The 144,179-nt window shown below is 44.2% G+C and overlaps 3 protein-coding genes and 2 long non-coding RNA genes across 6 annotated transcripts in view; 3 read left to right on the top strand and 2 right to left on the bottom strand.

Moving 5' to 3' along the window:
• The window catches only part of HPSE2 (heparanase 2 (inactive)), a 117,254-nt gene extending 37,351 nt beyond the window's left edge, over nucleotides 1-79,903 (bottom strand). The window contains exons 1-3 of the mRNA XM_083615219.1: nucleotides 79,099-79,903; nucleotides 78,035-78,192; nucleotides 61,965-62,126 (exon numbers count right to left, since the gene is read on the bottom strand). Coding sequence (XP_083471345.1) covers nucleotides 61,965-62,126; nucleotides 78,035-78,192; nucleotides 79,099-79,703 — 925 coding nt within the window. The 5' untranslated portion in view covers nucleotides 79,704-79,903. The remainder of the gene's footprint in view (nucleotides 1-61,964; nucleotides 62,127-78,034; nucleotides 78,193-79,098) is intronic.
• An 8,678-nt stretch (nucleotides 79,904-88,581) lies between these two features.
• Nucleotides 88,582-96,753, top strand: LOC310763347. The gene is made up of 3 exons (XR_014548593.1): nucleotides 88,582-88,596; nucleotides 94,331-94,400; nucleotides 95,246-96,753. It is a non-coding gene; the product is annotated as an uncharacterized lncRNA (long non-coding RNA).
• Nucleotides 96,754-101,598: 4,845 nt separating this feature from the next.
• LOC310763341 lies at nucleotides 101,599-105,024 on the top strand. Its single transcript, XR_014548585.1, has 2 exons — nucleotides 101,599-102,334; nucleotides 103,687-105,024. It is a non-coding gene; the product is annotated as an uncharacterized lncRNA (long non-coding RNA).
• A 5,294-nt stretch (nucleotides 105,025-110,318) lies between these two features.
• Nucleotides 110,319-131,214, top strand: CNNM1 (cyclin and CBS domain divalent metal cation transport mediator 1). Of its 2 annotated transcripts, XM_083615211.1 has the most exons (13): nucleotides 110,319-112,204; nucleotides 115,479-115,622; nucleotides 116,463-116,603; nucleotides 117,014-117,183; nucleotides 118,342-118,441; nucleotides 119,908-119,955; nucleotides 121,229-121,291; nucleotides 124,078-124,244; nucleotides 125,262-125,430; nucleotides 125,744-125,860; nucleotides 125,953-126,069; nucleotides 126,354-126,462; nucleotides 128,449-131,214. In XM_083615211.1, exons 1-12 carry the CDS (start codon nucleotides 110,536-110,538, stop codon nucleotides 126,431-126,433), a joined length of 2,985 nt encoding a protein of 994 aa, XP_083471337.1. In that variant the 5' UTR covers nucleotides 110,319-110,535; the 3' UTR covers nucleotides 126,434-126,462; nucleotides 128,449-131,214. The 2 variants fall into 2 exon arrangements, with proteins under 2 accessions (XP_083471337.1, XP_083471338.1); XM_083615212.1 differs by lacking the exon at nucleotides 121,229-121,291 and having other exon boundaries at nucleotides 110,320-112,204.
• GOT1 (glutamic-oxaloacetic transaminase 1) lies at nucleotides 131,044-140,141 on the bottom strand. The gene is made up of 9 exons (XM_083615256.1): nucleotides 139,856-140,141; nucleotides 136,834-137,015; nucleotides 136,374-136,497; nucleotides 135,429-135,541; nucleotides 134,357-134,461; nucleotides 133,514-133,664; nucleotides 133,057-133,222; nucleotides 132,416-132,558; nucleotides 131,044-132,030 (listed from the first exon to the last, which is right to left on the bottom strand). The coding sequence occupies exons 1-9, from the start codon at nucleotides 139,977-139,979 to the stop codon at nucleotides 131,891-131,893; spliced, it is 1,248 nt and encodes a 415-aa protein (XP_083471382.1). The 5' UTR covers nucleotides 139,980-140,141; the 3' UTR covers nucleotides 131,044-131,890.
• Between the last annotated feature and the right edge of the window lie 4,038 nt (nucleotides 140,142-144,179).

The raw sequence follows: 144,179 nt of genomic DNA, 5'->3' as shown, positions 1-144,179 counted from the left end.
GCATAGCAAGCTGCTCTTAAAAGCTGGTTCAACAGTTGGCAACCCTGTTAATATCAAACCCTGGTTTCTGTTTGGTTAGGTTTCAGGCACAGCTTGCAGCCCAGTAGTATTAAAAACAGCACCGCATAAAAGAGAAAAAATATTACACCTGCCAGAGGGCTTTTCCTGTCCATGCCACGCAGTGATAGGAAACACGATGCCAGGACCTGGGCCCAGCAACCCTAATGGCCGTTGTTGGTTGCTTAGAGCTTGCATCTTGCTCCAGGATATGGATTTTACTCATGACTACTATTTTTGATATACCATAATGAATGCAGAAAAGCGGGCAAAGTACCAGCAGAAATAGAGGAAACACTATGTTCTCAATTACCAGGGCTTAAATTAAACTGCTAAATTGTTTTTTTCCATCTCACTCAGGATGGGGCTATTTTGCAAAAGTTCAAGACACTGTTTTTTTTCCAGTCTTTCAACTGAAGAAACATGTTGTCCATGGAAATTTAAGAGAAAAGCCACTTGTTGCCACTTGTTAAAGACATGAGTGATGCGTCATGAGATTTCACACACTTATAGAATGGGAAGACCTGGATGAAGATACCTGCCCATTTCTAGGGTTTTCCATGCATCCTCATAAAGCCACCGACCTTTTTACAGCTCATGCATAGAACAGCCTGATTCAAAACTGCCCAGGGCTCCTGTACCTTTAAGAGTTGTGAAGAAGATGGAATTCCAGAGGAAATTTTCAAATGCTAGGTGCATCTGCTCAAATTCCCCTTTCTACACAACTATTAAATGTGCAGAAGCCCTTTTCCCTTTTGTATCTGGCCACGCTAGTCCTGCTTCAGCATGTTGTTAAGAGCAGCCTGCCATACAAAAGAAAATGCAAAATGAAGCATTTGTGGAATGAAAATATAGTGATAATTCCTGCTTGTCAGGTTGTTTTGAAGTGCACAGGGAAAGGGACAGTTAAAAAGAAGATTGCCAACCCTAAAAAAGTACTATTTATTCTTCCAAGCCAGAAACAATTCATTTGGTTTGAGTGCAGGAGATAATTCACATTGTAAAAGAACAACAAGACTTAATACACTGTAATTTAATTTATGTAGCCAGCCAGCCAGCTGCCCACACATTGTGTTCACATGCCAGGATGCCATCAGATCTATAAAAGTGAATGAAAACAAAAATAAAACCCAAGAACAATCTAATGAAAGCCATAACAGAAATGGCAGGCACTGAAAACAGAGACAAAAAACATATTTCTCTCCAGTACAAAGAGATAATGGTGTTCACTTAAGAGATTTTTTCTGAAAGCCTCTTGTACCTTTAATGTTTAATAACAGCTAAAGCTTAAGCATGCTGGGGAAAGCTGCCCCTCCTGTATTTCTGCCTGTCATGCAGCTGTTGAAGTCACTGGAACTGTACAGTCACCTGCTCCTGGTAAGAAAACAGCTCCAGAAGAGCTTTGCTTGTCAAGCCACGAGGGGCTTGGAAACCTCAAGTGCAAATCCAGAAGAGCTAGACATAATGAGCAGTATTCAACGAAATAATTGTACTTGTATAAGTGCTAGCACAATGGGACTCCCCACACCCTTTCCTCCCCTCACATATACCAGAGGGTTGTGGGGAAACCCAGAACAGATTTGGGGGAGGCATGCGGGAGAGATGGGAGGAGCGTTCCGCTGTTTAAGTAGAAATCCTTCCACTTATGGAACAATTTGCTTAGCACTATGTTGAATACAACCCAATGTTACCGAACCAACCAACAATCTGACGCTAGACAGAGGTCTAAGAAACCTGTCACTGACCTGTGGATCACTCAAGCCACAGACCTCCATCCCCTCCTATGTTGTGACTTAGAGACTTACCTTGAATTGTATGCCCACTTGGGGTTGTTGTGTTTGCTCTCCCGACCCTCTTTTCTCCTCCCTGTTACATGCACATTTGTTCTGTTCTTTTAAGCAGCCCAATGGTTTTCTCCACACCTTCTGTTAGCAAATGTGGTGGGCTGGTGGGAAGGAGGCAATGTGCTTTATGTTGAGGAGCAGGCATTTTGTTTCCTCCTCAACCATCCCACCACTATTTGAAGGGGTTGCTGCTAGGAAACATGGTGTTACACTATAAATGGACTGCAAAATAAATAAATATGTAGCTTTTCTCAATAGAGAACACAAACAGAATCTGTGTCATTCTTAGACATTTTCTTCAAAATGTGCATCACCACCTGCTACTCAAGATGTTGCATCTATTCATTCATTCTTGACCCTTGGAGAATGTTGCTTACAGTACATGATGTGATCATGTTTTTCTCTGAAAGCGCAAGAGCTAGAAACATTGCTTTAAATCAGGGTTGCAACAAGTATCTTGGTTGAAAGGCCAAAGATCTGTGACTGTGCATGCAGAAGGTCCATGTTCAGCTCTGGTATTTCCTGCAGCAAAGCTGGAAAAAGTCCTCTGTCTGAGACCCTGGATAACTGCTGCCAAGTGGAAGCATGGGGTTGTGACAAAGTCCTAGCTGCCTGTCTGTGTGCATGAGACTAGAACCTCTTGGTGCATTTTCTTCAAAGATGGGCAATAATCTATTGGCATAATTTTAACACTCTCTGACTCTTAGTGTGGTGAGCTACCTACTGCTATCCATGCCAATGCAGCTAAATACTGTTGGGCTTCACCCCAAAAGCTATATGCCCTGAAGATGCGGTCAGCATGCTCCACACAGATGGCAGTGACAGACTCCTGCCTGCCTTGTGACTATGCCAGGGTTAACTTGGATCTGGGAACTTCTGGAAAGAGAACAATTTCCAGGGGTGTTATTAAATTAAATGTTAAAAAAGCAGTTCTGAAGCACATTGTTGACGCTATTGACTGAGACACTAAATATGATAATCTCTCTTTTTCCATTTATTTTCCTCGGCTTTAAGAATTATGCCGTTGCCACAGAATTAGCATTAACAATGGCAATTCTCTGAATCACCAGGAAGGAGCCAAGGGGGTGACATCAGCTCTGAAGTGGGCTACAGGAACAGGAGGTGGCTTGGAAGTCCAATAAAGATGACTTTGGAGGAAGCAGGTTTGTTGCACAAGAGCTCCAAACCAGCTGAAAATAGTGGCTGGAAGTGCTCCAAGGCAATATACTAACTGCTCACATCCTACCACCTGCAATTCCAGTTGCTTGATCTCAACTCTCAATGTTATTAACTACTCCTATATATAAGGGTATAATAGGAAAGGCCTACTGAAAAAAAATGGACTATCTGCCATAACACCATGGCACTCACTTTGTGCCAGCACCCCAATGCTGATCTTGCCATGAACCAGAACTCTATTTGAACTTTGACAACTTAGTTTCTGATTCTGCTTTCGGCATCCAATATTTTAACTGAATGCCAGCCACGACAGGCCATGAAACAACTGACAGAGGGATGCAGTCCACAGCTCTTGTAATTACCCCTTTCTTTCCCTCCTGCTACTGAGGCCAGTTCAGGAAATAATACATTGCAAAGCTTGCCTCCCTCTGGCTCCGCACTTGTAACTGCCCCAGGAATGCAGTTGCAGAGAGAACACTTCTCTGCTGCCAGGGCTTTTGATGACAGAATGACTGGTTTATGTGGCTGTAAGATCTGCTGTCTGAAAAGCAGCAGAATCTATTATGTGTTTCTAAGCAGTGACAGCTGGTACTGCCGTGCTGGAGTTTATGCCGGCTCTCATACAGCTTAGATCAGCCGCTCTTCTCTGAGCACCCTGATCTATCAACAAACATGGTTTCTGGAATGGTTTAAAAGCATTCCCAAGTAGGCAAGAAGTGGCTGCTTTCTGAAAAGGCTCCAGATTTATAATCAGCCGAGGCATGCAGAGATAGAGAAGCAGAGGAGACACCTGAAAGGAGAAGTCCTCATAGACAAAAGCGAACCCCCAAGGTACACTGGAACACTGACACCAGTGAGACAGATAGCCAGAATAGAGTTTGCAAACAGTGAGAGATCAGGGTCTATACAGCCTTCTTCCCATCCTGTGCACCATTCATCCATAGTTGTTAATTATGCCACAGAGAAAGCAGGACTCTGCTGTGGACAATTTTAGTGACGCACACAGCCAAATTGGTATGAGGTACTCAACAAGCACAATGTTTGCTGGTGTCCTGCGGTCATGAGAAGTTCTGGGTGGGAAAAGCATACCTGCTTCCAGGCAGGCATTATGTGAATTATTTTTACAAGGAACTGCAGGCTTCACTGATATCAGTTCATCAATGGGAGAAGTGGATATGTTCCTGTGGATACACAGGATAGCAATTTTTATCAAAATGTTTCACTCTTGCAATTTTCTTGCCTGTGACCCCCATTGCCCACATCTCGTCAGGGTCTGTCGTCAAACTGTTAGTTTCATGCTCATCAGAAGGCTATTGCTACAGTAAATATGATCGGGGGCAGAGAAGCAAAATGCAGTGCTGAGAACACAAATGAATAGCTGTGCTTTGCCACACTTCAACCATTCAGCCTAAATCCCTGTGCCAAACTAAAAGGCTAAAGCTAGATCACTCCACTCCAAGCCTCCAAGAAAAGCTATTAGATATTCCAGGAACAAAAATGGGGACTTATCTCTGAACAGTTATTGAGTTGTTGGATGGTAACTAACATCACAAAAGAAGTCACTGAGACACAATACGAAGAATTCTGCTTGGCTGTAGCAAGAATATTAATAAATCCTGACAAGGTTCCCAATATTGCATGTGTCATGTGAGCAGTGCTCTGCCAAATAAAGGCAAGAAAGGGCAAGCGGAGAAGCAGAATGAATGTCACTAATGTAAGTAGTCTGCTATATTTAGTTTACATGTAATTTGGCATTCCTAGAGGCACTCAGTATTATGGTCCTGCTGTGCTGGGCTCCAGAATATAAGGAAGACTCCTCACACATAGCATTCTCAAATCAGATTTGGCAGGTAGTTGCAGCTCACTTGTGGAGAAAAGGAAACAGCATGGCAGCACTGTCAAGTATGCTAGGTCCTGAGCAGCTTACAAAATGTGACTATTTTGTGGGTATGATTCAATCACATAATAACAAATCTAGGTTGTGTGATGAAAATGGATTTGGTGCTCTTGGGCAATAGACCAACTTCCCCTCCTAAAAGAAAACATTGTTTTTTGTGGTAAAGAAGGTGATGGGGAAATGTCCTGGGAAATGTGGAATAATGGTAAAGTCTGGAAACAGTGGGTGATAAATACCTTCTTCAATGAGCTAAATGTCAAACTATATAAAGAAGATTCCTGTGTCTAAATTTTAAGGGTTGCACGCTACTCATACAAAGTAGACCGACTGAAAAAAACTCCCCATTAATTTCTACTCTGATTAGCACTAATGTTGCATACAATCCAAAGAATCACTATTACTGAGAAAACTGCATGTTGACAATGGGATGTGCAGTAGCAGCGAAAGTTATTTCCATTAACTCTTCCCTTATGATCCGAAGGCACAAGAATCACCAGTCCAAATATACCATTTAGATAAGGTGAGCAAAGCTGTTTCCCTGTCTCAGAAACATTTGATCTCTCTGGTTTACATGATGATTCTACCCATTGAGAGGAATTTGCACCCCTATATGCAAACCCTGAAATCTGAATTGAGTGGAAATGCTGCAGATCCCCCATCCTAGCTCATTCACTGCAGAAGACAGCTGCTTCAATGGCGTGGTTGAAGAAGGACCTGTAACTCACAGCCTGTGGCGAAAATACAAAATGCCTTCGGAATGATACCAATCATACAAATGCTGAGCACATTTTCAGCGTGTTTGCTTAATCATAATAAAATGCTTACCAGCCACAATAAATTAGCACATCCAATCAGCCATTTCCCCTTCAGTCCTGCAGCCCACTGGGAAAACAATTACTGAATGAGCAGATCACTACTGAAAGGCCCGACAGAGCTCTCTCAGGAAGAGCCCACACAGGCACAAAAGGGGCAGAGCCCACAAAATTATCCCTGCAACAAAGGCTGCTCCTTGGTCCGCGCATAGCAGTGCACTTTTTCAAGTGAGGGCAAGAGGCTGCTAGTCTTTCAGCTGCATTTCCAGACACCACAAGAATCTAATGGATGTATTATTTCCACAGGACTCAGCCTCCACTTGGTCCACGCACATGAACACATAGACTGTTGAGAAAACCTTTCCCTCCACACAGACCAGTCACATCAACACACCCACCATCATTTTAGCCACTCATCACTATCAGAATGATTATTCTAAGCTGCAGGCAGAGTTGCCAAATGATCAATCAATAAATAAAAAGGCACTGGTCTAGCTGGGTGTTTTGTTTGGGATCAGTTACCAGGTGAGTGCACAGGTTTTTTGCTGGCCTCTCTTTCATACCTACCCACAATGGCTGGGTTCCATCTTTGGGATCCAACTGTAGACCCAATCTGGGCTCTATATAAACCAATATGACAAATCAGTTCCATTCAAAAGTGCTGGCAGAGGCCGCCATTGCCACCTGTATGGGTGACTGGTGCTACTGCATGGTGGTAGCAGCATGCAGTAGTACTGGATGGGAGCCCAGGTTGGTGATGGGTAGCAGCCCTAACTCCATCCAGCCTGACACTGAAAGTGTTCTCTCCTTCCTGCTAGAGGAGGCTTGGCAGATGGTAATGGTATCACCGGCAAAGAGGATCACTGCAGGTTAAGTCTGCGGTCATTTACTATTGCATGCTGCAACAATGTATGAAAGTGATTTGCAAACTGAGTTTGTTTTTAGTTTTTAACCACCTCTGTTTCCAGGACATTTTATTACATTTGAATCTATGTGTTCTGGATAATATGGCTATCTGCATCCTTCCAGCTTTGAGAAGCCCTGTAGAGCTGCACAAAGAAGCTTTGCTTGAGATCCTGATGGCTGTGGTCTAGTAGTATTTGCACCTTAAATTCTTGATATTGAGAAAACAACATGAGAATACATTCTAGCTTGTACCTGGATAGTTTGGGGTGCTTTTCTTTTCTCTTTAGCCTTGCTCTGCAGCTGAATGCCATTACAAACAAACCTTATTGTGGCTTGCCTGATCCTGTTGTCCTCCTTTCTGTCACCCCCAACTCTTGTGGTTCTGCCAACATCACACACGTGGATCTGCCCAAGAACCAAGAGGGACTGGTGGATTTTTTACATTTCTTTTGCACACTGAGAGTTGGGCATCTGGTATTTTTCAAAACTCTAAAACATTTTAACTGAAAACTGTCCTAAGGAAAACACACACACACACACACACACACACACACACACACACGAAACCGGAAATGTTTCGATCTGAAATCCCTAATTAAAACCATGCTCCAAATGCTGACTTAGCCTTTAAAGAAGGAAGTTAAAGAAGAAATGTTGCTTTGCACATACATCCAAGGCAGCATTTGAATAAACCCAGTCATGGCAGGAAAATGCTCACCTAGAGCTGAAGTCATGGCCTCTGGCTACATGAAAGCAGCCCCTGAAGACTTGTGTTATGTACCTGATCACCAGCACCAAAGGTCTTATAATTTGGGAAATGACACATATCCATACTATCTACCCCCCTAATGATTCAACCCAGTGATTATATAATTCTTCTCAAATCTGATTGAACTTAAATGGTCATAAAAGCAAATCCCAGAGGCTGGATCAAATGCGTCCTCCCATTTTTGTACTGTTTTGGACTGTTATTACCAAATATCAACAAAACATTTTTGGACTATATTCTATAATATTACAGCTCAATGCAACTCTGTTGACATTATCCAACAGCCCTATGATTTAGTATAACTGCAGTGGAGTAGGATATCGGCTGTATCTGAAGTCTAGAACAAGGCACTGGAGGTGGCGGTGAATTTGTATTCAGTTCACATTTAAATGAGAATTTACCTAATCCACATTATCCTATACAGTGCATGGACTGAAACACAGAGATCCTTTGAAATTTGCACTTCTCCAAATTTTGCAATTCAGTTCTCTAGCCACAATATTACAGTGATAAGTTGGCTCAGCTGACCGGCAGAATCCGCGACCAGGGAGAAGAGTCGGCAGAAGAAGAATGGAAGAAATTCAAGGACTATTTACAGAAACACTGCAATACTAATGAATGTTGAGTGATGTTGGATTGAAATTAAGTGGTTTCTAGCTGTAATGGTACAAAAGAATATGAAAAAATTGTTCTTTTTTCTTTTTATATAAGTAAAAGTTTAAGCCACAATAATTTAAGAAGTTGGATAGAAAATAAGGTGTTTTTTAACTGTAATGCTATGAGATAAGGATTTGCTGGATAAATAATTTGAACTGGAATACAAGAAGGGGAGGTATGAGGAGGTCAGGGAAATATGTTATTGAAAAATAAGTTGTGAACTTTATGTGTTTTTATTATTTTTTCTTTTTACTTTTTTTCTCTTTGTATAAAATGGAAAATTCTAATAAATATCTTATAAAAAAAAAAGATAAGTTGGCTCAGCATCCCAATCTAATCAGTGTGCTTTGTGTGCGTACAGTGTGCCGAGAAAACCCTTATTTCTCAAGTACTACATTGTTGGCATCAGCTCACTTGTGTTAACCCTTCTAAAGAAAGACAACTGACCCACTACATGTTTCCACTTGTCCAACAGAAATGGATAACCTCAGATCTGCAACCCTCCACAGATGGTACCCAATATACTAAAAGCTATAGCAATGGCCGATGCAATAGTGGGCATCCTTGCCTAACCCAGTTCCTACAACATACCTTTATCCTCTGATATCTCTCCATTTGTCTTTTCCCCTTCCTGGCCTATTTTTAAACAGGACGACTTTCTAAAGTTTAGCCTCTATGTTAGACAGTGGATGATAAGTGATGGGCCATGGTGCCTTTGCTCCAGAGAGGTGGCAAACACATTCAAAGCAATTCTTAATACACAGGAAGAGGAATGAGATGGCTTCCCCAACTCCAACAGAAACGCAGCACAGATTCTATCAACACGCCATTCTTATTACTGTTGTCTTTTGTACAAATATTACTGCCCAAATATTTTCCCTGTTTCGAGCTTATGAGTACCATTAAAGTGGAAAACAAGAAGGGAGGATTAGGTTAATGGTGTCATTGGCCTGCCCTTTGAGACAGGGATTGTACAAATATCTTGTCAGAGTTTAAACCTGATTAGATGAAAGAACGAGCTGCTACTAAAGCCCCCAAAGGAATTTGATTCCTGCCAGAGCAACTTGCAAGGAGAGACAGCCCTTGGCGGAGAGGGGAGCAAAAGGTCAACATCCCGGAGTAAAGCATTTTCAGGTTTAACTGAACACATCTTGAGCTTTATCTACTACAGTATTCCTTAAAGCCACATTTTAAAATCAAGTAATACAAATATGAACATCGCCTTAGTCAAACAAATATTCCAAAACTGAACAGCAGTTTCTAACTAAATAACTCCCCAAACCATCCATCTAATCCACACATGGCATGTAATAGAGGCAGGGGGGCAGGGACTTCTAGGCTCCTTAAATGCAGAGCACATGGGCAGCGTTTGAAGAAGCAGGCATGAAAAAAGGTGAGAGCTTGTGGTGTGTACAGTAGCATTAAGGTGTCTGGTTCGACTCCCCTGTATATCAAAAGAAGCCTGTATAGTTATTGTCCTTGAATCTTCCCATTTTAATGGCGGAGCTATCAGTTTCCAAGGTTTTTTTCTGATAGCTCTGTACTTAGCCAGAAGAGTCCCATTTGCTTAATTAATTGCCCACAAGATACAGAACTTGCTTTGATGTGTAATAAAACCTGCTACCAAGAATTTCCCAATAGAATTGCAATCCTGTTGTACATGTGATCCTGTAGGAAATCGGCTCTTATCATTAATGTTGAGATATCTAATTTATCTCACTGCCAAGGAAAAATAATAAATGAATAGAAAGAGAACCTACCCAAATGACGCAGACACAAAACCTCCACATATAAACTAAGTAAATGAATATAAATTTTACTACCCCACATCAAATTTAATTGATCTGTAGAAAAGACTCTACAACCTGAAAAAAGAGTACTTTTGTAAACCAAGAAAATCTTTAATAAAAATTCTTTTTTAAAAAAATATCTAATTTGCACTGAAAATCTCAGGGTGGAAGGAGGAGCACTGGTAGAAATTATGTTGCTCAGTCTTCCAAACTAGTGCATATGTATGTGTGTGTACTCCTCCCCCCCCCTCAAATATTCATGTAATGCATTTCCCCTAAATCAGGCTTCCTCAAACTCAACCCTCCAAATGTTTTGAGACTACAATTCCCATCATCCCTGACCACTGGTCCTGCTAGCTAGGGATCATGGGAGTTGTAGGCCAAAAACATCTGGATGGCCGAGGTTGAGGAAGCCTGCCCTAAATTATATGCATTTTGTAAGGCGTTGGTTGGTTGGCTGGCTGGTTGGTTGAAGAACTGAATCACCAAATTTGGGGGTCCTCTGGGAAGTAGAGTGGGATTTAAATTTAATAAAATAATAAATAAATGAATAAAGCATCAGCCGAACAACACTGGTCAGCGAGCATATATGCATGGCACTCAGCAATTCTAAAGAAAATAAATTACATAGATTTGATGCTAAATATTGGACCCATCCAATCAGCAAGTGTTTTCTGAGAAAGCAGCTGCAGCTGCTTTTGCTTCTCCACCATGCTGGAGCACATGACTGCAGAATAGGCTATAGGCCCTTTAAATGTTGCCAACAGCTCTCCTGCGGGAGAGGGAGAGCCACTGGAAGTCAAGTGCTGACAGCCTTTTAAAGACTTTATATACGTGTTTCCCAACCGGGGGCCATATGGTTCGGGGGGCGGCGGCAAAATATTCCAAGGGGGCCAAAGTGAAAATAACATAAATAAAATATTCCAAGGGGGCCACAGAGGGAAGTGAGAAGTGAAGAAAAAAATATCATTTTTAAATTAAAAAAAAATCCTGATTGACTGACTATCTGCTTGGCTAATCACAAGCGGGTAAGGGGGTGGCTCACCAGGGCCTAATTCTCCTTTTTGCCACATGTGTTTTCTTCTAACAGTCCTGCTTTGTTTCCGGAAGGAGAGGGCTATCACTGAAGCTCCCGTTTTGACCAGTAGAGCCCATGATCCAGAACCCCCTTTTGGCTGCATTATGTATATGCTTGCAGCTCTATAACCTGACACTTTGGAGAAGAAGGGATTAGTAGTTGACATGCTTAAAATTTATATTGCATCAGATCATTCCCCATGTGCTAAGTAATGGGAGGGTTGGGGGCCAGTTCCTGTAACTTGCAGCATTTCACTGCATAGCAAGAGCCATAAACAACTAAGTGATACCCATTCCAAAGGCCATCAAACAAGAAGTCCTAGTTCTCTTCTCCTGCTGCCACCAAAAGCTTTAAACCAGCCTCCAACACAAAACAGAACTAGGTTTCCTGGAATGCTTCAAAGAGGATGTATCCTCAAGGCATCTAACATTCAGACCACACTCATCTCCAGAGCAAGATCTCAAAAGTGCAACATCTGGGAACCTTAGGATTGCAAGGTTGGTAATCATTCTCATTGATATGAGTATGCCTATAAATACCAGTTGCTGAGAATCATAAGAGGAAGAGTGCTATGCTTTGCTTATGGGCTTCCTATGAGCATCTATCTCGTTGGCCTCTGTGAGACTAGATGGGTCCTAGGGTTTATTCAGCACTGTTCTTCTAATGTTTTAATGAGCAAGAGGGACGAGTAAGACAGAAGAGGAAAGGTTCATTCATGCGAACCAGTGCCTTCACCAGCAGAAAGGATTCTTAGTGAGAGAGATGGATAAGAGTGAACTGCAGCAATAAGATGAGCAGGAAAAGCAAGGAGGGAGGTTATTTTTTTCACATAGGATTCACAACATTCTTCTGAAAATTCAATTTAACTGTCCTGTTCTCGTTTGCTAACCAGAACCAATTTAATTGTAAATCTACACGCAGAGCCTACGGGATTGGGGGTGGATGGAATATTTTGCAATGGTTCTTAGCTCCCAGTTGGGAGACAAGAGTGCAACTTAACTGCTTTCAATTCTGCTGTAGTAAACTTCCCAGTTTCCTGAGTAAGAGCTCCCCTCCCAACCTGGGACAGACGTTGCTCCTTTATAATACGCCCTGGGCAAAATAAAATTAAATAAGGGACTATTTTTCCTAGAGACAATAGGAAAATCCCACCTGACTTGCCTGTAGAAGACATGCAGCAGGTATCCAGTGGAGCTATTTGTTTTGGTCAAGACTGATTCCCACCATGCACACACCTACCCAAATGTGCCAGGACATTCTCAAGAGGTATGAGAAAAACCTGACTCACTTTAACTCATTTAATTCAGAGTGGGAAGCCAACTAAGGCATGTTTCCATCACTGCCCACTCTCAGGAACACATTGCCAGTATCGGCATGTACAAGGGTTCCTTGGTTTCATGCCTTGTTGTGACAGTTTAGTAAACAACCTGATAAAATCAAGCACTTTCCAAAGGAAAATCCATTGCACTCAAGATCACTGGCTCGTCTGGTTCTGCTTACCATCTGCACAGGCTTATTTGGAACAACATAACAAATTTCGTTTCCTGGTCTCCTTCAATGTAAATAGGTCCATTAAGCTATAAGGGTGTTTACATTCTGGAAGATAGTTGCAGCTTTTCTTCTGATTACCCACAGCCCATAGCTAGTATTCCAGCTGCTCCTCTGCAGTCAGTGCTCTGTTACCTCCTGCTGGAAGAGGTGCTGCTTATAGGGCTGCAAGCATATACATAATGCAGCCAAAAGGCAAAATATACAGATTTTAATAAATTGGTACATACGCTCTATGACGACTAAATTATCCAGCTTGTGACTGACACAATGGGCCAGAAGGAGACTGTTTGTGCCAGCAGGTCAGGACTCAGTGTTATACAAATATTATACAAAGCAACCAGAGCTGTCCAAGCTAGTTTTATCATCAGAAAGAACACTACTCTTGAAAGTGCCAAACCCTCAAGCAGTAATATTTGGCAGATGGTGAAATTAGCAGCAATATCATAGTCTGGAAAGCCTTTGACCAGTATTTGGACATGAAATACCCAAATCAACAGTGCCATGAACTGTTGTCTTACTCTGGTTCTGGAGGCATCTTAAAAGGGTGGAGTGCGTGTGTGTAAAATAATACTCTATGACCCTCATAGCACAGCATGCAATATCCTCACACAGGGTGAGACCCAGTAGAAATGCTGTTCTGCGGGTGCCAGAGGAATCAGCTCATTCCCCTCCCCCTGCTTATATAAAAAGCCAAGACCAAGAGAAGGCCTCCAGAAAGCCTATCTGTAATGGCTCAAGATGTTCTGGGTGTTTGGCATGAGGCTGGCAAAATAGCTCACAGGGGTTTTTTGTTATTTGCCAAGGCTGTGAAAAGATTTTATACTCCTTGATGAACCCATGTTGTTGAACAACTGAAGTTGTTTTCCTTTTCTTGCATGGGGCTATTATTCACTCTTAGCCTGGCTTGTTCAGAAAAATAAGAATACCAAGTGTCCCCATTTGGAAACAATAACACAGGATAAGTCTGGGCAGTTGACTGTGGAAGCCAGGTCACACATTCCCTTTTAATGGGATCTTCAGAACATATTTTCACAGGATTATCTTTGTGCTGGTTAGAGAGCAAATGTTCTCAAAAAAGACACTCTGTACCACAAAATGGAGGGAACTCATTAGTGGGGAGCTGACATCATAAAGTCCATCTTACTCACCACAGGCTCTTATGTTCGCTTTATATAATTATGCTGGCATGAAAACCTTGCCTTGGTCCCTCCACTCGCCTCAACTTATCAAAGCAACAAGGATTTCATCCATTAAGATTTTGTGCTTCATGGACACCATTTCACTGCCAATCTTAGCAGAAAGAGCTCTCTGCTGTTCTTTGTATGCCTCTTCTCCCTTCTGCTTTTGTTTAATTTAGGAAAGCATTTTTAAAAGCTTTTGCACAAAGAACACTGATGCGTATTGGATTTCAGTCCCATGAATACTCAAGATGGAGGCCTCAGCATTGTTACAGACAGCAGTTGTGTGAGAGAGAATTTTATGTGAGTACGATCAGTTCTCCTAGACCACAAGGATGAAGCACATGCCAATGGGCCTACTTTGTTGCTAATCTTCTGCCAAATCCAGCACACACAATTCAAGAAAAAAGTGCTCTTATAATGTCTGGAGATTTGAAATGCTTGGATAATATGGACATTAAATATTACTACAGTAATTAACACAAGCATGTGACTATTAATATCAATTAACCAATTGCCTGTATAATCAGGGAATGTTCAGCAAACATTGGCATAGCAATTTGTGCCTCATAATTAATAGAAATGCTTAAATACTTCTTCATCTCATGATGCCATTACTGAAAGGATGATTCCCAGCCTGTGGCTAACAATTTCAAACAGGGTCCAGACACATATATGGGCCAGGACAGATGTTTCAAAATACCAAGGCAAAGGATACAAGCAAAGTTAGGAAGAATACAATGTGAGAGAATAAAGTTAGAGAGATACAGTGGGCTGCAGGTGTCCACACTGTGTTAGAGAACATGGTGGCTAATTTAGGCTAATGGTTTGCAAAAAGGGTACTTCATGAAGCAAAGCAACAGAGTAGCAGCTAACAGGCCAGTAAGGAACCAGGGCAAGGAACCAAGGTAAGTATGCTCTAAGAAGGCTAGTGTGATAACATGAGCATTTACAGGCAAAACTTGAAGTAAATAGGGTGCTTATCCTCCTGCAAAGAAGACATTCCAGGAAATTTTAATCATTTTCCCACAGCCAGGCTTCAAAACAGGATGAAAGCCAACTAGGGTAAAATTGTTTAGGGGGATATGTAGTGGAGAATCAGTAGGCAGAGGACGGGGTGAATTAAGAACACCTATCTGTCCATTGATCCAACTACAGTATTACCATTATCTTAGTTGACATGGGGTTAAAAGCATGTGCTTGCTGAGATAATGTACACATTTTGCCCTTGGGCTTCCTGGGTACAAAAGCAAGTGATCCAGCACACCTGGTGCAAATGGAGAAAAGCTCTCTAGGCAACTTTTATTTTTGATCATTCTGACCTTGTGGATGGGATCATATGAAACAGGAAGTTGGGGAATTTGCTTTTATCCTTTTCTAACACCGTTTCAACTTCTGGCTCTCCACACAGGCCTTGGTCATTCTCAAAGCATAATCACTAAGAACATAATTTCTAAAACAATAATCACTAAGAAAATGAGGGGGGGAGCCTTCAGCTCCTTCACTGGAGAAAATTTCAAATGTCCATGGCATCATTTATATGCACATCCAAAGGCAAAGCTAAATAGTGCTATTATCTAATGGAGAGCCAGTGTGGAGCAGGTTGAATTGGCAATGGTAACATCTCAGGAAGAGAAAAACAACAACATGTTTTTGCTGAACCCAGACAAGTCTAAAAAAATTGTTTTTAGCAGGAAAGCCTAGAAAGGAGCACAACATATTTCATTTTGAATAGGTACTGGGTGGGCAGCCCAGTTGCTAAATCAACAGCCCTCTTCTCCACAAGCTGTTGTCCTTGTAGGCTAGAAGGCTACATGTATTATTTCATGTTGTTATACAGCTGTTGTGGCAACTGACAGTCTGCACTCTAAAGAGGAACAATCTGGGATCCAGAAATATTCTGCAAATAAGCACCACCCTGTTGCTGTTGCCCCCCTCATGAAAACAGCACAAACCTCAAATCTGGGGGCAATGGCTTGGAATGGAAATGTAAGTCAATTATATCAATCTGCATTGGTTCATCAAGACTTTTGCAGAGGTGTAGTAAAAACAGTGAACAGTCTACAGACTAAATAATCAGGGAGTCTCAGTTTATTTCTGGACTGGAGTGGATGGAGTTGGCCTAATAAAGGTGGCAAAGAGTCTGAGGCTGATACAGGCACCCGAGCTAACATTTGAATTCATGATGGGGTGCTAAAAACAGAACAACAGAAAGGAAAACAGTAAGGAAAGAAGTAAATATTGAAACCTCATTGGCCAGTTGCCACCTTCCCCAGCTGCCTGACCACTTCTGATTCCTTTTTTTTATTTGCATTTTCTTTGAAAGGGAGAAGCCAGGCTCCCTGCAGTGCCATCCCCTGCAAGAGGTTATTTTCCTGGAATATGCTACTTTTCCATGGACTGGATTTTTTCCCCATTCTCAGAAAGAAAAGCATCTGCTTCAGTTGTGCTATTGGCTTTAAGTCCTGCTCCAGCTTTGGAAAGTCTGAACATAATATAATCCCAAACACACTTACATACACACCAATATTTTGTAAGTGAAGAAAGAAAATTTATATATGTTTGGCCTTTTTAGCATCACCCATCTAGTGACAAAGGCGGCCCTCCCTTTCCTCTACCCATCCACCACAGAGATCAGGATCAGGTGATGATTATCAGAAATAACTGGCTCTGCTCTCCCAATTCACATCTATTAATATAGTTTGTGCTTACCATAGCCCAGCAAACTTCACAGTTTGTTACAATAGTGAAAAGTTTCCAGTACATAAATTGATGGAATTCTTTAATGTGAGGCTCTCTTCTTCAAGCTACAGATCACGGCACTTTTTATTTATACTTAATGGGTCATATCTAAAGGGACATTCCACCTTATTGTTCAATGAGCAACACTGATCCTACTTCATGATAAAATATATAGGAAATGATTGCTTCTTTATGGGATTAAAATGCACCAAGAGCTCTGAGGATCTGAGTTAACAACTTTGATATTTGAAATGCTTCTTATTTTCACTTGTCCCAGTGCCTCTTCTTGTTATCATTTCCAAAACAGGGACAGCCAATGTTTTAGTGTTACTGCACATAATAATAAAGGTTTCTTCAGCTATGTTTGAAGCAAGAGGAGAAACAAGCAAGTAATAAGTCATATGCATGGGGAAGATGGACAAATGCTATTGGGTGGCAGAGAGAAAGTGGAACCACTCAACACCTACTTTGCCTCTGTTTTTCTTCCAAAAGGAAACAATGCCCAACTGGTGACAACAGAAAAAATGATACAAGGAGGGAGCTGAAGCCCAAGATAGGAAAATAGGTGGCAAGGAAACACCTAGCTACTTTAAATGAATTCAAATCTCCAGGGCCTGGTGAGCTGCACCCAAGGGTACTAAAGAATCTTGCAGATTTAATCTCAGAGCCTCTGTCTATAATCTCTGAGAATTATGGGAGAATGGGTGAAGTCCCTGTGGACTGGAGGTGGGCAAATGTTGTCTCCATCCTCAAAAAGGAGTAAAAAGAAGACTCAGGTAACTACTGACTGGTGACCTGGACACTGATACCAGGAAAGGTCTTAGAAAAGATAATTCCACAGTTGGTCTGCAAGCACTTAGAAAAGGGTGATGTGATTTCTCAAAAACAAGTCATGCCAAACAATCTCATTTCTAGTTTCTTTCTTTTTTTATAGAGTTACAAAGCTTGGTGGATCAGGGGAATGCTATGGACATTGTATATATCTTGATTTCAGGCAAGCCTCTCTGAGGAGACCATTCCATAGATGGGGTCCTGCCACCAAGAAGGCCCTCATCCCAGTCACCTGATCACCATCCACCACAACCTCATTCAGTGGGGCAACCTGAGCAGAGCTTCTGGCAATGATCAAAGTAAACTGAAGGGATACATTCCCAGTGTCCAATCCCCATTAGCAATCTTGCAGTTATATTCTGAATGAACTTCACTATTTTGGATAATCTTCAAAGGCAGCCCCATGCACACCTCATTACAGTAGTCTAATTTTGAGGTTACCAGACCATGGATAAGCATGACAAAGCTGTTTTGTCTAGAAGGGGTTACAGCTATTGTGAGGTTTGTACGCTGTTCATGTATTCCATCTGGGGTTTTTTTAGAGTGTAGGTGTAAATCCTTTAAGTTCCTCACCGCTGTTGCCAATTTGGACCAAGTCAGGTTTCCTTTTGCCAGCAAACTGCCTTTGAATTTTATCGTTGTTCACTCCACAAACAAACCCCTCTCTCAACATATCCTCCAGGACATTGCCAAGTGAGCAGCGTGCAGCTAACTTTTTGAGTTCAGCCACATATTCGCCACATATTCAGATATATACTTCCCTTCCCTTCTTATCCTATAATGGAATTTAAAACATTCTACAGTAATGTTAGACTGTGGGGTATAATGTTCTCTTACAATCTTCTGCAGATCTGCCAGATTTTGTCTTCTGGCTTCTGAGATTGCAACAAACTTCTCAAGAGGGAGCATGTTTTACAGAAGAAGACTGGCTTCTCTTTGTCCTGATCATTAAAACAGTGGCCTAATCTTTCAACGTATTGCTGCCAAATTCTCATTCTCTGGATCAAATTCTTCAACTTTCCAATAAGATTGCTGGAATTTCTTACTACTACTTTTATATAGGAACACCTTTTCTGTATAAAAATAAAACTTCCACTCACTTTATTTACAGTCTAACAAAACAGGTTGTTTATTGCTGGAATAGCATAGGACAGAATTGGAAAGGAACCACATAGAAAAGTTTAAGGATGGAGTCTTGTTCAACCCCATAATAACATATTTAACTCCCTAATCATCAGATGACTAGAGTTATGGTTGCATATTATTTCATATGTTGCCAGTTTAAAAAATTAGGAATATTTCTACTGATCATGGATCTCTCATGCACACTCTACTGTAGATGGTAGAACTATATTGTCCCCTTACACCTCATATCTAAATGACTAACATTCTGCCTAATGTCAAAAACTGTAGAGTTTTCTCCGATTATCCAAAACAATATGTGTTTTACATATCCAAATGACACTGGAAGCAAGTTTAATAGTATGTAATATCTGATTATTACTCTAGTAACCTTGAATAAGCAGAAACCAGGTAACATGAAGATTGTGTTCTCTCCCACAAGTCTACCCATGTATTAAGATTAGTTTTAATGGTCTTCTGATAACTACTGAGTGGGGAGATAGGGTCTACCCCAGCTTTGGAATTCCCTCCTTATGGAAATTCACCTGACATCTATTCTGCTACCTTTTGGACACACCTGGTGAAACCCTCTAAATTTTCCTAAGCCGTGTTAACTTTTTTGGTTATAGTTTTCAGGTTTTTACTGCAAAATGCTCTGGGGATTCTTGGATTGAAGGATACGATAAGAATTGCTTAAAATAAATAACATGTTCTAAGACTGGTTTCCAATATGGAAAAAAATATTTTGATAGTTCCATAAAATATGAGCAAGATTAGCTCACAGCCATCTCCATCTCCATAAAATGTGGTACCCTTAGTGTATATAATCTGCATAATCTGAACAGAGTAAAGTGTTATCAGTACTAGATTTTAAATTTAAAACCTTCCCCCCATGTTCATACACAATACTAATCAAGGTATATGTTGCGATAATCAGATCCAAGAGTCATCTGTAGTAATTATACATTGCATACCTTTTGAGTTACTACTAGAAATGAATGTTTCTTAATAATATACAGAAACATAAGTAATCTATGGGTTTTATCAAACTTCATGATAGATTAGAACCATTGAAATCAATGGACAGAGGTTAGTCATGAATAACTTGTCCATGAATTTCCATGAGTATATTCTGATTACGACTAAAATATAATAAGAGCCTATTGGATCAGGCTAAAAGCCAGCGGCAAAACAAGATGCCTGCAGGAAAGCAGACCCTGAGTACAAAAGCACTCTCCCCTCCTGTGGTTTCCATTAACTAGTTAAATACTAACCTAAAAAGCTGTTCAATTTAGTGTACAGTTTAATACTATTGACCTGTACTAGCAGGTCTAATGGGATATAATATTTTGCCCATGTCTGAATATTTCCTAAAACAAAAGCATATTGCCATTAAGGACAAATCATAAACTTAACACTATATAACCTAAATCCATGAATCAGATCTGAATACACACACCCACACCCACACCCATATTGTATATTTTAATGGCATGCACATTCATTTTTATTTTAAAGAGTGCTAACTATTATCCTGGAACATTTTCTTGCCCAAACAAAACAGCACAATCCTATACATGTCTACTCAGAATTAAGTTCCATTGAGTTCAGTGGAGCTTACTGTCGGGTAAATCACCTGCAGTCCCTGTATACACAAACCTAGGAGTAAGGCCTGCACTGAATTCAGTTGAAATTCAGTTCTGAGTACAGTGGTACCTCGGGTTACATACGCTTCAGGTTACAGACTCCGCTAACCCAGAAATAGTACCTCAGGTTAAGAACTTTGCTTCAGGATGAAAACAGAAATTGTGCTCTGGCGGCGCAGCAGCAGCAGGAGGCCCCATTAGCTAAAGTGGTGCTTCGGGTTAAGAACAGTTTCAGGTTAAGAACGGACCTCCGGAACGAATTAAGTACTTAACCTGAGGTACCACTGTAGATGTTCATAGAGTTGTGCTATAATTTAATTCCACTTTTTTGCCATGATGTCAAAATCTGAGTGTTCAACAGCAAAATTACTATCCTAGGTATTTTGCTCATTTTGACAATGCAAAATTCAGTTCAATTCATAGGTCACCTGAACAAATCTACTTTAATCTTCCATATTCTCAGTATTGTGCTTTTTCTGACTATGTCTATCTAGTTCTTGGTTAATCCTAATATCTAACTATTGCCTCTCTCCCGGAGATAAAGCAGATTTTTGAAATGTCATCCTTACTACTTCTGCTCATACTATGGTCCCTCAGATTATTACAGCTCCCGTCATCCTTCATGTAAGTATTCAGGCATAAGGAGCATCAAGAAAGAAAGAATTTCTATTTCTCAAATAAAGTAATATCATCAGCAGATTTAGCTTTTTAAAGTCACCCCTGCCCACTTTTGTCTGTTCAGTATTAATGTTGTCTCCGATAGCAATGGTTAAAAGGCTCCTGTTGATAAAATGGAAAAATGGAGAAAGTTGACATCCTCGTTTTGAACCTCTGTGCAACCAAAAAACATCTGACAAAAACCTGTATCATTTTTAATGCCTCCCAGATGGTTAACCAACTCATGTCTGGTGCTGTATATATATATATATAAAATTTGCTCTGATCCTTCTGACACATTATGACTATCTCCTCATTCTGTAAGAATAAATTATATAGGCACCACATTCTATCTGTTGACTCACTACATTCTGTTTTTTACTCCAATATTAAGGGAGCAGATCCACATATATCTACAGGTTTATTGCTACTTTGCTCACTTTGGGGGTCAAGCCTGATTGTAGTTCTTATCCACCATTACATTTAGCACTTACATTCACAAATGGCACAAACAGCCGTAGAAGAGAGTGTCTTGTGAAAATGGTCTTGTGAAGTGCGAATTGAAATGTTCTGTAGTGTCATGTGAAAATGGTCTTGTGAAATGCGAATTGAAATGTTTAAGTGCAAGGTGGCAAAAGTGCTATAAAAGTATGATTCTGAAGCATTAGAAATAGTCTCAGATGGAACTGTGACATCAGATAGGATGGCCATGGTGGAAAAGAGGGTTAAAAAACTGATACAGTGGAACCTCGGTTGTTGAATGTAATCAGTTCCGGCAAACCGTTTGACTTCCGAAACTTTCGACAACTGAGGTGCAATTGCTGGTCGACAAAATCCATTGAAAAAATGGAGAAACAAAGTCAAAAACGGAAGCATTCACTCTGGGTTGTCGGGGTTCAAAAGTTGAAACATTCGACTTCTGAAGCATTCAACAACCGAGGTTCCACTATATAGAGAGAGTCACTTCCCGGGCCCTCACACACCAATTTAACAATTCCTGACTGCTGCATATTATTGTTATTGTTATTACTTTGATTTGACAATCATTTTTATTGCATTTCTGTTATATATTTGAACTTATTACATATTTAAACATATACAAAACTAAATAAAAAGTATACATTTTAACGTTTACAAAAAGTATGTGTGTGTGTAAAAACCAAAAAAGAAAATGTGAATGGACTTTCCTCTCTTTTCGGGGTTTTTTTTGTTACCCTTCCTATCTGGGTCTTCCAAACCCATCTTGTTACCTCTCTTAACCTCTTGTTTTAGTTTAAGCAGATGAACTTTACACAAAACCTGCCAAACTTTTCATCTGTGTATACTGGGTTCTTATATAATCTATAAATATTTTCCAATCCTCTTTGTATATTTTATCTTCCTGATTTCTTATTCTGCTGGCTACTGCAATTTCTATATGTTGCTTTTACTGGATTTTATAACTTTGCTGTTTTTATTGTGGTGGTTTTGTTACTTATTGTATACCACCTTGGTATCATTTAAATGAGAGATTGTATACAAATATTTTATTTTAAATAAATAAAATAAAAGCATTTTATCTTCATGGTTCAGGGATAGATTACCATCCCCTCAGTCAGAATGACTAGTGACCCTACAGATTTTTCTTTTCCCCCCATGTCAGATAAAACAGTGCACGCTTGACTACAGTTACTTCTTTTTCTACAGATGCTTCTTGCAGTGCATGATACAGTTTTTGACCAGGTTTGTAAGAAGATTCCAGGTCCACTAACATGAATAGGACCTTTGTCATTGACTTCCATGGGATGTGAATTGTACCAGTTTGCCTAAGTTGGTGGCCATCGCTGCATTTTATGGTAATGATTGCCATTGTTTAACTATGCACTCTATGAAGATGTTTTTCCTATTGTATGTCCTTATTCTTCCACCACTCAGCTTCATTGGATGATGCTGGGTTCTAGCATTATGAGAGAACAGAGAAAAAAACTTCTCTCTATCCACTTTCTCCACGCCAACTCTTTCATGCCCCTGCTTACTTTTCCTGAACTAAAAAGCCCTAAATGTGTTTTTTCTTATAGGAGAGTTACACATGCCCCCTGATAATTTTGGTTGCCCTTTTCTGAAACTTTTCAGGTCCTACAGCATCCTTTTTGAGATGCAGTGACCAAAACTATATGGAACTATAAAGACATTTCAATATTGAAAATTTTATTTTCTATTGCCTTCCCAAAGATCCCCAACATAGAACTTGCCTTTTTCACAGCTGCCACACACCGGGCTGACATTTTCTTTGAGCTGTCCACCATGACCACAATAACTCTTTCTTGGTCAGTTACCACTAGGTCAGACTCCTTCAGCACATATGAGCCCCTCCAGCCTGGTGTTTTATTGTGGGTGTGTTCTGCACAATGTTCTTGACACAATACATCAGTTGTATATTTATTCTGCTTTATGAGTTGTTCTGCAATGCTTGCCCACTGCCGCTACTGTCTGTAGGGGCTATAATGCAACAAAAACAGAACCCCTCAGAACATTTGTGTTATGAAAAGTTACAGGGTTTCATAAGGAAGTTACATAAGCATTGAGAAATCAAGCAGTATGACCGCTCCAAAACTTAAACTTAAGTTAAAAAGCACTGGTCTCAGTGCCAATCCTTGGGAGAACCCACTGTTTATATCTGCCCATTGTGAGTACTGTTCATTTCTTCCTACTCTCTTTTCCCTGTTCTTTAGCCATTTACCATAAAAGTAATCCATAAAAGGATGTCTCCCTTTTATCCTATGGATAACTCGGGAGTTTTTAGCAAGGAGATTTATGAAAAGCTTTTTGAAACTTCTTGTATACAACATCTACTTGAATATCCTCTCAAATATTTTCAAAAGGTTAGACTTACCTTTGGATCCAGGGCAATGTTATGTTTCTGCTAAGAATAACATTCCATTTTTAAATTTTATTTTTATTTTATTGGTTGATTGGCAAGTTGTAGGCAATTGTGGCAATTCTCTGCAATGTTCAGTGTAGAACTGAACTATGACGGCCTTTCTCTTCAAACTGCAACTGTGTTCCAGGCCTTCAATGCCTTTGGTGCAACAGAGCATTGGATATATTCCATGCCTTTGTCATTTCATTAAATGTTTGCTTTCCTGGAAACTCCAGAACAACTCAGGATTGAGTGATGGGTGTGTTTACAAGTCAACAGGTGGGAAAGAGAGAAATGAAACTGCCACAAGGGTTGAAAACTCACAGGAAATTGATTGCTTGTTGTTGCAAGAAAGGCATGGGTCCCCATTGCTAGTTCAAAAGTGCACTCCAGTTGTTTGACAGGCAAATCAAAGGGAAGGCCATACAGTATGGCAAAAGTGTTTGATCACAAAACCAGCAGCACAGGCTGAAAGCCTGAGGGGAGCCCAAAGACCGCAGGCAGAATAGAAAGTGCTAACAGTAGCCAGAGGAGCAACTCCTACAGCGGCTGTACTCTCCTGTACAGACAATCCACTGTCCTACTAGACATGCTGCTCTCCCAACTTGACGAGCCCATCACATAGGATTTGTGAAAATGGTATTAGTTCATTCTGCACCCCTTCACCATCTGGCAAAACCCAAGAAAACAATTAATGGCTATCAGTGCTTGCAAATCCAGCACATGGTCTGGAAAGAATTGCAAAGAGAGATAAATAATGTGCTATATCTCATTATTTCAATGGCTCTTCCTTTTCCAGGCTCAAGTACAGGAGAAGACTAGCAGGCCAAGTGGAGTGGGAGCAGCAGGGAAGAGGGAGAAAGGAAAAGGATTAAGAATACAAAAGGAGACCAGGCAAGAAGTGCACCTCAGGGACCAGTCAAAGCAGGGGAAAATGCTGGAGGACTTCCGGTTGGCGCCAGCGCTAATGGCCGCCTCTCGCTGAGCTCCGCTCAGGGAGGCTCTTCACGGGTTCGGGTCCGACCGCTACGGCGAAGCGGGGACCCCTAAAATCTCAGGCGCAGAAGCCTGAGAGCAAGGAGGCTCGGTGGGCACCTAAAGCGCCCCTTTTTATCGCAAGGGAGCCTTTTTAAAGGCTCCGGAGTGGCAGCGGGGGAGCGCTGGGCTGAGAGCCGCTACCCAGCCCGTGAAGTGAAGCCGCGTCGCCATTGACGGAGAGCGCCGACTTCTTCCTGACATTTGGATTACAAATTGGACTACCGTGAGTAAGATTGAGCAACAAATTTACAAGGAAATAATCGTAAATTGGCTGAAAGCGGAGAAGGTTTAAAATAAGGAAGTCTGCCTTCTCCGGACTGCATGTAAATAAAGCATCGAAATAGGAAGCTGCAATTGTCAGAAAGGCTTTAAAAGTGAAGGACCCAGGCATCGGACCCAGCTCCCCCCTTAGCAAGCAGGGGCAGGGGGGGAAGATTTATGAACTGTTTTGCCTGCACGAGAGAGGCTTGGAAGGGAAAGTTCTGCCGCTTTAAACCCTTGGGGAGGACTGCCTGGGAGTGAGCTACCGGGACTGAGAGCTGTCATTTGAGACTTGCTACAAAGTAGGTGTTCTGCTGGATTACAACTAAAGACTTGATTTGACAGAAGTTTGGAATTTTGGAAAGATACTTTGGAAAGATACAACTTGGCTACTTAGAAGAATATAGGACATTTGGTTGCTACCTTTGTTTGCTTGGGAAGGGAACTTTGTTACTTTGCACTGGAAATTTTGAACTGCTCCATCTAGAGGCTAAAGGGAAATAACTACTACTATTTACTGTAAGAAACAGACTTGTGGAATTTTCCACCTGAAAGTGATTCCCGTGGGAAAGACCTTGGGATATGAGTGGCCCAATAGAGGAGAGAACAACAAGGGCCAAAAGCAAAGCTGAACAAAAAAGAAGAGGTTCAATTGTACCACCTGCAGCTCCTTCCATGGATACAGTAACAATAACCAAAGCATTAGTCAAAATAAATGAAACCCTAGAAGTGCTAACAAAGCAGAGCACTGAAAACTCCAAACAGCTGAATCAATTGTCAACAAAATTGGATTTGAATACAGAGACTATAAATAAATTAGTTCAAGAGAACGAGATAACTAGAAAGATTGCAGAGGAGGCAAAAGTTTCGGCAGAGGAAGCAAAACTTTCTGCAGGAAATACACAGGAACAGATAGTACCAGTCTGTAAAAAGCTGGAAGAACATGAGGCTGCTCTGTCTCTACTGGAACTACAGAGAAAAAATAAAAATTTAAGACTGAGATCGATTCCAGAAAATGAAAAGGATAACTTGATAGAATATTTGACAAAAGAATTTCTGGAATTTTGGCAGGACAGCTTGAAAGAGGAGGAATTTAAGATAACAACTGCTTTCAGACTGGGAAGGAGACAGAACAGAAAGAGCCCAAGAGATTGCCTTATAACTCTGAGAACTCAGGAGGAGAGAGATAAGATATTGAATTTGCATTTCCATACAGCCCTTGAAATTGGAGACTCACGTGTGCAGATTTTTAAAGATATTCCTAAAAATATTTTGGAAGCGAGGACCCACTATAAGGACTTGGTCACCCTATTGAGAAAGAACAACATACTATTTAGATGGGAGTTCCCACAAGGTCTGTCTTTTAACTACAAAGGAAAGAAAATTAAGATAAAGACAGTGCAAGACAAAGAACAGTTCCTGACAAGAAACGAGGAGGACCTTCTTAAGGAAACGGCGGAACCTACGGACCTAGAAAACCTACCAGACATTTCGAATTTATCTTTTGGAGCTAGAAAATCAACAGAAGATCTCCTTGGAGCCGTTGGAGGGGCAACTGAATAAATAACAAGATGTCTTTGAAATTCTTAAGTTGGAATTGTAATGGCTTAAACCTTCCTAGGAAGAGACGAGAAGTCTTCCACATTCTGAAAAAAGAACAATTGGACTTGATTTGTTTACAGGAAACCCATGTGACTAGGTTACATCGAAAATTACTTATCAACAAAAGATTAGGACAAGAATTTATCTCATCGGATAAAGTGAAGAAAAGAGGAGTGGTGATTTATGCAAAGGAGAAGTTGGCCCCGAAATTAATATTCAAAGATGAACAAGGAAGGTATATAGCAATTGAAATTCGAGTACAAGGAGAAAAATTATTGATAATAGGAGTCTATGCACCAAACGAAGGGAAGTCGGAATTTTTTAAGAAACTGCATGAGACATTAACAGACTTTCTGGATTACAATGTAATTTTAATGGGAGATATGAATGGAGTGGTCTCTACAAATATGGACAAAGCACAAAAACAGGTGATCTCCAAGGACGGGAGATTACCTAAGACATTTTTTGAAATGACTGACAATATAAATCTGATTGACATTTGGAGAACAAGGAACCCTCTAGAGAGAGAGGGAACCTTCTTCTCTGAAGCAAAAATGACATGGACAAGAATCGACCAAATATGGATAACTAGTGGGATGGCATCAAAGGTCAAGAAAGTGGAAATCTGCCCAAAGACTTGCTCCGACCATAACGCTGTAAAGATGGAAATGAACTCAACAACAGCTGGTTCCTTTAGATGGAGGATGAATGACTCCCTATTTAGAGATGAAGAGGTATATAAAAAGGCCCAGAAGGCAGTTAAAGACTACTTTGAGATAAATCTGAGAACAGAAGTGGAAAAAAGAGTGGTTTGGGACGCAAGTAAAGCTGTCATGAGAGGATTTTTAATACAACAGAATGCCGTAAAAAGGAAGAGACAGAATGAGAGAAAGGACAAGATCATGGATAAGATAAAAGAAGGAGAAAAAAGACTGAGATCTAAACCAAAGTCTCATGAAATCCTGAGGGAAATCAAGTTTTATCAGAGACAATATATGGAATTGATGAATCAAGAGATTGAATGGAAAATAAAACAAATGAGACAAAAGACATTCGAATCGGCAGACAAATGTGGGAAACTTTTGGCATGGCAGCTGAAGAAGAGACAAAAGCAGAATACGGTTACCAACTTAGAAGTTGAGGGAAAAAACATTTATAAACCTAATGAGATTAGAAACTGTTTTCAGAGCTATTTCAGGAGACTTTATGCACAAGGGCCAGTGAACGACAAAGAAATTGAAGAATTTCTTAAAAAATATGGATTACAAAAAATTTCGGAACAAGATAAAGTGATTTTGAATCAGAAGATAACTGATCAAGAAATTGAGGGAGCCATTCAAAATATGCAATTGGGAAAATCTCCAGGACCGGATGGACTGACCTCCAGATACTACAAAGCTTTGAAAGAATGGCTTATGCAACCGTTGAAGGAGGTCTGTAACGAAATTTTGGAGGGGAAAAAGGCACCTGATTCGTGGAAAGAAGCATATATTACGCTTATACCAAAGACAGAGACGGAGAAGAACCAGGTCAAGAACTACCGCCCTATATCATTACTCAATGTGGATTACAAAATCTTTGCAGATATTTTGGCAAAAAGACTGAAAAGAGTTTTGGTGGGGGAGATTCATAAAGACCAAGCGGGCTTTCTTCCAGGAAGACATTTGTCAGACAATGTGAGAAATATAATAGACATTATGGAGTTATTGGAAGTTAATATTAATACTAAGGCAGTATTAATATTTGTGGATGCGGAGAAAGCCTTTGACAACATTTCTTGGAGTTTTATGAAAAAGAATCTCCAAGGGATGGGGGTAGGCCAAGGTTTTGAAAATGGTATAAGTGCAATTTATTCTGAGCAAAAAGCAAAACTGATTGTAAATAATGTGGTCACTGAAGAATTTGCTATTGAAAAAGGGACACGACAGGGATGCCCAATATCCCCACTACTTTTCATATCTGTCCTGGAGGTTCTATTAAATATGATTAGAGAGGACCAGCTGGTTAAAGGGATTCAGGTCGGAGCTAAACAGTACAAACTGAGAGCATTTGCAGATGACTTAGTTTTAACCTTACAAGAGCCAGACACTAGTACGAAAAGAGTTTTAGAACTAATACAAATATTTGGTCAAGTAGCAGGTTTTAAGTTGAACAAACAGAAAACGAAAGTACTGGACAAAAATCTAACAGCTGTTGAAAGGGAAAAGTTCCAGAGTGAAACTGGTTTAATGATAGCAAAGAAGGTGAAATACCTGGGGATTAATTTGACATCTAAGAATGTGAATCTTTTTAAAGATAACTATGAGAAATGCTGGACAGAAATTAAGAAAGACCTAGAAGTATGGTCAAATTTGAGACTTTCCTTGTTAGGCCGTATTGCTGTTATTAAGATGAATGTCTTGCCTAGAATGTTGTTTTTGTTTCAAACATTGCAGATTTTAGACAAAATGGATTGTTTCAAGAAGTGGCAAAAAGACATATCTAGATTTGTCTGGCAGGGCAAAAAGCCCAGAATAAAGTTTAAGATATTAACTGATGCAAAAGAAAGAGGGGGGTTTGCCCTGCCGGACTTAAAGCTGTACTATGAATCAGCGGCGTTTTGCTGGCTGAAAAGTTGGCTGCTTCTTGAAGACACAGACATTTTGGATTTGGAAGGGTTTAACAACAGATTTGGTTGGCATGCATACATATGGTATGACAAGGTAAAAATCCATCAAGGTTTTAAGAACCATATTGTTAGGAAAGCATTGTATAAGGTTTGGACTCGATACAAAGATTTGCTGGAAAACAAAACCCCCAGGTGGTTGTCACCAATGGAAGCTAAGGAAGTGAAAAAACTTAATATGGAATCCAAATGGCCAAAGTATTGGGAAATTATAGAACATGAGGAGGGGAAAGTGAGATTACAGAGTTATGAGAAGTTGAAGTCTAAAGTAAGAGACTGGCTACATTACCACCAGATAAATGAAGTTTTTTAACAGGACAGGAAAATTGGCTTCCAGGTGGAGAGGTCAAAATTAGAAACAGAGCTTTTGGAACCCAATACTAAGAATTTGTCAAGAATGTATAACTTGCTGTTGAAATGGAATACACAGGATGAGATGGTTAAATCAGCTATGATTAAATGGGCACAAGACATTGGCCATGACATTATGCTTGCTGACTGGGAACAGTTATGGACTACCGGTATAAAGTTTACGGCATGTAATGCCTTAAGAGAGAACATCATGAAAATGATCTATAGGTGGTACATGACCCCAGTCAAGCTAGCAAAAATTTATCACATGCCCGATAATAAATGTTGGAAATGTAAGGAAACTGAAGGTACTTTCTACCACCTTTGGTGGACGTGCCCAAGGATCAAGGTTTTCTGGGAAATGATTTATAATGAAATGAAAAAGGTGCTTAAATGCACGTTCGTGAAGAAACCAGAAGCCTTCCTCCTGGGTATGGTAGGCCAATTGGTGTCAAGGAAAGACAGGACGTTTTTTATGTACGCTACAACAGCAGCAAGAGTATTATTAGCAAAGTATTGGAAGACACAAGAACTACCCACACTGGAAGAATGGCAGACTAAGGTAATAGACTATATGGGACTGGCTGAGATGACCGGCAGAATCCGCGACCAAGGGAAAGAGACGGTGGAAGAAGATTGGAAGAAGTTTAAAATCTATCTTAAGAACTGTTGTAAAATTAATGAATGCTAAAATGTTTTGGGTAATGCAAAACAGAATTGCAGCGATTAGCAATTGGATATGAGAAATAAGATCTAAAGAAAGTCTTATATGGAAATTAGGGGATGCTGAAAAGATTGATAACAGGGATGCAGAAAGGGGAGGTATGGGGAAGTCGCCGAAAGAAGGTCAAGGAAAAATGTTAAGAAAGTATACGTGTTTATATGTTTGTTTGTTTATGTATTGTCTTGTATTGTCTTTTATTATGTGTTTAAAACCTAATAAAAATTTTATAAAAAAAAAAAAAAAAACAAAGCAGGGGAAAATGCTAACCCTCAAAGTGTCCTCAACTTAAGCTTCATTAAAACAAAACAAAAATGATCTAAAACAGCACATGAAGGGAGGGGATAGGAGATCATGACAAAACAGAGAAATCAAAAAGTCTAGACAAACAAAAAATGTCTCAGTTGAAAAGAAATCAGATAGCACCAGGCAAATCTCTCTCAATAGGAAGTTCTGAGATGGGACACCACAACTGAAAAGGCCTTATTTCTCCAGTCATCATCTGCCCTAATTCCAGTGGCAGGGGGACCTACAGAAGGCCTCTGAGGAGGATCTTAATGTTGAAGCAGATTCATATGGGAGAAGAGAGGCCTCTAGATCCCCAGCTACCAAGCCGTTTAGTTCAAAACAGCACTTTGAATTGTGCTTGGAAACTTCCAGTCTGAGTCCAGTTGAGGAAAAGTCAGTTTAAAAAGTCTTGGGTGAGCCACAGGGTAGAATTCACAGGCATTTCTCACCTGCTGATGTTCTCTCCTGCTTATGCCCTCCACCAAACCCAGAATTAAAGTGTTCTCAGACAAACTCAGATTGAAAATCCTGGGTTGCCTCTTAACATACAAGTTCTGCCCTGGGAATAAAATACGATACACCTGCCGGTGCCGGAAATTAGTGCTATGAAGTAGCAGGTGAGTGGCTGATTTGATCCTCAAAACTGTACCCCCAATTCATAAGGAGACATATGCTTGGTGTTCTGCAGGGCTCTTTGGCAGCACAATTAATTGTTTTACTCAAGTACAACCAGGTTTCCACCTTTTCCTGTTAGATCAGCTCTAAATTCTGCCTGTAATCAGAAATGAGTTGGTTATTTTCTTTCTTTTTTTGCTAGCTATAGTTACACCCTGAGTTTGTAGCCTGGGGTCAAGCTACCCAAACTTCTGGGACCACCAGCAGGGCTATCCAATACACTTTAATTCTCTCGGGTTTACTCTGGTCTAATGTATAAGGTTCATGATAAATGGTGAGAACCCTGTCTTTCACTGGAAACAAAACGAATGCTTTTCATTCACCTGCCTGCAGAGGCGGCCTGGGAAAACATGAGGGAGAGAGCAGTCCTAATGGCTTTGAAACCACAAGAGAAAAACAATCCCTCCTCAAACTTTGCTTGTTCAACAAAATAGTTTCCTGAACTACCATAGCAATAATAACTTCAGGCAGAGAAAGAAGACTACCAAAACCAAAACTAGCTTATCTCCGCCACCTTGCCCTCTCCACCAGTGCCAATCCCACTACCCAGGAATGGTGAAAGGGCGCCGGAGGGAAATTGGCTGCCAGGTTTTCCATCTCTGCTGTTGTTTACATGGAACTGTCTGAAGTCTCGTTCAGCAGAATAAGAGAAAACGAGCCTTTTAATTCCCCAATAAACTCTGTGCCACAGTGTGAGTCATTGTTTGCTTTTTTTACATTGGCTGGGAAGGGCCTTCTGGTTTTAATAACTAATACTGCTGAGTTCAATAAAAAGCCTTTAATTTAATTTAACCCAAGCTTTGATTAATGCCAGCTTCCCCAGGAATTTTATCTTTGCTTTAACTTGAGTCACCATGTTAAATAGGAGGGGAAAAGGAGACAGAAAGGGACAGGAGTCAATTAGTTCCTGTGCTCATTTCTGGGTAAAAGGCTGGAAAATGGAAGATTGACAGGTAAATGCCAAGAGTCAAATCCTTGTTCCTCTGAGCAGTTTATTCACAGAGAATCTAATGTTTTCCTTAGTCTTGAGGGGGGGAAACTCCACACTGAACGGTTCACAGTTCAGTTTTGAAAATACAATATTCCGGGGCCAATTAAGATCAGATTTCCTTGCTGGAAGTATATTGCTTTTAATGTGTTAATATTCCAGAGATATGCTACTGTATAATTGGACACAGAGAGCCCTTAAAACTAGAATGTTAAAACATTAAAACAGACAATCTTATGCATGGACCTGTAAACAGTTACAGAGGGGAAAGATCTGAGAAAAGCCCAAGAGGAGACCCTCTTCTCTCCTCCATCCCATGTGCATATGAGAAAAATTGGTGTGTTTTTATGCTGCACTTAAAAGAACACAGCAAGAGAAGTAATACTGCACAGACTAGAAGTGCCAGAACAGTCCGTGAGTGTGAGGAACATGAGATTCTTCTCCTAGGCCTTGGCATCATATTTGGATTTGAGAGTTGCCTTGTTGAATCCGCTCAGATGGTAAATGGATAGCTCTCTTGCAAAGGTCTATCAGTTACATTCCTCCTTCTGTTAATGCAATTTCTTCCTTTCTGCTATAAGGAACAGTGTGGGAAAGCTGCATTTTTGAGAACTAATAGTTAGAAATCGTATTAAGTGCAGACAGCTTAGGGTCAGGAATTAAAGGGTCTGCAGAAAAAAAATCTAATGGTTGCAGGCAGCACAGACAGGCACATTGTTTTGGTCCCTTTGTTTTCAGGTGCCGCATGGCCAAACGGACTGGTTAGTCACAATTGCTCTATCACAAATGACCTTATGTAAGGCAGGTAACTTCACTTGCAAAATGAAGTTGCCTACCTCTTGGCACAGTGCCCAGCATGCAGTCACCAGAGCCAGAAAGCTTACAAACAGGTCAATGAGCTAAACAAGCATGCAGCATGTTCAGGGCAGATGGACTGCATACTAGTAGAAAGCAGAGATGGGATGGGTGAAAGGGGTGTCTCTTGCAAGACTTAACATGGCTAAATATATTTTAACAGAGATTCCTGAGCTTCTTTCTCATCTCAGGAAACATGGGCATGCCCTCTCTCTTGCATACACTCAGTTCTAGAGAAGCCTGTCAAATCTGTGACCCACATATGTATGGTGACAAAAAATGCATTAAAATCTGCTTCCATTTCACCTAAACAATCTGGTGCAAAACAGAGGACAAGCTTATTTATAGGCCAGAGCTACCACCATCCTCTCTAAAAGAAGGTAGATCCTGCTCACTATTCCATTATCAGATTGCTGTCCTATATTTCTTGGCTCTTTTCAATGACTTTTTAAAGTCATAGTGTGCATATCTGAAAAAGTGTCAAAACAAGACATGTGATTCTTGTTCTAATACTTGAATCTTCCACTTCTATACACGATGGAAAGATGATAATTATTTATGAGCACAGTAGAGGCCTATTAGTGACCACCTGCACCATCCTGGTGTCTTCAAATCATTACAGTGGTACCTCAGGCTACATATGCTTCAGGTTACATATGCTTCAGGTTACACACTCCACTAAGCCAGAAATAGTGCTTCAGGTTAATAACTTTGCTTCAGGATAAGAACAGAAATTGGGCTCTGGCGGAGCAGCAGCAGCAGGAAGGCCCCATTAGCTAAAGTGGTGCTTCAGGTTAAGAACAGTTTCAGGTTAAGAACGGACCTCTGGAACGAATTAAGTACTTAACCCGAGGTACCACTGTACAACTGAAAGTGTTGCTATATCTATGCAACTATCTTATACCTTGCTAGAAAACTGCTACCAGACCTGAGCTTCAGGGATATAAAGGGCAGCAAATAAAAATGAATAATAACATTATTAAACACATCCCCAATCATGTATGGTGTTGACTACCATAAAATTTCCAAATGATAATTAAACAACATGCAGGAGAAGTCTCAGATTATAGGTGCACACCCCGTCATGGGAGGGTATATAAGCTGGCAGGGGTTCAGGGTCTCCCTGTTGCTGCAACTGCTCCACACAGCCTAGACCTATGTACAGCTGCCTAGAGGCTCAGAAGAATGTGTGCATGTGTATCTGGAGCACTCTGGAAGCTGCTGCAAGTATTCCTCCTGTCAATAAGGAGTTAGCTATCAGAAGTGTGCCTTCCTTGGCTGTGGAGGGCCAGGACACCTGTTCAGTTATAAACCAGGGGATGTGGATGAGAGATTCTGTTTTTATATATATATAAAGAAAAAGTATTTCAAGTGAGGGGAATTGAATCCTCCCTTACGGCACCACACTCCTTCACTGCAGGATTTTCTCTTAATTTTCTCATTTTTCCTATCTTAAATTTAGGTCTGCACAGTTCCACATCACTTTGCTTGGGTTTTTGTGTTTTTTTTAAAGTTCTCATGAAAATTCATCAGCATTTCAGTATAATTTTCTCCTAATATACACATATTTGCATGCAGTTTCCCCTAATATAATACACCATGGGCATAGCCATGGGGGGGCAGGGAGGGGTAGCTGTTCTCCTAAATTAACAAAAATCAATATAAATACTTAGCTAACTGAGGTTCTGCCCCCCCCAACAAAAGGCCTAACCCCCAACAAAAATCCTGCCTACTCCCATGCAATACACTGCTGTATGTTATTTTCACAAATATATCCATCTTTATGCACACTTTCCCTCCAGTTTACGCATTTCTGTACACATTATTTGACTGCATTGCAAAATTTGGAGAAGTGCACATGTCAAAGGATGGCTGTTTCGGTTCATGTATTTTTTTCAGAAAGTGCAAATCTGCTAGGTAGGTTCACCTTTAAAAGCGAATTTTTATCCCATCTCTACTGGTGGGCAAATTCACACATTTTTCGGAAAGATTAGTCACATCAAACAGAGAAACAGTCCAAACAAACTCTCAGATTCTTACTGGGCAAGTAAAGTTCCATGGTCTTTAACAGACCAAACGTACATTCTTGTATAATTGCAAGGCAAGGCTACACTCTCAAGACAGCTGGTTATTGCTTAGATAAGGATGTCTGTAGCCAACTACCACTTGAGGCAGAAGAATAGGTTCGAAGCTTACATCTGAATTATATGTCCTCGCCACAAGAGGTTTAGCCAAATCAGAGTTTGCAAGCACTTGAACTTGGGACAGTATTTGCTTAATGGCTCCAAATCCCATCTGGCACTTTTCAGCCCCAAAGAACCTGTCATGCAAATCCTTTTTTCATGCATTAGTGATAGGGGATATCGCAGCACTTAAGTCTTTGATAAAGCATCCCTAGTACTTTGCCAGCTCAATAAAAGATAGAGCGTCTTTCTTTGTCTTCTTTCCAACCCACTGTCATTTGTAGGGAACTTGAGCCTTTCCCAATCACATTTGGCCACTTGGGCAGAAAGCCCATCTTCCCCAGAATTGTGTGTGTGTCATGTATACAGTACTCCCATAAATGGCTAAATATAGCAATCTCTCTTGAGGTTCCATGCACAATTCTATGACTGTACAGTCATCTAGCACAGAAGGAAATGCAGTAAAGTCATGCAGAATCATACTGGTGACAAAGGCAACTTTTGCTGTATTTTGGACTCGAGAAATTTGCTAAAAGGTTTTGGTCAAATCAAGGGTGGTCCTCCTGAATTCACTGCTTATTAAGTATCAAACCAGTCCTAAGTGTGCAGTGGAAGAGATATATCTGGAACTGAGGTCCCCTTCATTTTCCACTATGTATTGATCTTCTTGGATCTAAATATATTTTAAATTGTAAACCACTTTGGGTGTCTTGGCAGACACACGGTATATAAATGTAACAAATAGACACCCTGCATTTTATCTCCTTTTTAAAAAATAAACCTGCCTCCATTCAGTGCAGGAAAGATTCAGATCACAGCCCCTAAATATATTTTTTTAGAAGAACTTAAATGAAATTAGGAAGGAAGGTTCATAAAGTGATAAGCAAATATTAGGAAAGAACAAAGGAACAGCTTTGCAGCTGCTCTACACTCTCATGTGTATTCACTCCAAATATTTCTTTTAATATCCAAGATTTGCAAAAAGAGTGTAGGCATGGAGGCCGGGAGCTTTGTGTTGCTTCACGTAATCACAGTACAAACAAAATCGTATAGAGGCCTGTGACACTCTAATGCAGGGGTGTCAAACTCAAATTCATCGGGGGCTGCATCAGCAGTTTGGTCACCCTCAAAGGGCCGGTTGTATCTGTAGGACTTACAGTACAGGAGAGAAGGGTTCAGGCAGCCGTTGGACCTGTCACATCACAGGATGGCATGCGCTCAATATAAAAACAAGTGGAGGTTTCCTGAATGCATGTAAAGTGGAGGTTTCCTGTGTAGAACGGCCGGCGCCACTAGAGGGCAGATGTTCTCTGGCTTGTAGGCTGCTGCGCATGCGCTGAAGAGGCGGCTTTCTTGTGTAAAAAAAAAAAAAGCGAGAATAAAAGGTGAAGGCTGGCGGCCGGCGGCGGCTACATGGGCCACATGACGAGGTCTGGCAGGCCGGATTCGGCCCGCGGGCCTTGTGTTTGACACCCGTGCTCTAATGCAGCTGCTTATCACAAAAAATCACTAAAATAATTAACTGGAAAGCACTCTCACTTTGCCAAGACAAAATATTGGAACCTGCAAGAAGCTCTTGAAGTGTGGACTGCTCAAAGTTCCAGCCACTCCATTCGATTCCATTCCTCCCCTGAACAACAATATTCTGTACCTACTTAGTATGCTCAATTCTCATTGGACTGTTTTGGGGTCCTTCCCCTTGAGAGTTCTTTCAGAAGGGTGTGGGTGTGGGTGGGTGTGCGTGCACGCACACATACCCACCCACCCACCCACATTTTTCTGCAAACCTTAGGGTTCAGCAAACCTGCTGATGCCTGCCTCTTCTGCACTGATGGTGCTATTTTGGCTACATAAGGTGATTGCACAATATGACAGAGGACAATGGACATATGTAGGGGTGAAGACCAGTGCTATAGTCTTCATAAATGTGAAGGTGTGGCTGCGTCAGTTCTGGCACCTCTAGCTCTCTGACAGTAGTAGGCTGCCTTTATTGCTCTGTAACACAATATGCTTTTAGGATCTGAATACCACCATTAGCAGCAAATTGGCTACTGCTCAGAGTAAAAGTGGGATTGCTCAGACCAAAACCCAATAAACTGGGTTGCTGGAATGTCATCCCATTCAGTGCCTTCCTAACCCCTGCAAGCTGGAGCTTAGCCAATAAATTGTAGCAGGGACTGGTACAATTTTTATTTATTTTTTAATGTACGCATGTTAATTACATACCACTTGCTAGACAAATATTTTAAAAGATTACATGAAAATATTAAAACAATAAGCATGAAAGCAATATAAGAAAACAGTCAAGACAAGCTATGAGGGGGCGGGGGAATCCTTTTGAAAACTACAGAGCAAGACAGTTCCTGAGTAGCTTTGTGGTGGCACTTAGGCGAAGAAGAAACCATCTCAGCTGGAACACTGGTTGTCAGCTCTCTTTTACTAAGCATTATTGAGGAGGCATAAGGATGGGATGATCTGGGTCAGCAGCAGGTACACATATACACCACAAATGTCTCATGAGGTCCTAAGAGACAGAATCCTCCACAAAATATACTCATACTCCCCACAGCTATCTCCTTGGGCTATGTCCACTCATAACCTGAAGAGAACTACTCTTAACCAACCCCTTCAACTCTTCCTGGAAATAGTAAGGAAGAATTTCCAAACCCTGTTTTGGGACCTCAGAGGAAATGCATTCCCTGTGGCTGTTGGGCAACCGTTTTTCCAATAAACATTAAGCAAATAAATCTAATAAATACTTTTACTCTGAGCAGAAGCCAATTTTCTGTTAATGGTGCTATTTAGATCCTAAAAGCATATTGTGTTACCCAGCAATAAAGCTTCCAAATGCAGCTCACAACTTTCAATGAGCTACAGGTGCCAAATTAAGGACCAAATTACTAGTCTGGTTTAAATGAGGACCTGGAGAAGCTAAAAATGGTCAGGGAAAATGGTCGACAAATAATTCCACTAGGATTCTAAGTAAAATCTATAGTTGGAAATTCGTTTCATCGTTAAATTTCCAGCTTCAGCATGTCCTCTGAAAGCTGTTCTCTGAATCCAGAAATTAATAAAACTGATTCTCTAAACATGCAGAAAATCTATTCTTTTGGCTAATATGTATTAAAACATTTGGATACTTAAATGTATAATGGAAATGTCTGTTCTATTAAGTAGGAGGAAATCTGAGAACTTCTTTCCAAAACACATTCTAATGCAGTGATTGTAATATGCAAAGATGAATGAAGGCTTACTTCCAAACAAGATAGTGCCAGTAGCACAGAGACTTCTGCAAGGCAGTGGAATGGCAGCCTGGCAGGATGGAAGTAGAAGAAGACTTCCTGTTGTCTGACCTCCTGACCTTAAGGTAACAGGAAATGGGTTTAAACACTTAATACCACCAGTCACTTTCAAGGAGCACATGTTCCTCTCTCAGAAATGTAAAGTTTGGAGGCAATGTGTTAACCGCTTGCTGAGCCATGTGCTCCGGTGTAATGACAGATGAAAGGGGAGGTCAGATTTACTAAGTGCTGAGGAGGTGTCATCAAGAGATGCATATTACTTCAAGATGTGTCTCCACCAGCAGTGGGGGCCATTCAAGTAATTCACAGAAAGGAGACTGTTTCACCTATTGGGAGTTTTAGAATTCTAGAACGGCTGGAAGAAAAGCCTTCAGTCCAATACACAGAACTGAGCTCAGAGACTGGCTACACATTACACTCACCACAAAGAGTATGTTGAGAGTTCTGAAAGCTCCCAAGAGGGAGAGGGGAGCAGATTGTAGATTAACACAAGAGCCACTGGCAGCCATTCTCCCTCCCGCCCTTTTTCTCGCCTTTTATATCTTCGCACAGCTGTTAATTTCCCTACCCCCAACTCCTAGAGAAATTTAGATGCTACGAGAGGAACAATGGAAGAAGAGCCATCCCTTGTTGCTTGTGTGTTTGTGCATGATTACATCTTGCTTTCTCTGCCTATCTCCACCTGCAGAATTGTCAACAGCCAACATACTTGATGTGGCAATGTGAGGGAAGGCTTTGTGTTAGAGCATCTGCCTTCCATTCAGAAGGTTCCAGGTTCAATCCCTGCCATCTCCAAGTACAGCTGGGAGAGACCCCTGCCTGAAACCCTGGAGAGCTGCTGTCAGGCAGTGTGGTGAAGATGCTTGCTCCTATGTATCCTATGTAACTTTTCACACTGTGAGCATAATGCAGAGCCAGCTCTCCCTTTCCTACTTTGTCTTTTCTTAAGGAAGCTGGAAAGGAAAATTAATACATTGCTCCACATCACACATGTAGAAAAAGTGGTAGGGAACCTGTGGCCTCTGAGATGTTGTTGTAATCCAATTCCCATCGGCCCCAGCCAGCTCAATCAGTGGCGTGGGATGGTGGGAGTTGCAGTCTAGCAACATCTGGAAGGCCAGAGGTTCCTCATTCCTGATACAGAATTCCCATGTCCTGCAACGAACCTTACTTATGTGACCATCAGAAGTCTGGCCTCTGTGGTGGCCCTATGTGCTAAATGCATTACTCCTCCTCATACATACATACATACATACACACACACACACACACCACAAGTGGGAATTTCCTGACAAATAGCTTAAGGCAGTGGCAGTCTAGACAAGACTGACAACTTACAGCAACTGCTGGAGGAAAACAAGGTGTGGTATATATACCTATGGCCATTGGCGTGAAAGCTTTTTCCTGCTCCTGGAGGACGGCTGACCAGTTATAGGGGTAGAGATGGAGAAAACTAGAGAAAGAAAGAGTTTCCTGCTCAAGAAAAGCTCAAGAAAAGCCAATCTGTATGTTATATTGAAGATCCATAACTGGATCTCGACTTGAAAGCTGGCTCTGGCAGAGGGTCCAAATTAGATCAGAGCAGTGATTGTGGCAGATAACACATTCAGCCCTAACCTCCTACTGTACTGTCCAGAGCTGGACAAGAGGCCTACAGGACACAATGGGGCAAGGCAGCAAGGTGGGTCAGTGGCTGCAGCACCATGGAAAGCTCCAAGTGACCAAGATCTACACTCTACATTTAAAGCATATTCGGCACAAATTTAAAGCACATGACTCTAAAGCAAAAACTTTAAAGCAAAGAATCCTGGGGACTGTCATTTGTTAAGGATGCTGAAAATGGTAGCTCTGTGAGAGGAAACCTACAGTTCCCAGGATTCTTTGGGGGGAAGGACTGTCCTGAAGCTTTTTGTGACTCCAAAGCCAGATCACCCTTCCCAGGCTCAGCGCCTTGCTTGAGGATTGGAGTGTTTTAAAACATCTGGCTTGGAGCCTAGCCCTCCTCCTTCTCTCTGACAATTCCTTCCAGGCTTGTAGTCTATGCTGAGGGGATAACCCGGCATTGTGAGTCCTTGGTGTATGTGTTAATTTGTCAGAGGGTACAAGCTTTAAGAGGACAGAATCCAAAGAGCCCAAGTCAGGGATTTCCTGGCTCAAATGCCCCAATCCAACAGACTTGGGCTCTGTCTCGGGCCTGGTCTAGGTCAGTTCCAGCACCTCTGCATTTGGTACCATTGATCTGATGATCTAGCTGCCCTTCTTTATCCAAAAAAGAGTAAGATTCCAGGCTGCCAAATTTGGAGTCCCAGTACCTGTGCTATTTCTTATCTGACATAAACCTCACATCTATACACACATCTGCTAATTGCTGCATTTTTCTCCAGTACTTCTTATTACACTGGAGTGGGGTAGTAGTCAGATTCAGATCTATGATGTTGCTTTTAAGGGGAAAAGAAGATCAGACATTTGACCATGGATCTCCTGCACTGTTTGGCCCATGGCTTCCCCTTCTTCCATTGCTGACAATATGTGGTACAGCCTGCAGAATTTCCTTACAGGAAGAAGAAACACTCCACACTACAGTGCTCAGAGCCACAATCTTTTTTCCAGAAAGACAAGGAGGAAGGAAAGGAGGAAAATGACATTCAGTAAGCTGGTCTGCACAGAGATACAAGATCTGCAAGTATATGGAGTCCCAGCTAGTTCTGGTTCAAGCTCCTCTTCTTTCTTTTTTCTTTTCTTTTCTTTCTCTACCCCCCCCTCCATTGAGATGTGTGGAAATATAGCCTAAACACAGTGTAGCAGCTCTTGTATTCTTTTTAGGCCTAAATAAATCACTGCTAACTATTGAATTGGGAATTATTATCCTTCCCTAGCTACACACTTATGGAAATGACAGGCCAAGGTTTAGCTTTCTGGGTTTTTTTCTTCTTTTTCAATAAAAGGTTAAATGTTCTTAGTAGTTAAGAGAAGATTTATGTTTTACCGTGTTCGCCCTTCCGTTATTAATTGTTACCACGGGGCCTTTGGAGTAGGTGAGCCAACCACATACACATGGCCCTATATAATTATACAAGCCACAAAACTATCATAAGTCCAAGAGATAAGTGGTGCATATATCAGGAATGCAACATGTGTGTGTGCGTGTCTGTGAGAGCATGCAGGGATAGGACATACAACACCGGACATTGGAAGAATCCATACTGAATGAAACTCTGTTCATAGTCTTTGCCAAATTGTTTGGCACCATGACAGAGCATACTCCAACTTTGTGTAGACTCCAAGACAAACAAGACCCTTCAGGAAAGACAGATACTGCAATTTTGCTCCCAGTCCAATTTTGCACATGCCTCTTTCTTTATGCAAAAACAGCCAAAACAAAATTCATGCTCTTGATATTAATTGGATGTCTGAAATAGTTTTTTTAACCAAGAGTAAGATTTCAAACAGACAGATATTTATGCATAACATTTTTTTGCTATTATGGTAGCCTAATGTTTTCTACACAACATTATACAACTGTCTGTTGAGAAGGAAGATACTGGGAACTAGTGCTATTTTTCTAGAAAAAGTGCTGGAGCTCACCATGAACTTCTCCCTTGTTCTCTTAGAATGGCAAAGGCGTCTACCTGAAAAAAAGCCCTGCTGGGAACTGCAAGGGTGCTACATTAATTGTGAACTGCCCAGTTGATTACTGCTAAGCTGGTGTTAAATTTAACATGCAACTTACCAGCCACATCTGCCCTAAGAATGCAAATGATTCACAAGGCACCTCTTTAAAGTGGGCTGTAGTTACTAACTATGGGAGCTAAAGTTAGCATAGTTGTAGATTTCATTTGACCCTGGACATAATCTAGTCTTATGTCCTACTTTGCTATTCCCCATAGTACAAGTTCTAATATGTGTATACAGATAAACCTATTTTCCATAAGATTTGGGGAAATGAAGTGGGAATGCTATAGGTGCACATATCTGCCAGATGAATGTGGCTACCCAACATGTGCTAAGCTGACTTCAAGTCAGATTGCCCCCCCCTTTTTTTTGCAGTGAAACCCACCTGCAAAATTATGGTTGTGACAAAGCACCAAAATTCTATTTGGCTCAATTTAGCATGTAGGCATGTTTGCTCAGGTCAAAATGTGAACAGGAAACAGCAGTTGGCGGTCACACAACTAGCTCAGCATGAACTCATTAACAAATTACAGTGCCACAGGAATGCAGAATTTGGTGTTGGAAATCACTTTCTTTTGATTGCTTTTTAAATGAAATTTTCTAGTCCCTATTGATGTAAAGATAAGTTTGTATATTTGGGGGCAATGCCAAAAGAGACAGTCTTGAAGTCGATAGAATCCCCCCAGTTTTCTCTGGAAACATTATGGGAGTCACTGGTTTTCTATCCAGGTATCTTCTGAAATTTTGCCCTCCATGCTCTCTCACCCATCCTTCCTGAATCCATTTGAAATTCCAAATGCCACAGTTCCAGAAAGAAACTTATTAGAATCTGGTGGGTTTCTTTGGCTCCTCAGTTTCTGATGACATAGTATGTCATGTCGGTTATCATCACACTGTGTCACTACAGAAAGTATCTGCACGGGCAGCAAAGCTTTCAGATCTATGATGCAACCAGCTTTACGCAGTAGCTAGGATCAAAGCTTCCAGATGTGCTGGTAAGATTGCGTTCAGTCTTCTTTCTTCAGAAAGATAGTTTTGGGATGCCTCATTAAAAAGTTACAGATTAATTTGGTCCCAGCTTTATGTTGGGTGGTTAATGAAGAACTATGGCATTAAGAATAATGGCCAAACCATGAAAAAAATATCATAGAAGCAGGAGTACCAACACTAGGGGCCCCGAGACACTGCACTGGAGAAAAAAGGAATCACAATTTTCCATAACTGGGGTGATAAAATATCACACCTATGTGAAAACAAAATACTCATGAAAGGTTAGCAGTTGCAGGAGGACAGTTACAGGATGACATTTACTGGGCAAGTTTAGAAATGAACTTGTAAGAGAATGGAAACAGAGGGTTCTGATGGACACTCATATAAATAGACCTGTTCATTAATTTTAGCTGTTGCCTAAGTACGTATCTCATCTTGTACTCACTAGCCTATAAGGCTTACAGAGAAGCAATGCAGAAAGGGTCAAGGCCTTTGGCGTACAATAAAGCAGAAGCAAGAATGCTTCAAAGTTAGAGCTGGTGTTAACATGGAGGCATTTTCCAAGTCAAAAGAAGAGACTTCTCCCCACAATCAGACTTAAGGCTTCTCGGTTTGAGATTTGTTGGTTTTACAAATGACACTGAAAATGCATTTTAGTCTGAGATCTGTCAGTTGTGAGCTTTGGAATGAAGGATCTGAATGTGGTGGCTGCCTCTTTAGCTCAATGGCTGTATTGATCAAGCCCACCCAGAACTCACTTAAGCATGTAAACACCAGGGCTTGGCACATAGTCTTACAACCATGAAGGTGGCCACTGGTCCCTTGCCCAACAGGATTGCAGCATAAATTCAGAGGGAGCCTGCACAGGAACAAGCCCAGCAGGAGCAGGAGACAGCTGTTTCATTTCTGCTTCTCACAGAAAAAAATATTTCCATGAAGTGTAATGTTTGGAAAATGTCTAAGATCCTAGATCATGCTTTCTTCAAATTCTACGGTCTTAGTGCTGCTGCTGTCTATATTGAGAGAGAAAGAGAGAAAGAGAGAGAGAGAGAGAGAGAGAGAGAGAGAGATCAGAATAGGGACGCATGAGCATGTGAGACATTTGGAATGCAGAAGAATTTATAAAACATTAATGCAGTAAGGAGAGCTAGATGAAAAACATGGAAAGATAAAGGCATTCATGATCTGCCCAGGGCAGTGGCATCAATCCTGGGACAGACATAGAATAATTACCGTAAACAAAGAGAGCAGAGGTTGCAGTGCAAAGTGCAGGTGCTTTTCTTTGACCTTGAATTTCATGAGAGTTTCATAGAGACCTGCACTAAGAACAGACATAAATGTGCTTTCAATGTGCAAAGAAAGAAGTTAATCCTTTTCAGATAGGTGATAAGGGCATTAGAGTTGCATATCTGAGCAAATAGCAGGGGCAAGAAGAGTGCCCTGGACTTCCTGCAGAGTAGAGCTGACTCTAGCAATGGGACAATACTCTTCAGTGGGATAGAGTTCAGCTAAGCAGGGAAAGCAAGCTTTGCCTTAGCAGGAAAGATGTGGGGAAAAGAAAGAAACACTTGAACAGGCAAAATTTCTCCTGCTCAACATCCTTTCTCCTGCTCAACACCAATCTCCTCAAACTGTTTCCATAATTTACATGGAAAGTAAATGGTTAAGTCTACAAGGAGAGAGGGTTATTCTGGAGAAAGGAATATGGAAGCAGAAATGGATATCTTTGGAGTTGTGCCATTTTTGCCATATGCTGAAGGCTGCTTCATATGTTACAATTTCCTACACAGAGATTCATCTCCATGTAGCAAACCATGTATATATGTTGTAATGTATGAAGTGCTGGGGTTTTCTTGCTGAGAGTACATTGATGCTCATGTTTATAGATGCAGTTCAATTCATGTATTCATAGTATAGGGAAATATACTGCTCTCCAAACTTAAGTGGGGGGCGGCGGCATTTCATACACTGGGATTTCATCAAAGGGAGACTAGGGACAACTCAGAATCTCTCCATTTACTCCAAACTTTTCTATGTCCTCATAAAAAATGACTGAGCTTTGTAGGTTTGAACAATAAAAGATAGAGAATAAGCCTCCGGAAAACTTATAATTCATGAGAACAATTTGTCAGATGAACAAGTTGTAGAATTGCTGGCCCTGCATATATGTTTTTGGGGAAAGCACAGGCTGTATTTGGGGTGCTTTGGTTTGAGGGCCCCTTGCCTTAGGTCAGGACTTGGACTTAGTGGCACAACATACACCTTCCCAGTTCTCTTGTGCATTTGACTATAACTCCAACCGCTAGGCTTTGGAAATGAAGCAGGGGTGGAGAAGAGTCTTAACCGACAGAGAAATTACAAACCCCACAGCCCTCACTACTGATGGATCTCACATTTCTGGACAAAGCCACTGTGTGGTTATCATCGCTAGCTTTCTTGTAAGTGCCTCCCCTCAAAAAAATTGTGAAACTGTGCTGAGGCTTTTAGAGCCATAGTGAGCCCACAGTCAGGACTGGCCCAAGATATTATGTGGCCTGAGGTAAATTACAAGATTGGACCCCCTCCCAATTTCATGTACAGAGTATGACTAGACTGGCAGTTGGATCTTACTTCAACCCTGGTGATGGGATAGCATGCTCCACCACACCTGAGGTACTAGAACAGATTTGGGGAGGCAGGAGAGGCCATGTAACCACAGAGGGGAATGGCTGGGGCTTGGAACAACCAGGAGCTGCTACTGCTGCCCCTGAGCATCTGCCACCCAAGGCAGTTGCCTCACTCTGCTTAAAGGTAGGGCTGGCCCTGTTCACCCAAAGGACTGTCTTTTCTGCAGCCTTGCATCCAGGGGCCTGTAAGAGGCCCTGCTCCTTTTCTAAGAACAGTGTGTGCTTGGGCAAACTGAGAAGGGAAATGAAATGTACATTTCCTTTCTGAGACAAGGAAGGGCCAGCTAGTGGGCAAAGCATTCATGCTGCCTGAAACCTGCCCTTGACTGGGATTAGCATCTGTGTTGATAAAAGTAATATATGAAGCAGCCCTGGGAGAAGATTCCATTGCTGGGAAACCACCAGATGTAGTGTAGCGAACTTGCTGCCAGTCAACTATTTGGCTGTGTACCAAAGCTGGACAATGCGGGCTGTGTGGTCCCCAGATAGGCAACAGCCATAAAATTAAAAGAAAAAAAATCTGAGAGGCCAAGGAGAAGGGAAAAGAATGTAGGCTGGGGAACTGCCTGAGGCCAAAGACACAGCAGAATAGGCAAACTCCTTACATGGATGGCAACAGTTCCGGATACAAGGTCAACTTGGAGAACCTTTGGTACAGGTTTGAGTTTACAGATTATCTCTTAGTCCAACCACAGATGGGATCAGAGAAACTCCCTAGAAGCTGTGTTTCCAGGACTGTGGGGGCCTATACCAACAGGAAGGGGGTAGAAACCTCCCAACATGTGCAAAAGGCCCACCGACAAGCCTGCCTTGGAAAAGGAGAGGTGATATGACAGAAACATTTGAGAAGATGCACAGCCAAACTCCCCTTGCTCCCACACTAGGTAGTAGGGGGTGAATTAAACACACAGGCCCCAGGCCAAGCCAGGGCCTTGCACCATACGGTTCCTATCTGGCCATGTCACACACTATTAAACCCAGATCAGAAACAGGATCTGGGAGAATGGAACATACTGAGCCTAGGACATCACAAGCTTCTTCTCCTATAAATAGGAACCATTTTCCAGTAGAGAGCAACTCTCACATTTTTTTTGGCAGTGAATTGGCCAATAAAAGCAGATGAAGATTATCCTATTACCATCATTTTAAATACAGAGCAGTTAACTCCACTGCAATAGAATTTAACCCCATTGCCTCCTGGACCCTGGACTTGGGTAGGGCTGGGAGAAAACCTCCCAGAAATCTGTATTCTCTGCAGACGACTTCAGCCTTATCCAACACTTTCACAATGTTTCACAACACGATGGCATGAGCAAAACAATGTCCAGCTTGCTCCAGAATTGCAATGTAAGCTTGTTGACACTTACGAGTTACTGGGAAAAATTAACAAAAACACGTGCAACTTGTAAATGAGGGGGAAAACATGAAGAGCAGCTTCCAAACAGGTGCAGCTGATTATCCCAGGCAAATGTGCCTGTAAAAGGAGGGGGGAGAACATTTTCTTCACAAATTTTAAGAGCACTACAGACTTCCAGATAATAGGAAATCCCTGAAGCTTTCAAAAAGTGTTTTCTCATACAGTGTACCTGGTGTGACAGCTGCTTCTTTGCAGCTATGGGGGAGTTGTGGTTTTCCATTTGTGAAAATTCAAGTGAAATCTATCATTTTTTGGAAAGCTACTACTAGGTCCCGGGGTTCTCAAATATCTTTACAGGTTGAACACTTGGAAAGAATTCAAGGCTCCAATCAGTGCTGGAATATGGGGAAGTGTTTAACTCTAAGAAACAGTATATAAAATAAGCTGTTCCTCTGCTTGATGATTATTTCAGGATTGACTAATGACTTGTCCTGGTGCCAGACACCTTCAAGATGGCTCAGGAGGCTCGTTTTCTAAAGTTTGTGTCCATGGCATTCCATCAAATGGAGACTCTTTTCTCTGCAATACTTCTAGGGCTGGGAATTCAGAGTTGGGACAAACATAAATGAACTGTTGGACACCAAGACCAAACACTCCTAGATGTGATCATGCAATTAAATCATCGAGCAATTCCATCTACAATGGCTGACAATTGGAGAAAGAAGCTCTTAAAAGGAAGTAAAATGTGCTCATGATGTCAGCTGCAGCCTTTGCTCAGCAATCCTTGAATGCAAGCCAGGTTGCAGTTAGGTTCATCACACAACTCGATCTTTGTTAGGTAAGGTGTCAGAACACTGAAGGCCACAATATTTAATCTAACCCCTACACAGCCAAATCTTTCCTTTCTTTCTCCCACCCTGCCCCCCAGCAGAGCAAGCAAGTTCACCAACAGAGGTAAAAAGTGAGGCAAGCGGCCATGCATGTATACTTAGGGATCAAGATTACCCAGCCTTTTATTAGCACAGTGGCTCTTAAGAGCATTTTGACGTGTGCTACAACCTTATGGGCCGCTGTACTCAGCAGATGGTCTTGGGCTATTTAAATATTTGGAATATCTCAGAGTATCTGGAGACAACAGATAAAGGCAGATCGTGCTTCAGTTGGCAAAGGAAGAGATTTCTTAATCCAGCAGAGCTTTGCTATGAAGACCTGAGCCTCCTTGGATAATTCAGATAACTCTCATCAACTGATAATTTCTGATAGGAACAGGTAGACAGCTATAACAATAGAAGCCACCGAATATACATTGATATTCTGTTTACTAGGATTCAAGAACAAGTGTACTCAAGTCTCTACAGTTTCTATGACTGTCAAGAGGAAAGCAGATAGATTTGTTCAAGTCCTGGGCAGCATGAATCTGCAAGGGTGGATTTAGGGCTGTGCGAGCAGTGCATATGCACTGGGCCCTTAGCCAAAGGGGTACTGTCTCCAAGCCCGATAAGCAAGGGTCCTGGAGTGCTCCTTCATCTTCTCCAAAACCTAGTTAGTGCTTTCCCAGATCTGGGAAGGAAGTGGGAGGGCTCCAGGACTCTGCCAGAGCCCTCATGCCTCCTTCCCAAAGCTGTCCGCCTCCCTACCTGCCTTTAGGAAGACAGCACAAGGCTGCAGGGGTGCCAAATCAAGGGTGAACTTCAACTTGCTGCCTTTTTTGGGAAGACATTTCCTTGTAGTATATTCCAACAATACATTCCAAGGCGAGTTGCAGAAACTCAGTCTGGTCTGGCATATTACTGCCATAAAAGGTGGATCAGATATGGGTCTTTTTGTGCTTCATTGATCACCCCAATTGCTTTTGCTTCTCTCCAACTTTTTATTTTCCACTTATCTCCATATACATAAAACAGAGTAAGGCCTGGTATTGGAAGCTGCCTTCCCTTGGCAACTGGTTATGATCCTGCAGGAAAGCGCTGATAGGGTTCCTTCATTACCAATAGGTTATGGAGGGAGGAGGCAGTATTCTTTCTAGGAGGTGCTAAAATATGGCCTGGACAGAATCTAGATCTGGGTGGAGTCTAAAGAATGACTGAAGGCAATTTGTTGATTTCCTTGTCAGTAAAAAAAAAAAAAAAGCACACCAACTACCAAACATCTGGAAAGGGTGAGTTCTTGTTCCAACCCACATGTGAATTTTGTTTTAAAACAGACTTAGAAAGGTCTCTTGCTTCTGCCTTTGCTATTTAAGGCCAAAGAACTTTGACACTTGTTTTGAATAACAAAAAATATGCAGACTGAGCATCTGTACTACTTAGCCCTTTAGACACAATAAGAACAGTTCACCCAGCGGAAAAACTCTTTTCCTCCTTCCACTCTCCAAATTATCGGGCAAGTAGATATAGCACAAAATGCAGCCAAATTTGGATTCATGGTATTAGGGCTCAAATCAGAAAGAGGTGAATCTGAAAAAGCATAGAATTTCCACAAGGATTCCCCTCCTTCCGATCAGAAAAACTGTGGAAGCTCAATAGTTTTCCGGATACCTACTCGGCCACTCTCTGCTCATTAAGCTAATCGCTCTCTCTCACATACACCCTCATTCTTTTTAAACCCAGTGCCTCATTGTCACACTGAAACACAGTGGAACACTGCCTGAAGAGTCCACCATTAAATAAACTATTGATGTTCTTCTAGAATTCTCCCAGGGCTCTCGCGTCATTGCTGCTTTTGAGGCATCTAATCAGCTGTTTCCTCACTGAATGTTCAGAGATCCAGCAGCCCTTCAAGGAGAAGGAAGAGGCCTGGACCACCCAGCCTCTCAAACTAGCTATGGAGGCAGCTTGTACAGTTCCCTTGTTAGGAAAAGTTTTGGACTCAACGTGATTCTTTGCATATCCGAATGAAAACATTTTACTCTGCTCCCCCACCCGCCATTTGTTTCTTCCAAATTATCCAGTTGGGCTGGCTCAGATGTATCAGCTCTCTTTTTCACACGTGCACAAACAGTGACATTGTCATAGGAGACAAGTGAAGACTGAATCTAAGGGCTAAAAACCAGATGTTTCCCCATCTTCCTGTGCAGAGCCATATTTTATCTATGGCTCTTCCCTGAATTTATAGCCAATGAAGAGATGTTACTACATTAGCTCATGGAGGGGGTGGATGATAAAACAAGAGAGGAAGAGCCAGACAAGGCCCGGAGAAGCTATCCAGAGCGCTGCAATCGGAGAAGCGTGACGAATGGGCAGTGTGGCTGCCGCGGGCTCCAGCAGAAAGGCAGATTGGCTGGCTAGGAGTGATTGGCCACAGCTGGAGGCAGCGTTTTACACACACACACACAGCCCATCTGGAGCTCCTTAAAAGAGCTTCCCCAGGTGATCCAGTTTAGGGAGTGCCCAGCAGAAGGAAGAAAAGGGGTAACTGAGCATCTCAGACGGATCCATCCCCCGTGCCCCCTAATTACTTAATGGAGGATTGTTGGAATCTGCTTTAACTTCTCCCTTCAAAGATGCTCCTTTTGCTTCCTTGCCAATGGGTTTGCATTTCACTCCAAAAAGGAGTCTCCCCACCCATTCTATTTCTTCTGGGTAATTCAATAGCTGCAGTTCCTGGCGTGATGACCCAGCTGTGCTGGAAGGAGCAAAGGTGACCTACCTCTCAAGCCCATTTCTCCCTAAATGTTACTCAGCTACTCTTCTGTCCAGTGTGAATTGCCAGTCACAGCCTGTAGTTCATTGGTAGGAAAAAGCATTTCATGCAGCGCTATAATATTATGAAAGCAGTGGTGGTAGCATCCAGAATTCATGCAAATGTTACTTACAAGATCACAACCATATATATATATTATTATTAATTTGTCCCTACCATAGAGATCAATCAGAAGTTGAGTATGCCAAATACCAACCACAGCTCTAGTCTATAAAAAGTCATATTGATCTGTCCCAATTAGTGTGACCTACTTAAGCTTCCATAATTGCAAAGTCCCTGTGCTCCTCAGCACATTACTGGAACAATAATGCACACAAATAGGTGCACATGCAATAGGAAGTTAGACCATCAGGACTATGAGTCTTGTCCTGGCTAAAAGATGAATTTCTAAAAAATATCAAGGCTATAATTACATATGATTGTCTATTTTTTTGAAATTCACTGTGCAACCAGAGCTTCTGGATCACAACCGCCTGCAAATCGTATGCCGTCTTGAGTTCATCAAAGAAGAAAGGGGTGGGGGATCATAAAAAAAATAAAATGGGCTGTAGCCCTTAGCAGCCACTAAGTCAGGATCTCATTTGGAACTGGCCAAAACAGGAGAGCAAGAGGAGCTGTAGACAAGGAATGGCTAGACAGATGGGGAAGTGGTTTGGAGTCAAGCAAAGCACTGGAGTCAGACTGTATTCCTAGCAGCAGGTAGCGCCCCCACCAGTTATAGTAACCCCTGTGGCCGCTTGAATGATAATCCAGATGCAAACTCACCCACTGTTCCTTCTTCCTTTGCTTTTCCTTCTAAACTGTGCAGGAATCCCGACAATGAAGAATTGATCTGTCATCAGAAACATGTCCCTCAAGACCCGGATGAAAGAATGAGCAATGACCCCATCAGCACCATGACCACAGCATTCCTTCCCACTCTCCTTCCTCACAGGAACTCCAGCAGCTTACATATACCGTTGCACAGAGCTGTTGTATAGCAGTTAACTATCTCACCCCTTGAACAAAATCCTACCTTAAAATTGGCTAAGAGAGCTCTGTGGGTGATAGCCCTTTGAGGGTAAAGTTTTAACTACAAGGTTTTTCAGACATGCTGTCTAGGAAATATGGTCTACTGATCTCAGTGGGATTTATTCTGAGTGAGCATTCCTACTAAGGCTAAGCAAAAAGGGAAGTATACTAGGTACCTGCCCAACAGATCTGGCACATCTTGTATTTCCTGGAGGTTCTGCAAATCTTGAGCATTTTCATAATGCAAAATAAAACTATTTCATATGCACTAATATGGGGGTGTTGTGTTGTTGAGCAGAATCAGGATGGGGTATGCAAAGATGCCTTCAGCCATTGCAAATACCATGGAGAAATTAGAGCTGGTATATGCCTAGATCCAGACTCCCATGTCCAGCATAGAAGGCAGAGTTTTGTTTTATTTGTGTGTTTATTTACGAGTACAACCCACTTTACTAACATGAGTCAATCAGGGCTGCTTACAGACAATAATTAAAACATGTGATCATACCCTTTGTTTTTCAGCTCAAGGAACATGAGGGTAGTGGTGGTTAAATCATTGTCTGCCTAAAATAAACACTTTAAAATGCAAATATAAGTAGCCTACATGAAAAGGAAAAAAAACTTCAAGAAAAATACATTCCAAGTACAGTGGTACCTCAGGTTACATACGCTTCAGGTTACATACGCTTCAGGTTACAGACTCCGCTAACCCAGAAATAGTACCTCAGGTTAAGAACTTTGCTTCAGGATGAGAACAGAAATTGTGCTCTGGCGGTGTGGCAGCAGCGGGAGGCCCCATTAGCTAAAGTGGTGCTTCAGGTTAAGAACAGTTTCAGGTTAAGAACAGACCTCCAGAATGAATTAAGTACTTAACCCGAGGTACCACTGTATATCAGTAAATTGATTCAGTTTAAATTGAGATAGTAACATTATCATAAAGGTAAAGGTAAAGGGACCCCTGACCATTAGGTCCAGTCGTAGCCGACTCTGGGGTTGCGGCGCTCATCTCGCTTTATTGGCCGAGGGAGCCGCCGTACAGCTTCCAGGTCATGTGGCCAGCATGACTAAGCCGCTTCTGGCAAACCAGAGCAGCGCACGGAAACGCCGTTTACCTTCCCGCCAGAGCAGTACCTATTTATCTACTTGCACCCTGACGTGCTTTTGAACTGCTAGGTTGGCAGGAGATAATTATCATAGCTGGAGTGTAATCCAGAATCTCTTATACATTTGGGCTACTTGTTTTCATCTAAGAAAACTCTTTTGGAATCTGGACCCAGCAGCTCTGTTGGAAAGGAATACTTTATTCAGACAGGCAAATGATGATAAATGTCTTAAAGACAAATGTCAAAGGAAAAGGACAGGTGACAGTGGTACCAGTCATGTAATGCTTAAAGAAGGTTCAAATAAGGTTCCATGCATAATCTCAATGACACTTTTAATGGCCCTGTAAGGTTGGCCAGAATTTTTATCTGAGACCAAAAGATAGATCTTTCTCCGCCAGAATTCTTGGCCATTGGAATCTGGATGTCCTACCTGTATAGTTTAATAAAAGTTGCCTGCAATAGAGTTCTTCTTCATATTTAAAAAAAAAAAAACTTTTTATATACCACCTTCCATTAAAAAAGTCCAAGTCAGATCATGACAATATAAAATACAATTCACCCACACCACTATGAACTCTGCAGGATCCAATAGCAGATAGAGGGGCTCTGGCAGTTGTTCCTGAAATGCCCTGCTATGACATCAGTAAATATAAGCCAATGATAAGAGAGGTAAAGAGATGGGAAGCAAAGGGACCAGAGACGAAGGAAGAGAGTACATGCGCACACCAGTCAGCGGAAAAGGAGGGAGAACCCGTGGAGGTTTCAAAATATGCTTGAACATTCTTTTTTCAGTGTTGTTCCTGTGAGACACTATACCTGTGACTTGTTCACATGAAATTGATGAAGACAACAACCATGACCTGTGAACATGTTGGTTCTGCGTCATTCCAATATAAAAGGGAAATTGATAGATGGAGTGTTTAGCCATTTTTAACTGAACAAAATGATTTATTTATTTTTTGTTTAGATATGTCCAGTACTATGCACAGTGTAATAAACAAAAGCTATCACTCCTATCACTTTGCACATACAGCTAATGATTTGCATCAGTGAATGAGCCATTCCAGACTAATAACTGCAAAGAGGATAATATTGCCTGATTGTCAACTCAAACACAATACTTTTCAATGTTGACTGGTCACACATCCCCCGGCGTCACTGAGCATTAATGATACAGTGATATATGTACATGTGTAAGTCACATCTAAGTGGATGTATCACTATCAAAGATTGATTAGAGAAAGGAATATACTGGGGCAGGTTTTAGATACATGCTGGCAATCATTAGCTTCTTCAAAGTGGAGCAGACAGAATATTTTACAGTGTATAAGATGTACAGTGGTACCTCGGGTTAAGTACTTAATTCGTTCCAGAGGTCTGTACTTAACCTGAAACTGTTCTTAACCTGAAGCACCACTTTAGTTAATGGGGCCTCCTGCTGCTGCCGCGCTGCTGGAGCACGATTTCTGTTCTCATCCTGAAGCAAAGTTCTTAACCTGAAGCACTATTTCTGGGTTAGCGGAGTCTGTAACCTGAAGCGTATGTAACCTGAAGCGTATGTAACCTGAGGTACCACTGTATACATATAAGTCAATCTGATGTCAGGACAGAATCTCCGTATACCCTCTAACTTAGGGGATGTTCCCTGATACATAAGAAATTAGGAATGTGAATATCTCACTGGCTATTATTTCTATTCATCTCGGCCCATTTTAAAGTTAGATGGCTGAAGGTGCCTTTTTAAAATAAGTGAAGTGCTTCTACAGAGATTGCACAGTGCTTTACTGAACACTGGAAAAATTTAGGCCACTGCTATGCCTGTCACAAAGCTCAGCTATCCAGTCTGTCCTGCTCCCTAACAATGTGCCAGTTCAGCTAATTGAAGTCAAATAACTTTCTAAAGGAAGTTGGAAGGCACTAATTAAAATCTGGTCTCTTGTGAATGGAAGCTTTGGCAAAACTGGACTTATTTCCATTTGACATTTCAATATTATTTTCCCCTTCAGCAGAGCTAGGCATGGTTGGCATGTGCAACTATGCTGATGTTTGCAAGACATTTGGTGAAAGTATATTTACATAAGCAGGGGCAAGCTCTTTGTCTGTTAGTCAATGTCACTATGTTTACAGACAGTGGCACTAGAGTCTGGTGCAGTAAATGAAGATACAGTCATACCTCATGTTACAGCTGCTTCAGGTTACATGTTTTCAGGTTGCGGACTGTGGGAAACCAGGAAGTACCGGAACGGGTTACTTCCAGGTTTCGCGGCTCACACATGCGCAGAAGCGCCAAATCACACCGGCGCTTCAGGATGCGAAGGCTTTGGGTTTCAGACGTGCCTCCGTCACGGATTACGTCTGCAACCTGAGGTTCCACTGTAGAACAGGAATAACGTCCTTTGTGTTGGCTCCCCATCCATCCTCTTCCCAGTATGAACCATGGAAGAGCAGCACTTAAGAGCTGGGCCACACTGCATGCATGGAGGATAATTCCATATAAAAGCTTTTTCTCACAGGGAAAGCCGTAAGACTATGAGATATTTGCAGTGACAGCAAGTGTTACATAGTAATAGAAAGATCTCGGTTGGTTCCTTCAGTTTCTCATTTTTTCAGTCTTAAATTCAGTTCTCCACATTTCTGCAGCAATTTGAAAATTTTCTCTTAAAAAATACACAAGAGAATTCTTCACCACTTTTGTGCAAATTTCTCCTAGCGAACACATTTTTGTACACAATTTTGACTAATTTATGCAAGCAACTTCTCACAATACAATGCATTTTGGTATATTATTTTCACTTATATATTCATTTTCATGGACATTTTTGCCTAATATTTGCATTTCTGTAAGCAATACTTAGTTGGTTAGTTGGAGAACTGCATCACAGCATTCAGTCAAGCACAAATTTTCAAGGATAGCTATGTTTTGATAAATCTGGCTTTAAATGCACACTGAATTCTTCTCCCATGCTTAGTGTTAGGCAAGGGCTTTGCAAAGTACATGGCCAGCCTGAGGCCTGACAGGTCAGCCGTGTTTTCACTCACCACAGCAGGCACTCCTAGTTGCAGGATGTTGGGATGGTAGCAGCAGCAGCACCACATCTGGCTGCCATTAATGAGCCTGCAGTCAGGTCATGTCCTTTCTGGCAGTAAATTCCTCCTCGGGGCAGCCCCAACAGAAGCCCTGCAGGGTCTCCTAGGCTCTTGCCTTCAAGACGAGCAGAGAAATGCTCATTTTGCCCTTCTCAAGGAAGTGATTAGTTAAATCAGCATGAGGCTTCCAATCCAGGCACAGAGCCGGATGTCTGCACACATGGGGCCAAGAGTCACGTGCTGGGGGAGTGTTTCATATCCACAGTCTAAGCCCCAAGAAGTAATTTGTCCCTTCAAGCATGATAAATGCTGGGGCCACAAAACAAATTTGAGCTGCTTATTCATATGCTTTTGCTGACTAATCCATTAATTGATTAAATCTAAATAAATAAGCATGTCACTTCTTTGTTGCTTCTCTGACACAGTGATGTATGTTGACATAACTCATAGTATAAAAAGCAAATGTTACCATCCTTTGTTAGAACAGGCACCTTTAATATTTTCTTGTACATTCCCTATTATGGTAACATACCAGAAATAAAATAGCCTCAAAAATGAACAAAACTTAACCAAAACTGGCACAAAATTCCCCACCACCAATTAAGGCACAAGATTCCCCACCACCAATTAATTCACAATTAATCAGTAACTAATCTACAGATGAAACCTTGCAGTCCCAATTAATATAGTTCTGGAAGTGATTGCAACTCCCCCTATGGAAAGCAAAAGCAGGGTCAATGCTAATCTTTCCACAGCCAGCCACAGAAAGGATGTACATTTTAGCACAACCTCTGGCTGTTGCATGCCTCCTTTGCCTCACACACCAAGGGCAGGTGGCCCCCAGAAGTTTCTCTATGAAAGGAATGCGGCCCTCAGGCTGAAAAAGCTTCCACATCCTTGAAGTAGAAGGAAATTTCCCTGCCCTGTGCTGCTACATTGAGTCATATTTCATTGTTCCATATTTCATTGTTCCACCTGCACTTCCTCACCCTTGGTCACAGCTGTAGGGTAAGCACACATGGTTCTGCCATTGGTGGCGGCAAGTCTCATACTCATAGAATCATAGAGTTGGAAGAGACCACAAGGGCCATCGAGTCCAACCCCCTGCCAAGCAGGAAACACCATCAGAGCACTCCTGACATATGGTTGTCAAGCCTCTGCTTAAAGACCTCCAAAGAAGGAGACTCCACCACACTCCTTGGCAGCAAATTCCACTGTCAAACAGCTCTTACTGTCAGGAAGTTCTTCCTAATGTTTAGGTGGAATCTTCTTTCTTGTAGTTTACAGTTTACAGTATTCAAATTTTACAGTTTACAGTTTACAGTATTACAAATACTCAGTTTACAGTATTTGATAAACTTGAAATATGTTACTAGTGCACTTGAAAAATTGTTTGAAGTGGGGGATATAAGCACTGAAAATAAATATAAGTGGCCTCTGCTAGGTCCCAGTTGAGGGGATGTTTTCATCCCAGAATGGCTTTCTCAGACACTCACTCACAAGCAAAACTGGCTCTGCTGCATTCCAAATAGGACACTGTCCAAACAGCCAGGTTTCAGAAATTGGCAGAGGACTAGCACTGGGGCATCTAACTTGGGAGAGAAGTGAGGGCCAATTCACATGGCCCACAATCATTCCTAGGCCTGTGGCAGGTTCAAAACACATTACACTAGGCCACACAGCAAGACGATAATCTAAATTACTCTATTTCATGGCCATATCATTCTCGCTGTTGGTGTATGATAAGGAAAATGGAGTGTGGGAAAAGCAGTCTGTCATCTGCTGAAAGGTGATCAAGCCATAGTCAAATAAAAGCTGCACACTGAAGGCTGATTTTCTGTCAGAAACTGATCCAAAGCCTTTAGCATAGGTACAAACGCAGCCATTTCACAGATATCTACCTCTTATCTTTGCTCTTCTGTTTAGCCATATGGCAAGGCAGGGTAGTTGGAAAGGATAACAAAACACATTTTAACTACTGTAGCTTGTTATTTTCTCTGGAATATCAGGAAGATGCCATTTGTGAAAGAGGTTGAGCTTCATGCTCAGAGGCAGCTGTGTAGTCTACGTTCATCTGGTGGCAAAACAAGGCTTGATAAAGAAAGTGGTGATGCTGTGAATGTCCTGGGGTTCCTCCAGGCATCCTTTTAATTGTGCATTCATGATTATTTGTGCTCATGATGCTTTTCGGGTGGCCACACATGGCCCCACTTTCAATACTGTTTGCACCTGCGAATGTTTTGGAGAGGTGATACCGGTTCGCCCCTGGTCAGTGGCTATCCTGTAATTTCCTGCCGAAACCCTGTAACTTTTTATACCACAAGTGTTCTGGTTTATTTTTGTCCCACTTTTGTTGCACTATAGTCGCTCTGGGCAGCAATAATGTGGTAGCATTGAGGGGAAATCACGGAACATACTAACGCAGAATAAACCCACCAATAAGGCAATATTTTTTGTGTGAAGAACACACCATGCTGTAGGGGCCCCTTGACACTTGTACAGTTTACTCCCTACACCTCACTCTGCCCCAGAAAACCCCTGCCTGATGCATTTTTCTCCTGCAAGTATTTGTCCTCTGATCCTGAAGGAGCAGGTGCAATTGCCCCCTCAGCCAGTCATCTCATCCCATCCCATACACACAACCAAAATGATAGAATCCATCATAGGAAAGAGAAATATTTACATGGCTCTGTCTAGTTATATGTAAATATTATGTTCTACCCACTAAGAACACAGAGCTAAGTTACATTTATGAAATGAGAGATTAAACCTCCTAACAATTATCAGGCTACATCGATTTCACCCAAGGAGGCTGTGTGCAGCCCTGCCACTTGAAAGACGTTTTGCCTCACAGAGGCACCTGGAGCCGAAATCTTCTATCCTCCCAACATAAACACACTTTAAAAGGCCAAGAGACTGCAATAACCGGGTGCCCCCTCGGGCGCTAGGTCCCAGGCAAAAATGCAAGCAATGCCCTAGGCCTCTTTGAAACTGCCGTGCAGACTAGCACAGGAGGGGAAGACCCTCCCTTCTGGGGGAAGTTTGTTTACTGGAGAGTAAGCAAGTTGTCAGGGGAGATTCCAAGAGCTCAAGTGGGAATAAACAGCTGAGGGGATTATGTTACACAAAATGATAAATGGCTTGAAGGGATCCTGCCCAAACATCATGCAGGCACAAGTCTGGGGATCTGTCACAGCTAGGTGTCTTCTCAAGAGACTGGGAAAGCCTCCAGCCCTGGATGCCTCCTGTTTTCTCCCCACAAAGCATGGGGCGCTGTCATGTTCAAAAGGCTGGCATAGATGTTCATGTCACACAAACTCAGCACCCATCCAAAAACCTTGGGAACTAGGGATTCTTTTTAAACCTGGGCCTCGTTTCTGGTGAAAACCTGGGCACTTCTTGGTGGGGCTTTCCGCTGCCACCCACTGGCCAGAGGTGGGAGAACTAGATCCTTCTCTTCCGTCCTCCCACTAGCCAGGCAGGACATTTACGAGTGCCCTGCAGCTCTCCCCACTACCTCACAGCCTGTCAGTCATTCCAGGACCCATTTCATGGATAATTCAAACAACACCCGTAATAGAAACAGCCACTCGGCTCCATCTGGACCATTATCTCTTTTATATTTGCTCTTTAATATTTACTGGGTTCACACAAAGTGCATGTGCTGCTTTGGTTTCAAGGACACCAAATTTAGTAATTGCTGCATCCCTTCTACTAAAGCAAGTGAGGGCAGGGAGAGGGGGAAAAGCTTGAAATCCTTGCACGGCTATTTTGAGGAGTGCTAAAGAGCTACAAAAAGACTTGTGTTGCTTGTTAGGGCAGAGGCCCAGGGTGAAAGTCGTCAGACAATTTCTGCTAGGCCTGCTAGCGCTCCTCTCAACCAAGTGCATCTTAGAGGAAGGCAGGAGTAGCTGTTGCCTCTTGAAGAACAGCATCCGAGGGCTACATCTCTCATAAAAACTGCAGCCCCCCATCAGATTATTATTTTTTTCAAATAAAGGGGAGCTTACTTCACAGGTGGCCAAATGCTCGTCTGAAGGCTGGTTGCACCCAGCAACATAGCTAGCTACTGGCACCTAGAGATGGGCAAAACTGTCAGTTTTGGTCTCTTGTTTTTCCAGTCTCACGTTCACCTCTTGGCATTTACATATCAGCTTACAGTTTTTTTAAAAAAATGTTCTCACAAAAAAAGGATCAACATGTTAATGTGAGCTTCTCATATGCACAGTTTTGTGTGTAATTTTGCATAACAGACATATTTTTGCAACCAGATTTCTCTAACACATAAAAATGCAGCATATTAGAGAAAATTGGTTGCAAAACTATGTCTGTTACACAAAAGTACACACAAAACTGTGCATATGAGAAGCTCACATTTTCACTGACATCCATTTCTAGACATACCTCCCCCTAATGTGCATATTTTAATACACACCATACGAATGGAGAACTTCATTGCAAAATTTGGCAAAGCGAAAATTCCAATGGACAGTTGGTTCATAAGTTCAAGTATTATTTAGGGAAGTAAAAATTAGGTAACTTCTCATTAAGATTTCTCTCCCATCCCTACTAGTAACTTGATCATATTTTAATCAATGTGTGTGCGGTAAAAAGCTTGCCTTTAGTTTTTTGTTCATACGGAGAATGTGTTAGTTTGTTCTCTGAATGATATGTCTCTCTTTGGCTTTGAATGTGGAAAGGTCAAATCCAAGTCAAATACCTTTCTGGTCCCCAGATCACTATCTGAAGAATAGAGTGGCCCTTCCAGAGAGGATGACTGTCCCTGGTTTATGCCTAGGATGTGTAATAAGAGATATTTAAATTGAGGCACTCCAGTCCCAGCAGAAACCTAAGATGAGTTAGGAATATGACATATAGAGAGGTGCTGCCAGATGAAAAAGGATATATCTTCCTACTCACTACCAAGTCCAATTCAGTTTGTTGGTGCCAACCTTTAAAGCCCTAAATGGTCTGGGACCCAAATACCTGAAGGCAAGCCTCTCCTTGGTGATGCCCCATTTGTGGAATGTCCTCCCATTACATACCCAACTGGCACAGACATTGATATCATTTCTGCACCATATTAAAACTTACCTGTTCACTCAGGAATTTTAAATGTTTGTAAGTGAATGGTTGTTTTAGCCTATACTGCCCTTTCATAATTGCCCCATGTGTATGTATTTTTTATGGGCTTATCTATTGTTTATGTATAAATTCGGTTGTTTAATGTCATACCCTGCTGCCCTGGTATCAGTTCTGATAAAGGGTAGGCTATATACACATATTTTTAAATAAATAAATACTCATGGAACAGCTATTTTTCACTTCATTTTAAAGGGCATGTGCTAATCATTTTTCTTGTTGTTCTGGCTGCATCAAAACGCTGCTCAAAGCCACAGATCACCTCTTGCTGCTTGAATCAAATCCAGGGGTCTGTCTGTGTCCCAAGAAGCTGTTAAGCAACCCAACCTATTATTGCTGTTATATGAGACCATCAAACAGAAGAATGAAAACACTGTGGGTTTTCCTAGTATTTATTCCCCTTCTCTGACTTCTATCTTATTGGGCACAGATTTTGGTTTATGTGTAACACGGTCAGATTGTCGCTTTCTCTTGCACTCTGAAACTGGCAACATCCAAGGTGCCAGCAAAGTGAGGAGACACACTCTAGATTACATTTTAATTTGTGTAACATTTCCTGCCGACTGTGAGCTGCCATGGCTCAGGAGCCACCTGCTTTCTCTTCTCACCATGAAACAAGCAGCAATTTGTCCTACCAGAGTCTCAGCAATGAGGGCAGATCCTTGGCTCATGATGGCCTTGCAACCTTACCTGTTAGCGTGAGATTGGTGTAAGTGTTGGAAAACTGCTCCTTGAGGAGAACCAGGTGCATCTGAGCTGCCTTTTCCCTCTGTAGCTCCAACATGATGTCTGGGTGCTGGGCAATCTTGCAGCCTTTCTGTTTATCCAAGGCAATATCACTGCGAATGATGTCTGTGGTATAAAAGAACAAAAGGCTCAACAAAAAACTCACAGCTTTCAGTCCTTAGCAAAAGTCTCTACTCCTTAAGTTGAAACCAGACAAACTTGCCTGATGGGCAATGCATTCCCACCTGCCCCTTACAGGTCTGTGCTTCCTTCCAGTCAATCTTCCTCAGCATCTCATGACTCTAGTTAGAAGGATCTGGCAACTTCTGTTTCAGTGTATCTGAAGAAGTGTGCATGCACACGAAAGCTCATACCAAGAACTAACTTAGTTGGTCTTTAAGGTGCTACTGGCAGGAAAAAAAATTTTTTGTTTTATCTCATGACTCTGTCAGCTTCAGACCCCTGACGGCCAGCATTTTAATTCACCATTCATGCCGTCTTTCTAATGAGAAGTTTTGCTTGGACCAAGCCTGCACAAGTTCTGAGTCACCAAGCCAAACACAGCAGCACATGGCCATTGACAACCTCATGTTTTTGCACCATGGCAGAACCTCACAACATCAGTCATACCAACAGGGGCTTAGTCATGTACACATCTCCCAGTGGGATTCATGCTATAGCCAACCAACAGAGTCTTGCTGCTGCTGCTGCTAAACAAAAACCAGAGTAATGTAAGAGTTATGTAAGAGTATAAATGGCTAGAAATATGACATTTTAAAATACAGAAACTGGTGGAAGAGTATTTCAATTGCCCTGAGATATTTTGATGAAGGGCAGTGTGTGTGTGTGAAAGAGAGAGAGAGAGAGAGATTTGCCAAGGCACTTCAGATACAACTGAAGAATAAGGCTGCCTGCAGCATAAAACTACTGAGAGTTTATTAGCGAATTTGGGCTCAGATGAGATGGGGCATTTAGGTGTTCCATCGGCATAATAATGAAAAGCATGTTAACATGAGATGTACTGTTGTAAATGGGTCACTTTGTTGTTAGCGTGTATACATTTGACTCTGCCTAGAAATGTAAAAGACCTATTGATACCTTTTGCATTTTGGTTCTAGTATTAAAATATTTTCCCCTCTCTTTCAGGTCTGTGTGTGTCTCTCTGTGTGTATCTACCAAGTGAGAAAGTGGGCCCTAGTACCTGAAAGCTTAGGCCATGATAATTTCTTAGGCTGCAGAGTGCCACAGGATTTTGTTGGTTCTGCTGCAGCAGACTAATATGGCTACCTGTCTTGATAATGGGGAAATAGAACAGGAAGACCCCTGCAGGACATCACAGGAAAGGTATCAGTGAATAGATGAGCAGCTTCCCATCAGCATTCCAGAGACCTTGCAGGACTAAGTAGAATCACTCAAGAGTAGTCTCACACTTCCCATTAGGTTATATAGTCATCATGTCACAAACACTTCATGATCAATACTTGTAAAAGACCACAAATTAATGGAATAAAAGAGTGCCTGTCAAGCTGCAAGAATTTATGACCAAATGCCAATCAGTGCTGTCTCAGTCCCATGCTCAGAACAAAAGTCACAGACTGGAGGCTATCTGAAGGCAAGGTTTCTATGCGCAGCTAAGGTTTTGCCAACAGCCATATTTTTACATTCTTCCCGGAATAATTAACAGTCGGTGATGAACCTCTCAATGCTACCAGCTAGCCTGCTCAGGAAGAGAATTTAATGGCAGGCAGGGGGCTACCCACCACCAGTGAGTGAGAGGACCTCCTCCCTGCAGTGATAGATGGCAATTTAAAAACATTCCCTTATTTGGTGCACCATGGTCAGCCCTTTCTTAAAAATTGATAATTTCTGGGCATGCCTTCATAAGGTGACATCAGGCTGCTGAAATAGAGGTGGCCCTGAAATAGCTGCACAAACTTGTTGATTGACTGCAGATTAAAATTATGATTTATGCCAGCCCTCATTCTGCGTGCATGAACCCAAAACCAGCACACTTCCTATTATGCATGAAGGACACCACTTTTACACACACACTCCTTATTCATCTGCTCATGAAGTTAAGAGAAGAGAGGGAACAAAAATCATGTGGTCTAGTTGCTAGGCAACTAGCTGAGATATTTTTCTCCCTTCCTCCTTGCCTCACCCAGTATCATTTAATCCTTTAAGTTTCATGTAAATAAACAGATATGACATGGGCATATACAGTGGCGTAGCGTGGGGGGTGCAGGGGGGGCCGGCCGCACCGGGCGCAACATCTGGGGTTAGGGCAAATCCATGGGTTAGGGGGCGCAAATCCACGGGTTAGGGGGCGCAAATCCACGGGTTAGGGGGCGCAAATTACTTGCCTTGCCCCGGGTGCTGACAACCCACGCTACGCCACTGGGCATATAGAACAGCACACATATTTTAGTGTACAGCGGAACCTCATTTTATGTACCGTCCTCCTTACAAATGCTTCAGGTTACGAGCTCCACTAACCCGGAAGTAGATGCTCCTGGTTGCAAACTTTGCCCAGGGATGCGAGCGGAAGTCACACACCAGCGGCGCAGTGGCAGTGGAAGACGCCATTAGCGAAAGCACACCTCATGTTAAGAATGGTTTCAGGTTACAAATGGACCTCCAGAACGAATTAAGTTCGTAACCGGAGGTACCACTGTATCTATAAATCATGCAATATAAGTGTGTAGCTCAGTCAGACTGAAGTGTCCACTTCAAGTATCTGATTATGGGTGTCATGAAAGGCCACCAAATTGAGATAGATGAGAGAGAGAGATTAGATAGATAGATAGATAGATAGATAGATAACACATTACTACCAGGGATGGGAAGAGACACCTGTGAGAATTTCTGCCTCAGGTGCCAAAATAACTTGTCTAGCTTTTGGTACTCTGCTCATTGACTTATAGAGGGCACCATTTGTTGTTCCATTTCAAGAGGCTGTTCCTGTTCCTTGTTTACCTTCAGCATGCCCAGTAGAAAACCTGTAAGATAGGCAGATTATCATTCCCGTTTCACAAAATTAGGACTCATGAGCACTGTCTAACCCAGTCTTTCTCAACCTTGGGTCCCCAGATGTTGTTGAACTACTAATTCCACCATCCCTCACCACTTGCCCTGCTAGCTAAGAATGATGAGAGTTGTAGTCCAACAATATCTGGGGACCCAAGGTTGAGAAAGGCGTGCCTAACTAAATTGAGTCCAGTCTATACTTTCTTTTAAAATAAAAGTTATATTCAATTCTAATGGTGGACCCATTTCAGGGAAGACAATTGGAATGCTGCAGTAACTAAGCACATAACCAGGGAGCCAGGAAATCCTTGGTTCAAATCTCAACTCAGCTCATTTGGTAGCCAAGTTCAGAAGAAGAGTTTGGACTTGATATTCTGCCTTTCACTCCCTTTAAGGAATCTCAAAGTGGCCAACAATCTCCTTTGGAGAATGTTAGCCGCTTTGAGACTCCTTCGGGTAGTGATAAAGCGGGATATCAAATCCAAACTCTTCTTCTTTCCCTTCCTCCCCTACAACAAACACTCTGTGAGGTGAGTGAGGCTGAGAGACTTCAGAAAAGTGTGAGTAGCCCAAGGTCACCCAGCAGCTGCATGTGGAGGAGGGAGGAAGCGAACCTGGTTCACCAGATTACGAGTCCACCACTCTTAACCACTACACCATGCTGGCTCAGACACTATGGGAAGCCACAGTTTCCTATTATGTGAACGAGCTGCAACAAGTCTCAGGCTGGTGCCCCTTACCTTTTCATGCGTCAGAGAAGGAGACAGGAAACATCCACTTTTGGTTTTAAATTGACCCCAATCTTCCATGATGTTTGAATTCAAGGATCTGTGGTTTGTTTAAGCCAGGGATAGGAACCAGTGGCCCATGGGCTGGAACCAGCCTACAGAGACCTCTGTAGGTGCCACTACCCAATATATTGTGGTGGCATCAAGCAAATCAAGCAATGCTGATGCTGTCACCACGTCCCTTCAGGAGCAATTTCACTTACTTACTTAAAATTCAATTATTCAACCATAAAAAGACAATGTTCACAAATTCCAACTAATATAAATTTCTTAATTATTTAAATTAATAGTTAATCATTAGTCAGAATACAACAATCTGCTTATGTTGCTGAAATTTTCCATATCCATAAACAAACACCAATATGCTGTAAAACTGTATTGTTCCTATAATAGTTTTTTTATTATCAAAATAATCCATCCTGCCAACTCCTCCTAGGTTTTTTCCTGTCTTTAATCCAATAAGTTTACTTTCCTGATTTCCCAATATTTGATATCCCAATTCATTATTGTTGAGGCTTCTCCACACCCTTACCCCACCCCCCATTCTGAGCAATTATAATTATGACTGCCAAAAGGGGAAAAGTTATTTTTATTTATTGGATTTATAGATCTCAATTCCTCCCAAGGAGGGTAAAAGCCAGCTGAGATGGTAGAAGGAGGAAGGAACTAGGAACAAGAAATATAGGGGGGAACAGAATATGAAGCTGGATAAGGAAAAGGACACAAAAATCCCACCCACTTTGTCTGCTCTCATCCCATCATTTTAACGAGTTAAAACTACCTAACTGTTCTTCCAGGAAACCAGACTCTTAGCTGGTTTGTCCTTTAGCCCAAATGCGTGCATGTTTACTTGGGAATAAGTCTTACTGTTGTCAGTGGGACTCACTCCCACCTAAGTGTGCAAATACTGACAAAGAATTAGCCCAAGATCTCATATGAAAGATGGGGGTTGGGTTGGTGGGTTGAGCTCTGCCTAGAACTCTTGGACTTGGTTGCAATACAGCTATGGATCACCAGGTCCTTGCTGTGAATGTTGAATCATGACTATGTGCAACCATCCTGTGTGCAGTCCTTGATACAGCAGACTCACAGATGGATGCAGTATGAAGGGAGCACACCCGTGTGGCAGGTGGGTGAGCTGCGGCTGACTGCAGGACACAAAATCCAGAGTTTGGGGGACTGGAAAAGCAAAGTAAAGGACTCCTCACACCATAGTGCAGAGGCACAATGAGGCCTTCTGTAGGCAGCATGCTCCAGTCACCCTATGTTATCTCGGCATATCAGCCCAGGGTAGGTTAGAAAGCTCCCGCCTTCACAATAAGGCACAGACCAGGGGAGTTTGGAAGTTCTGTCCCATTCCAGCCATGGCAGAAGAGTGCGCTCTGCACTCTGGGTTCAAAGCATCCCAAATAATTTCCCAGAGGGAGACCCCCTTTGCAGTGGGAGGAGAAATTCCAGCAGAGATTAGTACATCTCACACCCCATCCATCAGCCTTCTCTAAACTGGTATCAAGGGACAGACAAACATCCAGCCAGTATGAGACAGAGGGAGCGTGTGAGTCCACAGAAAAGGCTTTCCTCTGTGGGTGGAGCCCTGCATTCCTTTGGGATGCCTAAAGACCTGAGTGAATATTTCCCAAGAGCTAGAATGCCCACCACATAGCAATTGCCCAAAAATTACATTGAGGGGGGCTTTGTTTAAACTTTTCAGACTAATCCCAAATGAATTTTAAAAGAAACTTTAATTGTACCTTCTGTTTGACAAAAAACAAACAAACCCCAACACGTATGGAAATAAGTGAGGCAGGGCGACACTGGAAAGTGAGACATCCTGTAGGGATCAAACCCACTGTCTCTTGGTCATCAGACAAGAGAGCCAGTAAATGGAAAGCTGTAAAGCTTTGAAAATAGCTAGTTAAAAAGGTCATGGTCATTAAAATGGCTTCTGTGATTTCTCTCAGCTCTCTGGCCAAGTTTTTAGAAGTATTCGGTGACTAGGGTGTCTGGGCCTTGGCATAAAATCAGATAAGGTGAGTATTTTACCCCAAGGGGATTTATGCTAACTACCATAATGAAAAGCTGTTAATTGGGTGGAGCCATGGGGGCAGGGAGGATGTATTTGTTCTGGTAAATGTGTCTGTTCCTGAGCAGACTCAAAGGCTCAGAAAGTTGAATTAACCATGCAATGACAAGAAGGTTTTTTGGACCAGACTAAGTCAAATTTATCTTGGTCCTAAAACTATAATCTCTCTACTATACTCACCACTAAATTGCCTTTAAAGCACATACAATGTTGGGCTTCTTCATTCTTTAAGGATTTCTTAGTTTAGCCATTTCTCCTGATATGCTAATAGGGCAACTTAAGCTAAACTAAAAATAACCAACATATAAGAAACCAAAGTAGACACAGTTTGCTTATTGCAAAACCAAGAATTGTCACAAGCAGTTTGATGTGAAAGGCAGCACTTGACCTTCCTTTTACACTACAATTTATTGTGTCTTTCCTCCGTTCTTTTTTGCACTATTCAATTTCTGAAGGTAGCACAAGTTCACTAATGTAAGAACTGTGCAGCAAAAGCTAGACAAACTACCTATCCAGTACCTATCCATGCCGGATTTATGTATAAGCTAAGTAGGCTGAAGCCTAGGGTCTCTAAATCTAGAGGGCCTCGCCAGTCCTCCCGCTCCCCAGTGCAGTCTCCCCTCTCCCAAAATTGCAAACCCAAGACTTCATGCGAGGGCAGGGCAACTCCGGCCTCTAAGTCTAGGGGGCCTCACCAGCCTGCCCTCTCCCCAGTGCCGCGGTCTCCCCTCTCCCAAAATTGTAAACCCAATACTTCATGCAAGGGCAGGGCAACTCAGGCCCAGCAACTATTAGACTCAGGGCTAGGCAGTGGGGCCCAATTTGAAGCAGTGGGGCACAACTTGAATCTTTTTTGTAGGGCCCCAGTTCACAGCCCAAGTCTGCAAAATCTTATGGATATAAATAAAATCCATCTAGATTGCCCTGGTGCAGGGGCCCCCTTAGGAGCGGCCCGCGGGGCCCAATTTGGCCCAATTGCTCCAACTGCCTTAAGGTCAGTACTGATGAGACTGTGCAAGGGTTGGACTGGCAAGCCCGGCACCTTCTAGGTCCTTGGTGTCACCATTCAGAGTACAGTCTCAAGGACTTGTTATGGAAATAAAGGGGGGCACTTATTGGAAATCAGTTTTGTCACCTCTTCCCCCCCCCCAAACCCTGAGACAATGACCCCAGCCACCTTTTATTCACAGTCGCATAAGCACTACACTACAGCATGGCCATAAACTTGTACGTTCAACTGCTGAAATATACACCCAATATGCAGCAATGGAGATTTATGTTACTGCTTTATGAATGAACACTGTGTTTTAAGAATGGGCTCTGTATTTTGTGAATTACCTAAGAGCCACCAATAGGGAGCTCTAGAATCTGACAGCTAACCAACTGGGTACTACCAAACAGCGACCCCTATTGCTGAAAGTAGGTAACCAGCAGGGAATGCTTCAGCTCAGCATTTGCACTATTGACTGAACACCCCATGCTGTGCAGATAATGGAGAAAGCTCGTAAATTGTATCCCTTCTGGTATCCTGGCCAACTCTATTATGCTGGTGTAAACCCTGGTGCACCAGAAGCATAGAACAGCAGCAAATAAAATCCGCTCATAAGTCAGCAACTGATAAGACTTGTCAACCACTTCTTCCAAAGTCTTCCTAAATTATAAAGCTTCAAAATACAGGCCAAAAGAGAGCAGGTCTGGGAAGAGCAAGGCATACAATGGGCACTACCAATGAAAAGGCCCTGCTCCATGTAACTCCTGCTCTGTCATTTGATAGAGTGCCCACTTGCCTTCCTTCTTAACATGGAATGCTCTCTATTGGAGTCTCCAGGTCCAGTACAAAGACCATATGAAGGGAGAGCAGGGACCTTGAAGTTCCCAACAGTTGTTAATCAAGCAAGCAAGCAAGCAAGCAAGCACACAGGTCACCTTTGTCACAGTCAGGACGCCTATGTCCTGGCCAGGCCTGCACCCAATCTTGTTTGTCCTCAGTAACCAAAATTATATTATCAACATATACAAGCAGAAAGGTTGTTTTCCTTCATTTGCAAGGAAACGTACAAAACCAAGTGGCTCGAATAAAGAAAAGTTCCAGGGTGGCAACAGAAAGCAAACTAAAAATGCTTTTGCAGTTCATCAAAACTATCTAGCGATATCAAGTTATAGGAAAACTGATGCTATTAACAGTAATCCTTCTAGTTGGTTAACAGGTTTGGCAACTTCCATGCATATGACGTGTGATGCTAATTATTTCCCCCCAAGATTTAAATGATAATTAATCAGCGGCAGCTACAGGAGAGCTATGAGATTCAGGTGAGGGTCAGATGCCTTGTCAATCCCAGCAGGTATATAAAAGGCCGACCCGGCCTGCCCAGGCCAATAAATTATAATCAGAATAATCACAACCATCAGTTTGACATTTAACTCCAATGAAGGCCTGGGCAAACAGCCAAGTCTTTAGCTGGCGCCAAAAGATCAGCATCAGTGGCAGTCATATCTCTGCAGGGAGGATGTTCCAAACCAGGGCACCACCACTGAGAAGTCTCTCCCCCATGTTGCCACCAAACAAGCCTCAGGAACTAGCAGAATGGGCATGAGATGGTTGTTTGGGGGAAAAGACAAGATTATAAATGGCCACAAAAGCTGGACATTCCTTTTCCTGTGTCTGGATCTCCAGCAGTCTGCACATGCATTCTGGATCTCCAGCACTCTGAACATGCATTCTGTGGCTTGGGCAGTCTCCTCTTATATACCTGCTGGGATTGACAAGGCATCTGACCCTCACCTGAATCTCATAGCTCTCCTGTAGCTGCCTCTGATTAGTTATCATTTAACTCTTGGGGGGAAATAATTAGCATCACACGTCATGTGCAATCCCTTGGCACAGCATCATATAACCTCCACACAAGCAGATTGGAATGAATGCTCAATAAACAGTTCATCTAGAAGAGCCCTAAGAGCCTTCTGGCACCTTAAACGTGACATTTGTTCGTCTACATTGAGCCACAAGGCTTTTTGTTATTTTTACACCTGTTGCCTGAAAATTGGGGAACAAAAGTTAGTTCCATAATGGCAGGCAGTGCTCCAAGAAAGCAAGCCAACAAAACTATTCCTACTCAAGAAAAATGTGGTACTTGACATGGTTTAACAATGATTGATCTGAAGGTGCAGCAGGATTTGCAATAGTGGCCAGGACAATGCAAAGCATTGTACAGAAGGGAAAGTGTGCATTTCCCCTTCATACATTTCTACTATTATCTGAAGGGAAGCAGAAGGCATTTCCAGAGCAGCCAGCAAAAGACCCATGTTTGCAGAACACAGCCTGTACATTAGGTCAGATGTTGTTGCAAATACGGATCTCCTCGTCACATGCATCCATGCCATGGCCAGCCAATTTGTCTTGAGGGTGTTGCAAGGATCTTTGCCTCCCCTCGCCCACAAAAAAGAATGGTTCTCTGTAACACTCTGTGGGAAGAAGGTCCTGTCTGCAATTCCAAGAGCCTGTGCAGGGGAGCCAGTAAGAACACTGGGCCTGTGGGCAGGAAATCCCCCTCACCACACCTTTCTGATTTACACTGATCTCTGATACACACCACATGTGTCCCCTCCCTCCTTCCCCCATTTGCAATGGTTCTGTTCCACATTTAAGTGATGAAAAGTTAAGACCTGTGGTTACAACTTCTATGAGAAACTTCATTTTGAAGGGCTGCTACATTTCAACTTTATTGCCAGGAGGGAAAAATGGAAGAAACAAAAGGCCGCAGTCACTCAACAGCAAAGAAACCTGGGCGAAGACATTTAATAAGTGTAAGTTCCCTACCACAACTTGTTGAAATATTGACCTTTGGGCTGAGCGAACACTTATTTCTGCAAATGTTTAGTGTGAACCAACCACAGCTCTTGGTCAGAGAAGTTTTATGCTACCGATGAGAAGTTTCTCCTTTAGCTTTTAAACTGCAGTGGCCTCAACAAAGCAAGTTTGGGTGGGAAGGAGAGAGGGAACAGGCAGAAGTACGTATATGTGAAGCAGGATGCTGGGGGTGGGGGCACTTTATCCGTGCCTGCAAAGAGAATCTCAGGTTTGTATCGCCTCTTCTGACTGAGGTATCTGCATCAAAAAGAACCCATAGAATGAAAGAAAGGAACTGGGGCTGGAAGCCTCTTGTCCAGGCAGACAAGATCTCTATGAGACATCCTCTCTGTTGCCGACCTACCCGCTGAGGTCTGTCTGGGATTAATTGGCTTCCTCAGTAATGACTTATGGAAAATCTTCAGCTAACAGCCTCCTGGGTCATGCAGCCAAAGAAAGGCTGAAAGGGGTGTGTGTGCACGCACGTGGATCTTGTTACTTTCCTTTGGAATTTAAAGTCTGATTCCTCATTTGTTTTTCTCCAGACCAGAGGTTATCATCTTAATACCGAAGGTGCAGTTCACAAACCAACTCTTGCATAGTCTCTGTTAAAAGGACACTCATCCTAAAAGTCTATGAACTTAAAATGATATACATTTGCATCTCTAAATTTAGATTCTAGTGATGCATTTTTTGGTTTATACTGAGAATCGGCAAGTGTGGATTATGTTGTTCCTTTAAGGCAGTGGTTAGGGTGTGACAGGCCACACTGGAGTTGCAGGGGAGGATGGCAAATGTGGCAGGAAGATTCAGGGACAATCAGTATTATATTTTGGGAATGATTCATGTTCTTATGTAGCTGCATTGTTTTATACTTTCTGGATGTCTCATGATCACATTGTAAAGTAGAATCATAGAGTTGAAAGAGACCACAAGGGTCACCTTGTCTAACTTCCTGAAATGCAGGAATCTTTTTGCCCAATGTGGGGCTCAAACAGGGGTTCCCATCCCTTCTGTAGATGTTTACTTGGAAGTAAATACCACTATTACTGAATGAAGCTTATTCCCATGTAAGGAAGAGGCTATAGCTCAGTGGGAAAGGAAGAGAGTTAAATTCCCCAGCATCTCCAAATAGGGCTGGGACAGATTCCTGCCTGAAATGATGCAGAGCCACTGCTAATCGTTGTGGGTCTGGGGTCCCCTATACGGTGCTTGTGGGCACTGTGGCATCCTCAGACACTCACTTGGGCATGCACTAAGGTTTCCCTGCCTCTCCAAGGTTCTAATTTGTGTAGTTTTTTAATTGAGAGTTGGATTGGTTGGTTTTTTTGCCTTTTTCTTGTCAGTGTTTGTGGGGCTTAGCTGCTTTTTTTTGGTCTTCTTTGTTTTGGAGCATGTAGGTGTTATGCCGGGTTTTTGGTCAGGGTTGGGTGTGTTCGAAGCATCTGCAGTTCTTCTGTGAAAGTCATTTTGCAGTGTCTGCAATAGTTGCTTAGATTTTGCAAATGTGCCCCAGAGCTCAAAAAAGGTTGGGGACCAGAAATTATCAGCTAGGTGGACTAATGGTCTGATGTAAACTAAGGTAGCTTCTTACATTTCCTAAGTTTGCATAGGACTGTGGCTTTAAACTGAGTAGTTATAACCTGAATATGTCAATACGTCCCCTAGATACCTCCAATTTTAAATAAACTGTGAGTTCACATCCAGAGACTGTATTTACCCTTCACTAATTAATCCAGAGTTAGCATGTTATCTTGTACAGTGAAAGCCAGTGTATCACAGCAATGAAGAGTGTGAGCCAAAATGTCCACACACCAAATCTCAGTACTTATGCAACAGAAGTCTAGACCAGCCTTCCTCAGCCTGGTGCCTTTCAGATATTCTGAATTGCAGCTAGCATAATCCCTTATCACTGGATCTGCTGGCTAGCGGGTGAGGAAAACAGAGCCCAAAACATCTGGGAAGTTGCAGAAGCTTCAACCAGGTCATCTGTCTAGGCAAGAAGAGAGGCTTAAAACCTTTGATGAATAAAAATATTAAAACTAATTACTGTTTTTCAAAAATAAGCAAGAAAGTTAATTCCCAGAGCAATCTATGTAAATAAATATTACAGGCAGATGGACTTTTGAATGTATTTCAAGATAATACTCCTATCCAAATATTACATACTATTAATTTATTGTTAGGGTGATCATTATGACATTCCTAAGTCAAGAAGGGCACATGGATGGTTTACATCAAAGTCTTCAGCTGCCAGGAATTCCCTTTGATGGGGAGTGGTTCTGATTTAATTGCTTAATTAGCAATTAGTCATTGCAGCTTTCAGCCCTGCTGAAAATAATAAATCCCAAGAAAAATGGCCATTCTACATATATTGCTTAGAAGGAAGAAGTTAAGTTGAAATCAGTATTTAGAAAAGGGACATAATGTTCATATAACTATTTAGGCTTGTGAAATAATAAACTCAACCACTTGGACTTTGCAGTCCAATCCTGTACAACTGTGTTCTTCTTGGGGCTTGTTCCTAAATTAAGTCTTTACAGGATTGCAGCACTAGAAAAATGTGTGAGGGCAAACCTTATGTTACCATTGTGGCACTACTCCAGTGTAGCCTTTTTTGTGGCAGCAAGTCAAACTTTACAAACATTATGTGATTTCAGCCCAGTTTACAAATGGGGTGGAAAATTTGAGAGTAAGATCAATGGTTAAATGATAATAAGCAAATATACTTTGCTAGAAAAGCTGCTTCTAACAAGCCAAAGGTTAACTGGGAAAACTGGGCATTCATGGAAAACCTTTTCAGCCCTATGTGTTTACCAGCATTTATTTCAGCTACAGACCTGAAGTCTTGACTCTAAGCAGATGCTAAAGTATTGAGCAAGAAGTTTACTACTGTTAAGAAAATGCCCTGTGTCTTTCCTCACTCCCAAGGTTCACCCCTGAAACAGGGAGAAAGAAGTACAGACTGATATTTTCCCCAAATTGTCAGGAAGTGGAGCAGAAGCACTCTGAGCTGAGTAAGTAAAGGAGAGAAAATGTGTGCTGTAAAAGGAGGTGTCTAGAGGTGTTGTGTGAATGTTCTCCTTCATTTCTGATCCAGTTATAAATTCGGTTCAGCTAACGAAAGGAGCAGGACCTGCTGTAGTTGTGTGTCTGCTGTATATGGTTTCTGTAAGAATTACTGATCTAATGCATAGCCCTTAGTATTCATATACCACTTCTAAGTTGGCAGTGGTGGCAGAGGATCTCTCTCTCTCTCTCTCTCTCTCTCTCTCTCTCTCTCTCACACACACACACACACACACACACACACACACAAACATATACAGCTTGAATTATTGAGTTCAAGAAGTGGCAAAGGAGTGGGTGGGGAAGGAAGCCATGGGCAGGTTCCTGCTAAGAGAAAGACATGGACCCTGTAACATGGAGCCCGGCCTTTCTAGCATCAGACAGGCCCAAACCTGCCCCTTACTGTGTTGCTCAGCTTCACCGGAAATACTCAGCTTCACCAGAAATGCTGGCATGCATTCCATTTGCCCAAATTGGTGTGATAGAACTGTTGCAGGTTCTTGAAAACCACCAGGCGTTAAAAACCAAGGATGCATATTCATCATACATTTAAAGTGCATTATCTCCCACAAAGAATCCTGGGAAATTTGTTAAGGGTGCTGGGAACTGTTGCTCTGTGTAGGGTAAACTAAAGTTCCCAGGACACTTTGGGTGAAATAATGTCCTTTAAATGTAGGATATGTGCGCAGTTCAGATTTTCTGCCTTTAAGTACTATAGGTATCACCAAACGTAGGGAGGGGAAACAAGCAGCTTAGCCTTGCACCACCTCATTGGTAGAGTCCAACGGCTGCTTGAAGAAAATGCACTTTTTACATACAAATTGTAACTGAATCATACACTAGAAATTAAAATAAGGCTGCAGTCCCCAAGCATGCTTACAGGAAAACTAAACTCCATCAAAATCAATGGACTCACATCAGAGAAAAGACGTTGATGACAACCTGAATGTATATGAAATATACCATATTTTTTCTTTAAGAAATATAGCATGTGGGACAAAGCTCTCCCCATCCCAAAATGCACTTTGCCCCTTCCACACTCTCCCCAATATTTTTGTGCTCTCTACCCCTTTGCGCGGGTGCCTCCAAGGTAAAGTACCCTGCAATCTCCAAGATAAAAATGAAGGATGAGGGAATATCGTAATCTCAGCCAGAGGACAAAGGTGGGAGAGGTCAGTGTACAAATCACAGCACCAACTATACCATGGATGGCAGGGAAGGATCAGGCAAGGAAGCATCTCCATCTACCCTTGTTTCCTTGGGTTACTGTGTCCTACACTATTCTATGTCTCTCTCAACAAGCTGACTAATCCATTGAAATTGCCTGTGTTCCTGGGGAAAGATGCACTGTTTACTTCTTTGTATGTTAAATCTCTTAAACTCAAAGTGTTTTGTCAAAGATTGATCCAGCCACAATCCCACAGTAGAAGAAAAGTTAAATATACAATTATTTATGAAATGGTCTAAATATAAATAAATCCTTGTGGAGAGTTTGCCTCACCCCGTCTGAGGGGTAGATTTTGGAGGGTTGTGAATTCTGGTGGATTTTGAGACACCATACACTTTGTATGACCGACCTTTGTTGCATGGTAACCATGAGGTTTTTGTTTAGATTATTGCTTTCCATTTTTTATCTTGATATTTGCATATTCTGGATTTCTGCCTAAATCACACACTCACAAAGTGTAATTTGTACTTCCATGTACTTTGCTTTTAGTTTTGCCCACCAGTTGTGCCTGGTGTAACAACTGGCAGTAAGCAGAGGACAGGCAAACGGCATAATTGATAGCATAATTGATAGCAACCACTTTAGGCTGCAATCCTAGTCCCACTTATCTGAGAGTAAGCACCACAGAACCAAGTGGAAACTTCTGGGTAAATATAGGTAGGAGTCCACTGTTAAAAGTGAATTAAGCCAGTTCATGGGTAAAGATGATTCCATTGGCCATGCTAGCATAAAAACCAAATGTTCCTATTTATAGGCAATGTATCTTCAATTACCAGGTAAACAAGAGGGGGTGGTTTTCTCCTCCCTGCCTTGCAACTGACTGCCTACTGCTGTGGAGAGTGTGGGGATTAGCTGGGTGTCTGGTCTGATTCAGCAAAGCTACTCCTGCATTCTTACAGGTGGAATCTTCTCCTCTGCCTTTCCCCCTAGTCTTCAACTTTTTCAGACCCTCAGCTCATCTTTTACCCAAACATGAATTTGGTGACCCTTAAAAAACACACACCCAAAAAACCACATATTTACCAAAAATCAGGATGCAACCTAATGTGGGTCCTGAACCACCAGTTGAATACCAAATTGCTCTTCTCACACATGGACCTATAGGGTGACATTCAACTAACCTTTACACAGAGTAGACCCATTAACATTAACACACCTACATTAGTCATGTGTTAATTGATGTCCATCAATTTCAAGGAGTCTATTGTGAGTAAAGCTTAGTGAAATACAACCCGTGGACACAGTTTAGCAACCACTTTTAGCTCTCTTGCAAAAGACACACAGAGCAAAAGGGTTAATGATGTCTGCCTGGCATAAGCCCTCCCAATGCACCATCAGAAACGCCAGGCTGTGTCATGCAACCATCCCAGCATATATGCCTTGATGTCCTCAACACTCTCTGGAGCCACAGTCCAAACATGCTGGCACAGAAGCAGGTGCACATCTGCAAGGAAGGTATTATTTGGGTCTGGGGTAGCAGCCCATTATCACCTGAACTGCTTCTTGCATAAGATACCAGGGACCAAATTATCTGACCCTCGCTGCCGCCCTGCTTGGGAGCCTTAGGCATCCTTAACATCCTGCCAAACAGCACAGGAGGGCTTTTAATCACAAGTCAGGTGTAAATGTGTGAGTTGTTTTAAAGTCACCTGCATGGGATCAGCCACTGCTGGCAGCAAAAAGACCCTAATAAGCAGAGAACTTACTTTGGCCCCAGTTCACTAGGGCCACCTCCTTATCCTTATCACTAGCTCCGCGTGATAAGCCTCCTTTCCCCCATAAGAAGAGCCTGCCTCTCCTCCCCATCGCCCAATCACTGATAATGGAAGGGTTTGCCGGGGTCTGCAGAGTGAGCATCCTTCCTCCGTCTCTGGGATCGCATCCCCCCATGTCCGTCCCGTCCAGGGAATAGCGGGATCGCAGCCTCGCCCCTCTTTCCCCGCCGCTGCCCTCTCCCCGGCTTGGCCCCTGCCTGCGCTTCCGCAGCCTCACCGTCCTCGTAGTTCTTGAGGTAGTAGTCGGGTCCGGGTCCGCCTCGGCTCTTGGCCGGGTTCTTCACGTTCTGGAACTGCAAGAAGTCTGTCCTCTTGCCGGCGAAGCGGAGGAAGGCGGGCGCCAGGCCACGGGCCAGGGTCACCAGACGCCGGGAGCTGCGCGGACAAGGAGCTGCGTGAGAGAGGACGGATCCTGCGCAGCCCAGGGCCCGACCGGAGAGGCAAGCCGCGCTCGGAGCGCCGCCATCGCGCCTCCCCCGGTGCACACCGAGGGCGCCGCTAGCCCGTCAGGCCGTCAAAGGCCCCGAAGGGAAAGAGGAGGCTGCCCGGAGAAGCAAAGAAGGGCTGCACTCCCGCACCGGCTGCCCTCGCCAAGGGGCCGGAAAGCCACCCTTCGCCCCACGGAAGACCGCCCAGAGGGACGACGGGGCATCTTCTCCAGCCCTCCGGAGGCAGCCGGGAGAGATGCGGCTGAGAAAGGATACCTGGAGCTTGCGCTCTCCCGGCGGGCAGCGACGAGACCCTAGGACGCCCCTCTCCCTTTCCCCGCGGACCGGCTGGAGGGCAAGCCCGCCCCGTCTTGGGCATCGGCGCGGGCTCTGGAGGGATTCCTTCGGACTCTTTCCCATCAGGGCCCCGTTAATCGCGTAGGGGAGCGGTTCTCCTGACCAAAGAAGCCCTGGAGTGACCGCCCCCTGGGACATCGACGGTTATCAGCTTCAGATTCGCCCTTTCGGGGCTGAAACCCGCTCCAGAACCGGGCGCGGGCGGTGGGGCTAAGGCAAGCGGCAGCATTTCTCTCTCCCCCCCCCCCTCCAGCCAGCCTTTCCGAGATGCTTTCTCCATTGCAAACATGTGCATCTTAATAGGAACCATGGCCCGGCCTCCTCCTCGCGTCCCAGCCGCGGCTCGGCGAGGCCGTGGAGGGGGGACGCGCGGAGCGCAAAGGGCGCGCTGGGGTAGCGCGCGGCAGGGCGAAGGGGGGCGCCGAGGCGAGCTGGCAGGAGGGGAGCGAGCCCGTGGGGTGGGGAAGGCCGGGGAGCCGCTGCCGCCCCTCCTTACCTGAGGAAGTCCAGCCAGCCGTCGTGGAGGATGGAGGGATCCAGCTGCAGCGAGAGGAAGTTCTCGCTGGTGACGCGGAGGGGGCTCCTGGCGCTCACGTCCAGGAGGATGAGCGTCCGGCCCGGGGCGCCCTGCGGGCCAGTCCCGGCGGGAAGGCGCCTCACCCCGGCCTGCGAGGGGAGCGAGAGGTGAGCCAGCAGCGCTAGTCCAGGGGCCAAGAGGGCCAGGAAGCCGGGAGGGCCAGCGCTGGGGCAGGGCATGCTGGGCCGAGGCCGAGGGGGGCTCCCCGAATTAAGTCCCGCGCCGGGCACAGCCAGTCGCGGGCGGCTAATTGTCCGGAGTGCAAAGCGTGGGGGCGAAGCTGCCTTTTTTCCCCTGCCCCCCAATGTTTTGGTGCTGGTGGGAGAGGGGAGCTCACGCCCCTGACCAGCCTTCCCCGGGGCCGGTGCCAAGACGCCTTGTTCGCCAGCGCCGCCCCTGGAAGAGCCGCCGCCTGCGGACATTTTCGCTCTCGCAAAGGTAAAGGGGAGTCGCTCCGGGGTTAACCCTCTCGGCACGGGTTCCCCGAGGGGCCAGGCCGGCTCCCGGAGGGGGCTTGCGCGCATCCGGAGGGAGGGGGAAGGGGGAGATGGGGAGGGGATTGGCCTCCCCCCCTCCGCGCGCGCACCGGGCTTCCTTCTCTCCAACTGCCGGGTAAGAGGCCTCCCGCCGCCGCCGTTGCTAACAGTCTCGCTACAAAAAGGTGGCTTGGCAAGAGCAGCCCAACCGGAGGCGAATAATGGGAACCCCCTGACCGTCGTTGCCTCGTCTCTCCCCAGCCCCGACGCGGAAACCTCGCGCAAGAGTAGCCCAAGAGATGGGTAGGTAAGCAGGGGTCTGTCTCTCCGTTCACACAATCTTTTCCGCCGGCCTTTGGCTCTGGACAGTCAAAAATCTGGGGGCTGGAGGGGAGCAGGGGTGCCCTGCAGCTCCACCAACACCCCACCCTACCCCACTGCCAGCCTTTGCCTTCGGTGCTGAGACTGGCGTGGACGAAAGGAGGAAGTCCCGGCGCTCCCGGGAGGAGAAAAAGGGAAAAGAATCCGAGCCCGGACGCAGCGCGGGTGAGTCGTTCCCGGGAGGATGGTTTTCATCTATGGGTAACGCGGCATCTCCCCGACGGGAGAAGAGATCTCTCTCCCTTCTGCTACGTTTTCGGTGGAGGGGCCTTACCCCGGCCAAGGGAATCTCCCCCACCCACCCCGCAACGGACCGGAGACCCACATGTTGTAGGTCTCCAACTCCCGCCGCTCCTTACCGCTAGACACGCTGGCCAGGGCTAATGGGCGAGGGACTGTGGGAGGGAGAGAGACAGGTTCTCCATCCGTTTGCTTAGGGATGAGCCAGAGGGCAGGCGGGAGGTGCTTCCCTTTGAATCGGAGTTTTTTTGCATTTGCGGGGTGGGGGCCTAAGAGAGAGGGGGTGTCACAGGGCCATTTATTAATCCAGCTGTAACCCCTATTTGACTGAAGGGTCTTTCTCTCCCCTCTCTCTGTCAAACTACGCGCGGCGTCTTCACTTGGGTTGTTTTCGCGCCCTGTTTCTGCGTGAAAGCCCCCAGTTCAACGCCGCGGAAGTGACTTGCGAGTAAACGTGCCAGAGGTTGCAGGACTGCGATCTCGTGCTTCGCGCTGCGGTGGAAACCGAGTCCAGAAAGGGCGACTTTACTGCCAAAGAAATGCATATTGCTCGAGCATTGGCCAAGAGCTGATCCCGGTCGCCCGGGACCGCGCGCCACAGGATTTGTCCCGGCTTGGAACTGCTTAGTCCCAGAGTGCGGGAATATATATTTTAAGCAGAGTAACCCATTTAAGCAATGCAATCCTTTTTTATGTCTGAGTCTCGTTCCTTTCCTGGAAAGGAAAACCCGGGTAAAACAAAAGGGATGCAGAACACAAACACACACAGCCCATCCGCCCTCCAACTCTTCAGTTGTCTTAGTGGGAGTGCAAAAGGCCAGGTCGGTTTGGCAAGGAGACCGGCTCGATTTATTGCCTCCCGGGAGTTGCTGTTTCTCGGTGAAGTCCGTCACATTTCTTCTGTAGTCAGCCTTGCGGACCTCGATAGATTGGAGCCCTGCTATGGAGACCGAGCGATCTCCAAGCCTAGTTTTAAACATTTATAGGGGAGGGTTAGCCTCAGTCCTCCTCTGGGTTTCCTTGGTATGCGAAGAGCTCCCAGATGGTGTGTCCAACTGGCTCTTTGCACTTTCCCGGTGTTCGAAAACAAGTTTCCCTAGGAGCACTGCCGTTGTGTGCGCACGCTGGAGATAATAGTTGTTGTTGTTCTTTTACACTGCAGAAGGTTTTTATTTAAGTCGTAAGACTCGCTGGTTGTGAATGAAATCTCCGGGAGTTTCGGATCTCACCCCAGCCGTGCCGGATTCTGCGCCTTCTAATTTGGAAGTGTGCCCCTTGAGGCTTACACTCCCAAGTAAGTGTGTGTAAGATCGCGGCCCCATAAGGCTTTTGAGCAAATCCGCGCGCAGTTTTTGTATCGCCTTTATCCCACCGCAGAAATATCAACTGATCTACAACTTGTCCTTGATCTCAGGAGAGCGACCTTCTCATGAAATCAGAATGTCTCCAAATGATCCAAGTCCTGCTTGTGCGAACATGCTCTCGGGATGTGCGAGCTGTGGGTGCAACTCTGCCTTCGGAGATGCCCAGTTGTACTTGGGGTTGGGGGAAACGGCTTTGAGCTTTGAAAGAGGTGCTGCGATGGTAGAGGTGCTGCGTAAAACTGCTGTTTGGAATCACGAAGATGGAAGAACTTAGTCCTGGCGCTGACAAAAGACTACCGGAGAAATAGATTAGATCTTGGGGCGGTGGAGGGGGGTGGAATTAGGCTGGGCCCTTGGTTTGCAAGAAAATAACGGTGGACATGGACAATTTCCTCTCCTCGTTCACGAGTATTTATGCTCAAGTTGACACTACTGAAGAACTTTCCAAATTCACAACAGTAGCCTGAGGGGGTCCTCGAGCCCAGTAGCCTGTCTTTGACAGTGTCCAGAGCCAGATGCGCCAGGAAGCGCTTTCAAAGGAGGGGGCGGTGAGAGGAGGGGGGTATTCCCATCACGGCTGGCCTCTGTAAATGTAAGCAATATCAGAAATGCTACGCATATATTCATATTAAAGGGCATCAGACCCAAAGAAAAATTAAAAAGTGGTTCCTTTCAAGGCACGGCTCACCTGGGAAACTCTCTTTTAAAGAACCATGCGAAGTGTAGTTTGCCAAGGGTGCTGGGAACTGTAGCTCTGTGGGTGGGGTGGGGATAAACTACAGGATCCCCAGGACTCTTGCAGAATGGGTTTTTAATATATGGCCTGTACGCAGCCTGAACCACTGTTTTACGTCGTGTAAGCCTGATGCCCTGTAATATAAATACATACATTTAACATAGGAATTATCAGCAAACCTTCCCTTGAGAGACTCTAATGTTTAAGGCAAGGGGTGCCTAATATCTTACGTTTCCATAGGCTAAAACTGGGCCTTGCGAGAAGCAAAGATCAGATCTGTTTCAAGCTTGATGCCTTCGGGTATAAATGGGGCAGTTTCTTTTCAGGTATTCCTGGTTTTGTGCGGTTCAGACACATCCTTCCTTTGTTCTATTCTTTTTTTCAAAGACGAAGTGTTTAAATCTTTGCTTGTGACCAAATAATTCTGATTGAGCTTCTCTTTACCGCCTTAAAATCAACTGGGAGAGCAGAAATATACTATTCAGGGCTCGGGGCGTAATGGTATGAAGGTGAACTTCTTTTCAACGGCCCCTTTGCTCTTCTGCACTAAGAAAGACCCATTGTACATTAGATAACCCGGCCGTCGCGCATCCGACGAAGTGACGCGCAGGAAAGCAAATGCCACTCTCAAGTCTTGTCCTCTTCAAGGAAAGGACAGGGCTCTTTGTTGTTTCCGCTGCAGTAGACTTAACGCACTACCCGGCGCTCGGAAGTCTAACGTGATGTTTATTCTTTTGGCTGCGGAGCTACAGTCTCTTGGACCGACATTTCGACGAATCTTCCCAGAATGGTGGCTCCTGGCTGTTGTGGTTTCAAGGGGCGATTGTGGCCGCGTGTTTATTCAGAAGGAAGTGCCACTGTTTTCAGCGGGGCTCTCATCTGCCACCTCAGTCAGGTTCCCATTACACTTGTTGGGGAACAAAGGTGCGCCAGGCGCTGCGTTCCACTTACCTCCCAACACAGTGGAGGGGACTGCGATCCTAAGCACATTTTCCACAGGAAGAAAAACAATATGATTTTTTTTAGCACTGGGATGAAATGCTGGATGAAATACTCACAGGGTGTATGAAGCTGGCTCTGCATAAGCGCAATTGCTTCCCGAGCCCTCAAGACCTTGTGTAAAACCTACTGAAATCAACGACGCCTTGCCTTCATTTTTAGATTTTATTATGTTCTTTGGCCATCTCTCCTCCCAAGTAGTATTAAATCCCATCTGCTGTTTCGTTGCTTGCGTTCCTTAGCACCGAGGGCGACTGGTCTTTGCAGTGCAAGCCCACGCGTGTCTACTCAGAAGTAAGCACCACTGATGTCAACGGGACTTACTTCCAGGTACCAGATAAGACCACCGCCTCAGTCTGCTTTAGATTTAGCTGCTTTAGCTGCTTTAAATGACCTGATAACCTGCAAATCTTGTCACATTCTTACTTCCTTTTTCAGGCCATTAATGAATACATATTTTTTTGTTTTTAAAAAGCTCCTGGTGAATTCACCGTTCATGCCTGACCAGTCTTGGCTTCCTATATTTTATCCAGCTGGGGAATCCAGAAAAATTCGTGCTCCCTTCGTGTCATGATTTTTAGGTGCTTTCCTAGGGTTTTGTTTGTTTGATCTTTTTAAATTCATTTTTTGCTTTTCATGAGGAACGGAGTTAACGGGGTGCTTTTGAACAGCTTGAGGATGAACAAAGTCTCTCCTATCCATTTTTATGACACTGTTACGGGAGGGGGAATAATTACAGTGCAATGCTAGTCTAGACGTATCTAATCTGAAGTCCCATTGAGCTCAATGGGCAGGCGGGTATAGGATTGAAGTCTTATAATTCCTAAATGAAATGTATTTGCTTGGGTGATCCGTGAGGAATCTCCATGGCCCCCGTTTACTCAGTCTGGACTCTCCAGTTTGTGATTCATGGCCTCAGAATTCGGAATTTGTCATTCATTATTTTGATATTTCTCTAACTGGTAACACATGCTCCAAGGCCAAAACCTCTAAGTAGAGGAATATATAAAAATAATAATAAACTGCAAATTGGGAAGTCGGGATTTAACCCCCTATAATGGGATGTTGCAAACTGAGTCGATGGCATTTCCAAATGAGATGTTGCAGACATAAATATCGAGGGTGGAGTGGGTGTCTGGAAACCTGGGTTTTGTTTTGTTTTTTGAAAACGTATTTTCGCATGGACAGATGTTTAGCAGAGGGACGAAGTGCTGACGTTGGCTGCTTTGCAAATGAGGCTGGAGTCTCCAGGAAAACCCTGGAAAGCAGAATCCTGAATTCCCAGCCTAATCCCTCGCTGGAATCATGAGATCCCGCATAAGGGCATTTCCACCGAGTTTATAGTCAGGCAAAATCCCCAGAGGGAGGGTGTGGGACTGGGCAGCAAGCCAGCGGGCAGGCTGATGTATCTAAGCTGAATCTCCTCAGCCATTGTTCGAGGTGAAGCGAAAGGATAGCAAGGAGCGAAGTTCTTTCTCCCAAATGCCCCCCTTTGTCGCACCCGCAGCGGTGCCCTCGCCCCATCCATCCTTAATGGAATCCTCGCCGAAAGCAGACGTTGCCAAGAGAAGTAGCCGGCAGGGGGCGCACTGCACGGAGCCTCTGGCTTTCGGAAGGCCAAACAGACGGCAACCAAGAGCTTGATGATGTTCAACGAGCGCCTCCTGGCGGGCGAAAGCCCGATGCGTTGCCATTTAGGGCATAAACTTGGAATACTTAGCATTCCGGTGCATCCTTCGGAGCGCCCCTTCTGCAGGGCTGGGAAGGGAAGGGAAGACCCGTCAAACAATGCTGTTCTAACCACTCTGGCCTTGGCCAGCGACATTTTTAAAAGGCGGGGGGGGCGCAATTTAGATTGGTCGAAAAAGAAAATCCCCAAAGAGCAGGTGCCTGGCTTCGCTGGGTAAGCCCAGGTGATTCCTTGCTCGGTTCCAGGAAGCGCCATCTCTTGATATCTCTGTTCACAAGGACGGCGCAAGAAGACATCTCGCTGCCCTACGCCAAACAGCAAAATAGCACACACGTACAGCCAGGCCAGCCAAGTAATTTGGGCATCCTGGACAGAAATACAGTGGTACCTCGGGTTACATACGCTTCAGGTTACATAGGCTTCATGTTACAGACTCCGTTAGCCCAGAAATAGTGCTTCAGGTTAAGAACTTTGCTTCAGGATAAGAACAGAAATCGTGCTCCGGCGGCGCGGCAGCAGCAGGAAGCCCCATTAGCTAAAGTGGTGCTTCAGGTTAAGAACAGTTTCAGGTTAAGAACGGTCCTCCGGAACGAATTAAGTACTTAACCCGAGGTACCACTGTACCTTTCCGTTTCCCTGGCAGCAGAGATACAATTATCCTTAAGTCTGTTAAATTTGCTGCCCTTCCATGACACCCAGTTTCAGCTGCCTGAGGCTGGTCCCGTCTAGGCGATGACACGTTAAAGACTCCGCCGTAAAGCGCCGCGTTTGGTGCGATGTGAAAAGGAGGAATAGACACTACCGTGTGTGCACTAGCCCCATCCCGCTGCGTTTACATTCTCAGGAACTGCCAGGGGAAATCCGTCCCCGTTGTATAGCCGCAGGGCACCGGATTCCTGGAAGGCAGCCTGCTGTCCTTTACGCAAGGGAGTGAAGAAATGCAAGACAGGGTAACAAACCCCCTTGGCACATTCCTTCAGTAAAACTTCATTTTATTGCATTTATACCCCCTTTTTTTTCTCCAAGGAGCTCAAGGCGACTTACATGGTTCTTCTTCCCCTCCTTATTTAATCCCCACAACAACCCTGTGAGGTAGGTTAGGAAGAAAGGCAGTGACTGACCCATGACCAAATGGGGGTTTGAACCCAGGTCTCCCAGGTCCTAGCTAGCACTCTAACCACTGTTCAACACTGCCTCCCAAACGATCACCGTCCTGCGTTTGAGAATGGTACGAATACCGGATAGCCTGTTTTCACACCCGTCAAGATCAAGGGGGGGGGGGCTTTTCCAACAGGAATGATCTAAAGGCCTGTGGTCCTCTAGAGGGGTTGCTGGACCAAAGCTCCGCAGGTCGTGCTGGCTGGGGCTGATGGGAGTTGGACTACTGCTCTTTGCCCTTCTGCCAGCAAAAGCCCAGACTTAGAAATGTCTTTTCTAACCCTCACCTACCGCTCCCTCCGTTAACTTGGCCATGTTGCCTATACCGTCGGGTTTTTAGGGGGGAATCTTGGGAAACTGAACGAGAGTTTGGGTGTGGGGGGGGGCGAAATACCGGAGTTTGACCCAAACTCTATAGGTCTCTTGCCCCTTCTCCCGTCTGCCCACCCCCCTTCCGCTGCAGAGACCCTCGTGGGACTCAAATCGAATCGACTTTAGCAATTTTAGACAGCTCGATTTGTCCGAAATCTCTCCACTTAGCAGCGCTCGGGAGATCAATTACCGGGCCAGGAAAACAGCATGAAATCCCATTTCCAACGGGATTGACTTTGCAGAGAGAATCAGGCGTACCGCTGAGCAGAAACAATTAACGCGCGCCTCGAATCCGACGGCCCGATTTCACGCTTCGAATTGGAGGAGGGCGCGCAAAAACTTGCCGGCGGATATTGCGGGGAAAAGTCATGCAGGACAGAGAACCACGGGCCTGGGGAAGCCGAGCAAGGGGGACACGGTAAGCCATCGGGGGGCCCAAGCCTGAGAGCGACGGGGATGGGAACCCGAAGACACCTCCTGGGACTCAGACGGAACCTCCCGGTCATTTGCCGCTGGTAGAGCGAACCGGAGGAGCTGGTGTCCTTCAAAAGCGCCTTTCGCAGACTTTGGATGCTCCGTCGAAGAGCATTTTTAGCCAATGGCTCCAGAAAGGGACGGGAAGAAGTGGCTGATCCGCTGCCGGAATCCAGCCGGCAGAGTTCCCCGAGAAGCAACTTGAATTCCCTGCTTGAATTCGGGTGCTGAATTCGGGTGCTGTGTGGAGGGAGTGGGATGGAGGCATCACTTCGGCTGAGCCAGCGCATCACACATTCAGCCACACAATCCGCCTTGAAACTGGGGAAGGGGGTTGTAGAGACGTGGAAGGGTCAAGGTGTGCAGGAAGACCTGAAGACGGGTCCGCGGGGGCGGCGACAGCCGAGTCGCCCTTGGAACCCCGACGGGAACTTGTGGGCTTCTCCCCACTCCGATGGCAGAGCAAACTGGGTGAGGGAGACACGTCCCCAAACAAATGCTCTCTCGGGTCTCCTTGGCTCCTCCATCCGCAAAACAGCGCCCGATCCCCGACGGCACCGACTACGTTACCCGCTGACAAGCGGCCCAGAGACTCAAAGGGGAAGGAGGGATGGCAAGGCGCTTGAAACCGGCTTCCTCCACCCAGTGCAGTGGCGTCGAGGGAGTCTTACAACCTCCCCGGGAATTCCCACTGCCGGGCTCGTTCCCCAAAGCAAGTGGGATTTCGTTTGTACTCCCTTCATTCATTCAATAGCAATGTTACTGCAAATCATCGGTTATGTTGCAAGGATTTTGAAAATCCCGCGTAGCTGGGATTTAGCTGCGTAACGGAGGGAGTTTCTGCTTGGGGGATGGGGTGGGGAATCCCTTATTTGTTATGCAGATTACCTTTTCCACCTTATCTATTTTGATCTGGCCGTTCTAGTCTCTTCCCAGGGTCCCACTGTAGAATTCGGAAACCCACTAGCAGCGCCATCCTAACCATGTCCACGCAGAATTAAGTCCCACTGAATCCCATAGGGCAGCGGGGTTCTTACTGCAACCTAAATCCTCCAGGTAAAGATCTCGGGATTCTCCTCCCCGCACCCCATCGAAAGTCTTGTAAAACATAAATCTGAAAGCTAGAAAGATTGACTGATTCGTTTAATTTCTTTGCCCTTGTTTTGGATTTGCCCCCGTTTTGGATTTTGCCCTTCTTTCTGGCTTGTAAGACGCTTTGAAAGGCTTGCGAGGGAAAGGCCGGATAGAAATGGCTTAAATAGGTTAAGGAATGAGCAGTTTTCCGCAGTTCTTTCTCTTGTGGAAAGGATGCCCACCACTAAGCGCCAGAGGCCCACGTCTTCTCTTTTTCCCCCTTTCTTGTTTTAACTAAAGGAAAAGCAGCTTGGCGAAGAGGAGCGCGGCGGGGCTTTCTATCTTACCACTCTTTCTGCTTCCCGCACCACGTCGGGAGACCCCACTATCTCCTCACCCTCCACCCGTGGCCTATAGGAATCAATCCAGCAAGGAATGGCACAGGATTTTAGGGTACAAAACGTTTTATTTATGATTATCACCCTCATCATCATTAATGTGCACGTCATCATCGTTGTGATTAATGCATAGTAAACCTGTCATTAGCTCTTGACTGAAACTGTCAATTGTTATTTTCTACCAGCTATTTTGGTGTAATTTTACATGCCCTGAACGATTATATTAATTAAAATGCCTCCAATATGTTCTCTCTCTGTTGAGTTGCTGGGTTCAAACAAAAACAAAACAGTGGATTGGATTGAATCTGCTGAAACCTTGGGGCATGATCCAGCCAAAGCAAAGCACTTTTGCGTCCCATTTATTTATATGGGGGTATGCAATTTTCTCCCAAGGGACTCAAAACAATGCTTTATTTTCAGTGGATCGTGCCCAAGATTTACAATTATTTGATGGGTTTATGACAATTCTTGGATGCAGATTAACATTTGTACAGTCCTCCTTTCTCCCTTCCCCCAAGAGGCATAAGGTAGATCCTGAATGCCTCTCCTTTTGCTTCCTATACACACTCTAAACACATTCACCTAAAGAAGTCCTACTAAAATAAATGAGGCTGGTGTATTATAGTCTGATCCTAAAGGTAGCTATCTGCTTGGAACTATACACCACTGATTTCAGAGCCCTTTAAATTTTCAGGAAAAATATACATACCCCAGTTATATGCCTGCTTACTTCAAAATAAGCATATTTAATAGGAGTCCTATCGAGCTCTTGATATTTACTTCCTAGTTGGGCTCCATGGATCACACACTTTTGCAGCTCAATCCTATAAACATGCCTATTGAGAAAGTTTCAACTGAATGGGGCTTATTTCCTCAAATTTGCTAATGATTGCAGTCTTTTCTCTTTTTTTAAGCAAGTATGGAAATCATGTATTTCTGATTTTTACCGCACTACTTATGTTAAAATATTGCCTAAAAGCAGCACATGGGGGGTTGTTTTTAAACAGGCTTTTCACTTAAGATTATTGACTGAGATGAAGCATGTATTATGATGAACTAAGGAAAGTAAGTACAATTACTCCATCCCATCATACTCTCTTACCTTGTGAGGTATGGGCCTGACTTCAAGAAATCCAAGTTCTAAGCAAACTGATTTACAAAATGAAAGACACGATCTAGATCTAGTCAACATTTAGAACAGCCACAGTGCAACCCTAGACATGTCTACTCAGAAGTAAGGCTCACTGAATTCAGCTGGACTTCCTCCTAGGTAAGTATGTATGGGATTGCAGTCTCAAGTGCATTATTAGATCTCTCATGTTGAAATAAATGAACCTTCAAAGTGCTTAGCTTTGCTGGAATCGTGCCCAATATGATTACACGATTTGTCCCTGAAATTGCAAGTTTGTCTGATTATAATTTCCCACCATAGATTTCCCCCTTCACCCCAGTCTAGCCTTACTGTGAGGTACAAGTTAATTCAGAGACTCTGGAATTGGGTGCTCAGACATGACTGGGTGAGGCTGGAGCAGAGTGTTGCTTTGGGGGGGGCAGATTTACAGAAAGCAGATGATGTAAGTAAATCCTGCACATTATAAACTTAAAGTAACCACCAGGCCTGTGGGCTTCTTCCCCAGTGCAGTATCCAGCCCAGCCTTTGATGAAGTGACGCTCCCTCACAGCCCAGCTCTGCTTCAGATATTGTTTCAAACAGACTGATGAAGCCCTTTTTGCCTCATTTAAGATAAATAGAGAATGTTGGGGGGAAAGTGTCTTCCCCTATTTCTTTTCTTCGTTGTATGAAAGCCAGGCCGGGTGAAGGGGGAGGAGGGCAGGGCCAGGCTGAGATGTGGTGTCAGATCATGCAGAATCTCAGAGAACCCAGCCTTGCACTGGCCTCTTCAGGGAAGGAAATTTAAATTAACTGCAGCAGTTGGTGTGTATTTGTGTGTGTTTGTACTGGAGTTGGAGAAAACCTTTGCATGGAACCTGGTTCCCAAGGCTCCAACGGAATAAGAGGAACCCTCCACGCTAGCAGACCTTCCTGGCAAAGCTTTGATGCTGCTTTGCCTGACAACAGCCTTGCTCAGGATGCAACAAACTAGGAGATAGGTAACACAAAGAAGCTCATGGCTCGGCATCACAGAGCAAAAGATACCATAGAAAAAGGGGTATCTCTTTTTTGTGGCCATCAGCTCTGCTGACACTGATGCACAGTGGAATGAAAGGGACTATTATGTGTAATGATCAGGTGGTATTTATTTTATTTCCTTAACAAGATTTATATACCACTTAATCAAATAATAATAATCTGTAAGTGGCTTACATATAGTATTCATTAACACTGTAATAAAATCAGACTTTGAAACAGTAAACATAATGATCAAAATAGAGATAAATCAATTGGGGGGAAATGGATCTAATTGAAACTGAAAAATAAATGCACCTATTCAAATTAGATGTCAGGGAAGGTTTGCCGAAACAGAAAAGTTTTTAGCAGTAGTCAAAAACAGAACAGCAAAGATGCCTACCTAATATCTATAGATCAGCTGATGTCACAGTAAAAACAAATCAATTTCTCACAAGAGTGGAACAAATATTTTGCAGCCCTTGTAGAAGTGCCACTTCTGCAGATTGAAGCAGTCAAGTGGGCACATCCAGGGTAAGGTGAGGGTCATAGCTGTACTGTAGTAGTAAGAGCTTATTTGGCTTACTCTTGACAGGGACTCAGCTATTTCAAATGTACTATTTCAAATTATGCCAACGTTTTGTCAAAAGAGGGATACTTCTATGAGGACAGAAAGCTAGGAAGGTGAGGATATTGGGGAAAACATGGCAGCCTGGGTCTTCAACAGCAACCAACAGAGAGCTTGCTGAATATGGATGTAAGTGGTTCGCAGTGAAGAAGAGGTACATAATTTGGAGCAGATTCTGCCTATGTTGGCAGAATGCACTGAAAAAGAGAAAGTATTCATCTTCCAGGCAGAAAAGGAACCCCTACCAAGAATTTAAGTTGAAATGCGTGTGACTCAGGAATCACTGATGATCAAGGCATTTTTCCACTTCTTCCTGAGTTGTGCTTTCTTTCTTGTTTTGAACTGATGATGGAAGGTAATAGATTGGCTCTGATACAGATGCAACCCTTTCTTGCTGTCCTCCGGGGGAGAAAGTATAGCTGTATAGCTGCCCAAGAGTCCTAAGGCAAGCTCTCCTACCTAGCTTGCCTACCTACCAAGCTCCTACCTACCTACCTACCTGCTGTGATGCTCAAGCTGTAGCCCTTTGACTACTAGTGGTCCATGAGCTCCATTCAGATGGTCCCTTAACAGGTTGCAGAACAGATGAGAACATCTGAACTCAGTAGCAGTCATGTGATAGGGCAGTGCCATGGTGTGGAGTTGGGGCCCGATGGTGGTGAGCTTAGGGCAGCCTAGGTGCACCATTGGAGGCAATCTGGCACTTCCATCAGTATGCCCTTGCTGCTCCCTGCACCATCTGGGTAAGTGGCAGCAGCACTGCTCTTGAGAGGGCACTGTTCTAACATGTCAGCTGTTCTTGTTTGTACCTGGGTGTACAGTTGATTTCTTTTTTCTGACAATAATGATTAAGGTTAGTTTGACTGGGTCTAGAATGTCAAACAGGTTAACCGGGCCCTAATCTGTACATTGCAGATGAATAAAGGTCTCACAAGGGCCAGGAGGATGCCAAAGTGGTTGATTAGCAAAGTTAAGAAGCTCTCAGAGGCAAAAAAACTTTCTTTTTTAAAAAAAAGTTAAAATCAAAGTCTTGTCCAAAGAAAGTGAACAAAAAGGAACACAAACTTTGGCAAAAAAAAATTAGTGGAGAATAATATATGCTAAAAAAGAATTGGAGAAGCATGTTGCAAACACACACACACACACACACACACACACACACATTAGAACAACAAGTAGGTCTTTACATCCATTAATAGCAGCAGACTACCTAGGGAGGTGGCTGAACCCTTGGATGACAAAGGAGTCAATAATGTGCTAAAGGAGGATAAGGAGATTGGGGAGGGGGGAAGCTAAATTAATTATTTCATAGAATCATAGAATTGAAAGGGTGCACCTATCTTCACAGTGGAAGATGTAGAGCAGAGCACTAACTTTTGAATTAACTTTTGGAGGAAGAGAGTCTGAGAAACTGAAGCAGATAGTGGTGAAGAGAGACAAAATTCTAGACAAAATAAAAATGAACCAATATAAAAAGGTAAAGGTACCCCCTGATTATTAGGTCCAGTCGCAGACAACTTTGAGGTTGCACGCTCATCTCGCTCTATAGGCCGAGGGAGCCGGCGTTTGTCCGCAGTCAGCTTCCTGGTCATGTGGCCAGCATGACTAAACCACCTCTGGTGAACCAGAGCAGCGCATGAAAACACTGTTTACCTTTCTGCCAGAGCGGTACCTATTTATTTATTTATTTACTTGCACTTGATGTGTTTTCGAACTGCTAGGTGGGCAGGAGCTGAGACCAAACAACGGGAGCTCACCCGTCTCAAGGATCCAAACTGCTGACCTTCCGATCGGAAAGCCCTAGGCTCAGTGGTTTAGACCACAGCGCCACCTGCGTCCCTAGCTTAATGTATGTCTCCCCAAAAAAGATAAAATAACCAAGCATATAGAAGAACAAGCCTTGCTGCAGCAAAGCCTGCATGGCTTCTGCAAGGACTAGTCCTGTCTCATGACAACGTAAAGTTATTTTAGAGTGTCAACAAGCATATAGATAGAGGTGATCCAGAAGAGGAGAGGTTCTGTTGTTGATCACAAATTGATTACGGTAAGTTGCAGGAAGCAAATAAAAGGAATAAATGGACAGTTCTCCAAATGAAGACATGTAGACTGTAATGTCCCCCAAGGATCAGAACTAGGGGCTCTGCTTTTTAACTTGTTCATAAATGACTTAGTGTAACAGGTGAGCAATGAGGAGGCGAAGATTGCTGATGACACTACAGGGTCGTTAAACAGTGCTGTAGTTGGGGGGCTGGGTATAGAGTCTCCCAGCCTGTGTCTTTGACCTGGGTGAAATAAAGCCTAGTTTCACCCCTGCATTAAAACAAAAAGAGATTGTAAAGTGCTCTAAAAGGACCTCACCAAACTAAGTGGAATGGCAACTGCAATTCAGTGTAAACAACTGTAAAGTGATGCGTGTCAGAGCAAACAAATCTTAATTTCAAATATATGTTCATGGGGTCTGGTGCTAAATGACCAGGAACAAGACCCTGGGTTCATAGCAGATAGCTTGATGAAGACATCAACCCAGTTGTGCAGCAGCTGTGAAACAAGCAAATTCCAAGCTAGGGATCATTAAGAAAGGAACTGAAAATAAAATTGCTGATATAATGTAGTTATTAAAATCTATGGCGCAATCTCATTTAGAGTATTGAGTACATATCGTAAAGTTGGAACAGTGCCAGAGAAGGGCAACAAAAAAGATCAAGGACTCTCCCATGAGGAAAAGATGCAGCATTTGGGAGTTTATAAAAAAGGGAGAGAAAGAGATGAAATTATAAAAGCTTATAAAATTTGTATGCATGACATTGATAGAGAAAATTTTTTCTTCCTCTCTGGCCTCGCCCATCACTGGCGTGTGGCCCTGAGACGTTTTTCCACAATGGAATGAGGCCCTCAGGCAGACCCCCCCCCCAAACTCCTGTATTTTAGAGACAGCTGTTCTCATTCTAGAACACACAGTATTAATTTCTAAGAACAGGACACTTACTATTAATTTATTATTATCATTATTATTAACTCCACTTTTTATCCTAGGAACTCAAGGCTGCACACATGGTTCTCCCACCAACACACTCTTACTTTATCTTCAAAACAATCCTGCAAGGTGAGTTAGACTGAAAAGCAGACTGGTTCAAAGTACAGTATTGGCCCAAATGTAAGTCACACCTGAATATAAGACGTACCTTTAAAATTCAAGGGGGGGGGGGAGAAAAAAAGACAATACCCGAATATAAGCTGCTCCCTTAAAATTCCACAGGCACTCACACCCATTCCGTTTTACCGTATGTCTGTTTCAGCAGTGATATCATAAAAGCCTATTTTTGCAAGGTTGCGAATTTAAGCCACACTTTAACTTTTCACAGTCAGAATTTTGAAAAAAAGTGAGGCTTATATTCAGGCCAATGCAGTAGTTGATGGTTATATGGAGACTTGAATCAGGGTCTTTCCACACCTAGCTCAATGCTCCAACCACTACACCACTTTGGCTGTTCCAGTCAAGTCAATTTCCACAGAATTACGGTACTTCTAACTGTCACAAAATGATCCTTTGGCAATCACCAGCAACAAGTCAACGGGCTGCTTTTGGTTTCTTAAATGACTTCATGTTGGATTGTGAAGATGAAGAACTGAGAAGTGTAGAGGGTCCACTGTGGACTAAATAAACAAATCTGAGGAAATTATTCTTTGGAATGAATAAGATTAAACTCCAGAAGAATCACCTCTAAGAACAAGAGTAAGATAAAATTCTGCTGAGAATTTCTGAGAATTCTGCTGGTTAAGCAAAAATCCTATTTATTTAGAAGGGCCTTTGGCCTGATGATATTCTGACTCCTTGTGACTACTGTAAATAGGTTGCAATTTGTTCAACTGGCTGCTGTTTTTTATCAGTTTTATTGTTTTTTATTGTATATTCATCTGCTTTGTTTTTATGTTCTTAATATTTTGTAGTTTGCACTTTACAGCTGTTGGCTGCCTTGGAATAAGTAATAAAGAAAAAAATTCAAGGACTGTTTTCTGTACCCACCTGCTCAAAAAGTAAAAGAGTTTTTTTTCCTTTGAGGCAACATTTTATGTTGGGATTTCAAAGAAACTAGAGAGAATCTTCTTCTCAACCAGAATCTGTGAGGAGAAGATCTCTTGAAGGACTTATGGGGGGGCATTCACAATTTACAGGCCCCAGCCAAGAGCTTTATCAGCTTGCACCAGCTGTGACTCAGGCACCCACTTGGTGTGAATGGGTTGTTTCTTTGGAACATTATCATAATTACTTCTGAAAGCCTGGCTCCTTTTAAACTATTTTCTCCTGTAAATATTTAGCCCACTGATTTTTGTTAGGCTTGTAAATAACACCCCCTCCCTTCTCCAAAGCTTGCTGTTTTTAATCATAAAAGCATCCTTTGAGAGTAACGGAATGATAGAGGGGAATGCAAAGGGCTGGATGCAAACATAGCTTTATCCAGAGCAGGGTTAGCTAATAAGGTTACAATCCCATGCAAACGTACTAGGTAACAGGGCTAATCTGAACATTCAGGCAGCTGCTTGATAGCACAGTTCAAGGAATACCCATTTCATTTGTGTGTTGCTGTTGTTTTTAATTTTTCATACCACTTCCAATGCAATCAGGTCCCACATAAACTGGATGTAAGACTGCATGTGATATTGCATGGGGTTATCTTACGAGCCATATAGCTGGAAGGAACCTCAAAGATCAACAAGCTCAATCCCCTGCTGACATAGGAGATCTGTTGCTACAGCATCCCTGATAGGTAGCTATCCAGTCTCTGCCTAAAACCTTTTGACAAAGGAGAGTCCACCACTTTCTGAGGCAGTCTGTTCCACAGCTGAACAGCTCATACTATCAGGAAGCTCTCCCTCATATTTAATCAAAAACCACTTTTTGTACTTTGAACCCATTGCATCTGATCTACCTCCCCAGGAAACAAATAACAGGAAACAAATTGAGTTCATCATGTACATGACAGCCCTTCAAATATTTGAAGTCTCTTCTCCTCTTAGGACTTGGTCTCTCACCATCTCTGTCCACCTGTCTCTGGACATGTTCCATTTCTCAAAGTGTTCTTTAAGTGTGGTCCCCTTAGAAATGCCCTTTATTTGCCCCATCTCTTTGTCTCAAAAAAATGAACTTTGGAAGAATGTCCCATTGATCTCAGTGGCACTTACTTCTATATAAACCTGCATTGCAGCACAATGTATATACATGCAGGATAAATCTCCATACATATCAACTATTCAAAGAATCTTCCATCCAATCACAGGCTCTTTTTTTCAACTTTCCTTTAGAGTGTAGCCAGGGGACTTTTCCTATATGATTTCATAAGGCCTTTGTGAATCTTTACTGTATAAATAATCTAAAATTTATTCCAAAGCTTATTCAGATAATTCCATTCCCTTTGGTTCCTACTGATGTACATGACAATCAAAGCAGTTTGTCCTATGCATTTCTACTTCTCAGTAAATGCATAGGATTGCAACCTCACTAACCTTAGTGAGATCAGATGAAACAGAGAGGCACTCTTAGCTCAAAAGCTAGCTAGCTAATTGTTCTTTCAATAATACAGAGAAATGTATATTTCTTATAAACAAGACTCGATACATGAAAAGCACTACAGAAATAGTAAGGCATTACAATAACTCTCCAACAGAAATGTTTTTATTCATTTCATATGCATTCAATTCATTTCAAAACCCATATGTTGCTTTCAGTGCAAAATCCAGGGGTGGCAAGTTGCACATGACCAAGAAAGGGAAAGTGCAACAAAAAAAGAGGATGAGAGAGAGGGGACACAGATTTGTATAATATTTGCATATGCAAACGTATAGATACAGGTGCACATTTAGAGAAAATTAGTATAATTTAAATTGAAATAGAATACATCTAACTAAGGTAGAGAAGACTTTGACCAGGTGACCTGTATGCCTGTTCAGTTTGCTGTCCCAGTGCTAACTGTTGATAGGCAACTTAAAGTCTCCTGTTCTTCCTTCTTAGGGCTATCTTTAAACTGGGCTGGATAAATAGATACCGTAACTATCCTCTGACAGCCCTTTAGATAAAAGACAGACCTCTGTAAAGTAGGACACATGGCAAAACAAGGATAAGGCTATCAGTGGCTATGTATGGGGTTCTGGGGTAGTTTGTCCACACCCTGGGAACAGCTTCAACTGGCCAACTAAATCAGGTGAGGGGTCTCAAACCCTTTGCATGTGAAGACAGGCTCCGGCAGATTGAGTGGACAAGACCAATAGTGAGTCCAATGGTCAAGAAGGCAGTTTCTGAATGTGCCATAGAGGGAAGTGAGGGGCAGATGGGGCTTGTCAACCTGGGAAGGTAGCCCATCTAGGAGAAGGAAAACTCTGATCCTAACCCTCTGCTGCCTTGTGGGGTATCTTCAGGAGAAGAAAAGGCAAAGGAGTCAACTCTACACCATGGGTAGGCAAACTAAGGCCCAGGGGCCGGATCCGGACCAATCGCATTCTAAATCTGGCCTGCAGATGGTCCGGGAATCAGCATGTTTTTACATGAGTAGAATGTGTTCTTTTATTTAAAAGCATCTCTGGGTTATTTGTGGGGCCTGTCTGGTGTTTTTACATGAGTAGAATGTGTGCTTTTATTTAAAATGCATCTCTGGGTTATTTGTGGGGCATAGGAATTCATTCTCCCCCCCAAAAAATATAGTCCAGCCCCCCACAAGGTCTGAGGGACAGTGGACCGGCCCACGGCTGAAAAAGGTTGCTGACCCCTGACACAAATACAGAGCAGAGTCCCTAAGATGGATGGCATCTTGTCTGCCTCCTTCTGGCAAATCCTTCAGCCAAGGTACCAAAAGCATTGCTCTGCTTTCCTTTGCACCACATCAGCAAGGCTGAGAGGAGAGTCTTGTTGTTTGGGCAGCACAGGATCTCTATACACACTGCCCAGACTTGTACCCCAGAGTTCACTTTGGTGCTGCTAATACAGCAAAAATAACATGGGAGGCAGCAGTTCTGAGCAACTGGTCTCTGCAGTCACAACGCTGTGACTCTCCAGCAGTTTGACTTCAACCCCAGAAGCGCAACTCCATTGTTTTCCCGAGACAGTTGGAGGCCAACATGGCTACTAGCCATGTTCTGCTTGTGGGCTTCCTATGGGCATATGGTTGGACACCATGAAAACAGGATGCTGGACTAGATGGGCCATTGGCCTGATCCAGCAGGGTTCTTCCTACTGCTCTTCCCAAGGTAGTTCTGAACCTTCTGAAATGGTTAGTAACTAAAATAATCTGATACCAGCATTTTTACTGGTCCTTTGTAAGAATTAATATCTATTAAAGGGCACAGAGAAGCTCTGGATCTGGTTCATTTTCAAAGAAAGTCAGCTGCAGACAATGAAATAGGGCTGCCAACTGGCCAAAAAGCAACTGCCCTTGTCTGTGCTTTTAACAGAAGTTTGGTATGCAGGAATCAGCAGGAAAAAGCTTTTTGTGGAGATAAGCATTATCACCTGCTAATGTCTGCACATCAAAGCTTCCTTTGAAAAAAGGCACAATCCTACATTAAGCCCTTAGCTCCTCACTGGAAGTTGAGTGACTAACAAGCACACTTTTACTTGGAAGTCTATTTTGAGTTCAGTGGGGACTTCCCTAGAAAATGTGTGCTGGACTACATTCTGCGAAGAATACACATAACACCACCAATTCTATTTGAAACCAAGCTCAATTCATTTCAATGGGACCTATCTCAGTATAATATGGTTATGACTGGGGTGTACCTTTGAAAGAGTAAAAAGGTACTACAGTGGTACCTCTGGTTACGTACTTAATTCATTCCGGAGGTCCGTTCTTAACCTGAAACTGTTCTTAACCTGAAGCACCACTTTAGCTAATGGGGCCTCCTGCTGCCGCCGCACGATTTCTGTTCTCATCCTGAAGCAAAGTTCTTAACCCAAGGTATTATTTCTGGGTTAGCGGAGTCTGTAACCTGAAGCGTCTGTAACCTGAGGTACCACTGTACTGGATTACTAGATGCACACCCCTGTATCATCTTTTGGAGGGCACATCTGCTCGCTCACATCTGTATTCCTTCTCACTTCTCAGCATGAATTAAGACATGCTGAGGCCCTAAAACTATGCCAAGTTTAAGAGGCCCCGCAGCATTACAAATTAAAAATACGTGCTCTCACTGGACCTCAGCTGCCACCGCTGCTGTGTGACAGCCAGAATTTTTTTTGATATTGTTACAATATTATTGTACACCCCCCCCACACACACAATGCACAGACAAATAAACGCGATATGGCACTTGTGTGGCCCTGAAGTATACTTTTGTCACATCGCAAGAATAATGTCTCTTTTCCGTTTCTTTGGTTTTTTTAACCAATTATGTACGACTTTAAATTTAGGTTGATAGATAGATAGATAGACCAAAATTTAAAGTCGTACATAATTGGTTAAAAAAACCAATATATTTATTAAAAGAAATGTTAGTCCGGGGTTAAAGCCCTTTAGCCCTTCACATTTAACGTGGAGCTTGCAAGACTGCCGTTTCTGCGGAGGAGGAGGTGTGGGCCGCCATCCATCCCCTCAGTTCTGGGCGCTGAAGGAGGGAGGAAGCTGCTGCGCCGCCGCCTTCTCTCCAGGGACGCCCGTCGCCGCCGCCGTCGCGTCGCGGGAAAAGGAAGGCCAAGGAGCGGGGAAGTGGGGGAGTTGTTGTTGTCTCCCCGCCTTCAACGAAGGGCCGGCCAGGTCAATCATTTCCTTTGCATGGAGCTCCCGGCAAGCGAGGAAGCGGCGCAGCTCTCCCGCTCTTCCTTCAGATCTGCGCAATAAGGAAGGCCTAGGCCTCTGCCCACTCCTTAGCGACACGCAGCGAAGAAGAAGCTTCCTGCGGGTGCTTATTTCACCAGAAGGGTAAAAGAACTTGGGTCCCACCAAGTCCCAGTCAAGCGAGGGCGGTGCCTGCGAGAGGGCCGCATCCCCCTCAGCCCCGCATCATCCTCAGGATCAGAGAAGATGTAGTTCCCACCAACCTTTCTCCTCTGCCCAGTCATAGAATCACAGAATTGTAGCGACCAGCCAGATCTTCTCTCACATACATACAGTGACCATTTAGGCATCGCCCCTCTCCCCCAAAGGAGGGCCCTGGAATTTGCATATGCTAATTGATATTAAGCCTACCTGCCAGTTTAGTAACAAATATTATAAATTAAGTAGAAAGGCAACTCGCCACCATTGGAGAAGACTGGTGATCTCTTTGTGCTTGCTCAGTCTGCAGCCTGTTGACTCCCAAAGGCCCTGCTCTCCTTTCTTAATCGTTCTTTTCTCTTTAAATCAGACTTATTAGAGGACTGTCCATGTTATAGTATGGCACTTGGCCACTCTATCCACATGCAAGTCCAACTGCCTGCTGTGCTGCAATCACACACACATTTCAAAGTGTGCTCAAAGCACATTCACAGCACATTGGGCCTCTTTGATATATAGGTCTGACTAGGTTCTCACTCACAACATAGGCAAGCAGTCCTACTGAGTTCAATAGAACTTCTCAGGAGGTGTGCAAGGGTTTGTAACCATGCAAGGGCTTAAAATCAATTGGACACAGCTGAATTTGCCTCATAATCAAAATGCATAGGATAGTGGTGGTGTAAGCGTTATTTTGCTGGTGCACATTCCATAAATGTACTTGGGTTATGCAGTGTTAGCTTGTGAACATCTGGGTATTGTTTGCTGATGTTACATTCCTCTGGGTTTCATATTATGCTGCTATCACTGCTTCCTGCCAATTTAAGGTACAAATAAGGCACAAATGGCAGCATTACTTATCCACTTATGGGATTATCTTCCAAAAGGGAGGACTTGAACACCTTCTTTGTTACAGCATTAAAAGCAAAAGGCATTGTCCAGCCACATTAAAATCAGCGGGACTTTTTGTTTAACAGGAATATGGATAGAACCATTGCAGAGCTTTTGCCAGTGCCCAGAGAATATCTCTACTTTCAGGAGAGGCTTGGTGATGTTATCACTACAGATAATTGTGCAGAAAGCAGAATGCCCTCACCGTCTCTAATACTTCGGAGATTGCAACAGTGGAGTTATCTAAACTATTTCTACAGCCCTATCGCTGTAATAGCCAGGTGCTGAAACCACTGCTGTAGATCACATCCAGATGGCTTGGGATATGGAGAGAGTGAAGGATTTAGCAAGTTAGGCTGTGTCTGCAATTTATTTGTTGGGGAAAGTCTATCCAGTACAGCTAAGTTGGGAAAGCTAGCTAGAGCACACACACACACACACACACACACACACACACACACACACACACAATGAAACAAAAGGAAATAACAATTAAAAGTGGATACTAGCAATGCCAACTAGCCAGAAAAAGCAGCCTGGCCTGCTCCTGTGCAGATATGATAGCAACTTGATATGCAGGAAAAGGAAGGAGAAGCATCTTAGAGCACCCTGATATGCATGATCACCTGCCAATGTCTGCACATTAAGCTGTGGTCAAAGTACAGGACAGAAGCTGGTGGCAAAAATAAAAAATGCAACCGTAGTGACAACCAAGACACAAAGACATGACAATGGTTACTGTAAGAATTCCTGACTCTGCTTTTCCATGGTGACCCTTTAGTTTTGCAGGAAGGATTCGTCCAGTGGATGAATTGTTTGGGGCACATATATAGCAAGGATGTGACTGTTATTTGCAATGTTACTTGTGCATTGTTGTGTAGGAAGAATCTTTCATTCTAAGCCACAGGATCTAACTGGCCCTTCAAGCTTATATTTGTTACTTTCTCTAATTTGAATATCATGTTCAGCAATCAGCACTTTCCTTATATTCTTTGCTCACAGTGCCTTAAAAGGAAACAAATATGGTGGCGGGTTTCTTGAATGCAGCACAGCAAAGATAGCATGTTGTTTCCAAAAGATCTGGAAGGTATCAGAGCTTGAGAAACTTCAAGCCCCCAGCCCAGTGAGTTTGGCAAGCAAATGGAATCATTCCATATGGAGAAATACCATGGCAATAGCACCAGGAGAAGAGGTAGGTCTGTTTAGCAACATTGGCAGGGCTGTGTGTGTGTGTGTGTGTGTGTGTGTGTGTGTGTTTACACAATGTGGCAAAAACAAGTCCCCAGTGACAGATGAATGCCAGATACTTTGAGTGTTATATGTGGAAGGAGAGAAAGCAGAAAGGCCAAGCATTGGCAGGATGGAAGGCATGGCAGAGCCAAGCTAGCAAGCCAAATGTCTTTGGGCACAGATCTCATGAAGAAACTGGCATCTACAGTAAGCCAGAAATCCCAAACTAACAGTTAAAAGAAAAAAAAGGGGGAGGCACCAACAACACTCTCCCCCTCCCCAAAATCCCAGGCAATTTGGGTGGGATTGTGCTCTTGTTCACTTGGAGCAAGGGATGAGCATTGCTTACAACTGACCCAAACATAAGATGGAGATTCTTGATCCATCACCAGAAGGTTCCCTGTCCATGCAAAAAGATTTGGAAGTGAACATGAACACATACGCATAATGACAAAATTATGCACCAAGGGAAAGATTCTCTGTCGGGTCATAAACCTCATTAAAACCACAGGGTGTAGTTTACCTCCAGGAATTGACCTGGTATGGTGTATTAACACTAGTGAGCATTCAGGATTGCGGTCACATGAGTTCACATATCTGTCATTGCTGTTCACTAATGAGATTATTGAAGGTAGAAGCTATCCTCTCCTCTCCTCCATCATGGATAGCAGTTGTTGATCAGTGATTTCATGTGCTTGGACTGAAGCAGTGATGCCAAAGTGCAAAATGACCTATGGAAACTTGCAAATGTTGTCACTGAGACCCCTTTTGCAATCCTATGCATGCTTAGCTGGGAGTTAGCAGTACTGAACATAGTGGAACTTACGAGTAAACATGCATAGGAATATGTTGTATAAGTAACAGTCAAGTCTGCAGTGGGCAATTTACTTGAATTCTTGTATGGGAAAGATTAAGCCGCTTTTGGGGGACAAGAACTTAATTTGCCCATTCTGTAGCTCTAGGGGAAGCTCTAAGGCACCATAGATTATAGGAGTATATTTATTTACATTTTTAATCAGCAAACAGACATGTAATCATATTCACATTACTCAGAAGTAAGTCCCACCAAGTTCAGTAGGACTTACTTCAAGGTAAGGTAGCGTAGGATTGTGCCATAAATAAGATTTTATAGATCATAAGTCTGACACACACTATATAATATACAACTTTGTTCAGCAGAAAAATATTATGAAGTCATTGCATTACAGGAATTCACACTTCTTCACATATGTTTGCTGTGCATTTATTAATGCACAGTGTATGGGGTTTTGTTTTGCTTTTTGCACATTCTATCTGATATGTGGTCTTCTCCAGTACAGCAGAGTAGTAATCCCAGAGGATGTATGAAAAATGATGCAACTATTCCTGCGAAGCAAGGAAAAAGCTTTTTAGCTGAGAATAGTAAAGAAATTCAGATGGCAAAAGTCAAAGAAAAAGTAAGACAGATTGAATGTTTTCAGCACTGGGATCTTAAATATGCTATTTGGATGTAAGTTCCATTGTTTTCAGCAGGACACACTTTCATGTAGTGTGTTTAGTTCTAGACATTTATTGATACTCTTCCATAGTTTCTTTAGTTTTCCAGTTAGGGAAGACTTCTGTGAGCAACATAACATCACTCTATTACTAATTTAATTGGTTTAAGCCTGCAGAGGCAGTACTGTACTGCAATGTATTGCTGAATTAAAGCCAGAGCACTGTTTTCAATCACCCTCTGAGGACAGAAAGTAAAACTTAATTCCATTGATTTCAGTGTATCTCTTCTGAATGTGACTTGCTTATGTATCACCCAGTGAGTTTAAGTTAGCTCTTTAGTAGTTTGGTGACTGTCCTTGCATTTGAGTTCTTATAGAGCACACACAAAAACCCCAACACTTCACTTCAAATGGCTCCAGTGTTGTTACTATGACTCTTCCAGGCAACCTGTTTGTTGAGCATTCATCCTGATTTCCTGCAAAGGTTAGATTATTTTGAATTGGTTTACTGGGAGGTTATGTGACAATGAGCATTCATCCTGGTTTGCTTGCAGGGTGATTATATGTCTTTTTATTAAGCATTTTATTAAGCAAGGAAATCATCCCACACTTTTCAGGGCATCTCCCCATCACTTTACTAACTGCCAGAAGTTAGTTAGGTTTTTCCTTTTATTTTTAAGTAGATTTGTTGTGCTAGGGCAACAGAGCATTTAATGTACTTTAAGTGCACAAACCTAAATTTCTGGTATGTGTGTGAATCGCTCCTGGAAAATTCTGGCAGCCTGGAGGCACCCTATGCATTCCTAACAATATTAATCTGAATTAGAACCTAAAGTCACTGTTGTGACCAATCACAGTCACTGCCATGGATCCACAGATTGTCAGGCAGGTAGCAGCAGTTGCCAATAACTATTTTCTGTGCTTGTCTCTCCTTGAAAGGAGATGCATCACCACACCTGCCTTCCTAGGTCTTGAGAGCTCCTGTGTCTGTCCACAGGAGGGTGGGAGTGCAGGCCTTTGCTTAATTAAACCATCTATGACCTTTTAAACTGGATGTGTTAGTTAGAGTTTTGTTAGTTATTATGTTATTTATTTTTGTGTTTTGTACTGTAAACAATCCTGTGATCTTTGGAGGAAGGGCAGTATATAAATTTAATAAATAAAAATGAAAAATAAAGCATGGAGAGCTGTACAAATGGAGCTGTCTAAAGCTGCTTGATGGGAGGGAAGCTGAGATAGTGCACAATACACATGGAACATAGCTGTTACTGCAAACTGCTGTACGTGCAACATGGCCCATACTCTGTACCTCTGCCCCAGATGTAAAGGTTTCACCACCACAATCCCTTCCAGCACAAAAGAATATAGATGGAAATCTAATTAACTGTACACATTAGATGCTGCTCTCTATTGGTCATCTTTCTTGGCTGTTGATATCCCGAGGCAAGGGCAACATGTCTGGAAAAGTTTGTATCCTGGGCTGTGGGCACAGTGGAAAGGTGATCTGTTTAACTTGTTGTTCAGGCTATTTACTTTTTGGTATGTGCAAAATGTTAAATTGTACAATAGCCCCTTCTGCAGTTAGCATTTCCATCTGTCACTGATTATATATTTAAATTGTAGAACTAAATGAAACCCCACAATTTCCTCTCCTTAACTTCCCTATGAGAACAGACTGCCCTTGGCCACTGTCCCAGATCTGCCCCACAACTTGTAAGGCACTGCCCAGAGGACTTCCAGATAAACTGCACTGCAGCTCACTCCAAACAACAACAAAAAAGATTTTGGAATGTGCATGCAGGAAGCTTCCCTTTCTGGGGATGTCTGTTTCAATCTGCTCCCTAAAATAATCCTTACACTAGGGGCGAGCAGAAGTTAGATTGAGATCTGCTAAAACGCTGGGTAATTTGCAGTAAGGGTTTGTGACCCCCAATTGCTTATTGTTTTAATTTTAAAAAGGGTTAGGGTTGTTTTCTCCTAAATTAGGTTGGCAAAACTAAGTTTGGGAGGAAAATAGCAGTAGGCTTTTTGAAAGGAGCAGGAGCTCAGTTTATCGTGCTGAGCTTGCACTCTGAGGCATCCCATTACTTATTCTAAGCTTGTGTTTCCCTCACCTACACTTTTGCACCTAGCTTTGATGGAACTTGGGGTTCCAGCAAAAGATAAAGTAGATCTTGCAAACTGCTCACCCCTGCTATGCACTCTTCTGTGGGTGCCTCTTGCACTCCTCTGAGACATCTACAGAGTTTAAAAGAAAAAGCAAACACATGCCAAAGAAAGAGAGGGCGTAAGTTGTTTATCCCATGTAGAGGAGAGATCTCATCTAGTGGAAGGATGGTGTTTAAAAACTATTTCCCATCTTGTTTTGTTATACAAGGCTGGAAATACTGCTGTCACAGAGCTGGCAGTATCTTGATACCTCAACAGGAGCCTTGATCACATTGATGCTGTGGACTGACAGGCAATTGTGAGCAGTTGATATTTCATTAGTACCGTACTTTCACTACATTGCATTCTGCAAGGAGAATGGTTTATTACAGTCTCTTCAGCTATGAAGGGTATTAAGACAATGAAATACTTGAGCTGTGCTGATTGTCAGGACAAACTAAGGCTATGAGTGACGTGCTCTAATGAAGATCATTTTCTCCATCTCAAGTCCCTGAGAAGAAGGGATATAGCTTAGTGGGCATGCTCCATACACTTTCCTGTGTCCCATATTAAAACACTTTTTTCTTTTTTGGCCAGAATCTCCTCTTCTCTGCCCTCATACTTCATTGCCTCCTTGTAAATACCTTTAAAGTATTCCTTTTGTGGACAGTTTCATAAAATGAATTGTCACTTTTCAGTAGATAAGTACTGATTCCTTTGGGAAAACCACAGGTGCATGCTGCAAGCAAGAAGCAATGCACACTCTGTGTTGGTTCAGCTTCTTCTTTTCCCCAAGTGTGGGTTGTCTGATGGGGAATTTGTGCAGTTGGAAAATCTGCCATTAAAAACCCCTGAATCTTCATTATTTATATATATTGCTGCCCTGAAAAACATTACTTTCCTTATGCAGAGAGAGAGATGAATGCAGGCAAGGATCAACCACAGCTTTTGGGTTCCACAGACACTCTTATTTTTATTGATTTTTCCTGTAAAGACTCAGCCACAATGGAAAATTATTCTCTTCAACACAAGCATCACAACAGTTCCTAGTCAGCCTCCCTAAAGAACTTCACAGCCCACTCTTTGAAAACCACCAGGTCTGCAGAGTCTGTGTTATGGAGAAAGGGAGCCACCTTATGGTTATTCCAGCTATTTTCAATATACAGAGTAGGAAAGGGAGGCCAGAATAAAGGCTCAAAGAAGGGAAGGGGCAAATGTTAAAGCGCAGCCCAAATCTTTTTTAAAAAGGAATGCAGCATCAATAAACTCTAGGACAGCTGCCATTATATTGAATGTAAAGCCGCATCTTGTACATTCAGCAATACATTCCAATAACAAAACCAGTGGTGTTGCTGTAAACTGTGCAGCAAAAATTATTTTTGGACCAAAAGAGTTTTTTTCTCCACCTCCTCCCCCAAAATATTTTGCCCAACATATATCCTCATGACGAGTTCTGGCAGATTCAAAAGCTTGCTCCCTAATTTGTGACATTTTGGTTGGTCCTAACAAAGCGACAAAACAGAAACGATTTAATCCATTGTCATGCATGCAACCTCTGCTTAGCTTACCTGGTGGGTTTTCCTCCAATAAAAACTTATCTGCTACATAGGTCAGGTAAAGGCAAAGGTAAATGACCCCTGGTTGGTTAAGTCCAGTCAAGAGCAATTATGGGGTACAGCACTCATCTCACTTCAGGCTGAGGGAGCCAGCATTGTCCACAGACAGCTTTCCAGGTCATGTGACCAGCATGACTAAACCACTTCTGGTGCAACGGAACACCATGACGGAAGCCAGAGCGCACAAAAACGCCGTTTACCATCCCACCACAGTGGTACCTATTTATCTACTTGCGCTAGTGTGCTTTTGTACTCCTAGTTTGGCAGAAGCTGGGGCAGAGCAACAGGAGCTCACTACCATCGCACGGATTTGAACTGCCGACCTTCCGATCGGCAAGCCCAAGAGGCTCAGTGGTTTAGACCAGAGCGCCACCTGTCAGCACTCCAGGAGATATGGTATTATTGTCACAGCAGTGAAATTAGCAGTGGTGCTTCACTCTGCTCATCCCTGCTCCACTATACCACTGAGCCAACCTGAAGAGAAGGCAAGTCGCGTGTCACTCATTTCCAAAGATTCTGGCAAACTGCAGCGGTGCCTTGTAATTCATCAGGTATCCTAAAAATGAATAGCATTATCTTATCTTAAGGAAAGAAGTCCAGCTAGATGACTTAGGGTGGCATTCAATTACATTTTTTGAGCTAGCACAAGGATTAGGAATAGTGCAAGGGGGGGAATCCCAGCACAGATTGAGGGGGGTACAGGTGAAGAAGAGGGGAAGATCATTCCATTGCTCAAGGAGAAATCCTTGCAGATGTTGATCTGCCATAGTCAAAACAAAATAAAAAAAATGAAGTGTGCATGCACACAAAAGCTCATACCAATAACAAACTTGTGAGCTCCTGTTGTTCGGTCCCTGCTCCTGCCAACATAGCAGTTTGAAAGCACATCAGAGTGCAAGTAGATAAATAGGTACCACTCCGGCGGGAAGGTAAACGGCATTTCCGTGCGCTGCTCTGGTTCGCCAGAAGCGGCTTAGTCATGCTGGCCACATGACCCGGAAGCTGTACACCGGCTCCCTCGGCCAATAAAGCGAGATGAGCGTCGCAACCCCAGAGTCGGCCACGACTGGACCTAATGGTCAGGGGTCCCTTTACCTTAAGGTGCTACTGGAAGGAACTTTTTTATTTTGTTTAGACATAGCTTGTCATGTTTCCCTGCTCTGCTCTGCCAATGCTAAGTAGTGGCTACATAAAGATGCAGCCCTAAACAGGGCAGAATGCCATTCCCCTCCACTAATAATAATAAAATGGTCTAACAAGATGGTATTGCAATACGTTGAGGTATTTCTTTGTTTTTGTATTTACAATTATGTAGTATATTATGAAAAATAAAGGGTTTTCTTCCTAGGAAAAATAATTAATTGTACCGTGATCTTAAGCATCTTAACTTGGAAGTATTCCTATTAATTTCAGTGAAACTTACTTCTAAACACTTATATTAAATCCCGGAGATTTAGAAAGACGGGGACAGATTTAGTCTAACCAGATTAGAGATTAAGCTGATTTCATAATACCAGCAAAGGATTGAGGCTATAGTGAATCATCTAAACTAACATGTTTTTCACAAATGTGGATTTTTGTTAGCAAGACAGAATAACTTCACAAAGGGCTTTGCCAGATATATATCTTTCCTAAGGGTGAGCTAGTAATACAATTTTCTCTTGGCACTTTACTGGCAGTAGCATTTCAAGCAATGCCCCCTTTTCCTTAGCTTCTAGGAGAAATGGCACACCTTCTACAAGTAAAAACATGTAATTATATAAGGTGTGCACTTTAGCACTATTTATCTATTTCCTTACATCTGTATCCCACCCTTTCTTCCATCCCAAGATGGCAAAAATGAGCTCACTAGAGAAAAGGAGCTCGCAGTTTCCAAAAAGAAAGGGACCATTAGAGAGAGACAGTGGCTGAAGGTGCCTGTAATGTCCTGGCATCCAAATGGCACAAGCAGATTGTGAGGTAGGACTTCGGATGTGCTTCACGTCTGAGCGTTTATAGCCTCTTTGTAGTATTTGCCTTATTAACAGAAAAGCACAGGAATAGAGCAAGTCACACCATTGGTCTACCTAGTTTGGTACAGTTAAAGCTATGGTTTTCCCAGTAGTGATGTATGGAAGTGAGAGCTGGACCATAAAGAAGGCTGATCCCTGAAGAATTGATGCTTTTGAATTATGGTGCTGGAGGAGACTCTTGAGAGTCCCATGGACTGCAAGAAGATCAAACCTATCCATTCTTAAGGAAATCTGCCCTGAGTGCTCACTGGAAGGACAGATCCTGAAGCTGAGGCTGCAATACTTTGGCCACCTCATGAGAAGAGAAGACTCCCTGGAAAAGACCCTGATGTTGGGAAAGATGGAGGGCACAAGGAGAAGGGGACGACAGAGGAGGAGATGGTTGGATAGTGTTCTCGAAGCTACCAGCATGAGTTTGACCAAGCTGCGGGAGGCAGTGGAAGACAGAAGTGCCTGGCGTGCTCTGGTCCATGGGGTCACGAAGAGGAGCAGCAGAGAGCCACGGCACCCGTACTTTTGCTGTACACCAAGACGCCTTCTTAGACGGTCGAATGCAGTGGTGTAGCGTGGGGGGTGCAGGGGGGGCCGGCCGCACCGGGCGCAACATCTGGGGGTTAGGGGCGCAAATCCACGGGTTAGGGGGCGCAAATTACTTGCCAACCCACGCTACGCCACTGGTCGAATGAACTCCTTGGACAACGCCCTCCCCTGCCCCGGCCCGCGACGTCACAAGGGACCAGGCCAACGGATGATGGACGGAATTTCGAACTCCGACTCGAAGTCAACTATTTGCATCCGCCTGAATCCGGAGGGCGCCGAGCAATCTGCACGCCTCCCGCCTCGCCCGCGCACGCTCTCGGCCCCGGACAGCGCGGGGGGCTGTGGGCGGGCTAGCCGGGCGCCGCTCGGCCAATGAGACACCCCGAGGGGCTGGCCGGCCCGCCCCACGCCCACGTGGCCCGCCAGCCGCTCCCACCCCCCGCACCGCCGCTGCAGTATCACGTGCGGCCGGTGGCTGCCCTTCGGAGCCCTGCTCGGAGCCGCGCGCCCGGGATGCTGAGGATGGTGGGCCAGGCTTGGAGCCGCTTGGGGCCCGCGCTGGAGCGCCGCAGCGCCTGCTGCTGGGGCCGGAGCCGAGGCGCGGTGCTGCTGCTCTTCTTCTCGCTGTCGCCGCGGCCCCCTGGCGGAGCGGCGTGGCTGCTGGGGCTGCGGCCGGAGAGCACGGCACCGGGGCGCGTGTGGCTCGAAGGGGGAGCGCTGCGGGCCGTGGAGGGCTCCCGCTTCTTGCTCCGCGTCTATTTCCAGCCGGCGGCCGAAGGCAACGCGAGCGACGGCTTCGGCAGCGGCGGCCCGCGGCAAGAGAGCGAGCGACGGCTGGTCTTCGTGGAGCAGCCGACCAAGGCGGAGCGCTGCCCGGAGCGCAGCGCCTGGGCCTCGGATGTGGAGGTGCTGGGCCCTTTGCTCCCCGGAGGCTCGGCCGGCTCGGCTTTGGCCGAGGTTAGGGTCCGGGAGCCGCGCAAGGGCGAGTCGGGCGCCGGGCCTGAGGGGCGCCGCTTCTCGCTGTGCGCCTGGGACGGGCGCGCGTGGCAGCTGCACGGCGCGCGAGGCGGCTTCGCGCTGCAAGTGCAGGCGCCGGCCGCGGGCTTGTCGGCGGGCTTGGTGCCGCTGCCCGCCGAGGGGTGGCTGCGGGTGCTGGGCGCGCTGGTGCTGCTGGCTCTGTCGGCGCTCTTCAGCGGCCTCCGCTTGGCGGTGCTGTCGCTCGACCCGATGGAGCTGCGCGTGCTGCGCAACAGCGGCTCAGCAGCCGAGCGCGAGCAGGCGCGCAAGGTGGAGGCAGCGCGCGGCCGCGGCGGGAGCGGCACTTACCTCCTGTGCACGCTGCTGCTCGGCCAGGCCGGCGCCAACGCCGCGCTGGCGGGCTGGTTGTGCGCCTCGCTGCAGGCCGTGCACAGCCCCTTGCCCGAGGCGAGCCAAGGCGTGCCCTGGCTGCCGGTGCTCATCTGCACCGGGGTCGTTTTCCTGGGCGGGGAGGTGCTGCCCTACTCGGTGTGTTCCCGCCACGGGCTCGCCATCGCGGCGCACACGCTCTTCCTCACGCGCCTGCTCATGGCCGCCACCTTCCCGATCTGCTACCCGCTCAGCCGCCTTCTGGACTGGGCCTTGCGCCAGGAGCTGAGCATCTTCTCCACTCGGGAGCGCCTGCTGGAGACCCTGCGCGCCGCGGAGCCCCATGACCTGGTGAGCGAGGAGCTGGCCATGGTGCAAGGGGCCCTGGAGCTGCGCACCAAGGTGGTGGAGGACATCCTGACGCCCCTCAGTGACTGCTTTATGTTGCACTCGGATGCCATTCTGGACTTTGCCACCATTTCCGAGATCCTGCGCTCAGGCTACACGCGCATCCCTGTCTACGAAGGCGAGCGGCGCGACAACATTGTCGACTTGCTGTTCGTCAAGGACTTGGCCTTCGTGGATCCCGATGACTGCACTCCACTGCAGACGGTCACCCGCTTCTACCGCCGCCCGCTGCACTGTGTCTTCCATGACACCCGCCTAGATGCGCTGCTCAAGGAGTTCAAGACGGGTGAGGGCCCGGGGCCCCAGCCGCTCGCCTCCCGCCAGCATCACATGCCTCTCTGCTCCCTGCGTGCCCTGCTTGCGAGGTACCCTGGGACTCCACATTCCCCCCTCCTGCACTGGCCTGCCCTCTTGTCTTAGCTTAGTCTTGTCCTGCCTAGGTAATGTGGCTGGACTCCTGGGAGAGGTGCAAGGGTGTGTGTGTGTCTGTTTCTGTGTTCTTGTCATGCATGGCTCATGCAATCCTAATATTCCCTAGATCTAACTGAGTAAGCAATGCTCTCCTGGAGCTGCTTGAGAGGGAATGCATTGCTGTGTAGGCCTAAGGCCCTCCCCCCCAAAAAACCCCTGCACCCAGTGTGCATAAACTCATATGTATTGAATATTCTGCTCTTAGCTGAGTGATTCATGCATTTGCCATTTAGCCCTCCTTTCACAGAAGCCTGAACCTGGTCTGCCAGTTCTTTGCCTTCAGCAGCTCTTGTAAGGAAGATGACTGTGCTATAATCTGCCTATTCCAGCTGAGTGTTAGGAATACAGCATGATATACTTGCTGTGGGCATATGAAGCTACCAAGTCAGACTTTGGGTCTATCTAGGTTGGTACTGGCAGCGGTTCCCCAGGATCTTGGATAGGGTTCTTTACTAATCCTATCTAGAAATATAAACTTAACCCTGAGACCTTCTGCTTGAAAAGAATGTGCTCTACTACTGAGTTATGGGCCGGTTCTCAACAGAGAGTCTACTGAAAATAGCCCCTCCCATGTCATCTGTGCGCATGCCTGCAGTTGCAAGATAGCTGCAAAACAAATAACCCAGCCCTGGCTTCTCTTAACACCAATTTAAAATATCACAGAGAACAGCACCTCTCTTATCATATACAGATCCACACCAGCGTTTAAGGCATATTTGGTGCACATTTCAAGGACATGACTTCCCTCAAAGAATCCTGGGAACTGTAGTTGGCTAAGGGTTCTGAAAATTGTATCTCTGAGAGGAAAGCTACAGTAGGTTGTTAGAGGGAAAACAGAACAGAAAAAGGTGCAAGAAACAGTAGGGAACAATACAGCCAGTAATCCAATGTGGCGCTCCAAATGCTGTTGGACTCCAGTTCCCATCAGCCCCAGCAAGGGCGGCCAGTAGTCAAGGATCATGGGAACCGTAGTCCAACAACATCTGGAGGACCACAGATTTCCCATCCCAAGTATAGATTGTCCAACTAAATGAAAAAGATGGGTCAAATATCACTGGACTTAACTGGGATTGTGGATGAGTAGGTGGCATCCTGTCAGTGCCCAAAACTATAATTTATCTTCCTGATAACTTTTCCAGACATAGAGCCCATATTCCCTTGCTTTTGCTTTGTAACATGGTTGATTGTGCCATGGGTGTGCAGTGCTGCTGTTAGGAAGAGAGAACAAAGGTTATAGTTTTACTATGTAAACATTGCGTCAGACAACTTATTTTGTGTTCAATACCTCTCATCAGTTAGCATTGTGCACCTTAATTGTTAGGGATATGTGAGCACACTGAACCAGAGTAATACCATGTTTAAGATTTGTCCAGTGGTGGTTCTACTTAGTCATCCCTGAGTGATGCTAGGGGTCACTTGGCTGAGTTGCAGCTGGTTGTGCCAGACACAGGCAATCTAAAGCAGCTGCCCTTTTGAAAGGCAGGGAGTTTTATGTTTGGTCTTGAATTTGGCTTATTTAATCTCCAGGTGTGCAGTACAGGCTCCCCTGATGCTGTTCAGCTTTGCTCTGGCCATATGGAAATCATTAATACCCATTGATGTTGTTCAGGGTCACCAGCATTCACAATTTTATTGTGAACCTTGTGATATCTGGTGCCAAAGCTGCAGCAGCTGAAATTGTGGGAATTTTGCCCTATATGGTTTTTTTCGTGTTTTTTTTATAAATAGCATTTTTTTAGATGTTGCCTCTGCAGTACAGTTGAAGAAGTTCAGAAGCCTTGGAGCAAACAGCAATAACTGCTTCTCTCAAAAACTGATGAGGGGGTTAGTACATGCATACATTGAAATGTACCCAGTTGTGTGAGCAGATGGAACGAACTCAAAGGAATCCTCACACTTAAGTTAGTATTAAAACGAATAGGCACACAGTGGAAGCTGCACCTTTGAATGCTGTCAAGTTGGTGATCAGAAAGCATCAGGGTGGGTAGGACCCAGTCTTAACAGATAATGGGTCTGCACTGCTTAACAGCAAAGAGACCAAGGCTAAGCATTTATTAGATCTATGCATCTTGGCTCTCATTCACATCCACTTTGCTGAGAAATATTTGAAAGCAGCTTTCAGAACTACCCACAGTATGGAAGCTGAGATGCAGCCAATGCTAAATATGACATCTCATGGCCTGTCTTCATTGTTCCTTTTGATGAAGCTGAGCACAATCTTGCTGAGTCATGTTCAGCTTGCTTTCCTCTCAGTAGTGCTGCTTCCTAGCAAATTATTCCCCATTTAGATGCTTTGGAATGTTCTTAAAGCAGCATACATGGAAAAGAGCAGCTGCCAGCATTTTCTCAGAGTTAGGTGCAATGCTCCGGGGGGAGAGAATCATATAGAAAATGAGAGGTAAGTCTGGAACCTGTTGTGTTTCTTCCATGATCATTGAACTCTTAAGCCTACATTCTTTGTTTCAGTGCTCAGGCCCTGTTAAAAATGGAATGTCAGGGTTTGTTTTTAATCACATTAAAATAAAAATCATATGATTAGCTGTTTCAAACGCCTTCTGAAGTAGGAAGCCTAGTCAGCTCCCAAAGCATCTTCCTGGGCACCCATAATGGTTCCTTGGGTGTTTATTGAAGGGTTCTTGAATTAATGGCCTTTTCTGTAATACATTAATCTTGATTTCAGTGTAAAAATAGGATGGAGCATCGGGTTGGTTCATTGCTGAAGGGCACCTGATTGTATGTTTTGTATTGTCACAGAATCAGTGTTTCCTTGACATTACTCTTCCTTCACACCATTATGGACCTCTCACCTGTACCAACTATCATAACACCTTCCCATTCAGGTCACAGCCCTTTCATTCCACAGCAAATAGAATGTATTCCCTAGACGTACATTGCTTACCTGTCCTTGGCACGGATGGGATAAAATGGAGTGCTTTTGCTTTGCATACTCATTTCAGGAGAGGATTGCTACCCAACTGAGCACTTGAGTCAACGGGCCCTCAAATATCCTAACTCCTTTTTGTTGGGTGCAGTGGGGCAGTTCACTTGAACTACTGCTCAGCCTGCTTGTGTTCATTCTCTCATTGCAGGTAAATCACACCTGGCAATTGTGCAGCGGGTGAATAATGAAGGGGAAGGAGACCCCTTCTATGAAGTGATGGGAATCGTCACGCTTGAGGACGTTATTGAAGAGATAATCAAATCTGAGATTCTGGATGAGACAGACCTCTACAGTGAGTATTTGGAAGCACATAGGTGACTGCTCCCCCAACCCTCAAACAAGCATCTAGAAAGAGGCAAATTTAGTCACAACCAGTTTTAATTTTCTCATTGTGATTTTGTGAATTACTGATCTCGCTGTGTGACAGAAAGTGGAGCTGCTGCTTCTCACAAAGGTCTGAGGCAATGTTCCTGCATCAGAACTATTTGGCTAAAGGGTGGTCTACTAATGGCTTAAGTAATGAAACACTGGGAAAGAGCTGTAGGTGGTCAATGAAGCTATGTCTTCAGACTTTGTTTCAGTGTCATGATTCAGCTCTGAGGCACAGAGGAATTAACAGATAGCTCCTGAGGTTGTACAGAATGTCTTCATCTCACCACAACTAGTTTCTGCACTTCTGTGCTTTCATGATGTGCATCTTGTCAGATATTATAAAATAACCGCTCTGTGTTGCACTTGAGAAGAAATATTGGAATGGAACATCTTATGTAGTGGGAACTCCTCAGTGTGCAGAGCACGGCAAATGTGTGCCTGCATTTTACTGGTCATTGCCATATAAAAATACCAAGATGGCTCAAGAAATCCACAAATGTCACCAGTCTTTGGAACTCGTTGAGACAGGAGGTTCCAGTTTCAGAACTTCCCCCCACCCCATCATGCACTCAACGAATAAAAGATTTGAGGAAAGGGAAGAGGAGTTGCATACACTTGAAATCTTCTAACTGTCTATCTAGAGTCCCAGAAATCATCAGTTTTGTTTTGCTTCCAGGTTCAGGGGAAGAAGAGATGGAGACAGGGCACCATTTGTAGATGAGCAGTGCCATAACTCTGTTTTTGCTATCCTGACTTTCAGCTGACAATCGGAAAAAGGAACGGGCCCCCCACCGGGGTCGGAAACCTCATGACTTCTCCATTTTCCGACTTTCGGATAGTGAGATGAAGGTGAAGATCTCCCCGCAGCTGCTCCTGGCCACCCACCGCTTCATGGCCACAGGTACCCAGCCCTTCCAAAGCACCTTTAATGATGAGGGTCCAGTCCTTGCCTTGGGCCAGTGCTGTCAGCAGCCATGATGCCTGCATACCTCAAGGAGCTATACTCTTCAGCTTTCCCAGCTCAAGATTCGACCTGCTTTATGGTACAGTGGAAATTATTTGAGCTCCCATTTTTTTAATCTGGAGAGAGAAGTTGATGGGTGCAGGGCACAAATCTTGCCATGGCTAGCAGCCTCCCTGATAAAACTAAGCCAAACTTGCACCACCTGAACTGGAGAATTCCCTCTCTCTTCTTGAGTTTCCATGGCACCCTTGGTCAGCATTTTGGGTTGTCGTTGGCAGGTCATAGAAGGTGTAATGCCCCATCTCACTAACCTTGAAATGCTTTCCATTCCCATTATTCCCTTGCAGAGGTTGAGCCCTTCAAGCCCCCATATCTCTCAGAGAAGATCCTGCTGCGACTGCTCAAACACCCAAACGTCATCCAAGAGATGAAGTTTGACCACAAGAACAGGCGAGCCCCTGAACATTACCTCTTCCAGCGCAATCGGCCAGTTGACTACTTCGTGCTCATCCTACAGGTTGGTCAAACATTCCTTGAGAATCCATAGTCCCAGAGGCACGATAGCGCAGCTATAGCATAGCACAGCTACACCCACCCTTGGATCTACAAGGCCTTACTTCCCCAGCTGGATTTTAAAAGTGCTGCAGCCTAGATCAAGGAGTAAGGTGTTGGATTCCAGTTCTTTTGCGCTAAAGTTGACAATGCTCTAAATTTGCTACCGGTGAACCACCTGTAGGAAGTCCTCTTAAACATGGACATAGCAGGATTTATTGGGAGGGGGGGCAGAGCTGAGTTATCTGCAATGCAATTGGTCAGTTAAGTATTTTTATTTATTTACTTGATTGGGGGCAGCTCCCCAGCACCCCCTGGCTACGCCCATGGTCTTACAGTTACGCTGAGTCATCTAGATCAGTATTACACTCTCCAGGGTTTAAAGCAGGAGTCTGTCCCAGCCCTACCTGGAGATGCCATTGGGGGTTGAACCAGAGACCTTCTGTGTCCAAGGCAGATGGCTCTACCACTGAGCCACAGCCCTTCCCCGCACTTTCATCTGCATATTCAGCCTCATCTATAATAGATGGCAAATTTAGTGATGTTTGTAAGGTGGGTAGAAAACCAGCATGCCAGAGCCTCACCAACAGGTAATACTAACCTTTTCTCTCTGTTATAATAATGTTGTTTACAAATCAATATTGGGGGGAAACAAACATCTTGTTAGCTTGAGCTTGGCTTATGGCAGCCAACCACTAGATACCCCAGTATGCTTTTCTCCCTGCCCAAGGCTGGCTTTTATCCTTAACCCCCAACCCTGGAATCATTCTTCCTGTGTCCCTTCTGTTGATGCTTCAGACTCCTATCAGGCAGTCACCCCAAACCTATGAGGTATGGGCTCTCCCAGTTTGTCCAGGGGCCCTCACTTCCAGCTTTTATGTGTCTCCCATTATCCTGTGTTTTTTCCTGCTGATGTCCCAACAGACTTGGCTCATACCTTCTGCTATCTACTTTTATGAAGGAACACCCACACGTATCTGCGTAAACAGCCTTTGTTTTGGTTCAAAGCAGTTTTGCTAAGATGCACTGGCTTTGTTTTTCTTCCTCTCTTTTTTTTAATGAATGGCCAAAGATTGTGAGGACAAGGGTTGAGTTGCCTTTCCGTTGTTTTATGCTTCTTCAGGGGAAGGTGGAGGTGGAAGTGGGGAAGGAAGGCCTGCGTTTTGAGAATGGAGCCTTCACGTACTACGGAGTCCCAGCTATCATGGCTGTTGTCTGCTCAGGTAAAAATCCAGAGCCGGCCACAGAATGAGTTGAGGGAAGCCCCAAGGAAGGGGCTTTTGCTGATGGCAGCGTTTGGCTTTTCACAGAAATGCAGAGTTAGCAAATTGTAGTAGGGCAGAAAGCGAACAAAGGAAGAGGGAATGCAAAGGTCTGAAAGTAGAGCAAAAGTAATGGAGAGGGCTTGGTAACTGTGCTAAACAAGCCTGGGGCCCAGCCATAGTCCTCCCAGCCTATCTATCTGGCCTGTTAGGATTCTTCCCCAGATAGCACCCTCCTTGAGGGTTTCTGCTTGGCTGCAGTACTTCCTTGAACTCTGATAATGCCTCTTGCTTCCCCAGATGGAGGATAGAGGGAGGTGGAGGAATGTATGCAGAAACTAGCCTACTGTACAAGGGTGAAATTTAGGTTCATTGCTCTGCCCACTGCTGAAAGGCAGTTCCCCCACTCCTGCCCAACTTGGCAGCCTTTCATTTCTGGCCCTTGCCCTGAGCTTTCTGGAGCTGCTAAGCCCACACCGTTGAAGGCTTTTCTCCATAAGGCCTAAACGCTTTTTCCAAGTACAATGTTTTGACTTCAGGTACTCATGTACTCTAATTCTGTGTTGCCCTTTAATTCTGTGCTGCAGCCACCTGAGCATGTACAGTTTGAACAGCCTTGCCAGAGGGAAATGGTCAGTGGTGAAATGGAAGTCACTGAGCTTCCTGTCCACATGGTTGGCAGCAATCTATATGGCTTCTCATGCAGATGTGGAAGAACAAGCCCGCCCCCCAATAACATTTTTGGAACTGCAGTATGAGAAACATTAATGGAAAGTCAGAAGGAGCAGTGTCTGTGAGAGGGGTGCTCTCTTATCCCTGTAAGCTGGCAGACTTTGTGAGATACATTAAAAGCATCGCTGTAGCAGGGGCTGCCAATCTGTGGCCAGTCCAGGCAGGCTGCAGCTGGTATGACCACCCTGGCTTTCCATTGTTGGGATGCGTCCAAGGAAACGGGGGCAATTTGCAGGCCCCCAGCTGGCTCCAGCCGGTAGCCGGGCGATCTCCAGTCCTTGGCACAGCATAAATCAGCGACCTGCAGCTTCAGAACTCTTCAGAAGCTGGAGCATGCTCTAATCAGCAGAGTAATTAACTCTTCGCAACAGAAAGGCGGACAGAGGCATATGTAAAGCATATTTACAAGCAGTTTATTCAGCATAGATCAAGACAAAGAAAACATGTCTGCTCTCCTTCATATCCAAGAGCAGGAGGCACTAAGCAAAAGCTATACACAAAAGTTCCCAGCAGGCTGTGCTGGAATGTAAACAGACATGTGACATACAACAATCCACATATCTGTTCCTCTTAGGTGAAACGGAACATCGATATCCTAACACTCAGAGAAAGGGTCTCTTCCCTGTACTTTGTAGGGCTGGTACTACAAAGCTCTGACTTGAGACTCACCTTCCATCTGCCTCCTGTATTTTCAGATAACGACGTGCGCAAAATGAGCAGCCTGGCCGGGTCGTCTTTCTTGTGTACGTATTTTCTCCCTGACCTAATCTTTTGCTGATGTGGATAATGTGGAGCGGGACTGCTCAGGCAGGACATCCCCTGAAACACCCAGTCTGGATAGAAGACTGGACTTCCTACCACACCTCCCTCTCACATCCCCTGCCCCTTGTCACCATCCCCCTTCCCAGCCCAGAATAGGCAGTCCTTGTTTTCCCAAGCTGCACCCAGAGACTCTGCTGGCCATTATTTACTAGGGTCCTAACCTCAGCCGCATCCAGCTCTTCATCCCACCTTCCTATCTCTTCATTCTCTTCCTCTGCCTCTACAGCCAATCAAGAGGCAACGAAGTGGAGGAGCCCTAAGCCTCTCCTGCCCACATCGCTCCTGTTCTGGGTTCAGAAAAAGCTGGAGCTGGTCCTGCACATACTTAAGATGTGTGGTAACTTGATCAAGTATGCATGCATTGTGTGTGCATAACAAATATCCCTGATCACATGCAGAACACCCACCTTCCCCCTCAAGACAGTAATGCTCCATGCAAATAAGGAAAATCTGTAGGAATAATAGTTATGGCCCCTAACCTTGGGTCCATAATATCTTTTGAATGCCCAGAAACAATCCATACCATAATGTATAATTTGGTGCCGCCCAGTGGTGATTGGTGGAGTTGCATCATGGTTCTACAACAAATGCTCATGACGTACCGGTATTTATTAAAACCTCTTTTTCCACTTGTCCCATAATTTCAAATCATGGGTCCAAGAGGGTTGTTGCTTCTTCTTTTTCTGGTCCCACCAGCTTTACCCAAAATTGGAACAAATGTCAATCTGCAGATTCAGCAAACAAACAAAACCCCTCTAGCACCTATGATTTGAACTTGCAGAGCAAACAGGAGTGTGGCTGGGCCCTAATTATGATGTTAGGTGAGGCATTATGTCTGTGAAATAATGTGGTAGCATACAGAGTGAAATCTCTTTTCAGGGTCCTTGTTCTTGATATACTCCCCACCCCGCCCAGTCTGGAGAGGGTTCTCCATAATATAACCCTACAATACTACGGATACCTAGGCCCTGATCTAGATCTGGCAGTTTGCCTGCCAGACCTTCCTACCTGTTCACTTTATAAATAGCTGCAGGAAAGACAGCTCCACTCTATATCTGTGAGCAGCTTGCAACTTTCCGAGCTGTAATACTGTCGTCTGTCCAGCCTAGTTCTTTTCTGTTCCTTCTAAACCCTTTCCCTTGCTCCTTCCCCTGCCCCCTGGTTTTTGTCTCCTGATTCTGGCCCCCCATCTAGTGCCTGTGTCCGTGTCTCGTACCTTCGCCTTCAGCAGAGGGGAATCTCTGGCTGGCTCCCCAGGTAACTGTATACATAGCACCCAGCAAGAGTTCCCATGCTGCTGCCTGCTGATCCTTTTTTCCAGCCATGCACATTAGAGTATGGAAGAATACACACTACACTATCCTGCAACCTCATGATTCTGTGCTTAAATGCGAGCCCTTCCTCTAATTCCACATATCGGCATATACTCTGCATGCATGCAAAAATGAACACTCTTCATATTTTTGCATGTGCTGTGCTTCTCCACAACTGTTACCTATTTGCCTGTGCTGAGTGGTGATCTACATCAAAGGCTGCACATAAACACCAGGGATAGCCCATTTCCCATAATTTATCATACACATAGAGGAGCTGCAAACAATAAATATTGCATACAAATATGCATGTGTGCATATACAGAATATGTTCATACAGATCCATATACAAATGTGTGCATATGCAGAAATGTGTTGTATATGTTTCTAGAGATTCCAAGGAATACGCTCAATTGGCCAGTTCCAAAATTAGGGTCTAGGGACATACCTCCTTACTTGATGGGTTGTGTTCTCACTATTGCAGCTGAGCTGTGCATGCTTTCACGTTTTGACAATAGAATTTCAAAAAATGTGCATGGTGCCCAAATTAAGAGGGACCTTCGTACATGGGGGAAATGAGCTAAGAAAGTGCCAGTCAAAGAAGAGGGGGAAAGCATGGATTGCATGTGAAAATGGTAAACATGCATTTCCTGTGTAAATCTTACACAAGCAGCAGTTAAAATATTAGGAAATCGGGATTGCAGGGAGCTGTTATAGGGAAATTTTGTGGAAGCAGAAAGGTGTCTTTTTTTAAGTCACTGTTAGAGACATTTCTGCATCTGATGATGTAGACTCTAGTCTCTGAAAGCTCTTGCCATAAATACTCATTAAGGGCCACAAATCTCTTCTTACTGGAGCAGGTATCCTACAAGGTGTTTGATGTGCTATGGCTTGCAAGAAAGGGAAGGGAAGGGAAAGGAAAGGAAATCAAAGAGACAAGAAAGTTTAGGATCAAGGGAATTAGAAAAGTGGAGAACTTGACATGAAATGTTGCAAGATAAAATGGTCAAAAGACAGGGTGGGGTAATGCTGCAGAAAACACGAAGCTAAAAATATGAATCTTAGCTAGTGGAGAGAATGAAAGAATATAGTGTTAACCAGCTTTGTCAGTAATAAAACAGGAAAGTGTGGTGTTGGCAGTGTTGTAGAGGAAAATGATAGTAACAAAGGATATTGAAGTAAACTCCAATGCTATAGGTGCTGTGTTAATAGGTTTTAGGCTGGTGCTCTTCATAGGCAGGAGAAACACAATCTTAAATAGGGTGTAGGCATTGCTTTTTTTCACCTCTCAGGTGGGTTCCATTACCATTCATAAACAAGGGAGAAGTTCATGGTGAGCTCTCCTCCCTGTACTGCACAGGGAAGTCTGAGGAGTGAGTGGAAGAGGAGAGAGGATGCTTGCTTTTCAACTTTCAGAAACCTCCCTCCTTAATACATTGTAATAAGTTGTTCAGTTTGGCAGCTGATCACCAATGCCTAAACCAGCCCCTTAAGCACCATAAAGCAGTATGGAGGGAAGGTTTCATCATGGAGTAGGAAAAGGTCTCCTCTGAACAGTACTAGCAGGTTCCTGTTCCAGGCTGACTGGAGCCCTGGTTAAAGTCACTTCTCTTAGCATGTGGGGATCACACACCTCAACATGTTGATGGGTGCATGCTAAAACAGGCAGAACTTCCACTGAGGTGCCCGAATTTCTACCAGGAGAAGAAATTAAGCAGATCAACAACCCACTTCTTGTTCTCAGAACTGCTCAATGCTGCCCAAACTGCTGTAGACAAAGGTGCCACTCAAATCTGCAAAGTGTTGTGTTTATGTTATCTATAAAAACCATCCATTCAGTGACTCGGTAGGAAGCAACACTGTTACATGCTCTCAGGCTCATTTGGAAAACCTGAGCCATTTCTGTTCCTTGTCAAGCAAGAGAGCGCCAGCAGTTTCTCCAGTTTTTACTTCAATCTCTTCTTGCTCTATTCCCCATCAAGCCTGCTTATTTTTGAAGCAGGCAGAGCTACAGTGGTGACCTGAATCCACATCATGTGAATAATCCCTCAAATTTTCCTCTTGCTAATATCCTCTCTGCATAGTCTTGCAGCAAATCAGCTTGAGAAGCATGGTGTGGGCTTGCGTGCTGTTGGCTTTTTTGAAAGAGCAGATGTTGGTCTAAAGCAGAAGTGGGTGGGGGCAAAATCCTTCAGTAAGCAAGCTGCTCTCTCCAACCCTGCTGCCTGTTGTATTTATTAACTGCCATGTCCCATCCCAGCTCAGCATTCTTTCTCCTTGAGCAAGTCTGTGACATTAACCCCAGAAGCTACCCTGGTCAGGCCAGCCCTATCGTTAGGCAAAGTGAGGCAGTTACTTTGGGTAGCAGAATGGAGTGGAGAGCTGTTCCTCCTAAGTTGCCCAGCCATTCCCATCTGCATGTACTTCATGAAGCCTGCTGCTTCAGGGCCAATAGAGGACCCTGATCACATCACCACGGTTTGAAGATTCAGCTGTCAGCCTAGTTGACAGCTGTATGGAAACAGAGAGGGTACGTTTTGTCCTCCACCAGCAAAATCTTTTGGGCTGAGACTACCCTGGATTTCATGGCTGGAGGTGATTGTGGCCAAATTTACATGACAGACTGGAGGAGGGACTTGAGAAATGCTTCCCTGAGAGCCTGCACATTAGCCATTGCCTCTTTGCTGTGAGGGATAATAGTTTTGCTCACTGCTTCCTCTTTGTCTCTAGTGAACCAGTCGCCATCCCGTTGCAGTGGATTAAACCGCTCGGGCGAGTCCCCCATCCGAGAGCGCAATGACTATGGAGGCAGCAGTACCCAGCTCTACAGCAGCAGCAACAATATCTACACGCCAGATTACTCCGTGCACATCCTCTGTGATGTGCAGTTTGTCAAGGTATCTGCTGGGCTGGGCAACTGGAGCAAGTGCAGACTCCTTGCCGCTTCTTTGGGCATTTTGTGGTACAAGGCTATCCTGTATGTGAAAGCTGTTCATCAGTTGAACAGTCAAGTAGCACCGACAGCGTGCAGAACAGAGAGCTGATGCCTGGTGAGATTTCAGTCTTGAATTAGGTGGACGGAAATGAAAAGGCAGAGCAATAACAACAACAACAACAACAATAATTTATTCCACCCATCTGGGCAGCTTCCAGCAAAATATTAAAATACAATAATTCATCAAATATTAAAAGGTTCCCTAAACAAGGCTGATAAGGGATGCAGGTGGCATTGTGTTAAACCACAGAGCCTAGGACTTTCCGATCAGAAGGTCGGCAGTTCGAATCCCCGCGACGGCATGAGCTCCCGTTGCTCGGTCCCTGCTCCTGCCAACCTAGCAGTTCGAAAGCATGTCAAAGTGCAAGTAGATAAATAGGTACCGCTCCAGCGAGGAGGTAAACGGCGTTTCCGTGCGCTGCTCTGGTTTGCCGACGACTGGACCTAATGGTCAGGGGTCCCCTTACCTTTAAACAAGGCTGATAAAGGTTTGATAAAGAAACAAAGATGGAAGGGAAAGGGTTGACGAATAGCACATCACACAGAACCTGCAAGGCTCTGGGCTTCTGTAGACCCATTTGTTTTGAGGCAGGTTCGGGCATCCTTGTAATCCTTTGGTTGCCGAGACACAGCTGTCTTTCCCTGAGGATGGATGCTGCTGGACCAGACCAAAGATCTGCCTAGTCCCAACACCCCGTTTCCTACCAGGTGCCAATGGGAAAGCCACTAACAGGGCATGAAGGTGGCACAGTTTTAAAGATAGCGAAGGCGGAGATGTTGCAGTGAAATGGAAGAACTTCCAGTAGTTGAGTTGCAAAGGGATGTGGACGTGGGTTGTAGCAGAAGATGTAAGGTGGATTTTGGAGATGATGAACAAAAACGAGTCATCTGAATATGGGTCGCTCTCTCCCATGCCCAGATCACACGGCAGCAGTACCAGAATGCGCTGGCTGCCAGCCACATGGATAGCTCACCCCAGACCCCTGACATGGAGGTTTTCAATGATGCCGATTCCACAAAGGCACCCACCGTCAGAGGCACTCCACAGACCCCCAAGGACGACCCTGCCATCCTCCTGCACGAGAGAAGTAGGTACAGCTTGAGGCATGTTCTGACCTTGCGATGGTGTACAGTAATGAACACCGTGGTGGATCACATTCACTGCCAATTTTGACAAATTTTGCATGTGTAAATTGCTTGTGCGCCCATCCTGGAGCAAAGGCTCAATGTGAATTAAAACCAGGTCAAATGGGAGAAAGCTACATTAACTGATAGCAGCCCATCTTTGACTTTATCCCTGGTCATCCTTCACTGAATTGTTGCCACCAAGTACCCCACACTTAAAATGTACACATGTCCTGACACACTTGCTGTGGTGGTTTCTCCTTCTGAACCCTGCAGTTAGCCACTCAGACCTGCATCTTAAGAGCCCAACGGACTCCGTGTTCCTGCACATGGAGGGAATCCCTCACATCCAGGAGGAGGTGGCAGGCTGCCTAGAGACCGGCACGCAGCAGAGTAAGTATGTTGGGAGCACGGTGGCATTTAGGTGGGCCAGGAACAGGGAGAGAAGCGTGTTGTACCTTATCTTGGATATTGTTGCCTTACAGAAAACGAGGGCTGCCTTTTCAGGCTGGAACCTGAAACTTCAAACAGAGAAATGGAGATGAGCATATCCCCAAGTGGCCCAGAGGAGCCCCTGGGCAAGAAGTTACTCCGGACCCTAAGTAAGTCACATCGAAGACCCTGGAGGGGGGGCAGTTGATGCAGCTGTGCAGTTATGACCACTTGCGTGTAGACCTGCTCACTGGGGAGGGATGAGGGGGCACAGCTCCTAGGGAGGAAGCTACCCAGAGGCTGTAGATTCACCAGCCCCCAATCTGCTTGAAATTCCCTGAGCCTGTGAAGTCGCGCCCGATGTGTTAGGCCCGAAGGGTCTTGTACCCTCCCTTTAACTTTGCCATTTAAAGCTGGGCGTGGGTCTGCAACAGTGTACTCCTTGACATTGCAGGTGGGAGGAGGAGAAAACCGTCAGCAGATAGCGAAAAGAGTGCAGATGATAATTCCAACTTCACACCTCTCATCACATGAGTGGCAACATGGCCTTGCCCCGCCCACAGGTGAGTGGCATGTGTTGCTGTGTTCTTGGCACTGCTGGTCTCTCATGAAGCTATGTACATCAGCTGTGAGCTAGGCGCACACGAGTCTCTGCATGTGTGTGTGTGTGCGCGCGCACACACACAAATACCATTCTGTTAACTTCTTGGTATATGGGATTTTTCTATTTCTTCAGTGGTCCTTCACCCGTTCGCTGTGCAATCCCAGTACTGAAGCTCTATTGTGCGGTGGTGTGTGTTTTTTTAAATAGCATATCTCATTTCATGAATGTGTACTTTGGTGGAGTTTTAAAGTTTTTTAGAAGTACGTTTTAAAGAAGTATGTTTTAAAGAAGCGTTTTAAAGAAGTGTGTTAATTGTGCAGTTCTGTGCTGTGGAAAACCACTGTTAGTGTTCATCCGGTTCCATGTATTCTTGAGAGGGAGAAATTGGCTTTCTGATAGTATCACATTAAGAATAAGTGGACCAAGCACAAAATGTGTTTCCCCAACCCCTAAAGGGGAATTGTCTTGTTCATGGCTCCAGATATCTGAAAGAGGAGTTACTATATTTTAATGGTTATATTTTATATGAGCACCCTTTATCACTGGTCAGCCTTCTCCCTGCTGTGCTATATAGCTCAGGTAGCTGCCAGCTCCAGAACTGAGTCCTTTAAAGCAGGAGTTCCCAAAGTGTGGTCTGCGAGTTTCAATAAGGTAGTCCACAACATCTGTAGATTGTGGTTGAAGATGGGAGACGGCATATCTATCACGTTAAATATTCCTATTGCTTTTGATTGATTTTTCATTGCTGCTTTTACTGTTTATATTGAATTTTATTGTGTACGTTCTGAAACCGTAAAAAAGCAGTGAAAATGCAGTTTTAAATTGTACATCATCTAACATATCATATTACACTTGCTGCAACAAGTAGAAAAACCAGATTTTTCAAGACCCTTAGCAATTTTGTAGTGGTCTGTGGGGTAAATAAGTTTGGGAACCTGTTTTTGTTTTATGGGAGGCACTCAGTTCTGGAGGTCGTGAAGGCATTCCCTCCCCCTTCCCTTCCATATGAGCTGTCAGGTTTTTGAGCAAGTGAATAATTCCCCCCTTTCCTCCATTACTTTTCTGCCCCATCCCCAGTTCACACATGAACATTCCATGTCTTGAGGTGCTCTCATTAAAAGGTGATTTGGGGATGATTAGCCTTCACCCTTCTTTACCGCTTTAGAAATTTCCTTTCTCCAATCTCTCCTTTTTAGGTTCAGCTACAATCAGGGATGCGGGTGGCGCTGTGGGTTAAACCACAGAGCCTAGGACTTGCCGATCAGAAGGTCGGTGGTTCGAATCCCCGTGACGGTGTGAGCTCCCGTTGCTCCATCCCAGCTCCTGCCAACCTAGCAGTTCAAAAGCACGTCAAAGTGCAAGTAGATAAATAGGTACCACTCCGGCGGGAAGGTAAACGGCGTTTCCGTGCGCTGCTCTGGTTCGCCAGAAGCAGCTTAGTCATGCTGGCCACATGACCCGGAAACTGTATGCCGGCTCCCTCGGCCAATAAAGTGAGATGAGCGCCGCAACCCCAGAGTTGGTCATGACTGGACCTAATGGTCAGGGGTCCCTTTACCTTTTTTACCATCAGCATTCTGCAAGCTCATGGGTTCCTGCCAGGTCGTTCTTGGGTGATGGTTTTTAATGTCCTTCCCATTCACCAGCTTTTATAGTTCTACAGACCTTTATATCATTCTCAAGAACCTGTAAACCGCCATGTTGTTTTTGGAGTGGCCATGTTTTCCTTCAAAACCAACAGGCGCTTGAGAGGAATGTGCTTAGGGCACACTTGGCTCTGTGCACAATGGCCTTCTGCTTTTTTCCAAGTGCTGTGTGTAGGGGGCCTGGCCCTGAATTATCACATAAATACAGGGGGCTGCACAAAACAATGTGGCAGGGGCAAAGAGGTTCCCTGCATCTAGTTTACTGTGCTGAAAAGCTGTTGTTTTTCCTCCTCTCTCAGGTCTGCAGCATGACAGCCGACTGTGACAAGATCCATGTGTGCGTGATGGCACCTGCTTCTCTGTCTCACATCAACTATCCCCTACCTCCAGGGCTTGTGGTTCAGATGGCAGCCCTTTGAGCTTGAGAGGTGGTGCCAAAACACGGAGAAAGCTGAGCAAGGAAGGCCCAGCAAAAGAGGTGGAAACGAGAAGGCGACCGCGAAGTGGTGGTGCGTGTGGCTCCCTGTGGGTCGTCCTAGCAGGGCAACGTCCTCACCATCTCAAATCTTACTTTCATGGGGTAATGCCCAGAGGGAGGGGGTGCCACACGGTCAATCCCCCTTCCTGCTGGAAGTGCCCACCCTTCCTTATGCATGGTCCAGCACAGGGGGCCCCAGTGCATGTTTGTGCAGCCAACAGCATCGTACCATCTGCTCCCTCTTGTATTCATGTCTGTCTGGTCATTATCCCAGATCTGTTGTTCCAGACCCGTTGCTGTTTGTAACCAGCACCAGCTAGCTTTGGGCTGGCAGTCCAAAGGGCAGGTCAGCGCACTGCTCACCTGTCACCTGTGCACACTGAGCAATCTTGTCCTCCAGGTTCAGAGAAAAAAAAAGTTTTGACATCAAGCGTCTGTCAGGGAGAAATAAAATGTTCTTGTTTTACATTAAATCAACCCCTTTCACGTGTAGCTTTTGAGTATGTCTCTGAGAAAGGGGCAAACGTACATTAAAGGTTCTGGTGTGAGGGGGCACCAAAAGCCCTGGTCTTAACATTCCTAATGTTTAGTGATCAAGCTAGAGACCTGAGTCTAGCAGGAGCCATTTTCAAGCAGGTTTTGTAAGTGCAGTATTTAACTGGCGAAGAAGTGTGGCTGGCACCACACAGGTTTGGAACGATTTGCCTATTTTTCCCTGTGTCCAGGCATCTGGGGTGACAATTCCCTAGCTCCTCCTTATAGCCTTTTGTTTCCAAGTGAGAAGTGGCTTTTCATGCCAACTCCAGGTCTCGGGCAAAAGCATGGAAAACAGGCCTGCACTGCCTTTGCTGTAGCCAGGAAAGCATTGCTTCATTCTCTTAAATAACTGCCCTACTTCTCCTTGTTTATCATAATCCCAAGGGACACCCTGTCTTCCTCTAAAGCTTGTACACTATCTGTTAAATTTCTGCTCTGAAAAATACCAGAGTTTCCTTTGCTTTATCTCTAGGTCAATACATTAAAATGCTCAGTTCCATTAACTCCTTGCAAGGCAACACTTTGACTGCAACAGGGATTGGCAACCTCAATCCCAGGGGCCAGTTGTGTCTTTGGGACTCTCCCCAGGTCACACCCTGTCCTCAGCCATATCTCTTACCAGCCCTGCTTTGTACCCTCCTTCAGTGCCTTTTGCCTAGCTGAAATGTGTTCCTCAACTCTGATAATACCTATTGCTTGCTTAGAGGGTGTGTATGTGTAAGTAGCCTATTGCAGCAGTTAAAAGGGAGCAGCCTGCTTGCTGCAGGATTCACCTTAGCTACTCTGCTTGCTTTTACCTCCGACTCTGCCCACCACTGACATGTGCCACCCATCCCCACTATTGCCCAGAAGGGAATGCTGCTCTCAGGCAGGAAAAGGCTTTTCACCCCTAGAGTGCAGGTAAATTCTCATCCTACATCATTTCATACTCAATTTGGTTAATGCCAACTTTTGCAGTCAAGGTACCAAGATGTTCTGCTCTCCTCTAGTTTTCTCAAGCTGGAATATGTCCTTTATTGTAGCTATTATTTTGTAGGAGTGTAGAATTATAGAGTTGGAAGGGACCACAGGGGCCATCTAGTCCAACCCCCTGCAATACAGGAATCTTTTGCCCAAGGTGAGACTCAAACCCAGTTCTGGTATAGAGTGGGGCTAACTTGGCAGACAAGGAGAAAAGTGTGGCTTTGGTAGGAACAGAGGGATTATTGCAGCCATACAAAGATGGAAAAGCAAATATGATCATTACGTTGTTCCCACTGAAAAAGAGCCGCTGAAATATTTTCCGATGTAGAAGGATCAAATTTAGGAACTTTTGTAACAATGGGCAAAATAGTGTGCTCCTCTAGAGCAGCAGAGAGCTACACACACACACACACACACACACACACACACACACACTCCATGTCTGAAGGCTCAAAGCCTGCCTCTTCACTCAGTTTTGCTGAAGCAAAGGCAGCAGCGGCACCAGCTCTCTTTGCAGATCATCCCATGCCTCAGTTTGTATGGCAGAAAGAAGCTTGAGGTGCTGTAGACAAGGATCAGGAGTTTGTGGACTCTGAGCATCACCTTCACCCACTACGTCAGCAGTAACATCACCTTTCCCTTCTAACAAACTACACTCCTGATAGTCCATTCATCAAGGTTTCCAGGCAGAGTATCTAGTTTCAGAGCTACCACAAGAGACTCACCTCTTAATCTGACAACTGGAGAGACTGAGGCAGGGAAAGGTCATTTCAGGTCAAGTGGAGGGTAAGAATAGGTGCCTGGATACAGTAATGGGTTGTTCCAATGGAGGTCGAGGATCAAATACAGTTTTCTACACAACAAACAGCTCTGTTCCTTTCTCCACAGCAGCCCCAAGTTGGCCAAAAGACAGGTATGGCATGAAGAGATGTTTTATTGGTTGTACAGACAGAAAAGGTGGTTCTTAAGATTACAATCTTTGCTTGTGCAAGGCTGGAAACCAGGGAAGCAGCACCAGCCTCGCTCCCTGAAGTAACCCGCGCAGCTCATACGAGGAGACCAGTCGTTTTTGGTACATATCCCACAATGCCCAACCCTTCTACTGGAGCAGGCATAGGCCCGAGAGGATTGGTTACATAAAGTGCAAACGGAGATGCAGACAAGGCCATGTGCTTGGATTCCAGAGTTAGGTGCTGTTAATACCAAGTGGACCCCAAGAAGGAAAATTCCCACTGCCACCTGCTCACACACACAAAGCGAGGGCCATTTAAAAGACAGGAAGAAGCTATGCAGACAAAAGTGCTGTTCTCAATCCATATTGAGCAAAGAGGTATGGGAGATTAGCTCCGTTGGTGGAGCAGACAAACTACGTGTTACAGTATGGAGGGATTCAGTTTTTCTTGTTTCATAGGGCCAAACTAGATGTTACATGCAGTTGTGTGTTTCTTTCTTCCACTGTTTTGGGTTTTTCAAAAACTTAGGGATGCTTGGGGGGGGGGGAGCAGCTTAACCCTTTCTCACTCCACAGCCACTTTTCTACTCCATTCTCTCTTGCCAAAGGAAGAAATGGGCACTCTGTTCTCCCACACTGAGGCAGTGGGGAGGGGGCTGGTAGCAGCTTCAGAGAGTGGTAGAATTTTAACCAGAAAAGTGGCAAGAGGCAATAGGTGTTCTATTTCTTTGCCTAAAACTCCCACTTTCCAAAGGCTGCTGTTGGTTTTAAAACAACCCAAAACGTAGGGGGAAAGTTACATGCAACCGATTTACTGGATCGTGGTGACGGCCTCGTGGATGGAGCTGGCAACGTAATCCAGGTTCTTCGTGGTCAGGCCACACATGTTTATGCGGCCGCTGGCCATCAGGTAGATGTGTTTCTCCTTGATCATGAATTGTACTTGCTTAGCTGGAGAAAGAGCAAAAGGAAAAATGGTGTCAGGCATCTCATCAGGTACCCAGAGCAGCCTTTACTAAGGTTTGCCGGCTGCAGCCAAGGTCATAGCAGGAAACGATGCTGGTAAGCAACCAAAAAGTGGATGCAATGTGAAGAGATCCTGTGAACTGATTGATAAAGGAAATGCACAGGTAGATCTCTTCATAGTGGAGAGCTGTGTAAAGATGGTTGCTTGGACTTGCTGTGGAGGGCAAGGAGGTACTATTGAAGCCAGAACCATTTTTGTAAGATCACCACAAGCAAAGTCAGGAAAGCTGCTTCATTCCGTGTACCACACCCCCTCCTTCCTGCCCAGGCTCTTCCGATGTATCTCTACACTGCCCATAGCTGTACTCACGATTGAGGCCAGTGAAGCTAAACATGCCGATCTGCTCCGTGATGTGATTCCAGGTGCCCGGTGTCTGCAGCTTCTCAAGACGAGACCTGAGCTCTGCCCGCATCAGCAAGACTCGATCTGCCATGGTCTTCACATTCCCTTTCCTGTCGCAAGGGGAAAGCATTAGTTCAGTCCAGCACCAGTTTTTTTAAAATGGCTGGAATAGGGAAGTGCTGGGCAGTAAACGGGGCCCATGATCATGGCAGGGATCAACTTAACCCCTCCACTTCTTGCTGTTCCTTAGGTAAAGGGGACCCCTGACCATTAGGTCCAGTCGTGGCCGACGGGTTGCGGTGCTCATCTCACTTTACTGGCCGAGGGAGCAGGCGTACAGCTTCTGGGTCATGTGGCCAGCATGACTAAGCCGCTTCTGGCGAACCAGAGCAGCACACGGAAACGCTGTTTACCTTCCCGCCGGAGCGGTACCTATTTATCTACTTGCACTTTGACGTGCTTTTGAACTGCTAGGTTGGCAGGAGCAGGGACCGAGCAACGGGAGCTCACCCCATCGAGGGGATTCGAACCGCCAACCTTCTGATCGGCAAGTCCTAGGCTCTGTGGTTTAATCCACAGTGCCACCCACATCCCCTTCTGTTCCTTACCACTCATCAAAAAGCTCTGGAGTCGTGAGTGTCGTAGCCACAATACGTGCGCCCTGCGAGGGGGGGTTTGACCAGGTGGTGCGGACAATCTTCTCCATCTGAGACAAGGTGCGCTGCACGTTGTCGGCATCCTTCGCAACAACAGTCAGGTTCCCCACACGCTCATCTGAGGGAAAAGAAAGGAAAGTCAAGCCATAAGCCTTAGGCCCGGTGCAACAGCCCACAGGGCAAAAGGAAATTCTTACTACCCTTTATTTGAATCTCTACTTAGTTATATCCCACCTTGTAGTTCTCAAACCCCCCCCCCCCAAAAAAAAAACTAGATTCCCATAGTGGCATGAAACAGCAAAACCATACAATGCAACAATTGTTCTTTTACAGGCCAAAATAAAAAAGCAGCTTAACATTAGAGCAGAACAAAATCCGAGAAGCAGGGAAGTTAAAAGAATATACGCACTGTACAGGCCAAAGTTTTTGGAGAAGGACTGAGCACAGAAGAGTTCGAAGCCTTCAGAAACGAAGTAGCGGACAGCCCAGGCATCTTTGTCCAGGGAACCCGAGGCAAAGCCTTGGTAGGCAGAGTCAAAGAAGGGGAACAGGAACCGGCGCTGCAAGGAATGAATAATTAAGGGGAGAAGATTGGTCTTTGGCACTTACTTCAGGGCATCCTCAACTGCCATCCCTGAAAGCACATGGCTGCCAAAAACCGGGCCTCTCAGTGATGGAACTCTCTCTCCCCAGAGAGGTTTCCTCAGCACCTACTTTATTGCCCTTTTGGTGCTTCTCAAGCTTTTCATTTTTGCATTTACATTTTAATTGTTTTCTTCTTTTTCTAACCTGCCCTGGGAACAGGATTAAAGTGAGGTATTAAAACACTTAACAGAGGAAACCAAAACCACTGGTTCCACACACTCCTTCACTCAACAGTATGGAACCTAGTGTATTTGCGGCTATAAAGAAACCTATTTAAATTTATTTTAAAAATTAAAAGTTGTTTTCTGGCGGTGTCTACTGGTTAGGGTGTCAGTAGGTCTGGCGAGATATATAGATATAAATCCCCTCTCAGCTGCAGAGCTTACTGGGCGGCCTTGAATCAATCACTGTCTCTCGGCATCCCCAATCTCATAAGGTGGTTGTAAAATTAAAACTGGTGGTGGGGAAACTATGTACCATTTAGCTGAGCTTCCTGGTAGGAGAGCAGGATAAAATGTAACAGTACTAATAAATTAATTCAAAAACGCCCAGAAATATGGCTTTGGGCACAGACTCTGGGAGTACCTTGTTGCAGAATTGCTAATACCTTCATAACGGCAGCAATTTGTTTCCATTGCTCCTGTGTGGGGTCTGTGCCAGTTGGGTTATGAGCACAAGCATGGATGACGAAGATGGAGAATTCTGGAGCTTTCTAGGTAGAGAGAGAGAGAATAAAACCCAGTCTATTATTATTATTATTATTATTTATTTGTATGCTGCCCATCTGTCTGGGTGGCCCCAGCCACTCTGGGTGGCTCCCAGCAGAATAGCAAAAACACGATAAAACATCAAACATTAAAAATTACCCTAAACATCAAGTGGCACTAGCCATTCATGTTTGAGACTCACTGATGGGACTGTATAATAAAGAGCTGGGTAGAAGATGCTGCTTTGCAGATGAACACAGAATTGTAGAATTGGAAGGGACAAGGGTCATCTAGTTCAACCCTCTCCAATGCAGGACTCTTTAGCCCAACGTGGGGCTCAAACCCACGACCCTGAGATTAAGAGTCTCATGCTCTACCGACTGACCTACTCTATATACATGCATTATGGATAAGACTTAGGAGCTATACAGGTTTCAATCAGATAGTGAAGAATTGTTGAAGATATTATATGTCTATAAAGTTCTGATATTCTATGTATATAAAATAGACACTAACAAGACAAGGCACCCTCACATAGAACACTGCCACCTACAATGACACACATACACTTTTACAAGACTAGCATGGGCTGTGATTCAAAGAACTCCACACACACCATGCTTTCCAAGCTCTCCAGATTTCCCCTTCCAGCTGCAGCTCTATAAAGGACCCCCTGTTTGGAATGACTGTTCAGGAGGCATGAACAGATGTGGTAGGGAAAACATCAGATCCACACAGGGAGATCCCCCCACAGCTCTCTGAATCCCACTGAGTGAGAAGATGGGATTTCTGCATGGTGCTGTCTTGCAGTCAAGAGACACAGACCATTCTAGCAAACGTCTGGCTAGCCAGATGTTAAATCCAATATTACAATAGGCTAGAAATGTTGCTCCCGTAGAACAGCTACACAGTCCCTATTCAGATTTCCTTCTAGGTTATGTTACACCCAATTCGTAAGGACATCTGGCTCACCTCCAAGTCCTCCAGGAATCCCTGGATGTCCAGACCCCTGTTTGCAGCATCCCAGTAGCGATAGGTTCGGATGTCCTTGAACCCAGCATCCGTGAAAACAGAGTTGTGGTTCTCTGCGGGGAGAAGAAGAGAAGCATTCATCATTCAGCCAAAGCTCAAGCTGCTCAGGATTAGAAGGGATTCTTTAAAAAATGCCCCAGATCTATTTCTTAAGAATTGCCCACCAGGGCTAGGAAAAGTATCTCACCTATCCTGTCCTTCACCCTATAAATTGTAGCCTCCACATCTGCTCCCCCTTCCTACCTTGAGAGAGAGAGAGAGAAATACTGTGTTTCTAGATCTGTGTTTGACTTTTTACCTTCATGCAAGGGGCAGGGGAGCTGCATTTTAGAAGCCACCTCAGGTCCTCCCTAATCCACTTGCACATGACTCAGGCCTAGTCTGCAATGTGAGCCGAGGGGGCAGAAAACAGACTAGCAGGCTTCAAGCAGCACTGTATTTCTGTCAAAACTGCTTGGTGCCTCCCCCTTCCCCGTTCCTCCCCCTCCTTCTTTGGTGCCCTGTGTGCTTTCTTCTCTTTCTGTATTGTGTGTATTAGTTTAGTCATGGTTATAATTATTTAGCCAATTCTTCCAAACCAAAGAAGTAAGGGGGGGGAGAGAGAGAGAGAGTTGGGCTTTCCCTACTACCATAAGAGAAGTGCTGAATATTTTGATTCTATGTGTGTGTATCAATAAACACCCTCATTTTAAGGCCTATGTGAGTTCCTGGGTAAATCTACTAAGATGTGCTATTGCAACTGTCTAAAGCTTCACAAAACTCCTAGAACATGTATGTGTAACACATGTCTACCGAGGAGGCTTGCAAACAATGGGGAGCCCAGCCTTCCCTCTCTCTCTCTACCCCAAACCATGCCAAAAGTGCCAGCCAGGCCTTGGCACTCACCCCAGGAAGGAGAAGAGATGTAGACAGGGGTTGCGGTGTTATTGGTTCCATTGTACCAGCGTCTCAAGAACTCTGCTCCAATACGGAGAGCCCCTGTGCCCCCCAAGGACTGGACACCCCCCACCTGGAACAATGAGAAAGCAATAATTAGAAGGCAGGTGCTCTTTTCAGCAAGATGCCTGGGCATCCTATAAGCAAGAATCCAGTTTCCTATAATAGCTTCATTGAACTATACTGAGATCCTTACCTGTCCCCAAATTCCTCTGTTCCAATCAAATCCCAGTTTCTACATATGTGTGTGTGAGCGAGTGAGTGAGTGAGAGTGAGAGAAAGAGATTATATGCCCCAGTGCCAACCTATTCCCACCCTATCTCTTCCATGCCATCAAGCTCTTCTGTGTTCAATAAGGCTTAACTTGCACGGATGAAGTTCGTAATAGGAGTTTCCTCTTCAGGCTCACCCTGTTCTCCTTGATGGCTGGGCTGTCGTCTCCTAGGGCAATTCGTGAGGAATTGGAACGAAATTCTGGCAGGCCCAGGATGGGCAGGTACTCGTGGTTCAAGCTGAGGTCCTTGTTAATCATCTGCTCCACTTTCCGAACCACTGGCAGGACCCATGGCTGCCCCTCATCTGTGCGATAGGCTGCAAGGTGGAAGGGGAAGGAATTGTTCTAGATACAGACACACATCTCTTAGCCTAACCCTACCTCTCAGGGTTGTTGAGAAGATGGAAGGGGTCTGGGAGAGACATGTGCCGTGCCTTGAGTTTCTCAGAGGAGAGGTATGGTACAAAATAAAAGGATGGACCAAAAAGGCTTACTGCAGAGAGCTCGTTCTCTCCCTTACTCCTTCCAGTCTCGCCTGCCAATTTTCACTTTATCCTTTTGCAAAGGAATACCTATCTCACACAAGAGGTCTCCAATGCAGCACCATTCCCACAACCCCTTTGCTTACATATTCAAATCCAAGCACTTTATTCCAATTGAAAAGACTATCAAATATGACAGTTTGGTCACTGCATCTAGCAAGTTTGGAGGCTCAGGAACGTCGAGAGCTTAATGGGATCTTCAGGCCAAGAACATGGAAAGTATGCCTGAAGGCAGCAAAAGGGCTAGCATGGCCCATTAAAGAGAGTAGACTTCAAATCCTGAGCATGAGCTGCAGAGCACAGGTAAGAGACCCCACAAACAACAACCGACAAGTATTCCAGAGGATACTAGCAAAGAGGGAACTGGCAAGCTGGCTTCTAATTAGTTTGCTGAGGGTCAAGCTTTGAGCTATTCACCTGCAGAAGGTGCAGGGATTTGGGGGCAAAGGGGAACGAGGCAACCATAGATTTTACAACTTGGGAGCAAAGGGTAATGCTTTAGAAACTGCAGGACTGGCAGCTAACTAAACACTACACTCAGCCTGGTCTCTGCTGCTTAAGGGCAGAGTCCCTTTTCCAGTTCCTGCAAGGCCGGGCCCGGCTTTAACTTGCTCAAGGTCGTGTGGTTCACCCAAGCAGAACATGGGCACCAGCCCAGATCTCCTGACAGCTGTAGCCCCGTCATAAGAACATCAGGTGCCAAAAGTCTAGGCAGCATCACAGCCCCCTACCTGAGGGAAGCCAATCAGTAGCGACTGTAGAAAGTACTGGGGACGTTTGACTATAAACCAGGGTACATAGCTTCATTAGCAATATTGCTTCAACATTTCCAGTATTGGTAGAAGTCCCCCATTTAGGCACTGATCCTTGTAATACACAGCCCCTTTGCTAGTAGCTCTACCTCTTTCTGAATGGCTCTCTCAGATTGAAGTATCAACAGCAGAACAGTGCCCATATCCATATGGGTCTTTAACACCTATCAAAAGCATCAATTTTGGCACCATCCTTCTGTATTCTGCAGATCTGCTGTGATCAACCATAGAACCCCATGTTAATATTTATAAATGGTACAGCCAAAGATCTGCAGGTGAGATGAAGTACAAATACAATTTCTGTAAACTGAACTTGGCTGTGAGAAATTACATGCCATAAAGTATAAACAGTATTTTAGGATACAGAGCATTCTTCTGTCTGCCTGCAGATAGAAGCGTACAAATCTTCCATTTAGGCAAAACAGATGATATGTGCAGAATCCTATAACCACAACCCAATCATTATATGTATTTTCCTGCTGAACTTTCTCAGATGTTCCTTCATGAATCCAATGGCAAAGGCATGAGAATAAGAAAGGGTGCAAATTGCAAGAGACCCACCAGTGTGATTATCTTTAGGGGTGCTGCCAGACAACCTGATTTATCTGGATTTGGTTGCAGGGAGATTAGAAGAGAAGATTAGTTGACACTATATCAAAAGCCAGTGTTATTCTGCACTTTCCAGTGCTTTCCTCCAGCACACTCCTTATCGCAAACAATCTAATATTTTGGGGAAGCATGTCTGTGGCACAAAACCTCCCAATCAAACTATAAATGTGCAATCTCAATTTGCCAATATGTGATCAAATCTTTCTTGAAAATAGTGATAGTCTAGAAGCACCTTGGATTTCAACTGTGTGCAAGGCAGATCAGGGATCATTGAGTGTTAGCCATTTTTTATCTACAGAATTGGAAAGTATTCTGATGCGTATTTTTCCCTGCTAAGCCTGAAAGCCATCAAGAGAAGTAAAGGATTTTTCCAGAGGTTGCACAGATGGTCCCAAGTAGTTCAGATCATCAATGTAATTAAAATTGTAAACACACCACAATGCATGTTCCACTGAAAGCATAAGGGCTTTTTCAGTAATGGTCCCTTCCACTAGTACTCTTACCATTTGATGGCCAATGCTGTTTTATGGTTGCTATGCACTTAATCATTGCAGTTTTGTGCTGCTGCTAATATTGTTGCGATGTTATACTGCTTTACAATTTTGCATGTTTTTAAATTGTTGAGTGTCACATAGAGACCATTTGGTATTAGGCAAGGAACAAAACGAATCGAACAACAACGATCAGCAGGAGCTAGATTCTCTAGAGTCTAGACTTTATGCAGGATATTGAAAGTATAGGAAATATGTCTGAATCAGCTGATTGTGAAACATTCATACAAATAACAAATTGTTTTCATGCCTGCCCCCAATTGTTGGATTCTTGCATCCTTGTCAGATTCCCATCGATTTCTTTTCAGACAGAGCTCTTCTGTGCCTCTTTGACAGATGGGTGGTACGCAGAAATTCAACAAGTGCAAAGGTTCCCTGGCACGGAGCTGCCATTCTAGAGAGGCCATCACCTGACGGATTTCTGTCTGTCTCACAGCTGCTCAAAGGCTCAGGAGGACCCCTCTTAAAAAGGACATGTCGGTGATGGGCACCCTGCGTGCAGAGAATGACAGCGCCCGCCTCCCCAAGGCTCCCTGGGATCAGATTTAGGTCCTTGACCCCCTCCCCCTCCAAGTTCAACCACCCGTTTCCGCCCAGGAGCCGCATCCACGCGCGCCTCCCTCCTCCCGCCCTGCTCTCTTACCTCCCACTCCCAGGTTGACCTTGCGCGGGTCCCCATCGGCGCGGAAATCCGCCGTGAGCTGGAACACAGCCACGGGCGGGGCCTGCGGGACGCTGGTGAACACGGATTTCCCTCCGGGAGACATTGCGGGACAATATCAAAGCTGGAACCCCCCGAATGCCGCTGCCTGGAGGAGACGGAGAGTGTCACCTTCACCGCAGACGGAGGCAGAGAGAGAGAGAGATGGGGAGAGCGAATCCCCGCTCCCCAATAGCAGGGAGGCGCGCCCTCCCGCCAATCGGAGAGCCGCTTTCGAGGGGGGCGAGGCGGGACAGCCAATCGCACGAATTTTGAGATTGCCGGCTAATGGAATACCGCATACGAGGGAAGCCCCTGAAGGGTAGCCAACCACTGCCTTCTAGAGGCGGGACAAAGCTACAAATAACCAATCCCTCCGCGGTAGGAGAAGGAGTCATAAAGCCTATTGTAGAAACGGGATAGGTCGGGTTCTCATAAGGCCCAGCTGCGGCCAGATGCTCTGCCGCTAGGAAAGGCGGGAGCGCGGGGTTTGGTTCGGAGCGAGGCGGGGAGATTCTGGAATTTGCAAAAACCACCTGGAAAGCTCCCCAAATAGTGGAGGGTCAACTGTGTTTGCTCTTGGGAGATTATGTGGGCCGAGGAGGAGGCGCTTGTTTATTAATTAAACAAACTAGTATTATTGTAATAAAAGCCCTAAGCGGGCCAAGAGAAATGTTAAAGTTATCAATTAAAAAACAGTTACAACCTTACCTTCCAGAGAGGAGTTGAACCCATTGGAAAGTTACAGCACCTACTGTGGCTGTAGAGACCGATACAGGAGAGACGTGTTTTGTTGCAGCTTGTGTTGATGCAGGTGTACCATGGCGTTTCTTCTCTCTGTGCTCCTCCCAGAGGAGCGGTCATTTCTCCTCCGGTCACTGCTGTGAATACACGACCATTTCCAGACATTCCAGTTGTTTGCAAGGGATTCCCACACAGCGAGGTTAATGTTGCCAGCCTTCCTGTCACTTTTGCAGACATCTTTGTAACAGAGTTGGTCTGCCAACAGGCCCATACAGCACATCCTTGGGGATCCTGCCATCTTCCATTCTATGGACATTACCAATCCAGCACAGACGTCGCTGAGCCAGAAGAAGCACAAACATGTTGGGAAGGTGGGCTTGAGAGAGCACATCTTTCTTTGAGACTCTGTCCTGCCATGTGATGCCCAAAATCTTTCTGACGCAGCACATATGGAAAGCATTGGGGTGTCTCTCCAGCGGGTGTAAGTTGCCCATGACTCACTTCCATAAAGCAGTGTGCTCAACACACAAGCTTGGTAGACGTTCATCTTGGTATCAGCCGTTAGCATCACATTGCTCCATACTCTTTTGGAGAGAAGAGCCATATCTGCCTTACTAACCTTACTAACTTACCAACACTGCTAGTCTAACTCAGTGTTGGTGGAAAGGTTGCTGGTTATGATGGAGCCTAGGTAGACAAAACAATCTACCACCTCAAGCATGTGGTCACCAATGTTGATGTGTGGAGTGCTGGAGATATCCTAACCCAGGATGTTGGTCTTCGTCACGCTGATGGTGAAGCTGAACTGTTTTCAGCAGGAACCAAAAAGAACACCATGAAAGAACATGTTTAGTGTCAACAACTGCCACCTGCAAGGAAAGGAAACTCAATGTACCACATTTATCTTTTAAAACTTCTTTAGCAGTTGTATCTTAAGGGCTTTGGGGGCTATTCTGTGTGCACCCGTGACTGACAATTGTGCAGCACTCTCACACACCGTATTACAATATGTTTCTCTCACCATTTGAGTGTACAACACAATTATTTTAACTATGATCATCTACCTGAGTGTGCACATTCCCTCCTTCCCAATCCATTTTCCTTTTCTGTTGCAGCTTTTTTGATTATAAACCTGAGGGCAGGGATTGTCTTGTCTGTAGTGAAGCGTAAGCTTCCCTGGGAGCCCTTTTTGTCTGAAGAGCAGGATAAAAATTATGTCAATAAATAAAATACTTGTTTCTCAGAAAGCAATATTTATGGGATAAAAATAAATACATATATTGCTTGCTTGTTTGCTTGCTTATTTATTATTTAACAACTATGAAGCACCTGATATCATTAAAAGACGTGGCATCCCTGCTCTGAATCTTAGTCTTGTAGATACAATATAACCGTAGTCTAGTAGATACAATACAACCGTAATAAATATTTGGGTGGACAATGTGTTCACCAGAACACTTCATTCGGCTGGATGTTAGGCAAAGCAGGATGGGGAAGGAAAAGGTATTGAAGCCACAAAGTCTGCATTTATAAGCCTTAAAGTGTAGCAAGTGATAGTAAATTTATGGTGCAATATTACAGCCTCTTAACCTAGACTTCTGAATAGACATGTATAGGATTGCACTGCAAAATGGATTATATTATACTAGGTGCTTTTCAGGTTACACCTAGGACTACTGGGTAAATAAGCAAATGTCCACTTTTTGTAACTATAGAACTCAGCTATAAACAACATGATGCAGAACCAGGGTTCTGTTCATACAGAGTTAGTTATCTCTGTAAGGTCACTGGGGGGAGCTGCTGTACCATCTTTACTGCATCAGGACTGTTACAACATTCAAAGCAAATGCTGTATAATAACCCCTTTTTATTTCAATTTATTTCTATGTTGTTATTAAATAGTGATTTTATTTCTATAGCAGCTCTCAATTCTTGCTAAACAAGAGCCAGATAATGCTCATGTGCATTATAAATACTAACCAAAATTAAACAATTAGATTTTTCATGCCATACTCAGTCTATCAGAAGAGGCACTTAGAAAGCTTTACTAATTCAGATTCTAGCTTCCTTTTGGAGTTGAAAGTAAAACTTTCAGCAAGTTGGCCTCTATCTGCTACTTTTGTTGCTTGTTATCCCCAGGCTTGATCTAATCAACAACATGCATATCTTAACTAGATCTGGAACACTAATCCGCATTTCCTGGAAGCAGATTATCCCCTACTCTTTTAAAAGTAGAAAAAAAATTCCTTTCCAAAGCAAAGTGAATTCCAACTAGCAGTATTCCAGGACACAATCATTAAACCACGTCTATGCACAATGGTATTTTGTTTTTGTTTAGTGGGGATGGTGTCAGTTACTGTGAATTTGATGCTCTTTTTGTTTGCTCGGGTCTATACTAAGCACTTGCCACATTATCTATAGAGCCCTGAAATTCAGTTATATCTACTAACTTTTGGGAAAGATCATTTTGAGAGTGATACATAAATATTTCAGTTTAAAGTGGAACACCTCCCCTTTGTTAAGCCCCTGCTTATTGACATCATACAGGCCCCTTCAGTGTGTTCTTTTCAGTGCCAGATTAAAACATTTTTGTTTAGGCAAGCCTATCCAGACAAGTAGATGTTGATATGTTTTAATCTGATTTAGTTTACTGCTAGTTTTAACTGTTTTAATTAGATGACCATAGAATGGTAGAGTTGTAAGGTACCCTGAGGCTCATCTAGCCTGACCTCCTGCTGTGCAGGAATCTCAGCTAAAGCATCCATGAGAGATGGTTTTCCAACCTCTTATTAAAAATCTCCAAGGAAGGAGAGTCCACCACCTTCTGAGGGATTCCGTTCCTCTGCCAAAGTTCTTCCTGATGTTTAGTCAGAATGTCCTTCCTTGTACAGTGGTACCTTGGGTTAAGAATTTAATTCGTTCTGGAGGTCCGTTCTTAACCTGAAACTGTTCTTAACCTGAGGTACCACTTTAGCTAATGGGGCCTCCTGCTGCCGCCGTGCCTCTAGAGCACGATTTCTGTTCTCTTCCTGAAGCAAAGTTCTTAACCTGAGGTACTATTTCTGGGTTAGCAGAGTCTGTAACCTGAAGCGTCTGTAACCCGAGTTACCACTGTAATTTGAAGTCACTGGTCTGGGTCCTGCCCTCTGGAGCCGGAGAAAAGAAGCTTGCTCCATCTTCCATGTGACAGCTCTTTAGATATTTGAAGATGGCCATTCTATCTCCTCTTAGTCTCCTCTTATCTAAGCTAAACATACCCATCTCCCAATTATTTGCTTTTAAGTGTGTTTATTGAGAAGTTTAATATTTCTTGTAAACTGCTGAGAAGTCTTGTGACAATAAAGCAGTACATAAATTTTGTTAAATGAAAAAAAGGAATGAAGTAATCCAGTAGTATACCTTTTCTATGTTAAAAATAGTATCCTGCTAATTGAGTTAGTAAAGTCATGCTCATTGGTGCTTCTGAAAGACTGAGCCACCAACTCCAGGTTCTGCCAACACATTAGATTTTACATTAGTACTG

Source organism: Podarcis filfolensis (genome assembly GCF_964270895.1).
Source record: "Podarcis filfolensis genome assembly, chromosome: 5".
Classification (NCBI taxonomy): domain Eukaryota; kingdom Metazoa; phylum Chordata; class Lepidosauria; order Squamata; family Lacertidae; genus Podarcis; species Podarcis filfolensis.
This window is presented reverse-complemented; position numbering and strand designations above follow the sequence as displayed.

Coding starts and splice junctions, on each gene's coding strand:
- GOT1 (XM_083615256.1), bottom strand. CDS start 139,979: ATGTCTCCCGGAGGGAAATCCGTGTTCACCAGCGTCCCGCAGGCCCCG. Junction 134,462..135,428: donor GATTCCTGGAGGACTTGGAG/GTGAGCCAGATG, acceptor CTCTCTACCTAG/AAAGCTCCAGAATTCTCCAT. Junction 133,665..134,356: donor AAATTGCTGCCGTTATGAAG/GTATTAGCAATT, acceptor CATTCCTTGCAG/CGCCGGTTCCTGTTCCCCTT.
- CNNM1 (XM_083615211.1), top strand. CDS start 110,536: ATGAGACACCCCGAGGGGCTGGCCGGCCCGCCCCACGCCCACGTGGCC. Junction 115,623..116,462: donor GGATGAGACAGACCTCTACA/GTGAGTATTTGG, acceptor CCTGACTTTCAG/CTGACAATCGGAAAAAGGAA. Junction 119,956..121,228: donor GGCCGGGTCGTCTTTCTTGT/GTACGTATTTTC, acceptor CCCCCCATCTAG/TGCCTGTGTCCGTGTCTCGT.